This window comes from Toxotes jaculatrix, chromosome 1 (genome assembly GCF_017976425.1).
Source record: "Toxotes jaculatrix isolate fToxJac2 chromosome 1, fToxJac2.pri, whole genome shotgun sequence".
In the NCBI taxonomy this organism is placed as follows: Eukaryota; Metazoa; Chordata; class Actinopteri; family Toxotidae; genus Toxotes; species Toxotes jaculatrix.
The window spans coordinates 20,906,091-21,031,155 of record NC_054394.1 but is presented as its reverse complement, the minus strand read 5'-3'; the positions used below and the strand labels follow the sequence as shown (position 1 = coordinate 21,031,155).

At 38.9% G+C, this 125,065-nt stretch overlaps 3 protein-coding genes across 7 annotated transcripts; 1 reads left to right on the top strand and 2 right to left on the bottom strand.

Moving 5' to 3' along the window:
- Positions 1–45,517: 45,517 nt before the first annotated feature.
- Positions 45,518–75,865, top strand: lgr4 (leucine-rich repeat containing G protein-coupled receptor 4). The gene is made up of 18 exons (XM_041043897.1): positions 45,518–46,278; positions 55,943–56,014; positions 61,069–61,140; positions 62,246–62,317; positions 64,895–65,110; positions 66,768–66,839; positions 67,525–67,593; positions 68,196–68,267; positions 68,452–68,523; positions 68,731–68,799; positions 68,898–68,969; positions 69,296–69,361; positions 69,540–69,611; positions 69,705–69,776; positions 69,894–70,019; positions 70,934–71,031; positions 71,326–71,379; positions 71,528–75,865. Exons 1-18 carry the CDS (start codon positions 46,097–46,099, stop codon positions 72,934–72,936), a joined length of 2,937 nt encoding a protein of 978 aa, XP_040899831.1. The 5' UTR covers positions 45,518–46,096; the 3' UTR covers positions 72,937–75,865.
- Positions 75,866–77,336: 1,471 nt separating this feature from the next.
- On the bottom strand, positions 77,337–109,971 carry mybpc3 (myosin binding protein C3). 5 transcript variants are annotated; one of them, XM_041043852.1, is made up of 33 exons: positions 109,825–109,924; positions 105,759–106,028; positions 103,974–104,108; positions 103,134–103,211; positions 102,839–102,987; positions 102,172–102,289; positions 102,011–102,059; positions 101,572–101,610; positions 99,583–99,642; positions 99,458–99,460; positions 96,967–97,130; positions 96,731–96,863; positions 96,561–96,563; positions 96,294–96,418; positions 96,095–96,200; positions 94,949–95,115; positions 92,984–93,149; positions 92,791–92,897; positions 92,649–92,678; positions 92,416–92,555; positions 91,815–91,886; positions 89,937–90,096; positions 89,590–89,694; positions 89,290–89,478; positions 84,285–84,419; positions 82,470–82,637; positions 82,125–82,213; positions 80,939–81,134; positions 80,699–80,838; positions 79,434–79,593; positions 79,179–79,315; positions 78,561–78,747; positions 77,337–77,858 (listed from the first exon to the last, which is right to left on the bottom strand). In XM_041043852.1, the coding sequence occupies exons 1-33, from the start codon at positions 109,847–109,849 to the stop codon at positions 77,818–77,820; spliced, it is 3,846 nt and encodes a 1,281-aa protein (XP_040899786.1). In that variant the 5' UTR covers positions 109,850–109,924; the 3' UTR covers positions 77,337–77,817. The 5 variants fall into 5 exon arrangements, with proteins under 5 accessions (XP_040899786.1, XP_040899812.1, XP_040899795.1 ...); XM_041043878.1 differs by lacking the exon at positions 105,759–106,028 and having other exon boundaries at positions 77,338–77,858; positions 109,825–109,971; XM_041043861.1 differs by lacking the exon at positions 101,572–101,610 and having other exon boundaries at positions 77,338–77,858; positions 109,825–109,923.
- Positions 109,972–112,283: 2,312 nt separating this feature from the next.
- Positions 112,284–122,473, bottom strand: spi1b (Spi-1 proto-oncogene b). The gene is made up of 5 exons (XM_041035053.1): positions 122,121–122,473; positions 121,503–121,593; positions 119,941–120,137; positions 116,972–117,122; positions 112,284–114,791 (listed from the first exon to the last, which is right to left on the bottom strand). The coding sequence occupies exons 1-5, from the start codon at positions 122,160–122,162 to the stop codon at positions 114,478–114,480; spliced, it is 795 nt and encodes a 264-aa protein (XP_040890987.1). The 5' UTR covers positions 122,163–122,473; the 3' UTR covers positions 112,284–114,477.
- Positions 122,474–125,065: the final 2,592 nt, after the last annotated feature.

Sequence of the window (125,065 nt, the reverse complement as noted above, 5' to 3'; positions counted from 1 at the left end):
TAAAGTTTTTAGAAGACAAGACACTGTAATGGTCAGTCTTCACTGTTGTATGGCATTTTGAATTTCAGGTAATCGTCAAATTAATCAGTAATGAAAATCATTAGTTGCAGCCCTGTACGTTAGGTAAAAAGATGGTTATAAAGTTTTTTAATCTATAAGAAACTATAGGAAACAAAAACACAACATCACACAACAAAAACACAGCATCACACAACAAAAACACAACATCTTTAATCACTAGTCTCAGCCACATGCAGAATAAACTTCCTGGGTCTTTCCAGTCTTTGCTTTAAAGAGAAACAGCTTAAAGTCTGGAATCATCTGAATCGTTCTCGTAACTGTGAAAATTTTCTGGAGAAACAGGGTCCACCTCATTGGAAATGTAAATGTATACAGTCATTAGAATTGATTAAACAGGACTCAAAAATTTGCCCTCGTTAATTATCTTCATGTAAGAGGTCTTAGGTGGGGGACAGTGGTCACTGTTGAACACTGCTATACTTTGGCAGAAATAAAATTGCAGGAATAATCTGCAGCATTTTCTTGATAATTGATTTATCATAATTTTTCGAGCAAAAACAATAAAAACGTCAACAACAATCTGGTTCTAGCCTCTCGCATGACAGGATTCTTCTTCTTATTATTGTTATTATTACATGTGAAAGTAAATTCTGTATTTTGAATAGCAGTATCTAAAACGAAAAAAGAAAACAGAAGCAGATACAAAGACGAAAGGTATCACAACTGAAAGAAGAAATATGTGCTGCAGTATAAAGCATGAAGCAATAAGTCAACCCCCCACCCCCAGCCCCTCCCCCCAAAAAATGAATGACTATGCACTACCTCTGGATATTCATCTACCCCTGACTGTAGCTTTGTGTTATTTCTCTATTTCAGTTGGAGAAAAGTGAGCCAGGTGCTGTGACCATTAACTCTCTGTGTGAGGAGAGAGACATGCGTCAGCCTGTGGCTCCCCCTCCGACAGCCTGAAGAATGAGTTTCACAGCGTTAGAAAACAGATTGAGGCATCCACAAAAAGCTCATTCTATCCACATCTTTACTCCCTCCCTCCTACTCTCACTCCTCACCCATCTCTGCTGCTCCACCTACTGTAAAAACATTTCTCACTGAAAAACACTGAGGTCAAAGCTGTTTTGAATAATTTTTGTGATTGACGCAGGGCCTGCAAGTCTCATGGGAAGTGGATCCAACTGTGAAAGATGACAGCCATGTTGGATAACAGTGCAAGTGCGCCGCCAGAGCTTACTACTGCGTTTTGCTGACTTTCAATTTCAAACTTAGTTCAAGGGATTACAATCTAACATTGAAAGCATTAATTACAAGTGCTACCTTCTTCAGAGATTACTCACATTCATCACCTTTGAGCTGCCAAAAATAAATTGAAGGTGTTCAGTGCATCCCAGAGCTTAAACTGATCATAGCCTCTTCGTTATGTCTCACCCATCATCAGAGTACCACTTGCTGTGTCAGGTGGTGTACAGGGTGACCTGATCTCAGCTCACTTACTCGAGAGTCTCAAGCTGAAGGAGACATAACACCAGCATCCTTGCCTTCCATAACAGCCAACTGCATTTTTGCACCTGCTTATTTTTGTCTTGCTATACAATAAACTATACCACAGTTATCCCTCAGGAAAAGAGGGAGTCCCATAAATTAAAAAAAAATGTATCTTCTTCTCCCAAATTATCATCTATTTCACTCCTCTTATATCTTAGATAGTAAAAAAAATGTTCCTGATCAGGCGGCTCAACCTTTTTGAAGATTTCCAAACATCTGCATTGTCAGTTTGCTTGACATGTGTGGTTCATATTCAGAAGTCACAGTGAGACATCAGTTAGAGCACCTCAAGAGTATTTAACTTGACGTATTTCTGAGTCTAAATAACGCGCGAGCAGGGAACAATTTCAAGACGGATCAAATTGTTCTCAGATTATATTTGATCACTAAAAAGTGGATGTGACTCAGCGAGGATGGCGCTGCAGAGGACTGTTCGCCTCCACCCACACCTTCCCTAACCACGTTGTTAGTTCCAGGAAGCTGAGGCCGAGGGAAAAGTGAATAAATTTACTCTCTTTTGAAAATGTCTTTACCAAATGACATCAAAACAGACCGATGACATCACGTTGCTAGGAACTGCGACCCACAAGCTATCATGGTCAAGCCCCGCATTTAATTAGATAAATTTACACCTGGTATTAACATAGCAGCATCGCCTTGTTACCCTCAAAACCCTCATCTTACATGTCATGGAGTTCAAGGGTCACGTGACCAACCTAGCCCTAGTGCTAGAATGCTTTAACACTGGCACAAGTCAAGTTTCTATCCAAATGTTTTGCAAATTTTAAATTGTGAATTGTCATTCACTATTGTGATGCAAATCCAGTTTTAGGAGTTGGGTGCATCGAGATGACGTAAATAAAAGAGCGCCAGTCTAACCTAGAAAACCATGTGGAAAACATGGTTTAAGTAAATTAAACATGGGCTTAGTTAGAATTACTATTACTAACATTTTTTTCAGTGCTGAAAAAAATGTTTCGTTCAATTTACTCAATTTTTATGTTGAAAGTGGTTGCACGCAATACATTCATCTAAATCCAGACATTTTTTAAGTTGGCTGTACTTAATATTTTTGAGTCATTATAATTAAATTATGTAAGCAGTTTCAGCACAAAAATTCAGAGTATTTGTTACTCTGATTTCCTTAGTAATTCTAACTAAGCCCATGTTTAATTTACTTAAATTTATTATGTAATTCATATATTGTGGTTAGCTAATTTGTTATTGTGTTTTAAATTAAATTGTTTTATTCTACATATGTAAAATATTTTAATTCAATTCACAATTTTATTTAAAACATTCAAAATGCATATGTAGATGTGGGGGTGGCCGAAAAACCCGGTATACAACAATGAGTTGTGGCAGTGTGGAGCAATTCCCAATTCCATTTTATTTGACAAAATTAGAGTCTTGTTCAAAAACTCCACAGTAAAAAATGCACATTAGGCCAACCAGAAAGACAAAAGTAAGAAAAAAAATGGGGGGGGGGGATTCTCAAGAGCACTTCTCAAGAAGAACCAAAATAATACAGAACAAAAGAATTCGCTCTAAACTGCCTTTCTGGTTATACCCTTAAAGTTTGGGCCCATGGCAGGAGCTACAATCTGGAGCTGTGTTCAGGAGCTGTGCTTCTCTCCTTTAGGCTCCGGCCACCACAGCCTCCTCACTTTTATACTGGTGGACTGCACCAAGAAATCAATATCAATTATCTCTTCCAGCACACTTACAATAATCCCAATACTAAATAACATATTATCAAATAGAAGTTCAGTTAAACTTACTTTAAAAACACATATTTCTTTTTAAACAAGATACTTATACAGGTCATTTCACCACAAAAGACAAAACACCCCTCCCACTCTGCCACACTTGGTTTCTTCCCCTGTGAACCCCCCTATTTAACCAAATGGACCGCTCCAGCTCAGGTTTGGGTGTTCCTGGTCTGACAGAGGAAGTGGAGACAGGTCAACAAAATTTAAATTCAATAAATCAAATACACGATCACAGTGTGACTTCTCTCCTTCACCCCCTCCTCCAAATGTTCATACCACACACATCACCACCAGCAGTTCACACCAGGATCAACATTCTGATAAAGTCTACCTGAGAAAGAGCACATGTAAGGCACATGTGCCTTACTTTAGTGCACGGGGTCTCCCTGTGACAGTAGCATAAAACAATTTAATTATTTTTGATTCTTCTTGAGAAGTGCTCTTGAGAATTTTTTTCCCTCTTTTTTTCTTACTTTTGTCTTTCTGGTTGGCCCAATGTGCATTTTTTTACTGTGGAGTTTTTGAACAAGACTCTAATTTTGTCAAATAAAATGGAATTGGGAATTGCTCCAGACTGCCACAACCCATTGTTGTATACCGGGTTTCTCGGCCACCCCCACATCTACATATGCTATATTTGATTGTTTTAAATAAAATTGTGAATTGAATTAACATATTTTACATAATGTAGAATAAAACAATTTATGAATTACATAATGAATTTCAGTAAATTAAACATGGGTTTAGTTAGAATTACTAAGGAAATACAAAAAGTAACAAATACTTTTTTTTTTTTCGAATTTTCGTGCCAAAAGTGCTTATATAATTTATTTGAAATTACTAGTACAGCCAACTTAAAAAATATGTCTGGATTTAGATGAATGTATTGCGTGCAACCACTTTCAACATTAAAATTGAGGAAATTCAACGAAACATTTTTTTCAGTGCATGTGCCACAGCAATTATAGCCTAAGTTGAATAAGCAGAATAAGATTAACTGTCACAAAAAGCTAGAGCTAGCTAGGGCAAAGACTAGAATTTATAATGTCATCATGATATTCTTTATGTTGACTTTGTCCTCTGCTAAATGTAGTGCCGTGGTAAAATATCAAAATAAGACAGAGATGAAATTGCACTGAAGAAAAAAAAACCAACCTGTGGTACCATACCTTCAAATCAGGTTGTAGGAGGTGAGATGGCAAAACCTAGAAACCAGGAGCTGTCTGTAATCAACACCAATGAGGCGATATATTGGATGGTGGCAGCAGAATAAAATCACCACCCTCCAAGTAGGTGTACAGTATATGACTAAATCTTACCACCCCCCCACTTACTGCCATTATCCCACCGTAGGGAAAATTGCCTGTCTGGGTACAAGCCTGCAATATTCCCAGCAGTCGTCCATTTGGCTCTTACAGAAGCACCACTCTCTCGAATGACAGTGAAACTGAGGTCACACTCCGAACAGTCACCCTGGGGTTAAAATGATAGAGTTTGTGCAAGTGTAAATTACTCTTTAACACAGGACACTTTTACTCCAGCCTTAAATGGATACTTCCTAGGCTTGTTTTATGGTTATCTTATCAGTGTGATACCTGTTGGCTTGTTGAAATTGCTCAGACAATATAAACACAGGACCCTGTTAACTCACTGCACATCAGTGATCGTGGTCCATTCTGATAATTTTCTGGCCCAGCAGCTTGTAAATATGTTCTGAAGTAGTTCTACTTTTAGCTCTATTTCCTGTTTTAGGCCATTTGAGCATCCAAAGCTCCTTGAAAAAATGTCAAATACTACCAGTTATTCATCAACACAAGGCATCAAGAGCACGTTTGGGTTAAAGCCAAAAAATGAATGAAAGCAGTGGCAAGGCAATTTGCACAAAACTGAAAATATTCTTGGTATATTCTTCACTCGCTTAGTACACTGCTTTCAACTGAATTCCCCCCAAAAAGTCCTCAGAATTAAACAACAAACATGTTGTTTGTCTGTGCTCTCTAGAACAACAGGAGAACAACGCCCCTGACTGGCTGACATAATTTTATCAGTGGCTTCCAAAATCATCACAAATCCGTGTTGCAAACTATATCACTTTTATGATGTGACAACACTATGGTTAAGGTTTAGTTGACTTGGGTAGGGGTCATTATAGTCATGGTTATAATAATAACCACGTGGCTAAGGTTCAGGGGATGATTGTTGTCATGCTTAATGAAAAAAAAAAGTTAATTGTCAGTTGGCAACTGGAAACAATCATCATTCTCCCAATGTTTTGTTGACCATCCATCCAGAGCATGGATTGATGGACTTTGCTGCTTTGTAACCCCTTCCTTCCTCCTTTGCTACCTTCATGATTATTCTGGCTGCTCGAGGGCTTGGTCACTTGAATGTAAACAAATGTTGTTTGGCGGTATTTGCTGAAAAGACTGATGCTGTTGCTCTTCTTGAGAGGGCAGTCTCAGAGAATTTAAGGCAGGATGAAACTTTTAGTTCTGTGAAACCTTGGTGGCTAAAAGTTCAACCTTTTTTTCCCTGAAATACCTGACCATCATTAGACATTTCAGGGTAACATCTAGACTGCTGCAGAACATGGTTTACTTGATTCAGCCTTGGGCCTAAGTTCAGCTCAAGTAAAAAAAAAATAAAAAATGCTGGAGCTCATCTTTTAAATAAAAGCAAACATTCTGCAGATCTCACATCACTGATTTAACTTTGCAATTACATCTTTTCATGACATATGAATTGCATGGTCCAGGACCTGAGTACAACTTGGAACTGCAATGAACATTCAACAGTGTTTGCATGTATGCTGCAAAGTCAAAAGCCCCAAAAAGTCACTCTCAGTCATTCATCATAACATCAGCATGGTTGAAAGAAATTTGTGTGTTCCTTGTAGCTGTTTTGAAATTACACCATTTCAAGGATTATTTTTTGTGCACCTTTACAGCATTTCTAAAGGTGGTTGCCAAGCAACTGTTGGAAATAGTTGAAGGGGACAATATTTTTTTGACAAATTTTAATCAGGAAATCATCCTACTGTGTTCATGGTCTTGTATCTTCCCCTGTCGCATGTAATGTGTGCTCAGGGATATTGATTTGTTTCAGTTAGTATCTGCTCTGCCTTTTAAAAATGGTCTTCTCCTACTATGCTGACGACACTCATCTGTATATTTTGTTTGAAAACTGAAAACTGCTGTGCTGCAACAAAGACTGAATGACTTTTAACTTCTTAGAGGTAAAGTTGGTTAAAATTTCTGTTAAAGTGTCCTCAACAGTATTACTCCCTCTTCCTTAACAGCAAACTTTAAATCCTGAAACATAAAACTTTTTTTTGTTTGTTTTTTCTTTAATGATTTTATGTTAACATAAACATTAATCAGCACTTGTTCAATTCTGCTTCCTATAACTGAGAAATACTGCTAATGTTCAATCAGACTACATCTTCATCTCCTCTCACCTTGATAATTGCAACTCTTTATTTACTTATCTTTATGCTTCAGTTACACGTCTGGTGCAGAACGCAGCACAAGACTTCTGACCTGGCTCCATTACACTGGGTGGGACCCAGTTCTTTTCCTATTTAACTTTAAATTAAAAATTAAAAGCTCCCCATGGATCATCTCCTGCACATATTTATGTGCTGATTTTATTTATTCATTAAAATCACACCTTTCTTCCACAAATGATATGCTAAACCAAAAAACAACAAATAAAATCAGTTTTATCAGTATGACATTTATTTCTAAATGTAGCATCCTAAACACTTTTGAAACAGCATTTTTGCTTTCTAATGTCAAAACAGTGACTCAAATAAATCCCTTTAAAAGTTAAAAGAAGAAAGGCCCTGACTTCAGGCACAAGGGACTAAAATGGAACAAAAACATTATTGATTGTTTCCCTGACTTTTTGATAGTTAATGCACTTTCCCATGCCAATAGATATAAAACAGAGCTGAGCAGAGATGCACTGATAGTATTATTGTTAACAGAATGAATATAATTTATTGATATTTACACATTGTATTAAGCGAAATATTGACCACATTTAGGTACATACAGTTTACTGGAAAACAGAGCAAAGTTTATCGAGTAATAACAAGCTCTCTTGTTTTTATACTGTATATCTAATTTCATCCCATGTTCATCCTGTGATTATGATGCTGACCGCCCACTTCTGCTTGCATTAGAGTAAACATATCCTGTTCCTGCAACATTTGTGTTGGGTCCCCTGGGACCTGTGGGATCCTAATCCTGCTGCAGTTTTCCATCAGTAGGAAACAGGTAGTGTGTGAGACTTGCTGTGTTTTGAGTCCTTTGGATGGTTATGTGGCACTAGAGCAATACCTGTGTGTTTGTCACCCACTCCTTTACACTGCGGCCAGGGTCCTTTTGGCTAGCCCTCCAACCACAATTACTCTTGCATAAAGAATGATTCTTAGCTCATTAATGAGTAAGGGAATTAACATATTGACAAATTTATCTGAGTTATATGGTTCAAAGGCACATGGTGCTGTGATAGTTTATATGCAGATGACTCTGCCCTTAATGTAATCAGTGACACATAATTTAGTATCAAATGTGATGGTTTGGTAAACCACGTCAATGTGCAGAGCAGACTGGTTACATTATTTAGGTTGTGATTAATGTTCAGACACACTGTTTGATTTGTACAGGATTAAATGATACAGACAAGTAGAACAGAGAAAGAAAATCACCTGTTATAACAACAGCAATTGTTTGTTTGACTTTTTTTTCTAGAAGCCCAGACTCTACCATCTCTTCCTCTTGTGAATGTTCCATGTTGAGAAAAACAAACATAAAACAACAAACAAATAACATGACATATAACTACTGTGCTAAAACATATTTACACTGAAAACAGTTTAGAAACTCTTGAACTCTGAAAAAAGGTTCAGCTGCAGGATTTATGCCTCTCTATCACCTTCAGAAATAAAGTCCACCTTAATAACTTGCTGGAGCTATGCAACATTCCTCTGCACCTTAGTGATCTACCTGCCAACAGGACTTCATGTACATCCAAGAGGTGAGAGCAGAACAGAGCAAGGTGTGCTACTTGCTGCAGCCACCCCTTCCGTAGAAATCCTTATGGTTTTTCACTTGCTGCACCGATTTACATGGAATAAAAACTTAAAGAAAAAGACTTTGTGGGGCATTGGCATAAGTCTTTAAGTTCTTTGTGTGTATGCATATGTGTATTTGTAAAATATGTACTGCTCTACTCCGACGACAGCAGAAACTGAAGGTTTTGAGAATCTACTACTCCATTATTCGCACCATTCTGGATAAAAATGTACTCCACAGTACACAGCATTATTGGCACCATTAAAATACCATTTTCCTTTTCATGTATTGCCAAACTGCTGCATTTTTAAATTATCATATCGGGTGCTGAAAAGAAAACATATCTCAGTGAATGGTGTTAGTGGTTATATTTGCACCTGCCCCACCTAACTGTGGACAAAGCTTTGGTTTTATGTTCAGAGGGAAATAAATGCAGAAAAAAGAGGAGGTAAGACAGAGTCAGTGTTCCAAGGTTTGTCATTATGTGTTAGACAAACAGAAATTTGTCAGATACTTTAATACTGTGGAATTTGAAGTGTAGTATTGATAATGTACAGTGTGTTACTCTGTTTTTGGTTTAAGTGCAATGAGCCACACCTTTGCTGAACACTGGTAGTTAGATAAAGAACTGCACAACAGACAAAGCTCTGGTGGTGTATTCAGATAGAGATAGATAAATACAATAGAGAGGACTAAAGATAGATAGATAGATAGATAGATAGATAGATACTATAGAGATAGACAAATGCACATTTTCAGAGCCTCTCAGATGTGAGAAAGGCTCAAGTGTGGCTGCTGCTCACAAAGAAGTTGAAGCAGAGAAATGCCACAGCGCGCGCTGAGTGACGTCAACCAGGAGGCCCCGTGGGGATGAGGTGAGTCAGAGCCAGGGCCGCGGCCTCGCCAGCTCTCCGCAGCCATGAGCGCGTCATCACCAGTCTCACTGACACCCTCTCACATTTCTCTGCATCTGCTTCAATGTGCCTCTGCCTCCCTCCATCCCTCCGCCTCCTCAAGAGGATCTCTTCACATCCATGGCATACGCCAGTCCTAGCTATGCCTGTCTGTCTTTGTCTCTCTTTGGGGTGGGTACTCATCAAGCATGAAATGTTTTATACCTAATGATGGTGAATTTCTTTCTTCCTCTTTGGATATGGTTGAAGGATACTGACAAAAAGAGGTAACACAAAAGAGAAGTTCCAAGGTTTGTCATGAGGGGATTTTTTTTTTTTTTAGATACCTTGACATCGTGAAAATTATAGTTTTGTACTGGCAACATACAACAGCACAGTTTGTGGTGCAAGTGCAGTGAGTCACACCTTTGATCGACTCTGTTTGTTAGAGAAAAAACAACACAACAGACCAGCATCCTCTAATATCTTCCAGACCTAACCATGTACAGGTTAAGAGAGCAAATGCTTCTGTATCTCAGCAGTGTAGGTTTAGGCTGATAAGGAGCTCATTACCGCAGGATATACTGTTAGTGATGGATCAGGGCTGGCAGATCTGAGCTGTGATGATTCATCCATCACTAGCAGAACAGCACTTTAAATATTTTTGAGGAACAGCTCAGACAGAAAGTGCCCTGTAAACCTTCATCACTTAACCCACCCCAGGGCCTCTCCTAACAGTCATTGTCTGGCAAGAAATGATTGGTAATAAAAAAAAAAAAAAAATACAATCGCCAGAAAATTAAAAAGCAACTATTTTGATGGTTGATTATGTTGTTTTTCAAGCAAAAATGTAAAAGTTTCTCTGGCTCCTCCTTTTTTTAATGTGTGGATTTGCTGCCTTTACTGTACTTGTCATATATTGTGGTAAATTAAATATCTTTTGGTTTTGGACTTTTTGTCAGACAGAACAAGACCTCTGAAGACATCCTCTTAGGCACCAGGATGGAAATTTTTCACTGATCAGCCACAACATTAAAACCACCAAAACAACTCTGACTTGTTGAGTCATCGAGTCTTGGACTCCTCAAGACCTCTGTAGGTGTCGTGTGGTATCAAGCATTGAGATCCTTTAAGTTTTATAAGTTGCAAGGTCGGGCCTCCATGGATTGGACTTGTTTTTTCAGCACAGCTCACAGATGCTTGATTGGATTAAGATCTAGGGAATTTGGAGGTCAAGTCAACACATTGAACTTTGCCATTCCTGAACAGTTTTTGCAGCGTGGCAGGGCCCGTTATCCTGCTGAAAAAGATCACTGCCATCAGGGAATACCACTGTCATGAAGGAGTGTACTTGGTCTGCTACAACATTTAGATAGGTGGTATATGTCAAAGGAACATCCACATGAGTGTCAGGACCCAAGGTTGCCCAGGAGAACATTGCTCGGAGCATCACACTGCCTCATTCGGTTTGCTTTCTTCCCATAGTGCATTCTGGTGCCCCAGGTACACGACACTCTCACGATGTTCGCATCATGTAAAAGAAAAGGTGATTCATCAGGCCACCTTCTTCCATTGGTCCATGATCCAGTACTGAAGTGCATGTGCCCACTGTAGGTGCTTTCAGTGGTGAACAGGGGTCAGGACACTCTGAGCACTCTGCAGCTACGCAGCCCCAAACAGAGTGAGCTGCGATGCACTGTGTATTCTGACATTTTTGTATCATCAAAAACAGACAATGTAATGCATTTTTGCTTGTTTTGCTAGAGGAGAACACACTCTGAAATGGGCCCAAGTTTTTAATCTCAGCAAAATCAACAACTGTCAGAGTCAGACTTGTCAGAATCTCTGTGATAAACTGAGCGATAAACAACAACTTTCACTATATCTGAGAATAAAACCTAGTACTCCACGTTTCTACACACACCCAGCTCCTTTCAGATGAAGTTTACTAGAGATACTAGTTGCTCCACATAGTGGCAGTGCTCCGAGGGCATGGCACAGACAAGCCTCTAGTGGGGAGGATTGCAGTAGATGCAAGGGAGGGGTGGCAGATACAGAGAAACAGACTTAATTTTTGTATTAACCTTCTTCTAATTGGTTGATAGCTGTATGCAAGCTGTATGCAACGTGTTCAAGTTCCATTCATGCCAGGTAACGGCGTCAGCTAGGGGGAGCATGAGGGTGTCTGCTGAGGGGGAGGGGTGGTGGCGGCAGCAGTGGGGTTGCTGTTGGGTTGAGAGCAGGGTGGGGGAAGTAGCTTGCCCAGAGAAAGAGGTCTGCACCACATACAACATTCAAGCGGACATCTGACGTCAGTACATCAATAATTAAAGCATTTTATTCATAGCCTGGGAGAAAAAGAATCAATTGACAAATCACATATTCACTTTGAGTTACTTCAAACGGTGAGACAATTAAAATGCACAACATGTCTGTGTTGTGTGTGTGTGTGTTTCTGTGTGATGCCATTTTACACATTTTTCTATTTATAGCTTCTATGTTATTTAGGATGCATTCTGCAATATATGGCAAAGGCAGGCATAGAAATCGTGACTCACTTTTTTTCCTACTTGTTTGCCCTTGTGCTCTGATTGGTTATAAGGTGCATCCAGCCATCGTATTTATTCCATCTATCATGCTTTAGCATGGCAGCTTCCTCATTTGTATTTCATTAATTGCTGTTCCTCCGTTTCTAAGAATAGATTTTAGTTAAATTATATTTTTGGTTTTTGAGGGTATGTGATTCACTGGAAAATGTTAAGGTGAACAATGTTTTAAGATTATAATCATATCTGCTAAAATTGCATTTGTACAGGTATTCATGAAACATTAAGTCGAACAAGAACAGAGGACAGTTATAGTTATTGAAGGCTATTTGTCCAAAGTAATTTTCTGAAATCCCTCTCAGAGGAAGTTATGATGGTGCTGTCATTAATAGCATATTCATTTTTGTTAACCAAACAACCAATGGCATGATCATATGATTTGAAAAAATACTAATATAATAATACGCAGCTTAAAGGTGTCACCATCAGCCCTTCATTTGGAAAATGTTTCTTAGAGTGCCTGATAATTTTTTCTGCTACTTTATCCGAACTGTGTAAACATACTGTCACATCCAGCTCTTGAGTCAGGCCCTGTTTGCCTGTTTTCCTTGTACCAGCTTTGTCAGTTTCCTGTTTTACTTTAAAATCCCTATCCCCTTTGTCTCTTTGTAGATTCACTTCCTGCCCTCCTTTGTTTCCCGCCTTTGTGATTACCTGTCCCGCCCCAATGTGTTTCACCTGTGTCTAATTGTCTTCCCACCTCCTAGTGTATTTAAATCTTGTCCTCCCCTTTGTTCTGTGCCAGATCACCTTTGTTCCTAAAATCAAGCTTTCCAGCCTTTATTCCTAGTGTTGCTCCTTCTGTGTTTTGACCTATTCTGTTTCCCCTGAGCTCGTTACTGATTTAGCCTCACGTTTTTGAGACCTTTGCCTGATTGTGGACTTCTTCCCTTGTACTGAATTCTGCTTGTATTAAAGACTAGTTTTTGCCTCCTATCCCTGTGTTGACTGAGTCAAGCATTTGAGTCCCCTGCCTGTGCTGCCTTTCACGCACATCAACACATATGACATGAGAGCAGCAACCACAGTTAGCACTTGGACATCAAACCAAACCAATCTGAATGTAGACTTCATTAACTTGCCAAGCAAGTCCTCTGTTTTGCCTTTCCAACTGTCTTTCTCCTGCACGCTGGCCTTCCTCTGACCTAACTTGACCTCAGCTCTGTCTTTGCCAGTTGCTGCATCCTGGCCTTTGCCCTTAGAACCTCCCAAGACACCTTTGGATGCTCTTTCTGGGGACTAGGAGCATGTTATTATTATGGCCAGAATCTGGTAGTAAGCTTTATTTAAAAGAGAACAACATCACTGTAACCTCCCACAGAGTTCAAGACAACAATACAAAGCACAAAAACATTCCAGTTGAGTATTTCTCTAATAGACTCTACAGTGCTTTGAGCTACAAAGTGCTGAGTGGAACGTATGAAATGAACTCAACCACCAGATTACCGCTCCATAAAGTGGTAACCTGGCAATTGTTTAAGTTTTGGCAACTTTGGCAACAATCTGTAGCGTGTTTAACTTTTTGCCTCCACCTCGTCTATAGCTCTTTGGCCCATTATTTGATACAATATTTGATACCAGTATTTGATACAAATACTGTGTTTCTAGAAAGTACTGTGAACTGCAGAAATTAAGATTTTACTCTGTATCTTGTTGATAGTAAATGCTACTATATTTGTGTTGCCTTGCAACCCTGTCTCCTAGAAATTATGTTTATATTCTACTAATTTGTTTTGCTTAATACATTTTGAGAGAAACAATTCCTGCCTGGATTTTGACAAGTGGTGACATCTTCTTAAGTGAAGGAAGTGCTATATTTTTGTTCTGTGAGAAAGTCATATAGGAAAGTAGTTGAGTAGGATGGTGGGTGTACAAAACAGGAATTTGATATTGGAAACCAAGTCCTACATGTAATTAGGTTTAGGCAACAAAAGCACTTAATGTTAAGATTAGGGAAAGATTGTCTTTTCAGTTAAATATTAAGCTTGTGCATCAAGTGACTTTTGACTTTTTCAGCAGTAAACTAATGCCACAGTTTTTTTTTCTAACCTTAGCCAAGTGGTGTGGGTGCCCAAAAATACAATCCAGTTTCATGCTATTTTGTGAAATAGTCAAGAAATGTAATGCAGAGATTCATAAACACGGTCAGCAATTTTCAATTTTTTTTCGTGACAGTAAAATGTCAACTTGTAGTGACTTCAGTATTATTAATGTTAAGGTTACAGAAAGACTGTGGTCTGGTTAAACACAGAAAAAGTCCAAAGTGACTTCAGACAGAATGTGTTTGTTGATTGACTAATATCTCTGAGTTTATGTGACAAATCCACTGTTAGCCTTGAAGGATAAATTTACATACTCCAATCTGAATCAGTGATCTACAAAATGTGACAGTGTCCTAATTCACGACAGAAGCAAAGTGACACTAAGACTAAGATACAGAGATGAAAGGCTGAATGAATAGTGTGTAAGCTCTGTGACCAGTAGGTTGCTGGTTTGATATACTCAGGACTGACTTCAAGAATCATAACTAACATTACTCACCTGTTCTTCAAATCTTTCAATTTTATGCTCTCGACCAGTTCCTTTAAGGCTCTAATTGTAGACAGTGGCAGATTCCATGTTGCGTTTGAAAATAACAAATCTGTTTTTGAGTTATGGTGGGTTCTGAAAGTTTGTTTAATCTACGACTTCTCAAGAAAAACATATATTCACAAAATCTGGACGGTGAAATAAAGTCCAGGCTGTATCTTTGACTCTGTGTGTGAGGCTGGCCATGCCACTCATGTCAATGTGCCATTCTCTGACTCACGGTGTTGCCTACAGTGGGGGAGGGAGAGAGAGAAGACCAAGAGCTCAGATGCTGAGAGTGGGATGAAGTTTTTTCTCCCCCTACTGACTGAAAAGCACTCTCGTATTTTCAGTGGAAATCTCACATAGATGGACATGCATTCAAAGACCCACATTAATTTGTTTTTCCTTTCATATTTACCACTTCCCCTTTTTTTGATTGAAGCTTTAAAATTTCTTCAACAATCAAAGGTTAGTGGAAGAAATTTGTTTTTGCCTTTTCCACAACATGTAGTAGTTTTAACGAACAGTAGAGCCTTGACAAATTAATCAGTTTTCTCAGTAAAACATATTTTTTTAACATTCTCATTTTATTTTATCAGTTTGAAAAAAAGAAACAAAATATAAAAAAGGAAAAATGCATAAAATATAAAAAAAAACCCAAAAGATTTACAAGTTTGAAACATGACACCAAAAGGAATGATTGAAAGTCATAAATTAACACTAATGCACAACTCACCAAACACTTTATTAACTTCACCATACCAATACTGAACAGAGCCTCCCTTTGTTCTCAAAACAGCCTCAGTTTTTCTTGGTGTGGATTCAACAAGATGTTGGAAACATCTAAAGTTGACATGCTAACCAGCCAGCCCTGGCCATAATGAGTTACCTTAGCATACAGTTGTCCCTCAGTACAACATGAGAGGGTGAAGAAGTACTAACTGTGAGTAGGCTGTAAACTTGTGTTGCAGTCGTCCTTTCTTGGCGACATTCCTCCACTCTTTCCTCAAGCTCAGGTATTGATGCAGCAGCACCAGCCGCTCTCCTTCTCCCTCATGTTCCTCGACCCCTTATGGCTCGAACTTTACTCTTGCCACCACTACATCTCCCCTGTTTTCCCCTGTTAACTGGACAGACTGGGTATGGAATTGTCGTCATCAGTCTAACAATAACCGAAGAAAACAGCCTACTAGTTACATAAACCGATTGCGAGGTAAATCTGTGTGAATAACATGTTTGTCAACAACTTCCCTATGCTGAGGGTTGAAACTTAGTTGTGATTGGCCAGTGACTATACCCAGTATACCCATATACCAGCATGCTCTCATGTGCACCCCAAGTGAGAATGTATGAACTACACAATGAGGGCCGGTAAAAACATCCATAGACCGGTAAAAAACATCCATAAAGTTTTTACCGGTCTACAGACCCACTGGTGGGGAGGCCCAACAGGATTTGTCCTGTTATGCCCGATGGCCAGTGCGACTATGGCACAGGGGAAGGGGAGGGGGGAGGAGGGACAAAAGAGTGCATTTCCTTGTTTCTTACATTACAGACAGACACCATGGGTAGGCCCAGAACAAGTCGGGGATACTACATATCTCATCTGGCCTGGGAACATTTCAAGGCCCCCCTGGAGGAACTGGAAAGCGTTTCTGGGGAGCAGGATGTCTGGACAACATTGCTTGTTAACCTGCTGCCACGTCAGCGTGACTCTGGATAAGATGCTGGATGGATGGATGGATGGAATATGAATCAGACAATTGGCCAATTCTTACCGATTTCCACTTTAAAACTGACATTTATTTTAAAAAGGGGAAATTTTGAGTTCTCGTTTTATTTTACATCATTCAAGACATAAGACGAATGAAATTTCAGTGATTTGATTACTTTTTAATATTGGCAGTCCTGGGCTTCCATATAGGACACAAACACGTAACATTTCATCAGCTCTGTGCAGTGGCTTGGATACAATTTAGCTTTCAGTTCTGCATGAAAGTTGACTCCTGAAAATGAAATTTCAATGAATATTTTAAAAGTTCAAATGATTAATTTTAATACATACAGACAATGAAGGTCATTTACGTTTTCTAAAACTTCCCAGGAGGCAAAGGAGAGTGGGAGAAGATATTCTTTTTTATCAAGTGAAACTGTCCTTCAGTTTTTTTTTTTCCAGTCAGTGATAGATGCTTTCAGCTGAATTGTACAGTCTGAACAGTGAACAGCTGTGAACAGTGATCACAGATGTACACTGAAATTTAACTTTACAAAGGGTGTGTCAAACCTTTAAGGATTTTTTTTTTTTTTTTTTACCCAGTACTAAACAAAATACAGAGTACATTACATTGTGTTGAAATCACAGACAGGAAAAAAAGCCTATTGTTGAAGATTGAAGTTGAACCCAGAACAACATGTTTTTTGCTAATTACTTTAAAACAAAGGGAAAAACTTTAGGTCATTTTTCATCATTTTGAAACAGGTCAGATTTCTAAACGTTTCCATAGATATCTTTTGATTTGTTGGCAACTGCTCTTGTGATACTGGGACTGGCTAAATTAAATGAGTAGACATAATAAATATTCAATATAAAAATCAGTCATCTAGTAATCTATTACTAAAAAAAAAATCACATATAATCACTACAAGTTTTTGCATGTCTGAGTTTCTAAAATTTAAATCCCCAGATACATAAAGTACAATTAACAATTGATCAACAGTTAAAAAGTGAGAGCTGCATTAACTTTAATGTATCAAAATGTAATTTCACAGCTTTAATTGAGCAACAAAACACAAAAAGTTAAAAAAATTTAAAATTTCATTTAACTCCCAAACAAAGCTGATACAACAATGAAGCTTGTACAATGAACATCACAGTTCTGCCAAGCGGCTCTTGAAAGTCAACTTTCAGCTCAGCTATTTCCCCAATAAAATACAGTAAATAAAAATATAAATAAAAACCTGTAGGTCCTTTGGTATAAATGTCACATACACTCATTTATATTCAAAACAGAGACCATCTCCAACAGCCAATGAGAGTTCCCGGCTAAGAAATTTTTTTTTTCAAAATGCCATTGCATTTTTGCGTGATGATTTCATTATACACTCTGTCTTTAGAACTGCTTATTGTTTGAAAATTTTCAACACCAGTTCCAGTGTTATACCTGAAGTTTGATACTGATATCAGACAACACATTCTTTTCATAATTTACTTTGAGAAACATATGAATGTTTTTCTACAAAACCTATTTTGCCACTCAACAAAAAGCCAAACTCATCAAATGTTTTTCGAAACATAAAGTGGTTTGATGTGCAGCCCTATCTACCTGTGCGTTGAGTATTTTGGTTATTGACTTTGTCATCCACACCTTTTCCCAAATCCATCTCTTAGTATATCCTGCTGCACACATACTTGATGTTAATTATAATTCCTTTTTTAGGCATGTTGGATCACACATGTCCACGTGAGCTCAGAGATCTAGATGTCAGTGACAAACCATCACCAAGATAATCCCAGTTAATACTTTCACCCACTGTGAGGATATAACAGGTGAGGGGCAGAAACATATCTGAGTCCTGTCCATGCAGTTCAAAATCTGTCCAGATTTTAAGTCTTATAGTGTTTCTATATGAGCTTGCGCACACAATCATAGTAACCCTTTGGAGGCAGCACATATAGCTCATCAGCAGGTGTGAATATGCATTTTTCTGATATTAGGTGAAAAGCTCTCATCTGGCTACACACATACAGACACACACACGTGATTGTCTGCCCGTGTGCACATGGGTGCATCAGTGTGTGTATGTTATGTGTTTGTATTTTGATTCTAACATGAAAAGGCACTTCCACACCCATATATTACCTTCTAAAAATAAAGTGATGACGTCAAACCACAGTTATTTCAGTTGGTCAGCTAGCATTGCCCCTCCCTCCTCAAAACGCACTCAATAACAGAGCAACTTTCAAGCTTAAAAAAATAAAAGTATAAAACTATTTCTTAGTAAACAAGTAACACACAGGAATAATATGTGACATTTTATCTTATATTAATGATCCTAAAATGCAAACAAGCATGTGAATGTCCAATTTTAAGACTGTTCTGTCTCTAAACCAATAAAAGTAAGATCTGAATGCAGATTCAGAGAACGATTCCAGAAAACATCAAGCAGTCTTGTTCAAACACATACCTTTTTTTAAAATTCTTTTTCACCCAGCATATCTGCATCCTTTCTTTCTGTTGTCATGGTGTGATGCGGCATCGTGGACAGTTGTTAATATGCATATTTAAAGCAAACATTATGTGCTCCTGTCCCACTGAGTTACTCCTAAAAGATGGATATGTTTCAACAAGGCTAAAGTGTAGAAACAACTTCACGACTGTTGCCTTGATAAGTATTCACATCACATATAACTCTCTGCAGTGAGGCTTAGATATGAGTCATAGTCTAGAATGGTAGGAGGGCACATTAACAGACTGCCTTTTTATTATCACTCAGCCAAAAACAAATATCTTCAACAACTAGCTGAATGACGGTGGACCAATAATTAGGAACTGTCTAATTAAAAAAAAATATTAGGGTACTTATATACATATAGTACATACTATAAAATGTTGACTTAAATTTTAAGTGGTGCTGGAAAAGGGACCTGACAAGTCAGTGAAGGTTTTGATGTGGATGCGAAGACACATTCACAAAGTAAATTCACCAGGTAGATCATCATAGTTTTCACGACATGAAATTTAGTTTTTATTATGGTGGCCAAAATATGCCAATGCGATAATTACTAACCTATAATTACTAACTTATCATTATGAATTATTTTATTGCAACTACTACTGAAAACATTTAGATCTTTTTTTTAAATTTATATTAAAGAATGAAGCAGTTCATTTTTACATAATGAATTAATAACTGTATTTGCAATTCTACATTTTATTATGGAAGCCAGTCTCAAATTTCTACCAGAAAAGACTGTAAATTCCTAAATCATGAGTCCTATATTTACAACAGTGGCTGAGAGAATCAGGCCTTTATTTGGGACAAGCTTATATAAGAGACAGGCTTTCATTTCCTCATGTTTATTACTGTTACCCTGACAACAAAGGTCCAGAAAGCCTGCCCCTGGTACGCTGCTATGGATTGTATCCAATGGTAGGTAGGGACAAGCAACCTACGTGGTCATTTAAGTTGGCGAACTTGTTGCTTTTTCCCCATGTGATGTTAAACTACTATAAATGAAAAGCAACACTTCATCCAGAATTTTCACATTTAAATTGTTACAGTCTTCTCATTATAGATCAGCTTTTAAATGTGAAAAAAAGAGAAAACATCTGGAAGTGTTGGGTTTTGTTGCCAGGAACTAAGGATTGATCTGGAATATGGCAAAGAAGAAACGACTGAGTATGAAAACATTATTTCTGTAAAATAAATAAATAAAGAGCAGAGTGCACTGTTGTTGTGCTGATGAAATTAGTGCTGTGGAAATGTACATTATGTTGAATTTATGATGCGGGCTGATACATTAGGATGCAGGTGATCAGCCCCCCAGCCCCCCAGTATGTATTTTTAGGTCTTCCTTAGCAACCCGGCCTTTATTTGTTCATGCTGGTCATGCCCGCGAATATTATTTGGGAGAGATTTGAGACCTGTCAAGGTTTTTATATGAAAATTTACGCTATTCTCTTTTTGTGATCTGAGGATATGACAAGACTGTTTTATCAGAATCACAGTAGTGTGAAAGTATTTGGAAAGGCCACAGGAAGTTTAGTTAACATTTCTAAAACTAACAATACTCCTTCACTGCCTCAAACTTTATGTGTGCACCTCATCTCTGTTGCTCCTCGGAGTTCCTCTGAGGATTCTCCCGGCAAGAAACCTGCAGAGATCACATCATACCTCTCTAAAGCATGGATGAGGATGTGATCCTCAGCCTTCGGATCTGATTCCACTCATGGTCTGCTGCCTGCTTTTCTTGTTGCAGCTTCAATCTTGGAAGCAACATCCAGTGTGATCATCATGACTTTAAGATGGAAGCACTGCTGCCATTGACCCAAAGAGTGTAAAACTCTGTTTAACACAAAACAGAGAACAAATAGATTCAACCAAACAAGAAAGTACACAAGATAAAAAGTAAATGTAGCCAGTTAGTTACCGGTCAAGACAGTTGGTGAAGAAAATAAGTTCAGCCTTCAGTTATACATTACTCTCACTTTTGATTTAATGGAGGATGCCCACACTCCTAAAAAATGTATTTAAAATGAATAACAATAGACTGAATGACTTATGTCACTTATAAACATTTACAATGTGGGTCACATGGATTTCAATATTTTGTGATCAATTAATTCTTTGAGTCGTTTTTTTTAAACATTTGACATTTGCTGGTACCAGCTTCAAAGGTCAGGCTCTTTTCTGTTTTACATCATTGCAAACTGAATGTATTTGGGTGGATTGGTAAGAAAATTGTAAGCTGAAGACATCATCTTGGGCTCTGGAAAATTAAAATGGACAGTTTTCCGTTTCAGACATTTTATAGACTGAACAATAGTTGAATCAACAGAATAGTCAGCTGATTAATCAATAATAAAAACAATACCTAATTTGCTACCCTTCAGTAATGCATGCAATAAAAAGAACTTGTCATGGCTGAGCAGGTATTCTAAAACTGTAAAACGACAGTGACCCTCAGCACTTAGCATTTTGACAGTTACAAGACAGAGCCTGTAAATGCTTCAGATTCCATGGAGAGCGTCCAAGTGACGGCACTTCAGACGTTCTGAGGATGAGGAACTGTTTCCTTTTGAAGAACAAAGCAAGAGCTCTGCTCCATATTCATTCTTCTTTTGTTAAGTCTGCTGCATTTTGATGCCATTGAAAAATGTAAATATTGAAACTTGTCACAAACTGCCGTGGGAGCAGGAGTCAAAGTCGGCTAGCAAATGGCAGTTTACATATTCTAGTTGTGAGAAACATATTTCTGAATGAGTCTTATGTAAATATCTCACATCAGCTGGGTCAAAAAGACACATCACAGCAGAGCATCTTCAGGGGAGTATTTAACCGACTTCAGTAAAGCAGTGAGCCAGACTGGTTCCAGTAAAGCTTGTTAACATTTTCCGGTAACCTGTTTCTTAAGCAAGTCTGAATGAATGGCATGTATCTGTGCACCCCTCCTGGTACTGGTATGCTCATCTGACAGTTTCAAAACTTCCTGGTGTATCCTCATGTTCTGGGCAGCAACCTCTGATCTGTCAGACCTGACTATTTAGACAATTTTTCCCCTCAGATTCAGTACGGCAAGTCCTTTTGAATGCTGACCTCATTTCCTCTGTGGTGTTTTTCTGATATACTAATTTTTCTGCAGCTTTTTAAAAATATTTTGTTGTTAAACTGATACAATAACACAGTATACAGTGTGTGTATTTTACATTATATTACTTCCATCTACTGGTATTTTGAAAATCCAAATGGTGTGTCTATGGTGAGCAGATCCATCTGACAGCAACGGTGCACAAACAAGCAGTCAATAATTATATTTTATAAATGTGTGATGCTAATCCATGTTGCATAATGCCACAAACTTTTACATTTTCTTTCTTATCATGAGTTTTATTCACTTTATACAGAACTAATCATGCATGAGCTTCAAGCTGTCAGGATCTGCTGTTCATAAGGTGAAACACAGAAAACACTGCTACAATTTTAAAGAACAATTCTGCAAAAACACTACAAAGAAAGTTCAGAAAAAGGAGAAACAACTTTAAGTGATACTATGCAAGAGACAGTGTAACGTTAACAGACACTCTTTTTTATGAATGAAGATGGGGCCAAGCAATGTTTGCAAACCTGAACAGTGAAGCAGAAGCAGAGCAGCAGTGAATGGTTCATAAACCCCTTTAAAGGACCACCTCATGGCAAAGAAAGTGCTCTTTGCCATGAGGTGGTCCTTTAAAGGATGCAAGTTGGGTCAGAATAATGACGTATGTGGCTGTACAGCTCGAGGTGTCTGCCTGGAAACGACTGGTTCCATTAATTGCTGAGATAATTGTCAATATATAGAGATAGAGAGAAGGTTGTCTGAGTTCAGATCTATTTGTCTATGTTAAAGGTTTTATGACACAGTCGTATTTGCGTCACTAGAATAATGCAGAATTGCTGTAGCTGAGCACATGGTCAGGCTGAAGGGCAGCTTTTATCTTGTGAAAAATGTGAAAATTTTACATTTGTGAAACATGTGAGCATGCATTTCTTTGAACTTGATCTGAACAAAGCTTTGTTGTGTGAATCTGAGACGTAAGCAATTTAGTGAAGTAACGTTTCTAATTATAATGCTGTTCTCAAATTAAGCAAAAGTAGGTTGTGTGTGCATGCGTGTCTTTGTGCATGATATGAGAGCAGTTGTACCGAGGCTGTGAATGAAACAAGGTGCTCGTAGCTACAGCAGGAGAGGAAGTAATAACTCTTAATGTTGGGCACTCGGGAGATGCACGAGGCCTCATTATCTCCCTAAACGCCTCAGGCTTCCCGATGTTCTCACCTTACACCCACTGCTGACCTATGACTCACCAGCCCCTTTATCCTTATAGTAAACCTTTATTACATTACCTTAATCGCAAAGCATCATGTTGGAAGGTTGGAGGGCAAACCCCCGGCTCCTCATCATTTATCATCTCACCCTCTTCTTATAAATGGCGTGTACATGACTCGGACCACGTCCATCTGGCCAAATACTGTGCATGCAATGCATTCTTCCAGCATGATGTACAAAAAGAACCAGTTCACTTTGATTTAGATTCACCAGGGTGGTTGTGGTTTTGGCCGCTGTCCCTTCATGACAGAACACAGGGCTGTTTGGACACTGACGTCACTCCCATGAAATACTCAGTGGAGTGACTTTTGTCAGTGAACTGGTATGTCTCTGCACAATAATGTTTCATCAACTGTCTGAGTTGATGTAAAAGTAAATTCTCTTTTATCAGTGCACGTTTTAACCCAAGTGAGGCACGAGACCCACAAACCAGGTAGGAAAAAACATTTAAATCCTTATTTTAGGTTTAGAAATTAACACTCTACACTCTTGAAGCTCCTTTTTTTTTATTTCAGTAAAGGTTTAACCAACAGGAGACTAAATACTGTAATTGCAATGTGTGAACTAGTCACTCAAGCTTTTGGTTCTATCAGGTTTAAAATGTGTACACAAATGAATAGGAACAGTTAATTATTCAGGTACAATGTTCATTTCTACAAGGATGCTCAATCACAGGTTATCTTTCAGAGAAAATCTGTCAAAACATGCTGGCTATAGTTTGGTAAAATGCTACGTTCATTTGTGCATGTAACCTTAAAAATCTGTGTCCTTAGAGACCTGTTTCTCCACGTTTTTCTCTCATGGGATAATCAGTGAGAAAGCCCTAATTGCTTTTTAAATATTTTATCATTTGCAACAAGGCAAAATGACAAGAATAATGATAGTGGGCTAAAACTTGAGTTTCTATATATGAGTACCAATTTCCAGAGGAGATGGGATTTTATCATGTACAATGACTGAAGCTGGTTTTCTGGGCTCCCTAATCTGATGGAACAAGATTAAATAATTACATGAACAACAGAGCAATAAAATAACCATCTAATGTTAGACTGGAGTAGCTATGTCCACACAGTACCCACCAATACCACTTAAATGCAAAGCTAAGTCCTCCTAAGGTTCCTGTTTATGAACCTTAAGCAGAGCTTTTATCTTTTCACTGCTTTAGGAAATTAAGAGCATGATGCTACACAACCATGAGCATCACAACAGGCTTTATGGTATGCACTGTTGGCATATTTATTTATCAGTAAAGCGAGTCACTCTGTTGGAGCCATGAAGCATTACAACAATATCGATTTATGGTAAATGAGTACAGGCTCACTGATACAACAAGGGATACAGCGATCTTTGTGGGTCACCTTAGCTGTGCAGGAGTGTGTCTGTGTCTTAGAACCAGAGGTTTTCATCTCAGCCAGAGGCCACAGTCTCCACATTCCTTATTTCCAAGCCTCACTTCCGCTGATGACTCATCTCCCCTGCCTTATTACAGGGAGCAGCACTCACTCTCCATCGTCGGACTACAGGATTACTTTACTGCTCACACCTTATAATGAAATGGAGAGGTCGATGCAAAAGGTAGAGAGGGGCGACAAATTGATTGTAAACTGTTTCTGAATATCTGTTTACATGACAGAGGGATTCAGGTGTCATGAAATTTACTGAAATTTACAGAAAAGGTAAATCTACCCCGCAGCAAAGAAAAATATGCTTGAGAACTATTGTTTCTAAATCCCACTAAAGCAGATGCTTGAATCAGTGTTCCAAAAAGACCTTGAAACACGTATAGGAGATGCTATTTTGGAACAGTTGTTTATGCTACTCGGATCATAAAGGAGATACAAAGATGTGAAAAGCCAGAGGTGTTCCCAGAATCAATGCTTTTTTGCAGTTTTGTCTGTGCCCCACAGTGGAGACACACTTTCTATTTACATCACAGTGTTGTCACAATTCTCATTAATGCTATATCAAATATGTTTTACTTATAAATTACTTGTCATGCTTATAAAATGCTTTCCGCTATGTTTGACCACTTGAGGCTTGACGTGGACTTGCATTTTATGATTTATGAACATTACTAGTATGGAAGCCAAAAGCTGAAATATTGTTTCTTGAACTTAAAAAAAAAAAAGTGTTTTTAATAGAAAAGACTACTTGTGTGATTTGAAGAAATAAGTCTAACTTTGGCGACCACTAGTGGTTGTTTAAAAAAGACACTGTGCTACATGGCAGTTCATGCCGTTAGTTTTCATTTTGAGTTTAAGTTGCATTTAAGGTCAATTAAATTTTTTCTTAGTGGGTGAAGAGGAGCTTAGACAAGGTGTCATATGGCTCCTGCATCATCTCCATCTCCTCCCTGTTCAGCTTCAGACTCTCTCATTTATGGTAGAATAATATAATGGAATATAATAATGGAAATTCCCAGCCCCTGCTATGCAGCACTTCTTGATGACTCGCCCTTCTCTGCTATAAACAGCACGACAGACAGACACTAAAAAAGTGGCAACTAGTTGTTGAAAAGAAGAGCCAGATATTTTTCTCAGGGCTTGGTGGAGACCAAACCAGAATTAAAAGAGATTAAGTTCATCAGTTGGCTAGAAACCAATCTGAAAACAACAATAGGAGAGTGGTGAGAGTGAACCAAAAGAGTAAAGTTGTGAGGAAGGTAGCTGAACAATGACCTGAAACTCACTATAAAGTATACAGCAGATATGTTTGTTAACAATGATTTGTTAGTTTTGGAAGTCACAGACAGACGACCGTGCCTTGCCAGCATCGGATCGGAAAATGTACCAGAAAGAGGGCTCTAATGGGATGAAAATGTTTTTCAGTGTGTGCTGGATGTGTAATTAGGCCATGGTCGCCAATTTTATAAGGTGAACACGAAAGTGTATGTTGTTTTGGAGCTCTTCTGCCCTCTAGTGGGTGAAAAATGGATTGCTGCAGCTTTAAGTGTAGAACTCATCGTCTCCATGGTCACAGTTAAAATAACACTGCTGAGAGTCCACGTTCTCAGAATTTGTACTCTGCTGTGTATACATCCATTATTCATCTTATATACTAACCAGACATGGGAGAATTTAACTTTTCAAATATGCTTTAAATATACTGTTGACTGCTGCCTGTGATGGCTTTATCACCCTGTTTACTGTATTCACTTTATTTATCACTGGCACATGCATAGGGCCCAGTATGTTCAATAACCCTAATTTTCTCTTCTTTTATGATTTAATCAGTGAATGTTGGCAGGAGTCTAATGGCAAGGCCAGTGATGAGTCAGCCAGGCTGCAGTTTTGGGAGCTGGAGGTGAGAATAACAGTGAGGGGAGGAGGAAGGCAGGGACAAAGAGAAAATACAAACAGAAAGAAAGACAGAGAATGAGGGATACCATTATGAATTACACTGAATTTGGAGACAGGATGTTTTTTCCTCTTGTAGTCATCCAGCTAAGGAATTGTTGGAATGCAAAAGGAGTGTTACCTCCCGAAACACCCATTAATCGTCCTCTTTGAAATGTTTAACATCGGGATGACCACAAATCTTTGAAATGAGCAGATTTGTTCCATACATAGATCACATTCCAGTCAGAGGATGCCTTTCCTTAATCAGGAGTCTAGGTAGGAACTGCTCTCATGTCTGCCAAGTGTTGTTGAAGTAGCTCTACATGGTTAGGATAACACAAATGTAAATGTTGTTGAAAACGTGTCCTCCAGAATGCAGCAACCATGTTAGACACACTTATATACCTCCTATCAACCTGATTGATGAGCCAGACTTGTAGTACAGGCTTTAGCATTCCTTCCATATCCCACCAAATACCACTGTGACAGAAGTGCTTTCCATGCCTGTGTTTAGTCCGTGGCCTGAGGTCTTTATTTTCAAACATTACAGCAAATGTAATGTTAATTATGGACCCATTTAATAGTTGACTGTATTTTCACTGCCAGAGGCATCCACTGACATTGTTTGGGTATGACACACCACAGTTTAGACAGTGTGGTATTTTCATTCATAACACTCAAGCTATTCCTGTTCCTGTTATTGAACCAAAGACACCAAATATGTTAGAAGACATCCTTCAGCTGTTACAGTTTATAAAAGCTTATTTTTATATTTTAGTCTCATCTCAAAGTAATCCTAAATTTTTAGAAAAATGTCTGTTTGTTAATTTGTACACTGACAACAAAGCTGTGCCTTAAAATAACACCTTGGATTTATGAGGGCTTTGTGTTTGTCTCCTATTCAAAAATTTGACCGTGTCAAGGGATTACAGCTGAATAAGATATGAAAGTACAAGGCATTTTTCACAGAAGGTAAGAAAAACACAGATGTAAATAATAAGAATGAAGGATGACTGAATTCCATTTAACTACTTCAGGCTAAGGGTCCTGCTGTTGTTCATGCTGGCTCACTGTCACACTGTCCTGGGTTTGGGGGACACCTGAATACAACCTAGGCCTTTTCCTACTGTGAAATGTCCTGATATGTTTAACTCACTAAACAGTTAAATGCAAACTGTGTTCGTAAACCTACCAATTCATAAACTGTAATGGGCGTCCCAAACTTAAAGGAATAGTTTGTTGTATGAGAGTTAGAGTTAAATGTCTGAGTATGGGGCTGAAGCCAGGAAATGATTAACTTAGCTTAGCATTAAGAATGTAAACAAGCACACCTCTAAAACTCACTAATTAACTCAATATCTCCTTTGTGAAAATCATGCACAAATAGAAATGTGAAAATGAAAATTTGTTGCTTTCCTGGGGGTGTCATGTAAAGTTTTCTCAATCATTAGACAGATGCAATTACAACACTAAGAGTTTTTGTCTTAATCGTGTCTTTCTGACAGAAGAAATGGGCTGAAATACAGTAGGTTAAAATAAGTGCAGAGTCACTATGAGGGCAAAAATTCTCTTGTTCTGTTGTTCACAGTGCAGGTGAGAGCCTGTTCCTTACTCAGCCTACACATTTCAGGGTAAAAATGAAATGTTCTTGGATTTTTTTCTCTTTCCTTCTCAGTGGCCACCTTATAACCACCCCCATGGGTGATGGTAAGGTGGCCAGATTTCTTGCACTCATTATGAGCAAGAACTCAAAGGTGGCTCTTACTCATTTTAAAGTCGCCAGAATGGTTTATTTTATACTTATGTCCTTGCAGCCACAGTGTTCACAGACACCTGAATGTAGCAGATGTTTGTAAATTGATATGACTCACAAAATCTGGCTGGTGTCTGTAAGAAACTTTTTCATTGAAAATGTCTCTGACATATAAAGGTGTGAAAATATGTGAATTTGATTTAATTATGTATTCAAGATCTGGGTATGAAATGTCATCATGACATAGACTGACTGTGAGCCGACTTTCAAAGGAAAAGAGGATGATGCGCGAGCTTAGGTGTTGAATGATGGACAGAAGTACAAAGAAAAGAAATGAGTGTGAGAGAAAAGGTTTGGAGTGTGAGAGAAAAGGAGCTGGAAAATATCTGACCATTAGGAGAGGGTGTGATGTTGATTGCTCTGAAACTTTGATAGCCAAGTGTAGCTGTCATTTAAAAATACTTTTACCACTGCAAAAACATTCATCCTCAGAAGTCAGCTTTTGAGACTTTCATAAAACAATGAAAATATTCAGCTAAACACATGAGACAACACCTCTCATTTCCCAGTATAGATTTTCTTTTTCCAGGAATATAATACAAGTGAGTGTCAATATCTTGAAACAAGACAGAGTGGGCAGAATAAGCCTTGATTCTGAAAAAAACACCTCACCCCTTGGCAAAATAAGATTGTGGGACCTTGACTGTCAAAATAGCTTTTTTTTTTGTAGTGTAGTAACACAGGTGCAACTCTTTTCTAGAAGCTTGATATTTTGAAATAGGCAGCCTCTCAAATATAAGTCCTTCAAAGGCGAGGTTGAATTCAAAGGTTTATACATTCATTGCCAGGATGTTGCCCTCAAACTGCCAAACACCAGCGGTGAGCTCAGTCCAGTTTCATAATACCGTACAATTGAAGAAATTAACATAAATGTGGTGGAAGTAATGTGCAACATCCAATTGTATTCTAATTTTGACTGATTCAATCTCTATTCAACCAATTTGGACAGGACAAAAGACCAGTGACAAAAAACTGTTGCAATGTATAAGTGGGCATGTGAGTATTTTTTTTAAGATATACATTAAAAAAACAAAAAAAAACAAAAAAAAACAAAACGTGAAGCTGTCTGTTTTAATGTGTGTTGAAAATATGGGTGTGAATGGTCTTAAACTAACCAGGCGTATTTAAGATGATGAATATACTCCCAATAATTACATCAATAAATGAACAATTAAAAAAAAAAAAAAGAACATCAAGCAGTATATTTAGTTGTGACTTTCCAGCCATTAATTTTCTGGAACTAATTCAGTTTGTGGTGGCTGCAGGCTAAACAAGGTAGCCGACTCATCCCTCTCCACAGTTATGTCTTCCAGTTCTTTCTGGGGAATCATGAGGCATTCCCAGGCCAGATGGACATGTAATCCCTACAGGATTTCCTCCAAGTTGGATGTAGGGAGGTGTCCAGGAGGCTTCCTGATCAGTTGCCAGAACCACCTCAAGTGTCTCCTTTCTACAGGAAGAAGATGAAAAAAGTCTCCATGAACAGCAATACCAGCAGTGCACTGTGTCCATCCTGACCAAGGTGGTAATGAACCCTGCAGCTTCTAGGGTTTGCTGTGGGACTCGCATTCACACCTGCAAGCAACAGAATTTTTTCAATTCTCACTGAGCCTGTATGTCTTATATGGGAGGAAAACTAAGCACTTGGATAACACCCATGTAGACACTGGGAGAACATACAAACTCCACCCAGGACCCACGGCTTTCTTTCTATGTGCCATGATGCTAACGACTGCGCTGCCCCCGCAGCGAATATGACAATAATTTGCTGTGTGTCCAAAGACTCACTGAATAAATTTTCAGTCCCACGACCCTTATTAAAAGTACAGTCTGCCCACACAGGTGGTTTTACCCAATTGGGCCTTTTCTCAGGAATGTGTGGGTTATATACAGTCCTTCATTGACATCCTTCTTACTCTCCTGTTAGTTTTGTTGCACCTTTTAGGGAAGTTTGCACCTTTATAATTTTTGTTTGTGCATCTGCAGTTTGGTCACCTCACAAACTTTTCATCTTAGCTCCACCCAACCACCACTTGAGCAAAAGCCTAATCAGCCAGAGTAACTGAAAACACCTGTGTGGGTGTTCAGGGGCCTTTATTAGAAAATCACGCGTAAGCTGACCAGTTCATGTGAAAGAAGCAGAAAGCCATTCCTCTGCATTTCTGCTGCTATGAGCCATTTGCTGATAAAACAACACATCCTGTCACTGTCACACCCTGAAAGCATCAGTATTCTGATGGGTTGCTCACACAGTGGCGTGAATTAAGTTACCAAGCTGTCGAGGACTTTTGTCATATTTTTATGTGGGTTCACTTGGCATCAGCTTGGTTTTTAAATATCCTTTGCACTTCTCATCATTAGAGGACAGTGAGAGTTGTGAGTCCAGCGAGGAGATGAATAAAAGAAGTTTGTATTTTATGGGAGTTTTCTAGTCCAGCTTGCCCACTCATGATAACTCTACAGTCTCTTCACAACTGCAACCCTTTGACTTCAATCAAATCTATCCTCATCGAAAAAGCCAGCAAATTGCCCGGTTTTCTTGGTTCCACCAAGCATTTTTCATCATATCTCTAAAACGGCATGTGGGGGCTCACTCTTGTGATCCAGCTAGCTTCAGTAAATGAGCCTACATTTTTGCAGATTTGGACTTGCGGCTCTGAAAAATCCAAGCTTGTCACATTATCAACAATCAAATCCTTATTAGACAAACATGTTACATTTTGGTGAACAAGCTCTTATTATTTGCTCCGATATTTTACTGGAGCTTCTGTTTTCAGTGACTTTCCACTTTACCAGGACCTACAGTAATCAAACCCTGTAAGCTTGAGTAAGAAAAAAAAATATTTGCAGGCCAGATCTAGCTCACCAGCTGCCTATTGATGATGCCTGTTCTAGGGACACAGGAACTTGTTACATCTGTTGTCTGGGTGCTGTGACTTTTATCTTTGCACTCTTCTCTATTTGTTCCTGGTAATGTCAGCCATGTGGGCATTAAAGCTTTTTATATTCCTATACACTCATTATAAGTTAATTCGGATGAAGTCTGAAAAAGTAAATCAAAAATAATAGTAGCTATAAAAACCTAAATAGTTGGAGCTTCACTGGAAAACAGAAACTAGGAAAAAGAAGTAATAGTGCAGCAGATTGTGTCTTTAGGTGTGTTTCCGCCACAGAGACGGACATAATCAGTATTAACTCTTCCTCAATGACTCATTTGGGGACCATTGTTTGGTACCACAATCTGCTGTAAGCTTCACTGTTTCAATTTTACAGCAAAGAAAAAATGTTTTTTTCCCCCTCATTAATCGACATAAACAGACCTCATGCATTATCATTTACAAGCTGTTCATAGGCTTGATCAATTACTGTTGCATAATGTAGCATGTCACTAAACAATTTAAAGAAGAAATAATCAATATTTCAATAATAACAATGGATCACATTACTACTTGAATGTGAAAGGGGTCAGTTGTAGCGTCAAACCCACAGAGTTATCACTAGTCCTTCACAGCTTTAGTGTCATTCAGCTCATTGTTCTGTTTTACTGTTTTAGTTCACGCTCACTGTTCTCATAGCGTTGTTTTTGGTGACAGGAGGTGGCTGTTTTCAGTGAAAAAACTCTAAAAACTCACAATGTGCTGCCTGACCGGCACCAAATCAACAGACAAACATAATTAGCAACTTAGCTGGTGAGCATGTTGCAGTATTTAGGTGTTAAAGAGGCAGATATTTCCTTTAGGAGTTGTTGGAGACCAAACCAGAGCTAAAACAAGAGTGAATATTACACTTATATTTAGCGCATGGCCAGAAACCCATTTCCAAATGACTGATAATAAATCATTAACTTAACTTAAGAGATGGCAATATGTCAATTTTGTGTACAGTTTGTGTTTGCTGTCCCTAAGTGGCCAAAAAGAGTAACTACTGGTTAATTGTTGTTACACCTTAATCTTAAACTAACTCATTTAAAGACAAATAATGAGTATATAAAGTGACTAAACGGACAGTGTGTGTGGTAATGTATGTATAAAAAAAATACAGAGTGATATGTTTGCTCACACTGTGCAATGTTTTCTGTGTTTGTCCCTGAGTATATTTAAGCTAAATATTGTAATTGTAATTGCCTTTGAGATATTTTTCCAACATGAGCTTGTAAGAACCAAATCTGGCAGAGAGACATACCACACAAATGTGAAAACTAGCTTCATATAACCTTAGTAGGTGTGTGTGTGTAAATGTGTGTGTATGTCGTGGGTGTATGCATTTGTGTTAAATGACGCAGATCATCAGTTATGAGGAAAACCCTTCAGACTTGAGGAGAGAGAAAACAGAGGACTAGTCCTTCTTGTGGTTAAGAGCAGCTTTGAAAGAAGACTGGTTGAAGCATGTAAAGCTCTCTCCTTATTGTAAACGTGCAGATGATTAAGCCACTATGTCAAGCATATGTCAAAGCGTTGTCAAAAAACAACAACAAAATGTTTGCCTCATCACTCCTTATTTTACAAGGCTCATACATAGTTATTCCCTCTCAGTCCTTCTGCATTTCTTTGCTTCGTGATTCCTTTATTAACAAAATCTCATCAAACACACAAACGCCTAGAGGTCTTTGGGAAAGCCTTGCTTAACTGTGCTGGCAGAAATATGTGCGCAAGAGAGATCCAGGGACGTGATTCAGCCCTCTGATGTGTCTCATGGAGGACATCGGCTGAGAAATTATTAATTAGTTTTGCACAAGAGTGGTAGGCTGGAAATACTATCCGCTATACTTAGGGCTATAAACTTTGGCTCCTATAGAGTGGTATGGTTTCTCTCAGTGGACGGGGGAGGGGCTTGTTTACAGCTTTTATATTGAAACTGTATATTCTTATCCATTGTTTTAGTGTAATGGCTTACAGTATTATTATAAATTTGTACACCAATGGAAGACAATGTGCTAGAAAAGACAGTGATGTATAACTGAGAGAAGTAAATCAAACTCAAATTCCGTGTAGCAGACAAAATTACACTGAATGGTACAGGAATTAAACTTTGATATCAGTAGATCACAACTACAAAAGCAGCCACAAAAGTGAGTCATGTGAGTCAGCTATAAAAGCAGTCTGATGAAAAGCACTTTAACAAAAAGGTTTTAAAGTAACATGAAGCAACTAAGACGCCAAAATCATTTAATGTCAGTGAAAACTGTATTTTTTTCAAATGTATTTTAACTGCCCTAGTTTATATAATTGTATTTTAATATGTTAACTGTTTAAACTTTTTTTTTAGTCATTTTAGTCATTAAGACACTCGATCTGTGTTCTGTGCATTAAAGGTGCTGTTACGTTATTACGTTATTAGTCATTGATATTTGTATATGTTTTTTAATTTAAATGTTGAGTAACATGCAGCTGATTGCTTCTGTCTCGTCTTCACCTGTCACCTTGTTGCAATCATTTATTTTTAACTGTACCAGGTAAAGGTAGAGATGAACGGGAGATGAGGGAGTACAATCAGAGAGAAGAGCAGTTGGTATTTGACTGGTGCTAACAAAAAGGCTTATTTGGTGTCCAAAACTTGCCCTGAACTGAACTGATGACTGATGGCAAAAGTGCAGTACACAATGCTTTACTTTGTTTACACCCACAAAACCCTCCTACAGTATCTGATTCTCATAAAACGCCCATCTCTAGTTCATAATGACGAACATCACAGACTTCTATAAGTGAATAAGAACAAATATGCAACTTTCTGAAAGCTTCATCTTCAGAACTCAGCTCACTTTCAGCTTGAAAAACAATCACCCCACTTTTCTTTTTATTACACTTGCAGAATTGCATAGATGTACAGCATTGCTGAAGAACAGAACTGAGAAAATCATATGGCCATTATTTATTTCATGTGTGTCAACATGGTCTTCACACCATTTCTGCGACATACATGACAAGCCTCGGCATCTGATGCATTTGTTTCGCCCCCATCCCTATTTTTAGGTTTGTGATTCACAGAAATGAATGAAAGAAAGAATGTTTTAATTAATTTTCTTTTGCCAAATTTCTCAGAATTTACTGAAGAAGCTCTGAAAGCCCACTGTGCACTACCAGCTCAGCACCAGCAGCAGACAGACAAAGTTAGTGACTAGCTGGTGAACATAGTGGAGTATTTAGCAGCGAAAGACCCATATATTTCCCTCAGGGGTTGGCAGAGACCAAAAACAGAGCTAAAATAGAGTAAATATTGGATTTACATTCGCCAGGTGGCCAGAAAGATGACTCCAGATGAATGATAAAGCTGTTCTATACCTGCTGGATGTCAGTGATATGCTCACAACTTGTTTTCCGCTGCAAGAAAACATGAGAAATCCACAGAAATAGGCTCCATCTGGGGATCTATTTGAAACCAAAGCCTCCTTTCTTTGAGGCGACAAGTCTAACTGCTGAGCCACCATGCCATCATTAACATATTTAACGTATTTATCAAAAGGTTTAATTACATTACTCAACCAAGCCAAGCTGACACAATTTGCAAATTAAATTAACTAATATTAGACTTCAGAGGCTCAAGTAATGTCAGTGTACAGTAACTGGCTACTGATTAGCAGATGAATAATATCAAATTAGCCACTTCAAACAAATGTTAATGTTCTGTATTGGACTAAATTGAGTTAATCTAGACTGTATTGCCCCTTGCTTGCCAGCAGAAATTTAGCATAGATAGATAGACCACCTCCATTCCATCACCTTTTTAGAAAACAATCATTTCCAGGCAAATACTGTGTGTGTAATCTATACAATTATACTGCCAGGAATTCACACACACACACACACACACACACACACACACACACACACACACACACACACACACACACACAGTCTGTGATCCTATATTTTGTTTGCTGAAAGTGCTTTAACAGCAGCATGTAAAAATAGGCTCAGAGGAGTCAGAATCTTTAAACAGCTCCTTTACAAGAAAATGCCTACAGTGTGATGCTTTGTTCAAATGTTCATGTACTTTTATTCATCTTCACATCATTAGCCCAGTTGTTCAAATTGAGCATGGCTGGCACACAGTAATATGTGAGCAATAAATGAATTGGTTGATTACTATATTAATAGTAACATGCTTTAGTGATTGTGTCCACATTTTGGGAGGGTGTGGTGAGTCATATCTTGTTGACATGGAGACCAAAATAGCAGCCAAATGGAAGAGGACATTCAGTCTACCCTTGGGACTTTACACGATGGTGGAGAAAATGGAGAGAGAAAGATAGAATGAGAGGAGTGACAGAAGGAAAGAGGATAGGAGAGAAGAGCTTAGAGAACTATGAAGGTTTGTGTTGTATAAGCCAACGGTGAGTCACACTCATCGTTTGAATCTTGAGAACTAATAGAAAATCGTTTGTTTTCTCTCACTAGGGAGTGGGTTAACTCTGCAAGGACAAAAAAGGAAATAGGGTGATTTGAGAAACAAGAAGGAGTTGTCTTATGCAATGCAAGTCAGGGTCATTGGGGAGTGACATTAGGATTTGGAACACCCAGTGCATTACATGCACTCGCAGTAGGTCAGGTTGGAATTTTACTGCTCGAATGTGTCATAACACAGCAGCACTGCAACAGATTTTACCACCAGGATGAACACTACTTGTGCCATTTCCAGGTCATGGGCTAAACATTGTTTTTTTCCAGCCACACCAGTGGCATGGCTCCATGGTGGCAGTGTCAATCTCATGAAACTTTGTTAAGACATTCACGATCCCCAGAGGATGAACCCTAAAGACTTTGGTGATCTCCTGACATTTCCTCTCACTGCGCCATGAGGTGAACATCTGTAGTTTTGAGTGAAATGTCTTAACAAATATTAGATGGTTTTTATCTTTTTTTTTTTTTTTTTTAAAGCATTAGGTCCAAATTTCAGTTTATCCAATTCTTTGTTCTATCATATGCAGCTGTACATTGTGTTCAGTGGTAATTAGCAAATGTTAACATACACTGTGAGCATGTTAGCATGCTGACGTTCGCATTTAGCTCAAAGCACCACTTTGCCGCACCACAAGTGCAGCCTCACAGAGCAGTTAGCAAGGCTGTGGACTCTTTGTCTTGTGATGTTATTTCCAATGCATTTAAACAGATTTAGCAAGATTTCAGGAGTTTTTGCCCACTAGTAGTGCTATGGAGCAATATTTTTTACAAGTGGGTCACTGTTTTTCTTTTTTTTTTTAATGTCTTTTACATCCACATTTCTGCTGCTGCTTGGCACTGTTCCTTTGATAGTAACACACCAAGACACGTAACATGCACTAACAAAGGCAGAGAAAAAGAAGACTGCAAGCTAGTAAACACGGATATAAACAATGCAGGATTCAAAACACTTTTTAAAAAAATCTGCTTTGCAAATGGTTTATAAGAAAGAAAATGCATTTTACACATTTGTTAGGCTTCAAGGATTCACGCAGTGCGTTTTTGTGAGTGACACTAAACACAAATTTGTTTACAAGAAAACTCCACATGGTGCCTTAGATTTTACTTACCAAATCTTAAACATTAGTATTCGTAAGTCAAAAAAAAAAAGAATGTTTTTAGTTTGTACTTTCTGCTTCACACTTTCTTAGGGATTTCATTTGAACCTTGCCAACCCCTTTCATCGAGCACAATCATATAACAATTAGTCACAGACCAGACAAAGTCCCAATGCAAATATATGAGTTATTAATATTATCATAGATCATCCAAAAACCTTATACATGGCATTTAAAAAACACTATGAGTCCTAGCCTGGGACTAATTCATAAGCTTTCTTCCCCTGAAAAACCAGGAGATTCTCCACAACATCAGCTTCCGAAAATATATCATTTGACCAGTTTATTAGACAGCTTTAGCTTCTGTTAATTCCATCCAATAACAGTAAACAACTGACTAAGATGGCATTTGCTTTGTCAATAATTTTAGCTCAAACATGTAACAAACTTGCAACCTTTTAACTGATTTTCATTCCCCACCCCCTACATACTGCAGTGTTCAAATTACACCACTGTTTCTTTTCATTGTCTACACCCAGTAGACTTTGTGGGCATACAAAAGGAAAGCAGCATGGTTTTCTGGTGCTCCATCAATTGCAAATGCAGTTCCACAATGAACAGGCAGGATAAACCAAACCTCGCCATCAGCAGGACTTTCAGATTGAGAGGTTGAAAATTAATCTGACAGCATGCTTTCAAAAGACAGCCTGGAGCTACAGGACACACATGGGCTAATATTTGTTTTTATGTTTCTCTTGCCTCTGTGGTTTTCAATTATTATGTTTTGGGACTGTTTGGGGAGAGTTTCACACTGGGTTGCTCTTTGTGGCTTAAAAGGTCCACATTTAATTTATCATCAACCGGGTGCTTTCCTTGTTGTGTACTATGAATATTTTCTACTGGTAACAGTTCATAAATGTTGTGCTGCCAAAATATGCTGATTTGGTTTTAAGATATTAAGCTGTAATGAAAAAAACACATCTCAAGGTGCAATGTAGAGTTAGTAAAGACAAATTTTTATTTATTAGAGCTGAAACAATGAATCAATTAATTGATTAGTTGATATACAGAAAATTACTCTGCAACTATTGTGATAATTGATTAATTATTTAAGTCTTTTTTTATTTAAGAAAAAGTGCCAAAATTTTCCCTGTTGAGACTGTTCAAATGTGAATGTGAAACTACATTTTTCAGTTAATCGAGAATGAAATGAAAGACTCTAATTATCATCTTTAGCCTTTATTATCTGTTGATTGCTTCTCATTGCATGGTTTTGTCCAACATTTATGCGTGGAAGCTGTGAATAAAACTTTTTCTTTATTGGAGAAATTCCATAGTCTTTTTAATAAATTTACGTCCCTTTCACAGTTGGAAAATTGGAATACATTTAAGGTCATGATACGGACAGTAAACTCCAACATGATTTATAGTGCCGCTTCTGAACATTTACAATGGTCAGTCTGATGAAGGCACATCTTGTTCATCTGACACTATATTCTATATCAGACATATGTCACCAGCTGATGAGAAACAACAGTGAGCACTGTACTGATAGCATGCTCAGATAGTAGAATATAGCTTGAGGGGACAGTGTCACAATGAGCATTTATACAGACCAAAAGGATGAATGACAGGACCACATAGACTGATCATGCAAGAATGCAATTACTGGACATGCATTCTGCAAGATTTTAAACGGTAATTTGAGAATAAAACATCTTAACCTACAGAAAATTTGTGCCACAATGATCTTTCGCTGAGAAACTTTAAACAAAAATGACAATTGAAACGTTAACTCTGATGCACGAGTGTCTTCATTAAGTTATACCAACCATTCTTTGATTAAAAAACCTGGAACAATTTGCCCCCTTTTGCTGGTAAGGCATTATCTCCATGAGTAACTTTTAATGAGAGTGGTAGCTTTAGGCCTTAAGACTTAGACGCTTCTTTAGTGCAATTTGTCCTCCATTGCTGCTGAGGAATTATATCCATGAGTAACCTTTAATATGAGAATGTTAGCTGTAGGCCTTAATAGTTAACATTTCTGGGTCACCATATCCGCAAACCTCATCTATCCGAGTCAGTACAACCTGATCCAGTTTCTATTTAGTTCTAAGACCACAGGTTTACAATGTAGTAGCTATTGGTTGGGGGCTATAAAATTGGTGTAAATGACACTCATGAGCAACAACAGCACATTGAGAGTTGAATGGGTACAACTATGTATGTTTTCGAAACCCCAGGCTCAAAAACACAGCAATGTCCCAAGGTTATCTACATAATACTGGCTGAACAAAATGACAAGTGCTTCATTACCTTGAAATGTCAATGAAAACTTTATTTTCATCAGTTCATTTCACAGCCTGCTCTGTTTCTATGATCCCTTTTCCCCGAGATGCTCCTTATTTGTGACAGCCATGATCATCTCACAAAAGAAGCTTTATTATACTCTGGGAATGACGAACACTGGACATCCAAGGCTGTTCAAGAAGAAGGTGATCATTGTGACCACTGACACTCCTCTGAGGACAGACAGATAGCGTCATCTGGTGTTACGGTCACACTATCCCTTATTTGCTAATAACTCTTCTAGCCTTAGCATCAAATTGTCCCTTAGGTCTTGCCTTTCTTATTGAGCATCAGAGCTAAAAGGAAGAGCCTGATAGAGAGAGACAAAAGTGACAATCAATGGCATTTTTCACAGTATGCAGTTGAGCTAAGTATCTTGTGTGATAACAGGACAAAGTCCGCCCCAACCTCAGTAGAAGCAGACAGGCCTGTGTGAAAGAATCATCTGATGCTGGAATCTGTGTTAGCCACATCGAAGCAATTACAGGGAAATAGATATATATGCTGCATGATTTCTATTCAAATATTTATAAATGTGGCACAAGGCCATGTCATCACCTAAACCAAAAGGGTTTATTGCCTGTATTTAGACTCAGCTTGACTCAGCAGATGAGAGAGTCCTCCTGTTAAAGATGAGCCCACAAGTCGTCTTTGCAAGCTACTTATTAGAATCCATACTTACATTTTATTGCTAGGCGACCTATAGCACCAGTAGTAATTATGACAGGAGCAAAGGAGAAAGTTGGGTGATGTTGTTATAGAGTGACAAAGTCCATGTTAGAAGGAGGGATGAGTCCACAAAACTGGACTCTGACACGTGGAGACTGCTGTTCATTTTCTGCAAATTCTTTATGCATCCAGCAGGAGCAGAGCAACATTAGCATTTATTTAGAGATGCATTTCAAGTGAATATTGTACAGTTTCAGTTCACTATTCACTCTCCTTTTGGCTCTGTTTTTGTCTCCACCAGCTCCTGAGAGAAATATCAGACTCTTGAGCTGCTAAATGCTCCACTGTGTTCAGCAGCTAGTTGTTAACTGTGTCTGCTGCCTTCTGCAGCCTAAAACAATGAATTCAAAGGTGCTATAATTATATATTTAGGTAATACTTCTCTGTGGGTTTGTTACTGTGAACAACTGCTTTCACCATCATCTGATTTAGCTTTGATTAGAGCAACTTTACTGTCGAAATGTTGCAGATTGGTCGAGGTGGAACTGGGCACCTTATAAATAATTTATCATATTTATAAGATGATACATTTTTTTCTGACTAAATCTTAATGTGCAAAATAATGGCTAAAGGTGTCAAATAACTGTAGTGGAGGAGAAAATATTGAAAAATATTTCCCTCTGAAATGAACTGGAGTAGAAGTAGAATAAAGTTGATTGACTCATATTAGGTATAAATACATATTAGGACTGATATTAGGTACAGACTACAAATTCCTTAAGTCCAGTACTTGATTAAAGGTACTTAGTTACTTTTCAATACTGGAATTACTTTCTTCCCTTATTGTACTTATTTCATCACCTGTTTCATTCCATTTAATCTTTAAATTTCTTTTGGGTGAGCGCTGTTCAGCAACAGTTACTTCTTTTCCCTCTTGTTCTTCTTCTTTTTCCGAAGACAGATGCTCGCCTTTCTGAAAACAGAGGTGGCATTTGTTACACTCTGTAAACTCTGGTGTCACATTTGAATGCATCCATATCGTTACTTAATCTTCTGTCATGTGAAATACATCAACATACAGTTTCCCGTTCACTGAATCCAATGTATGCACAGTTTATGTCTCGGTGCAGTGAAATACTCCTGGGGAGCACAATTCATGACCATTGAGTGTGAAAGGAAAATAGTCTGGAGCACTGAGAAAATCTAACCACTGTGGGGTAGTGTTTCTCTTCATAAGAATTCAGCTACACCCACAACTGTGTTAAGAAAGAAGATGTTATAAAAAAAAAAAAAGTTTACTTCTGTGTGCTTTTGCTGAAATAGCACAACACAATCATATGAAAGTCTACAGTGTCTACATATTAAATAAAAGTGGACCTTAATTTGTGCTTGTTGGAACCACACAAACTTTGAAAACTAGGTTTGTTTTGATTTATTCCTCACACATACACTGTATTCCTTTCATGTGTATGTACCACAGTGAGAATTCTATGCTTAATCATTTATATTGTCCACACAACATATTTTGTAGTTGAAAGAATGATTCTTGAACTGAAAAAATACATTATGATTCTAAGCCAAAATACCTGACCCCTAATCACCACACACCCAACCCAGATCAAGCAGTGTTGTTGAACATAAGCCCAAAAGGGTGTGTATCTATTTAAAAAGGCTAAGGGGATAAATTTTAGAAAACACTTAATAAAATAAAAAAATAATCCTTTACTGAAAATAAGTTGTAGATACAATCTCATATTGTTTTTTGTATTTTCTTTGCAATTCGTGTCTGTACTTCATATTCACCTCTGAATAAGCTGTTCTCTTTCACAAAAGTGAAATAAATGAATAAATAAATACAAATGGCCAGTGCTGATATTCAGTGAGATTATTTCAGGAAACTGTGCCCCTCAGTGCGTGCTTCCATTCATGTCAATGTGCACAAACATGTTTTAATCAGTGTAATAATCTAATAAAAATGCCAGAATTTACTGCTGATCCTTTTGGATGTTTCGGTGAACCAATTCAATAAAGCAAAATGAAAAGTTTTATTCATTTTATAGGGAAATCTTCAGTTAAACATACCCGGACAATCATTAGCTGCCCTGGTTTGTTTCCTCGCAGGAGATCACCGTCAGTTTTCAGCCATTCCTCACGTTCAATTACAGCAGATGACACAATGTATTTCAGGCAGGAGAGTCTGGACTCAAGGTTCTATTCAAATTCAGTTTAGTGGATGATTCATGGCGGTTTGACTTTTCATCTCATGTCTCACTCAGTTAGCCCACAAGTGTGATAACTATGCCCTATAATTATGATGCTTAGACATGAAATTATTGCTGACTTTCAAGCCAAAAAAAAAAACTTTTTTGAGATTTTGTACTTTTCATCAATGCTAACAGCAAATACATCAATTTTAACACTGCTATTCTTACAAGTCAATGTTTAAACATGTCTTAAATACCTTACAGGAACACTGTAGAAAACATGCTTGTTCATACAGTAAAATGAGACTACAGAAATGAACTTTTGTATGAACCTTTGTATGGGTGCAGTACAGGAGCTACAACAGGATGCTATATGACAACTCCAGGGGGAGATGGTGAACCTTTAATCAACAGTATGTTTCTGTAAAATAAATTTTAATTGCAGTATAAGTGTAACAGTATGACTTTACTCATGTTGGAAGTGTGTGAAAAGCGACATTTAATTGAATTCTTTTGTAATATTTTCAGAAATGTGAATCCAACTCTACACCCTCTGGACAAGACATTAGTTCATTTCATTAGAGAAGCCACTTCACTGATAACGTATTCCTTGTAATTCAATCCCAGTGTCTATGTGCTGCAGGTGCGCCATATGCCTCTGGCTACAAGAATACCAAACATAGTCACCACACCCTCTGCACCTTGTCCCTCATTTGGTTGACTGCCCTTTCCCCCATGCACCAGTGATTATCCCATAATGTGAGGGCTGGATGCAAGGAGTGTCAGGTGCTGTAAGAGGGAATTTGTAAGTGGAGTGAGAAGAAGAGCAGTTTATTCATAGTGGGAATATATGTGGAAAAAAAAAGATGTGTAGGCAGGAGCAAGGTCACTGATAGAAATTAGATATAAGTGGACAAATTATTGTGATATTCATGGAATACATAATGTAGAGGTCTTAATAATTATTTGTATAGTGATCCATGCATACTTGATCAAAACAGTTAACATGATAGCTCACAATGCAGAAATCCCCACATTCAATAGGTCAAGCCTAGCTTTTTAGTTCTTTACAGCAAGCACACACACACACACACACACACACACACGCACGCACGCACGCTCACACACACACGCACGCATGCACGCTCACACACACACGCACGCACACACACACACACATACACAACACAAAGCAAATCTGGGAACACCTTAGACCTGTCACAGCCATCTGAACAGTTCAGCAGGGCCTGTCTGTGGTTTAGTGTCTACTTGCTGACAGGTCTTTGATGGTAGCTGTGGATTCATTCAGCTCTTGATTATTGCGGTTTCCTGTGTGTTGTGGGTTAAACAGACAAGGAAGTAATAGGTAACCCTAAAAATAACAATATGCAATCCTCTTGAGGCGGTGTACTAGTAGCCCCTGCATTCTTCAACTAGTTTATCGTTCACCTTCATCACCTTTCTGAGGTTTAGAAAAAGAATGTGCACTCTTCTTATATAATTATGGCAAAAACACCCTTTTAACTTAGGTGTATTGCTGGGATTTTTTTTAAATAAGGTGTTAATACATACAGCTGTATTCAGACCCCTTCACTTTTTGTATTACTGTGTTGTAGATTTAATTTTAAATAAAAAGAATTGCCATTTTTGCCCATTAGTCTACACTCCATAACCCATAATGACAAAGTGAAAAAAAACTGTTTTCAGAAATTCTTGCAAATTTATTAAAAATGAAAAATGTAAATCTCCTATTTAAAAGTATTCAGACCCTTTGAATTATGGTCAGGTGCATCCTCTTTGCTTTAATGACCCTTGAGATGTATCCAGAACTTGACTGAAAACCACCTGTGGCAAATTGAATTGATTGGACAAAGGTCAGAAAGTCACACACCTGTGTATATAAGGTCCCACAATTCACACTGCATGTTAGGACAAAAACCAAGCCAATTTTGTAGCAGGACACAGATCCAGGCAAAGGTATAAAATCATTTCTAAAGCTTTGAATGTTCCTCAGTAATTGGGAAATGGAAGACATCTGGAGCCACCTAAGTTGGCCATCCAGCCAAACTGAGTAACCAAGCAAGAAGAGCCTTGATCAGGGAGGTAACCAAGAACCCAACAATGTATGAACCTGCTGGAAGGATGACCATCTCAGCAGCACTCAATCAATCTGGCTAGAGTGGCCAGACTAAGGCCACTTTGATTAAAAAGCATATGACAGCCTGCTTGGAGCTTACCAAACAGCATCTAAAGGTCTCTAAGAGAATAAGGGAAAGAAAAATCTCTAGTCTGGACAGAACTCCAAGCACTGTGTCTGGCAAAAACCAGGCACTGCTTATCACCTGGCTAATACCATTCCTACACTGAAGCATGGTGGTGACAGAATCATGCTGTGGGGGTGCTTCTCAGCAACAGGGAGGGAGATTGGTCAGAATTGAGGGGAGGATGAATGCAGCCAAATACAGAGATGTCCTTGAAGAAAACCTGCTTCCGAATGCACACAGTGGTTCACCTTTCAGCGTAACAATGACCCAAAGCGTACGGCCAAGACAACACTCTGACAAGTCTCTGACTGTCCATGAGTGGCCCAGGCAAAGCCCAGACTTAAATCTCATAGAACATATGTGAAGAGACCTGAAGATGGCTCTTCACAAACACATCCCATCCAATCTGATGGAGCTTGGGAGGATTTGCTAGGAAGAATGGTATAAACTGCCCAAATCCAGGTGCACAAAGCTTGTAGAGACTTACCCTTTATTTCAGTTCATAATATGCTCACATGGTGCATATTCCTATAAAGCTGTGTTTTATCAAATTGCCTCAAACTAACTGACTGAAAACCTGCATTTGGCCAGTGCCTATCCTTCAAGCATATACACTGTACACAAAAAAGGAGTGTTCAAGTAGAGTTCAAGAGAGTTCAAAGACAGTACTGTCAGAGTACTACAGTACTGTAGTACTCTGCTTAAGTTAAGAATTTGAGGTAGTTGTTCTTTACATGAGTATTTTCTTTTCAAGCAATTTATTCTTCTACTACACTACATTTATTATCTGACATCTTTAGTGACTGCTCATTTTACAAATTAAATCTATTTGTGGTCATTTTGCATCGTTTTCAAGTCGTTTTGGAATCCATTTTAATCATCTTCTTTTTGCTGGATTTGCATCTGTTTTAAGTCATTTGGAATGTCTCTTTGTAGTTGCTTTGTGTTTCTTTCAGTGACATTTTGCACCCCCCCCCTTGCTCGTTTTGGCCCCTCGGCCTGTGCCCGGTAGGCCCGTCCATGCTTGCAGTGCAGTATGTTGACAGTGCTATTAGTTGTACTTCTACTTTACTAAAGGATCACAATACTTCTTGCTGCACTGGAACTGTTTTACCTGACTTTTTTTTTTTTTTTTAAGTTGTTGTTGTTGTAACTCCTCGCTGGTTAGTGTGCAGTGGCTGGTAGACTCTGACGTTGTGGTGCAGGTTTCAGTGTTGCACAGGCCCAGTGGCCCAGTGCTGCAGGTTGTCCGGTAGGGTGCCTGCCGAGCTACAAGCATGCTGTTGATGTCAGGAGCAGAGGAGGGGAACGTGAGGAATGGCTGAAAACTGACGGTGATCTCCTGCGAGGAAACAAACCAGGGCAGCTAATGATTGTCCGGGTATGTTTAACTGAAGATTTCACTGTCACCAGATCAGCCTCTTAGCGACGCGTTAACAGGCGCCGCTCGTTCGTTTTCTTTTTTCCCCGGGAGGTGGTTATTTAATGGGACAACGAAAACGCAAAAAACGCAAGGTAGGCTACCGCTCCTGTCGCCAGCACTGCTACTTTATTTTCATGGACTAATACGACACATACACACAGGGGGCTGAGAAATGTTTAACAGCAAGGTAAATCGCTCGTCTTCGAAGACAGTGTTTCGTTTCTAACTCTAACCAGACGTTAGCGTGGATATTTTTTTGGTCGGGCTCGTTAATGTATGAAGTGTTCGAACGTTATATTTTGTTTTGAAAAGCGTCGGTTAGGGCTTCATCTCTTCATGCCTCAGCCGACCAAACCACATGAGAAGTCGACGTCCGGAATAGATTAATACCGCAAACAAAGCCTCCCCTGCCCGCCTTTTTGTATCGCTTTCACCTGAACCGACGAGGAGAAAAATGCGTGTGGATTTGTTTTGGATATGTTTGTGGTGTTTCCTTCGTCCTGGTGCCGCCGGTCAAGGGCAGTCGACGGCCGTTTGTTCGCCCTCATGCAGCTGCGATGAAGATGGAGGTGCAGACTGCTCCGGGAGAGGACTGACCACCGTCCCAACCGGGCTCAGTGCTTTCACCTACTACCTGTAAGTGTTAACCAACATCCACAGTAAAGTAGTAATGTCTGTGCACTCGTACGTGACTCGCCGTAAAGGCCTGTGCATGTGTTGCATGTTGTTGTATTTGAATGATGGACGTTCAACAGCACCGGGTAAACTTTCTACAAATGGCTCACCAGAGGAAACGCTCCTAATGAAGATGTTAGTGAGAGTACCATGGTTAGTAAGGGCTTTTAGCCACTATTTAGTGTGTCATAACTCTCAAGGTCTTCATACAGCTCAGTTAACTACACACAGTTCAAGCTTCACTACTTGTTACCAACTTTTCCAGCACAGCAAAAAGTTATATTCCCATCAGAAACAACATTAAAGCAGCTCACAGTTTCTACACATGTGGTTCTTAACACGTGTAGGGCTGCAAATCATGATTATACACATTATCACTTACTCTCTGGAGTTACCTTTGATCAGTCCATCTAGGGTAACAACTAGTGTTCACTTTCATTATCGATTAATCTTCTTCTTATTTTCTAGATTAGTTGCATTGTCCAGAAAATGTCAGAAAACAGTGAAAAATCCTCATTGTAATTTCTCTGAGGTCAAGGTGACATCTTCAGGTTCTTTGTTTTGTATGATCAACAGTCCAAGCCATTAAATTCTCTTATTTGAGAAACTGCAACCAGTAAAAGTTTGGCATGTTTGCTTAAAGAATGAGCGAAATTATTATTCAGTTAAATAGTTAAAATAGTTTACGATTACTTTTCTGCCAGTCAGCTAACTAATAAATCAACTAATGGTTGCCTGTTGTCATTTTAGATTTAATTTGTCGATTAGTTGATCTACAGAAAATAAATGAATTTTGATAACTGATCACTTAATAATTTTTAATCCTGGTTCTAGTGTCTCAAATGTGTATATGTCATGTAAAGTAGAAACTTTTATTATTATTATTTTTTTTTTTTAATGGGTTTTGGTTTTGTTGAATGTAAAGATAAATGGGCAATTTGAATATTTCATTTTACAGTGAATTGAATATTTTCACAACATTTTTTAGACTAAACTGTTACTTGAGAAAATAATCGGCAGATTAATCGAGAGTAAGAATAATTGTCAGTTGCTGCATTTGCTCTATAAAATGTAAGGTTTCCAAGGTGATGTCTGCAAATTGCTTTTCTCCAACCAGCAGTCAAAGTTTAAACAGATATTCAGTTTACAATTATATAAAACTTAGAAAGGCAGCAAAAACTCAGATTTGAGAGTCTGGAACCAGTGAATATTGACCATTTTTGCTTGATAAAAGACAAAATAATTAATCATCTAGCTAGTTGACAGATGTCCACACACTCCCTCAAACTGCTATTTTTTTTTACCTCTAGCAGCAGGTTGTTTATTTTTCAGATTTCAAAGATGAAATGATGAAAACATACCATTGAATTTTTTGCCCTAAGGATTGGTTAGAAAATGCAATGTGACTGAAACATGAAGGAAAGTGTGGAGTTCTCTGCTCTCAAATGGGGCTGGATTTGGGTGAGATATGCTACATGGATCGTAGCCAGCAGTGCCTTGTTCCCAGTGCTGTACATACGTAAAATAATTAGGAGTCAAGTTTGTGCCATTATCACATTCTCACCACAAGTCTGAATAAGAGTTAAACTACTGCTTCAAGTAAGGGCACTGATTTTTTTTTTTTTTTTTATAAATAGTGGAGCAAATGTGCACCAGGCAGGCTATTTCTGTATGGAGTGGTGCAGATACAGTTGATGATTGCCCCATGAAGAAACTCTTCAGTTTGTTTCACAGCCACTGGGTTAATCATAAACTAAAGTAACCAGCTCTGCAACAGCATTGAAGACCGCCGCTTATAGTGGTTTTTTGTAATTACAGTGCTCTCTCGAATAACAAATAGAAGAAATTATGACTTTAAGTTTACACAGGCACTTGTCTATTTAAAGTGTGCTGTTTGGTTAAGAAAATAACCAGTATTTCGCTGTCACCTTGCCGTAAAGTGTAAAGGTCTGTGCTTGCGTGTGGAAACCTCTGGGCTGTTTAGCCACCTTTTAAGAATGGTGGCCCAGGCCTCGCTGCACCAGAACCAGTATTGTGCCACTTGAAATCAGCATTGTTAAGAGAGTGTTAGGAAAAGTAAACAGAGGGAGTGGATTTATATACCAAGCTGTCATGACATGTCACACTAGTTCTGCTGCTTACAGCTGAAACTCTAAAGCATACTTCTTTCCTCTGGGAAGAAAAAAAAAATGCTCCAATCTATTATGGACAGTCTGACATCTCAACATGAAACTATGTTTTCACAAAATGATATCATACCCCTTACTGCCACTCTGCTGGCCTATTTTATGCCAAAATGGAAAACAATATGTTGTTTTCAAGATTGTACTATCTCATTGTCTCACAGTCTGCTCTGCACATGGTTATCTCCGTGACAGGTTCTAATATATTCTCTTCAAACTCTCAAAAGTATGTGAAAGGTTGTTTGTCCCTCTCTCTGTCCTCCTCTCATTTGTTCTCCTGGTCTCTTGAACTTTAGTTGTCCTCTCCCACTCCCTCCGTCTTTTGTATGTGAAGCACTGGAGTTAGGGATCATGATGGATTAGTGAGACATATTGCAGCTGCAAGGGCTCCTTCTCTCATGGCTAATGCACCCACAATGGCCTGCCGATGTGTAAAGGAAAAGTCCCATGTTTGAGTGTTTTGTCATTACTATTTCTCAGCTGAACTTGTGCAAATTTGTTGCAGTTATCATGTCTGTAGAATCGGTTTAGTGGCACAGAGACACTGAGAAAAATCTAGTCTAGTCAGTGCCAACAACAGGGAGGAATCTGCATGAATTTAAAGATAGAAACATGCAAACATATACACACATAACCGCAGAAACAGACAGATACTTGATAGTGTTTTGTATGTGTAGCAATGCCCAAAGGTTAGGAGAAGTCTTCATTATAAGGATGAGAATTTTAGGCTATTTATTCTATTGTTATGATGATTTGTACCTTTACTTTAGAAATAAAAAACTTACTGTAATAGAAAACCATACATTCTACAATAAATCATTTGACAGTGTTGGAGTAGACTCTTACCTACAGCCCAGAGGGGCTTGAGTTTTGGCATCTGTAGTGGAAACAGCCCTGTCACAGAAAAGCAGATGAGAGAAAAGAGGAGGCCCCTCAGCCAGTTACAAAGCAAACACTCCTTTTGAAGGTATGTAGTTTACCTGCCACTGAGTCTCGGCACAGGTTTCATTTTTGGCACAGTGTTTGCGTGAACTCTTGTGCATTTCAGGGGAGCAAGAGGGAGTTATTACAGCTTATATCTCACTTGAGTTAGACCCTTTCATAGTGTGAACAAGGTTGAGACTTACGGAAAACGGAGGGGTGGCGTCAGGGGTCTTGCACTCTGCTGGTGGAGCTTGCCGGCTTCACCATTGGTGCCCTCAATCCATTTTTAACTGAATGATACTTTTGTTCTTGGTCAACAGAGGTGAAAGGAGCCAGTCAGTGGTTCCCGTTCCCAAACAGGATGACTTGTGGATGGGAGAATATTAACACTCTCTCCCCCTCTCTTGAGTCCCCGACCCTATCGTCCAGTTATACACCTATTCCCATCCCCCCATCACATAGTTTCTAGCTGCCAGTGGTTGCAATTTTTCTGAATCTTGTGCCCAGTATTCAAAAATTAAATATTCCCTCAAGCTGAGTTTGGTAGAAATGAAAGCTTTGAGGCTTTTGATTTCAGTAGTTTAAGTACAGGATTTTGGTACAATTAAGAGGATGTGAGAGTTTTAAAGGATGATGGGCAAATTCTCAGAAGTTAGTTTGAAACATAGCAAATTGTCTTTATATGCAATGTCATATGGAGAGCACATCAAGGACTTGTGACCACAATGCTTTGGTAGTCTACATTCATTCAGGTGGACTTTGAAGAATTGAAAGTGTAGTAGCTCTAGACTGGAGCTGAGGGAAATTACTAATTTTGCATCCCAGCATTCATCCATAAAATAACTGCTGAAACTCCAATTTGTTTCTTTTATTAATGTAATGTAATAAAGATAGGGAAGCTTTAAAATGTCATCTACAGCAAATCATGTACATATTTATTATGCAATATTAACTGTCTGTGCATCACACACTATATTTGACAAAGTTGATTAGATTTTGACAAACTGTGCAGCGTAATTCTCTTCTGTTTTTGCACATTGCATTGTTCCTGTACCTTCTGTGTCACTGAATGGTCTTTGAATTTGCTTTAGCAGTAATTTAACTCTATGTTACACATGTCAATCACATGTCATCACAATCTTGATTGTATGTTTTCAGGAAATGTTGATCCATTGCACCACTGGCCTAATGGAATGATACAATATTTGTTAGGGGTGACACAGTTGTCCTGTGTGTTGTAGAAACAGGATTAGTTGTGAATTAGTGCTTGATTACAAAAAAGTGGGAAAAGACTGTTTTAAGCCAAATTTTCTTGACACACAGTTTCTCTAAAGCAGTAGAAAGGGTGCACTGGCTTTTCCACCTCTGGAAATAAGGTTTCACTTGATCAAGAAGGAGATAAAGTTAAAAGAAAAAAACGTAAAGGAAGTGAACTTGTAATTTGCATTCCAAGATATGTAAATCCTGCTATGAATATGCAAAATCATTGCTAGTATAAAAAATGTTGTATGGAAATGTAAGTAGTACTCTATACTCTGTATAGATACTGTGTGAGGCACTGAGGTGTAGTTACAGTAAAAGCAGAACAGCAACAGCAGTTGCAGTTAGTGTACACTGGACCTCACAACTCACAACACACCGTGTAACCCTGTCTCCTAGAAATTACACTTATATATTTACCAGCTGCGACAGCGTGGCTGGTATTGTTTTCACAGTGTGCGTGTGTGTGTGTGTGTGTGTGTGTCATCATGGTAAGATGTGGTCCTGGAGACACCCACTGTAGTGGGGACTACGACAGAGGTGGTTTTGAGTACTTTGGCAGGTGTTTGTATGTCTCTGTCTGTGTATAGATCTTTTCCCTGCAATAGCATCACAACTGTACAAGATACAGTCACGAAACATTACAGATGTATAGCTGAGTATGTAGATCAAGATGAAGGCTGAGTTGGTGTGGGATAACCCATCAGTACTGAGTACTCATATAATAATGTTTACCCTTGGTAACGGACCTGGTAAATGGGCCTGAACAATGATTATAATGTGAAAATGAAGCCATGCAGCGCTAGTTTCTTCCTCTGCGTTGTGACTCCCTCTTGTTATGAGTTTCCAGCAGTATAGATATGAGTTTGACGATATTGTTTTACAGCGCATAACTGGCAGAAAAGCTTGCTTGCATTGATAAGCTCAGAGGCATACGATTCTAATGGATCTCAGCCGGAACTGGTTCTCCATTCTTGTCCCTATGTTATGTTTGCTGTGAAGCATACTTGCTGTTGCAAATTAGTTGGATGTGAGCATCAGTTATAGGAGATAGGATTGGACAAAAATGTACTTGTATTCTTAAGTGGGAAAAAAATTGAGTTGAAGTCAAAAAGACATTTCAGGGAGCAGGTATATACAGGCCAGTGTAAGCAGCTGTATTGGTGGAAGCTGAAACACAGCTGAAATGTGTCTGAGGAAGACAGACTGTAAAATGGATCAGTAAGAAAGTAGCCTGTGTAACAATGGATATCAGGTCTTTTTAGAAAATATTCATGTTTTTTTAGATGCTTCAGAAATTTAACATTTCACCTCCTGAATGTGTTTTTGTATGATGTACAATTGTTGTACAATGTTGTTTTTGCACATTGTTAATCTTTAATGTCAACGATCAAAAATAACTCAAATGATTAATAGATCAACAAAAATAGTTCCTGATTAATTTCCTGTCAGTTGAGTTATCTATTAGTCATGTAATTGTTTTAGCTCTGAAAAACTACTACCATTTGTTCCATAACATTTTGTTTTTTTTAAAAATGATAATAGTGACCTTGACAGAGACATAACATCATAAGAGACTGAGTAAAGGGGAAATAAAAACAACGTTTAAAATGCCAGAGTACAGACAGTGGAGCAGCTCCTCACATCTGACCAGATGAACACACTTGAACCATTTGACTGACTCAGCGATCAACAGACCTGAGTGACACGAGAGACAGAATTATTAATGGAGAACATGTGACAGTTTGTCTCTATAAATGCCATTGGACCTCTCCATCATTTTTTATAATGTTCATAGGCAAATTAATGATCTAGTTATACATTTATGTAACTTCTGAAGTTATATTTTGTTCTATAACCACAATCTATGCTACTCTTTTCTGTTAGGCTAGCTGGGGTCAATGGAAATCATATAATGGGACATGTAAAACATTACTCTGGCCAACAGTTTAGCCACCATCAGTGTGTAAGGTTTATTTAAGTGCAGGTAACCATAGCAACACGTCTTCTGCTTTATGTTATCAGTCAACTTTGGCAAAATGCAACGTATGACTCATTAAACACATGCATTTTACATTAAATAAGGTTGTATTCTTCATGTAAGTTTAAAGTGTTGTCTAATGTGTTGCATACTCGTAAGAAGACAGGTTAGTCACTTCCACAATTTGTGAAAAAAGGGACTGATTACAGATGTTTATATGTATGTTTTGCTTTTGCTTTCACAACAGGAGGTTTTGTCTGGAAGAATACAACACAGAACTGATAATTTAGTTCAGCACAGTGTTCAAAAATTAAAACAAAAACTGGAGTACTTTGTTCAGGACTTTGGATGGGAAGCCATTTTCAAAGTTGTCAGGTGATACAGGTGCTCACAGTTGCTGTTTTTTATATTAAAGTGAAAACAAATCTCTTCCAATTAATCTAAATTAATTTCAAATCTAAAATGTAAAAAACTGATTTAAAAAAGCTTTCATTGACATTTTTACAATATGCTGTAGGATCCTTTTAGAGGGATAATCACAGCAGCCATTTCTGGTTTTCAACAGGCATTATACTTTGCATTATGGCTGAAGCTGGATATTAGTTTTATCAGACCACAGGGTCTTTGTTCAAAGCGTGTGCCGTTTTTTCCAGGAGTGCGTTTGTTTTGGCCGCTCTGCCACACAGGCTTGATTTGTGAAGTGCTGTGCTGATTGTTGTCCTTCCGGTGAAACCTCCCATAGGAACCAATGAACTCTCTAGCTCTGTTACAGTAGCTCTGGGCATCTTGGCTTATGACCTCAATGTCTTTTCCTGGTTGTTTGGTTTGGTCTTAAGTCTGGGTAACTTATGTTTTATTTCTTAATTATGAAGTCTGTTGTTCTCTTACAAATTGTTTGACAAAGTTTCCCAACAAGTAAGTTTTATCACGTGGTTAGAGTGGCTACACAACAGTTACACCCAGTAGTTATTAAGAGTAAATATTTAGTAACAACTAAGCACTTTGTAAGACTTATTTTGTGTGGTTACTTAGTGATCTGTAAATCTGTACTTGGTAAACACACTATAAAGGTTTGAACTCACAAACCGCTGGTGGAACTGGCTGCTGCTCTGTGCTTCAGTTCTGTGCAGTTTATTGTTAGCAAATCAGTTACAAAAAAATTCAGTTGATTTTTACATCAAGAAGCTGGATGTTTACAAGATTCCAGAGATTCACAGAGATGAACAACATAAAGAGTTAGCATTTGCATCAAGTGTAAGGCCCAATGAATGCACTGTTCATCTCATTCATTCACTGTCTGATTAGATTAAAACACATCATTTCAGTAGTTTGATTCAGTGGCTGTGTGTGTGTGTGTGTGCACACACTAGGGCTTAAAAATGTTTGATGTTTTTCTATGTAAACTAACAAATTCAGTGTGTTTTTAAAGGTCTTATGTTTGGACTTTTAGAATATGTTTGTACTTCACCTTAGCAACCAAATTTTCCTTTTCTCAAAGCATGTTTGTCTTTTCTCAGGTTCTCTGCTTCCTCTTTGCTAAAACGAAGCCAAATGGCACATGTGATAGAAATTTACTGATACCTGTTTGTAGAAGCGTTTAGGCTTGTCACCATTTATCACAGCTGCATTTTTAGTGTCCTCTTCAATCTATCTTAGCTGGGACAGGCCAGGACCTTGATGAGTAAAGCAGCCAGACACAGAGGGAGGGAGGAAGTGTGATAGAGTCGTGGAGGCCTCCCATGCTCCCCAGCCCTGCATGTGGTTCGGACCAGTCAACAGTCTGTGGAAGATTTAGTCAAACGGATTAAAATGTGGTTAAGGATGTATCCATCTGACCACCAGTGGTGGCAGATCTGCCGCAGTGGTTGCAGAACACCACCAGAGATGCTGTCAGGGTGGGGGAAAAAAAAAACATAGGGGTTGGATGGATGTTGATGGAAGTGTTGTTGTAGCTGCACAGTCGATATTGGATAACCAGGTAAGTGGAGATGGGACACAGGTCGCAGGGATGATGAGGGTACTGTCAGGGCCCGCCTTTTAAGGCTTCTTTACGTGTGTGTGTAGTTGGGACTGCAGAGGAAGGGCAATATGATCCTTGTAGGATTCAGGGGCCCACACACAAGGTCCTAGAGAGATCTGGCAGTGAAATTCAAGATGACCAGTTGGAGAGTGAAATGGAGGGAAGGGGGGGGGGGGGCAGGGGGCAGGGGGCTGCTGCGTTTGTGAATCCCGGATGTTTTTCCAGTCTCGATATGAGCCATCTCTTTACATATGGCATCTTGGGGGGTCGATGGGGGGGGTTATTTGAAGCAGGTTAGCAGAGTCCTATTCGAGATAAGGGATGAGTTTATTTTCACTGTATAGGTCTCCTCAGTAGCCCTAATATAGGAGTTTGTCCCCTACACTTCTTTAAAAGTTGAAAACACTGCACTGCTTTCCTAAAGAAAACACATTTTCAGTAGTGAGCATACACGTATCACACGTGTGTTTTCTTTGAATTATCATTATGAAGATGTAAACACATACTCATATTAGCTTTGGTGGGGAAGCAAATCAAGTCCTGTGTGCATATTTTTCATGCTGCTACATGCCTATCTTTACTTGAAGTTGGTTTGAAAAATGAAGATCCCTGCGGCTAAAGAGAAGGGCTTTTTCAAGGCTTTTTTGTCGTTGAGGTTGCACTCATGCAGGCTCAGTCAAAAGAAATAAGACTGTCGTAAGGGATGTGTGACACAGCTACCCTGTTGTTTGTGTATGTAGTTTACAGTTACAGTCAAAGACCCCACCATGTTACTATCTTAATTGCATATTTTACATAGTTAAGTTGATAAAGTAAGACCCCATACATAGATGATTTAGAGACATTTTGAGTTGAGTTGAATCTCTCAGTGCAAAAAGAGAAAATCTTATATAAAAATAAAAGCTTTTATATTAAATTTTAATTTAAATAACACTTTCCAAAACCGGGGTTAAAAAGTGCTTCACAGTTACACAAGGCAAAAAAATGCATTTAAATAGTTGTTGTAGTTGTTAAAGATTGCACATAATTGGTGCAAGGGGTAATCTGTAAAATGTCTTTGAGAACTAAGGGGTCTTAAAAGTGTAAAGAAGTGATGTTGTTGGAAACAGCTTGAAAACTATATGAGTTTCCATGGAACCCTGCGACCCATTCTGCAACAACATCCTAAACCCACGTTTAACAAACTTTGATTTAAAGGCTATAATGATCTGAGAGAACTGTCTTTCTGACTGATTTTTTTTCTTTTGCTTTCCACAGTGACCTGAGCATGAACAACATCACTGAGCTTCCAGCATATGTATTTAAGAACTTCCCCTATCTGGAAGAACTGTGAGTACATTCACCCTTTTTCTCTCTTTAATGATGTATTTACTCTGTACAATGTTGACATGAGGGCTGGGCTTTATGATATGCACCTGGGTATTTGAGTTTGTACTGCTAAACACACAGTAAAGATGCACAACATGCCCTTTTCTCAGCTGGAGAAGATAAGCACAGCATTACGTGAGGCAACGAATCACTCACCATTCATGAATTGAACGAGGGCGGTTATAAAAGGTGCAGTAAAGCTCAATTAAAAAAAGGTGAGGTGAGACAACATGTATTGAAGCTGCAATCATGTGACATCCTGTGTGGATTTTTGCTTTTAAGGGATTATCACGGTGGCAAGAGCACGTCTGTGCTCCAGGGCTTTGTTGAGTGGCGTACATCTAATCTTAGTGGGTGTTTGTTATTTCTTTACTCTTTAAATACTCCGCTGTCTGGCTCGGTGCTGCTGGGAGCCAGAGATAAAATCTGTCTACCTGATATCAGGTAACATGCGGCCCTGAGAATGCAAACTGACCAGCGAGTGAACAGCGGTTCCAGCTCCACTTGGCCTTTGCGAGCACGTTTTTTCAGCTCTCGTGCATCTTTCAGCCGACCGAGTCTTCACCCTCTTCTTTTCCATACACCACTCCATTCTGCTTTGTCGAAAGGCAATTTATTTTTCATCACATTATGTGGAGGAATGCAAGACAGGAAGGAAGAGGGCAAAACAATGGTTTCCATGGTAACAAGACTAAAAAAGCCACCCAGTCTGGCTGCTACTTCTTGTCTTAGATCATCATAATGGATGGACTGTCGCTGGGGCTTCTTTTTCTGAAGAAAGGTATTTTGATTGACATATACCCTTAGTTCATATGTGTGTTTGCTTAACCTTTTTTTCTGGAAACAAATCTGCAGCTCGTCTCAGTGAACTTTGGTGGATGACTTTTTCGCTGTAGGGCTGCAGCAGTGTCAGTGAACCAGAGCATGGGCCCTGAGGGCAAAGACAGAGAAAGAGTTGACAGAGAAAGAGAGTCCTCCATCCTCATACAGGACAGGAGCAAAGACGAGGGAGGAATATTCCCACCTTCATAGTCACGCAATCTCCTCTGCTCTCTTTCTTTCTTGCCAAAGGCACAACAAAGCTCAACAGACGTGATGACAGGTATTCTCTGTCTCCTTTGCAGTTTGTTTATATTCTTGAAGGTAACCTGTGACCAATAGGCTCCCTGTATATCTGCAGTGATTTGTGATAATGACGTCTGAGTCAGTCCTATGTTGCTGAAATGGACTGAATGATTTAAAACCTTAATTGTGGTTTATTGAATGTTATTTTAATAAGGGTTTTTAGATAAAATTTTTTTAAGTTTCAGTTTACTGCTACTGTGTATGTTCCTGTTCATGTTTTGTGAAGCGCATAGTATTAAATCCAGTTGTATGTAATGTATGCTATAAATAAAGATTGTTTTTCCTTTCTTGCTATTTTTAATCAGTATGAATCTGATTGAATGAAATAACATAAGGTACATATAAGTAGGATTTATCTTTTACCCTGATTTTAAAAATATTGCAGTGCATGACATCCATTTTTTTGTGTGTTGTACATGTGAGCTCATAGACTTCTTTTTGGCATATGATGTTAATAGAGGTGACATATTGTGTGTAAAAAAACAAAAACAAAACGTTTTTCTGCTCAAAATGATCTTTTATGTGTCTGCTTGGATTTGAAAGATTGAAAATGTGTGTGGCGTCCCCTGACCCCTGCGAAGTGGGATTAGCCGCTGGTTCTTAGTGTTTTTCCCCACTCTGTGACACAGTTTCATTCCTGAGAAATCACGTTTCATCCTTCAGTTTAGAATACCAGATGGCTCAGAAACACTACAATACCCAAGAGCCTTGGTTGCCAATCTCATGAAGAAGCCAGCAGTGGCATAAATCAGAGCGATAGCAAATTTAATACACTTCGTTGTTGAAGCTGAGTAGAAAACATAGTACTGTGGCTGCTGAACTGATTCAAAGTTAATTGTTGATGGTATTGATGTTTCCTTGAAATAGTGAAATGCAACTTAATTAATGCCTATTAAACCTATTACCTATTACCTATTATACCTATTAAATATCTAAGTATGTTTATGCACATAACTTTCTCTTTGTTTTTTTTTTTTATTAAGAACTACATATTCAAATTTCTGGCATAGTTGTTAATCTTTAGCACTGATGATTCAGCCTGGAGAGTTTCATGTCTCCAGCTGTAAGCCTCACAACACTGTCTGTAGGGAAGCTGAATGCAACCTTTCTTGAACCGAGGCATTTCACAACTCTTTTATGTAGGACAAGAGTATTGAAAATGGTGATATGAACGCTTTTATTGGCAACGCGAACATAGGAAATGAAGTCACTGGCTTATCCTCACAGTTACCTATACCAGCTGTGATACAAAAAGGTGTGTATTGCGCATGTGGGAGCATGTTGTGGGTGAGGGGTTTTTCTTGTTTGGGTTTTGCCACACTAGTTTCCCAGAATGAAAGTTAAATTATATTGTTACAGCAAAGTTTGAAGCAGATTTTATATTTTGTGTGTGTTAGTCTTAGCAACTGATGTTTTAGCCCTTTACTGCCATCACACTACACTGCAGGGCTCTTTGTGAACTTGCTATTGACAAAGGTAGACCTGTGGGAGTGGTGTTGCACAAGGAGAGGATTTAGCCTTTCCTCAGCGAGATTTAGCACATTCTTCTGTCCTCATCGAAGCCTGGGGGGACATGTACTGAATTTGCTGACAGATGCAAGAGGAGGAGAAGCTCTTTATATTGTGAAACCTGAAGGATATCTGAAAGATTTGTCAAACCACATTTGCGTGTGGTGGTTAACGGCTTGTGTCAGTGGCTACAGGTTCTAGGTTGTGTGAGCTCTCAAGGAATTGAGTCATACTGAGTTAACCACATTGGCCACCATCTGTTGGACATCAACAGGAATGTGTCATTTTGAATTTGTAGTGTGACAACCACAACTGTAGCCATGCCTGTAACTGCAAACAATGGCCTTGGAGTTAATGTCCAATTTAAAAAAAAAAAAAAAAAAACTGTCAAACTGTCAATTGTGGCTCAATAGGGAGACAAATGTTCATGCTCCATGTTGGTTGGTTGATTTGGTGGTATTCTGAGTTTTTGCATTTGTGTTTGATTTAATGCATGTTCAGAGCAGTTTATCTGCCACTGGTGGAGGCCCACAATCACAGTTATTTTCAACAAATTGTTGATCAGTAAAAACAAAATCAGCTATTTCAATAAGTTGTTTCTTTATCCTGCTATCATATCAAGGTCTTGGAAACTTTTAGTTTAGAAGCACAGAAAGATTTTGTTGAACTGAAGCATTTTAAGACAATCTTTTTGGATTTTCCATCATCTGTGACACCATGTTTCTTGGCTGCTTAACAGGTGACTCCATTCATGTGGTAGTTGGAATTTTATTAGTAATTTGTTGCCATTGTAGCCAAGTTTCCACCCAAGTGTAGCACTAACTTAAACCAAATTCCTGGAAAATCTCCAAAAAAAAGTGGATATCAATGTATTTCTATCCATCACTGTAATGCAGATATTAGGAGTTGATTCACTGAAATAAACAGCTGCTGGTACTGTCTTTAGTCAAGTGCCATTAATCCGTTGCAGAAGAGGAGGACTCAACAAGATGGTGTAATTGACAGAAAGCCTGTCAAACCTGAAATGGTCAAAAACAAAGTAGAAAAGATTTTTGAAATATGGTATTTTTGTTTTAGTCTGTTAATTTGAGGAACACTACGGCCACTTCATCACTCCACACATACCTGGCCTTTACGTCTGCCACCATTTTCAGGCTCTTCATTGGACGTTCAAGTCATACGCCTCATGTACCTCATGATTTATTTGGTTTATTTGAGTCTGTTCATTGCACTTTGTTGGACTTTGCTTTTATTATTGCTAAATCACCTCAATCATCCACCTCTGCCAAGTGTTGTTTGTTTTTAGTTTCTTTTTGTGTTTGCACTCAGGTTTTTTAATGTGCAAATGGAAAATGCATATAAATCAGAATCAGAAGCCTTTATTGTCATTGTACCAAAATACAACGAAATTATAGCAGTCTGGAAGTGGTGTTACTCCAATTTAATAAATAAAGTATGTACAAATAGTATAAATAAAAGCAGAAATAAAAATAGAAATAGAATACAAAGGTGCTGCAGTAGAAAAAAAATAGTGCAAGAAAGACAGAGCTAAAGAAAAACATGTGGCTGTAAACTCATGAAACTAGTGAAATGTATTGCATACTAACAAAAGACCAGTTTTGAGTCAACATGAAGGGTATGTGGCCTTTTAACACAGTCAACCTTGATTCTCAGGCTCACACCCAGCTGCTCTTGTTGCAGGGAATTCAGTCTGGCCTGACTCACATTGCAGAGTGATAAATCTGTTGCTAATCTCTCAGGCCAGATAGTATACTTGGGCTCTGTGTACCAGTCAGCCTGTCCCATGCTTATTTACACCCCTATTTCCTATACACTTCCTGTTCTGAGCAGGAAAGGGAGGTGTCCCCTCAGCCTCAAGTAATTCGTGCAGGGACTGAAGAAGCTGCCTTTTGGTGAATGTCACAAGGCAGAACTGTTTGAGGGAAAAATATTCATACACAGCCTGTGTCAGCCTCAGAGTGGTGAATTATTTTTTCACTTGGTCTAAAGGGAGCATTGAATAGTGATGGTTGAGAGGCTCAGAAAGGGATCTAAAGAGGGAACATCCAGGAACAGTTCTAATCTCTTGTGGGTGACAGATGAAGTGACAACAGGCCATGGCACAGACACATGTCTTTGACACCCCAGACCTCATGTTCAGCTTGAGAGCTGGAACCTGATCCTCTGAGGCACTGGATGTGAAGAAGTTCTCAACAATATGCATTAGTTTATTCAGAAATACAGTATAATCTGTGTCTTTTCTTTGTTGTTGTTGTTTTTTTTTTTTTTTTTACATTGTGTTCTTTTTATGCAGAAAACATGGTCTCATGTAGCTTTTGAGAAATGTCTTAAATACAAGTTTGACTCTTTCTTTCACTCAGACGAATTGCGGGTAACGACCTGTCATACATCCATCCTGAAGCCCTGTCTGGACTGCATCAGCTCAAAGTCCTGTAAGCATACATCCTCCCTGCCACCACCACTCGTATATCCATATGTACACAGTGTCAGTACACACATGCACACACATTTATAGCTGTGACAGACACAGCACACTGGGGGAGAGCACAAACAGTTCAGTTTGTGGCAACATTGTGCTGCCAGTTATTGCCACTCTAATCACAGCCATACAACTTACATCCATTTGAAATAGACAGACATAGAAGTGTACATTTCCAACCCTGCCCCAACTATATCTGTATCTGAAAGCAAAAACAACAAAACAGAATTGAATACAAGCTTTGTGTAAAAGTTAATTCTGCAAAATTTACATCAGGCAGCACACACTAGTATGCTTGCACAGACTTGGAAACACTGAGTGACGCAGAAAACGCTGCCCTGTTGTTTCAGCCAAAAGTTTAAAGTCCTGTTGAGTTATGGGTGAGGTCAAGACTGAAAAAACAAACATGGAGGCATTGTAATGCTTATATCAAGTGATTCATTCACATTACCTGTAACTGGTGAAGTGTAAACAAACTGAGGTATTTTGACTTCATGCACTTGGAACAACCCCATTCACACTGAATTTAGGTCAGATTTTACAAATACTGTAACTATATAAGGGCACACAATTTATACACTGCTCTCAGTGAGCCAAAGACTCACTAAATAAAGTCTAAATACCTTCATTACTCAGAGGGTGTTCAAAGTTTCTTCAGCAGCTTGGCAGACACTAAGACAGAGGTGTCCAGACTGTTCCACAAAGGGCCGTGTGGCTGCAGGTTTTTGTTCCAACCAATCAAGAGCACACAGTTTGACCAATCAACTGTCTGAAGAGTGAGATCAGCTGATTAAATGAGTCAAGTCTGATGTGCTGCTGCTTGGTAGGAACAAAAACCTGCAGTCACACGGCCCTTTGTGGAACAGTTTGGACACCTCTGCACTAAGACAAGTGAGGGAAACCAATGTCCTTTCAAAGAGAACAACTAAACCAGTGTGAATCAACATAAACACATAGGGCATGGAATGTATCTGTGGATGCACACTATTTTTGATTCATGCAAAACAAACTTATGAGCTGATTTGAAATCATTCATCATTTCACCATTTTACCTTCAGGATGCTCCAGAATAATCAGCTGAAGACTGTGCCCAGTGCAGCCCTGAAGAACCTTCATTCTCTCCAGTCTCTGTGAGTCATGTGCCACACACTCACATTCATACACATATGTTCCAATTCGTGATACTGTCAAACATGGAGTTACAGAGGAGAGAAACTACAGCTTCAGCTCTGGACTGAAAACTGTCTCTTTTGAATTGCGGCTGGAACATGTAAATGATTAAAAGGGTGGTGGTGGCACTGTAAAAAAAAAAAGCAGCCATTCTTGTTTGCTGTATGTTAGAAATCACTCTGCTATGATAATTTCAAGCCATAATGTCACACCAGCCCTGTTAGTACGCTTTATGAATAGTGCCTGTTCTCTGTAGAAGTTGCAGTTTATGAGAAAGTTATTTCGTTATTTCGTCTTGAATTCCTGGACAGGAAGCTACGCTGCAGTCATCAGAGCTGTTGTCAGAGACAGCACTGCAGTGTATTTACACAGCCTACTATCCAAAGTGGAATTCATAGTGTTGGTGCCAAACTAACAACCACATTCTAGACAGTTGCTCACAAAGATAGCCACAGTAGTAGCAGCACACTGCAGGACAGTAGTATTCTAATCTACTAATGTATGTAAAGCTCTAAGCGTTTCATGCTGAACATTTGCAAAGCAAATTTATGCAAAAGTTGGTATATAAGCAGTAATGGAGTTTAGTTTGAGGCTGCTGATTTGTCAGTGTGAATGACAGACAAGATGGACTAAAAGTAGGTATCAGCGCTTTGGCCTTTTTGCCACTTTAGGGCCACGGCTCTATGAGCAGCAATGTTGGTCAGTTGGTCCACCATTTTGGTCCAGACAAAGCCATGTGAACAACTCCTGGATGAACCCACTGACTCTAGTGCCATCACCAAGCTGCTGACATTAGTAGTTGTGAGTGAAATATCTCGACAACTATTTGATGGAATGTCATGAAATTTGGTACACACATTTACAACCTCGTCAGAATGAACTTCACTCTGGGCCATCATAAGAGCAAATTTTTCATTTGTCCAATATTTAAGCTGTGTGCTCAGTGATTCATTACATGTAAGATAACAACATTTTGAGGGAAAAGACTTTACTCTTCCTCCAAGTTAAACAGCTGAAATCTCATTATTTACTCGTTGACCTTATTAATGTCATTTAGGGGCGGCTCCGCTCATATCACATAGTTTACTCCCACTGCAGTGTTTGTTGTGCACTAAGCCCAGCAAAAGCCCCGTACAAATGTAGGTCAGTCTTATTCAGCAGATCTAACTTTTCTCTCTTTATTTTAGATTGTTGAGTTTTCAAGGAGCTTTTGTACTTCTGTGTGTGTACTTGTAACTGTTAGCCCTCTCACAATTTCCTGCTCCACTCGCCTTCAATCTTGGCATTGTATTTCTGCGTCAACTGATTGTCAGTTTCATCGAGACTATAACACGGCTTTATTTGTGCCACCTCCCTCCACGACTGTGGCTTTGAATTTGACAGGGACTAAAGGAGGAATGGATCCAGCTGGAGAAACGTGCTGAAAATCCAGTTTTCGGCTATTATCGCTCCTCTATATTCCTCCTCCTGTCCCTTGCTTCCCCTCCTTTTTTTGTGCCTCTCTTCTTTCTTTTTAACAGATGTCTTTTCTCTGTGAGGGTTTTAAGGTCTGTAGCTGAAGTAATATGCTTTGGCAGAGCCAGGACTTGGTTTGTATAAAGCCTTAGAGAGCTAAATGTCAATCAAGACTGTTTTTCTTCCAGCCCAGACACTTGAGGAATTTTGAGGGAGGGCGAGACACTCAGTAAAGGAGGATAGCAGTGCGGTGATAGTGAAAAGAACACTTGTGTATCCGTATTACCCTTTAAATAAAGTTTTTTCCTTTTCTTACCACCAGACTATTGGCTTCTGATCAGAATTTCATCAGTTTGCAGAGGTCACTGCTCATGATAGACCATGGCGAACACTCAAACATTGGCTTCCTTAAATATCCAGTATTCCTCTGTTATAAAATTAAAATTTTGTGAGTTAACCAGTGAGAAATTGATAGGTTAATGTCTCACATTTTCCATGGCTGCCATATAAACATCCATGACATGATGCATGTCACTCATTTGAAGAATGAGCGCTGGATTACAGGTATTGCTTTTTCTTGGCCTGCAGTCAGAGGACATTGGTAATAACCAAAGAATCAGATGCATCCTGAGGAGTTTGTTGACGTCTAGGAGGGTACTGACATTGAGCTGCTGACCCTCTCCACTAAGATGAATGATGTGAGGTTGTACAAGTGCCTCTTTCTGGACGTATTCTCAATGGGGTAGAGTCAACATGTGTGTTATGAGTTATTGCAGTGGTATCTTGTATTCTGAAGTGTTACGCATTACTGTGGTTGAAACTGATAAAATACCTGGAGTTCAGTCTGCGGCCATTCTCTCATAATAAGGTTTAGGTCAAACTGAAGATGCACTAAATAGACTTACATCTCCCAGATGCAGTAGGAGCATATTGGGTTCTGTCGATGGTGCAATAGGAACTTTATGGTGCAGGTTATTTGCTGCTGATGCCACCATAACCCTACATCATGGAAGTAAAATAAAATTGTTGTTTCAGTGAGGTTAAGCATCATACTAATAATTTAATGAATCTGTGATTTGTAGTCGCATGGATGCGAACCATATCACCACAGTTCCAGACGACAGCTTTGAAGGCCTTCAGCAGCTGCGCCACCTGTGGTTGGATGATAACAATCTGACGTCGGTCCCCATCGGTTCTCTGAGACACCAGGCGAACCTTCAGGCTCTAACGTTGGCTCTCAACCGCATCTCATACATACCAGACAGTGCCTTTGCAAACCTCACCAGTCTGGTTGTGCTGTAAGTTATATTAATCTGCTGTTCTAATTGTGGTGTAGAATGACAGTCTGTACAGTACAAACAAATGTTTACAGTACATCTATTTCATTATGTTACTTATGTTTCTGGCTTGTTGGGTTGTAGCCACAGTGTGCAGGGTGAATAGAAAAAGACCATAAGCACCAAATTGTCCATCTCACTGATCTCTTCAGGTGTACTCAAAATTTTCTTTCAATAGTTAATATCAACCTGAACCAAATATAGTATACAGTGTTGTATTTTACATCACTACTACATGAAAAAAATATGCAGAAGGACAAAATGTGTAAATGGGCGAGTATTCATGTTGTGAAACCATCCATCCATGGGTTAATTCCTTCAAAAATTATTTTATAGCATTTCATCAATCAAGGCTTTTGGTGGCAAGTCTTTTAAAGGCTACAGTATTTGAGTAATAAACAGTTTCAGAGGCGTTAAAGTGAGCTTCCTTAGGATAACCAGGAGAACTGTACGTGCAGTCTTCATAGACCTATACACTAAATAACTCAGCTGGAACAACCTGCTGGTGTACTTTTTAAAACCTTAATTAACCAGGCACACCGACTGAGAACATTCTCGTGTTTACTAAAATGACCTGAGGGAGAAGCTGCAGAAGTCAGTGTCATTGGGTGTTAAGTGGATCAGGATATTTCTCTAGTTGAAACCCAACACATGCAAATTCTCTGCAGTGAGACTACATAGACTTATATGTCTGATGTTTCTTTAGTTTCTGAGCAATGATGTGTAATGAGTGGATGGACATTTTTTTAAATTAATGTTTTAGGATTTTTTGGGGGGTGTAATTTTTCTAATTAACTAACTTTAAAATCTCATCTGTCTGACTGTGGGTTAGTAAAATATGACTGTACTGCAAGAGCTCTCCTCTAAATCAAAGAAGCTGTAATTCTTACTTAGTTTTTTCATATATCATCTTCATTATTCTGTCACCACAAATCATGCAAAGTACCTCTCCTTGTGTTCTGCTTTAGCTCTGAATGTATCCTCTGAGCGACTGCAAATGAGATTCACAACACAAACATACCGTAGTATTTATTTCCACAGCTTACAGTAAATAAGTCAACAAAATGGGTTGTTGCTCATGCCCTGCTGTGTTCTTGCATGCATTCACTTTTACAGTGAAATACGCCATTGGGGTTTGAATTTGAATGTTAATGACAGTTTGACAAAGTCGCTCGACTCCGACGGTAATGTAAAATCAAGATTATCTTGTTGTTTTATGCATGGTGGGGAATGCTAAAACCTTCCATGAGAAGAATTTGTTCAAATACTGTATGTGGTGCATTACGAATCTGAGGGATTGTTCCAAACTCATGTTTTTTTTTTTTTTTTTCCACTGCTGCTGTTACAGATTCACACAAACATGCACACAAGCACACAGACACGCGCGCTGAGTGGTATTGCTGCAGGGTTAGTATAAACATGTCAGGATAAACAGGAAGAAAAGACCTTGAATCTATTAAACTAGAAAACCTTCTGCATATACACAAACACTGCAGACACCTGATTTCACAAATCACAAGACTGAATTAAAACCCATGACGAATGTGAAAGATTGTTTTATATCTGTCACGGCATGAAAACTTCACAGATGTGTGTCAAACTGCTTTTGCTTTTCCAGGCATCTTCATAACAACAGAATTAAAGAGATAGGAGACAACTGTTTTGCTGGACTCTTGAACCTGGAGACACTGTAAGTAGACAGTCACGCAGTGTGCATCAATTTAAGCGTGTTTGTGCTGGTGTTTGTGTGTGCTAACAGCTCCCCCACCCACCTCTGCTCCAGTCCTCCAGACATCATTGTGTCCACTTCCTCCTTTAATTGCTCTAGGATAAATAGAGCAAAGTACATGATGCTTATCAAATCTGCCCTCCCACTGTTCACTTCCTCCTGCCGCACAGCCTTACCTAATGGCAGGCTACTGTACAACACACAGACCTTTACAGGAGACTGGGGATATCCTGCTACTTTTCTTTTTTTTTTTTTATCCTAATTTCCAGTCTGATACATTTTAAAATTAAATTACCTGCTGGTCCTCGTGTTGATCCAATGTTTACATTTTCCTACACAATACAGTGCATGCTTCTCTCATTAATCAAGCAAAAGTTCCATACTGTAGTCCTTTTCAGTGTTTTAAATGTGAAGAATTGAGGATTAGAACACTGCTAATAATCCAAGTTATTAGTAATTGGTGTGTGTCTTGGTGTTGACCACAGCCAGATAACTGAACACTCCTATTAACAATGCTAAAGGGTAGGCATTTTTGTTTGAATGTGCCATTAACTAGTGGGCTTTAGATTTGTTTGGTTTTGCTATAATGCAGGAAAACAGCACTGACTCCCCGTGTCTCCCCGTGTCTCTCTCTGTCTCACCCTAGAGATCTGAACTTCAACAACCTGATGGTTTTTCCCAGAGCAATAGAGGCCCTGCCCAAACTGAAGGAACTGTGAGTGCATCGTCCTGTTTGTGCTCAGGGAGGGAAACATGATGTACTTTTGTTTCAACACTTATGTCAGGGACTGGTTAACTCATCAGAGCGCGATGGAAGCTTGTCAGTGTCTTTTAGTTTTTATGTGATTGAAAAAAGACAAATATCTTTTTAACAGTTGTAACTTGCTCTCATTTTTCATGAGTCTAAGTGAATTGTTAAAATACAAATCTTGTGAGGTTTAGCTGTTCCAATTAACATACAGACACATCAGGTAAAGGTATGACACATATCCTGTTTATTATATTATTATTAAAGGTTTAGGTTTAGGTTTAGTTATTTATCAGAACACTTATCTATTGGATGTGATGAACAAAGACAAATCTGATGTCCTGGTTTCCCTCATCAGCACTTTATTTAATTTAAGGATTATTTAAATCAATCCACACATCTAGTTTTCTGTAGCAGATTTGACACCTTTTATTTGTGCTTGTTTTGAACACTGTGCCTCTTGTTACATTACTTTTCTTCTCTTTTTCTTCAGTTTGGCATATATTGTGTGTCCAGTTTTATATTGAACAAAGGATCTTTACACTGTCTCCTTGACCTTCCTCCTGCAGCGGGTTTCACAGCAACGATATTGCTTCCATACCTGAAGGGGCCTTCCATAACAACCCCCTGCTGCGAACCATGTAAGGTCAAACTCCCCCCTCTGATTCACTGACACAGACGTAGCACACTAATACCTCAAACTTGTTCAAATGCCACACAAGTAGGGACACAAGTGTAAGATGAATGTCCAGAAGATGGTGCCATTCTCGCATAGTAAATGATATTGGTTTGAACTCTCCTCCTGTGCTCTTGCTGCCCTCTCAGACATCTTTATGACAACCCTCTGTCCTTCGTGGGTGCTTCGGCTTTCCAGAACCTGTCCGACCTGCACTCCTTGTAAGTCCCTGCTGTCAAGCACGACTCCTGACAAATTACCGTTAACAGGTTCTGTCTGAACTCACTTGCTCAGTGGTGATTCAGACGTTTAAAACATCTATTTATATGTGCTATAAAAGGTCCTTGTGTCTTGTTTCTTCCATACCACATCATGCTTTGATGTTTTTTTGACAGTGATTTTACTGTTTATCACCATATGTGTTTCAGAATGTTGCGTGGGGCCAGTATGATGCAGGACTTTCCCATCCTTACATGGACTAATAACCTTGAGAGTCTGTGAGTGAACTTAGACTTTGATGCAGCATCTATTCCTGCTTGTGCTTTTGTGTGTGTCAGAAGTGACTGATTAGGTTTTTTTTTAATTTTATTTCCAGGACCCTGTCAGGAACCAAGATATCATCCATCCCCACTGATCTGTGTGAGGATCTCAAGTTGCTCCGGACGCTGTAAGACACTTTTCCTTTCTTGTTGCCTGCAATAGTACTTAAAATGTATATTTTACAAATTATTGTACTTAATGAGGATTTAAGATCGTTAGGAACTGAGGAACCAAAGCTAAATAGATAGACTGGTTTTGCCACTGCTACAGACAGAATGTTGTTTCCTATTCATGCCAAAAAATGTGACATTTTAGAACATGTACATACTTAAGGGAAATTGTTCATAGACCAATTAGTCGCAAACATTTAAAATCTAATCTTCTGTCTTCATTCTTTCATTTTAAATTGTCCCAGTTGTCTAATTGTTGAAGATGTTTGTTTTCCTCCACCAGGGACCTGTCCTACAATGAGATCAAGGGGTTACCATCCCTCCAGGGCTGTATCCGACTGCAGGAGATGTGAGTGTAGAAGATGTGGTTGTCAGTTGACAAATTGTTTTACACAAGGATGGTAAAGAGTAAAAGACAGATTCTATTTTAAGATTAAAGTAATATAATGTAATAAAGAACAATTAAGGTAATAAAGGTAATTATTTGCTTTTGTATAATCTCTTAAATTCTTGTATTCAACCTACAGAAGCTTTCAGCACAACCATATTCAACAGATTGAAAGGGACACTTTCCAAGGCCTCTCTGCTCTCCGTTTACTGTAAGTCCACTCAGTCATACACACTCAGTAACGCACACTGGATGTTGTAAAAACAAAGGTTTTATGCCTGGATTGCTTTGCAATTTTACACAGTGACCTGAGCAGAAATGAAATCCGAGTTATCCACCGTGACGCTTTCCTCACCCTCACTGCACTCACCAACCTGTGAGTATGCCCTGTGTGCTATTTTACCACCTTTCATCATTAAGAGAACAGAACTCCAGTTGCGTACAGTATGTTCACAGCATTAAATGGCTCGCATGTAATTTGTTTTTCCCCCAGAGATCTGAGTATGAACTCTCTGACTGTGATTCCAACAACTGGACTGAGCGCCCTCAGTCAGCTAAAACTCTCAGGGAACCCGCAGATGAAAAATGTGCTGACTGCAAAAAACCTACCCAAACTCAGGTGAGCAGGAACTGCTGTGGCTGTAACTTCTGCTATCTGAACTGTTTAGGAGAGAATGTAGAAAAATGTAACACCAGGCGGTTTAAGGTGTTGACTGTGTAATTGTAACATCCCAGGTTCAGTTCAAGCCGGTTTTGTTGCGTGTGATCCCCCATTTCTCTCTCTCCTGTCGTTTTTTGCTCCTCTCTGGCACTAGTATATTTAGTCATTTTAGCCATTTAGAGGGCTTATTTTCCTCACCTTTCATTTTCATAAGGTAGTGAGAAAAAACACTAAACAGCTCTTTCTGATTTTTCATGTATTTCTTGAGTGTCTTTCCATTTCACCCCCTAAGTGGCTTTAAATGTTTTCTGTGTGTACATAACTAATTTTCTGGAGATCATAACAGTGTAGCGTGTTGAGTGTGCAGTGTTCTTCCACCTAAAACACAGTCGCTGTAACACAGAAAAGACAAGCACTCTGAGTCCAAAATGGAGATGTAGAAAACACAGCATGGAAGCTGCTCTGTACAAACCAAGGCCAGTGCTTAATGTATAAACAAAATAAATTGGACTAATCCTATAGTGCACAAAAAGTGTCCAAAATTCTAAATATATCTCTTCTCCTGTCTTTCTCCCCTTGCTGTGATTATATGTAAGTGACAGACTGACAGAAAAACCGAAACAAACTCCACCTCTTCGTCTATGTTTAATGAGAAAGCCAGCTGAGTCTGTTTTCTCCACAATTGTAGACACACTATGGAAACATCCAAATATTATTATTGAAAAAATTCAGAGGGGCTACATATTTGCAGACAAACACATTATTTATACTTTTTCCAGTATGGTTTTAAGATTCTGGACCATCTGTATTATCAACACTGGAGCTCAGCAGAATGTTGACAGCCTTTCTAAAAGATTATTGTTTGTTTGTAGGTCCATCTCTGTCCCTTACGCCTACCAGTGCTGCGCATTTGTTGGATGTGACTCGTTGACAAGTTCTTCTGAGGAAAATGACGTAAAGAAATCTACAGGTGGGAATGCTGCAGTCAGAACCTTTTCCTTGGGACAGTTTACATGTTAACTAAACTTTTTTTTTTCCTTTTTATTTTTTACATAAAAGCCATTCCTACTTTACTTGTCATAAAAAATGTACACTTGAAGGAAACTATGAAAATTTAGGAAAAGCAAGCAATTGTTGATTGTCTGATAGCAGAAACAAACCTGAACCTGAGTGATTCTTTTTTTTTTAGCAATGCCTCTATTTAGGATTAAGATTGTCTGTTTAACATTTGCATTTCTTTCTTTGTTCTTTTTTTTTACTTTAGGGGGGGAGGATGTGGAAAGAATCTCAATGATTATGCACTGTTCTCCTTCACCAGGTAAGCATTAAACGTTTTTTTAATCTTTCATTATGTGTCTGCATTTTCACTTTCGTCACTCAGCATTTTAAAAGCTTTGAAATAACCTAAAATTAAACTGATAAATCAAGTGTCGACTTTTGAGCAGCTGCATTGTTTCTTTCTTCAGGAGCTTTCAAGCCTTGTGAGCACCTCCTGGGTAACTGGATGATTCGTCTGACAGTCTGGTTCATCTGCCTGGTGTCTCTGGTCTTTAACAGCCTGGTGCTGGTGGCCACTTTTTCACCCACACAACGAACCACAGGCCATTCCCACTCACTGACTCCGTCTCTCTCTCCGGTGAGGCTGCTGATGGGGCTGCTGGCCCTGGCCAATCTTCTCACAGGCTTATATGTAGGTGTGCTGACCGTGCTCGACATTGCTACCTGGGGCGCCTTCGCAGAGTTTGGTGTGTGGTGGGAGATGGGGCCTGGCTGTCAGGTCACGGGAGCTCTGGCCGTCTTCTCGTCAGAGTGGGCAGTCTTGTTGCTGTCACTCGCAGCCGTGGAGCGCAGCGTGGCCGTGCGGACGATTCTCGGGAAAGTAATGATGTCACCAAGGAGGAGCGCCAGCAGCCATCGCGGGTGCTGGAGAGGAGACCGACGCTTCAGCCTGGCTGCAGGACTGCTCGGGCTGCTGGCTGCTGCTGGAGCCTGCCTGCCTCTCCTGACCTCCAACGGGCAGTCGGCCTCTCCTCTCTGCCTCCCCTTTGCCGGTGGTGAGAGTCCAGCTCTGAGTGTTACAGTGGTTCTGGTGCTTCTCAACGCGCTGGCCTACCTGTTCACTGCAGCTGTGTACACCCAGCTGTACTGCCACCTTGGCAGGGTGGAGCTGGCTGATCCAGAACAGACCGGTGCCCTGCGACACGTAGCCTGGCTCATCTTCACCAACTGCATCTTCTTCTGCCCTGTGGCAGCTTTCTCCTTCGCCCCTCTCTTGACTGGTTCTACAGCCGGCGGGCCAGAGATCGCCAAGTCTGTCACCCTCATTTTCTTCCCACTGCCTGCGTGCCTGAACCCAGTGTTATATGTGTTCTTCAGCCCGGCTTTCAGGGAGGACTGGCTGAGATTACGCGGCCGCAGAGGTTTGACCAGGGAGGTGAAGTCTGGTACTGAAAGTCACGGAGACGATGGTGGCGGAGGGTCGGAGCTCACAGATGGAAGCTCCTCCACCCACCTGGGCTTTGACTGTGGGGTTTACTCACAGCTTTGTGGAGAGACAGCTGTATGCGAGCAGTGCGAGGCAGCGCTGCATGCCAGGACCTGCTCTTCCCCCTCGTCCTCCACAGTTTGTAGACACTTGGTGAAGTCTCACAGCTGTCCCACCCTCCTGGCGGGAGCTGCAGTGTGCCAGCGCACCGAGGGGTTTTGGGCAGACAGCGGCACGCCCTCCGCTCAGTCTGAGTACGCCGACGAGGGGGACTCGTTTGTGTCGGACAGCTCAGACCAGGTTCAGGCCTGCGGCAGAGCCTGCTTCTGTCAGACCAGAGGCCTTCCTCTTGTACACTACTCATACAACATACCTCGAGTCAAAGACTAAGGACGCTTCAAATCTCCACTATGTGCACAGATCTCTCTGTCATGTGAATTTAGATGCTAAAAGAATACGTAAACCTTTTTATATCAAACAACAAAATGTGCCAACTACCCTGTTAAAAGACTGTTCAGCAAGCACTTATGTAAACAGAGATGCAGCCAATCATTTAAAGGGAACTTGGAACTTAGAGGCCATTTCTAAGTGAGCTGAACTGAGTACATCATGTTACAAACTGGTCGACAAAGGATCTTGCAAAGGAAAATCTTGCCACCAGTGCCTTCCTCTTGGATATCATGATGTTGCGAGTCTCAATTTGTGTCAAAGATTTTGTGATTTCTCTGTTTTACCTGTACTTCTAAGCTTTTTAAATTTTAATTGTTATACATCTTGTCAATTTTTAAAGCTTCTCCACAGCAACTGTTGATTTTTATACTTTGATTTTTTTTTTTTTTCTTAAATATAAATGTAGCAAATGTAATAATCATCCTAGATGTTTTCTGTTTGAATGTAACTTTCAGGCGGTCTTCACCCACCAGAAAATAATGTAACTTCAGCAATAATTTGTCCCCTACCTGCCTGTCATCGTACTCTAGTGAATGGTAAATGCCAGTCTATAATAAACATTTCTTTGCTTTAAGTTACTAAGACTAAGAATGTGATAAAAGTAGCAGATATCACTGTTTTAGCAACAACTATGCTTGGCGGTTTCGAAAGATGTTATTTATTGTTTGAGCAGCAGGAGTGTCTGGGTGGAGACGATTTCAGGCGGCCTTTGGATGATGAATATACAATAGAACCCCAGCAAAACAGCAGCACAACTGTTTTTTTTTTTAATTCTTCACAAAAAACAAATACATGCATACAGGTTTAGGTCATTATTTTCATTAGTCTGAAGGATAATTGCTGTTATTTTTAAATCTGGGCCTTGTTTTCTGAGTTTTCTCCATCATGCTCTTTGACTTGCCTGAAATTTTTTTTTTAAAGTGCAGAGCTACAACAAACATCATAAAACATTTCCTTTTTCAGTAAAGTAATACCTGCTTCTGTGATGTTCAGATGATTTTTGGCTGACAAGACAATTGTTGACTGACAGTGTTTAATAAGTTCAATAAGCATAAAATGTTTAAAATTAGTGTCCTGTCCTGATTAGCACCACTGATCATATATTTGTGAACAGCTAGCCTGTTTAATTTATTCAAAACAAGACATAGTAAATAGTGATCTTTAGATAAGTCCAAAAATCTAAATCACCTGTATTTACACTATTCTCTAGTGACATCTGACATACGTTTGTTTTGATTTAAAACCCATTTTTAAACATAATTGACTTTTGTGCAACAAATTAAACACATGAATACCGTCCAAGTTACACACGTGAATGTAATCCCACTCTCCCACTTCCTCCAACTTGACGAGAACGCAGCACGAGCCTGGCAGCCAGCTGAGTCAACAAGAAAGTATATGAGCAGTGCCAAAAAGTTTGAAATGAACTATTATTACTGAAATGTGGGTAATTATTATTCAACCACAGATATTTAAAGACAAGTATCTGCAGTGTTTTTGCATTTAGTTAATTTTTTTTGGTGTTTGTGTGCAGTCTGTGTACCTGTTGTACTGTTTGTTGACGGAACTGGCTGTGGTTTGATCAGAAAAAAATGAGCATGATGGAACAAAAGTAGGAAAATAAGGCCTGTGTTGATAACAAGGAATTACCTTTAAAGAAGTTCACTATCTCCATTGTCTTTGCAATCCAGTCACATTATCAGTGAGTTACTCAGACACTTGCTGTTAAGTCTGCATTGTCCAGTTTTATTGTATAGGTCATCAGAAGAGCACTAATATACTGTACAGCATATAAATGTAGATGTCTTTTGCCCTGAGAGCTGACCTGAGTGATACTGTGAGTGACGAGGGATTGACTGATGTTTGGTGTGCTGGAGCATGACTGTACACATTAAGGCAGATACACCCTCGGAGCGTGTATCCACAAGTGCGTGTCATGTGAGTGCTCAGGAATTTAGGCAATGTAGGGAAGTATTTTCCTCCACCAACAAGACGTACTTGTGCCCTTATAATGCACCATTTAATTGTAATCTTTTGGGTTTATCTTCTGTTTTCATGTAGTCTCGACTGGGTGTGTCAATTCTTGCACCAACCAAAATGTCCGTTGATTGTTTGAGATGTCTGATGGCCCACCTGGTGAAAATGTACAAATCTTTTAGTAGTTTGGTTATCAGTTTTTGTATTTGTTTGTAAATTATTTGAAAAAGAAAACAAGTAATCAAGAATGGGATGCTAAAACAAGGAAGCTACCTCCTCAACTGTAGTGGCTACCAGCAGTGCTTTGTAAAAGAATAGTCTGTTTTCATTTGTTGTTACTCTTTGTTTGCATTCTTGGCTTCATGTTGACACGTGTTTGTACATCATCTTTTTAGTTAAGTGCAAATTGTGGGAGGAATCTATGTACTGTATACTGTGATTTTTTTTTTTTTAATCAAACTATAAACTATGAAATTTCTTTATTTTATCTTTTATAGATACAAACTTGCAGAATAATACAGATTATGAAAAATATCTCACTTAATTTCAATTCAAATTAAATCTTATTTGTAGTTTTTCATGAGATCTCCCCCAAGTTGTTTTTTTTATTCTGTTCAAGTAGAAAAATAATTCTATAAATTATGTATGAATAAAATTAGAAGAACACAACCATTTTACTTACCTTTTTGTTAAGTTGAAAACACTGCAGTGAAATTTGTCTTCATCAGATGTTATATCTAAAATTATTGTACTCTTAACCTTGTTAAAGCTTGTCGTCATATCACACCTTCCTTGCTAACGCAGCTTTGCCAGTTTTAACACATTGATTTTTGGGCCTGGAGATAATATGCAAAATTCTGTTCTCTGCATTGTGTCACAGAAAGGTCAGATCCCCTAAAAATTAAAATATTGACTATAATCTGACATTTGTTTCTCCCAGCAGAGTTCCTCATTGAATATTAGGCTGCCCAAGAGCCTCATGGGAAGACAGGTCATTTGTGAACTTTCAAATCAGGCCCTATGTCGTGTTCCCACCACCCTGGAAGTGTCGTGAGCCACCTGCTCAATCCACATGTCCAGTCAACAAAGAATTTACTATGGTGATGAACTAAGTTTGAACTCTTTTCTTACCAAACATAAGGAAGCTGGCCTAACTTTTTATATAGAGTCATTCATCAGGTCAAAATTTCACTTTGCTTGACACTTTGGTTTAAAGAAGAAATACCAACAACACTAATAACATTCCCATCAGCCTCAGCTTCACTTTGTCTTTTGTGCTCATTAGTAAACACCATGTATATTAATGCCTCAGTAATGAGAATCCGTATCATCCTGCGCTGGGCCATTCTGCATAATGAGTACTTTGTAAAGTATATGTTGATGCTAATACTTTCACTAAAGTAATATTTTGGCTGCATGGCTTTAACAGAGGATTTATACACTAAAAGATCTAACTACTATCACTGTTGGCATTTAGCTTAAAGCACTGCTCTGTACATCCTCACAGTTACTAGCATTGTTGTAACTATTTGCTGTAGATGTTGCTCACTCGAACACTATTTTAGGGTTAAAACTTTGCTTCTAATGTAGATGTTCCAAGCCTGTTAACATGTATGAGACCATTTAGTGCCATTCAGTTGTGGAGTTGTTTTCCTGCCATGTTATGCACCACTGCTGGCTGCCTTCACTCATGTAAGTGAGCTGTAACTTGGTGATGAGTGAAAAACAACCTCTGGGACTGTATAAAGAAACAGACATGAAATTTGGTAAGTCCTGTTTATCTTCGAACCATGTAGGCTTTTCATTTGTAATTTGTAGATTTTGGTGAAGTCCCTATGTCAAAACAACTGGCAAAAAACGGAGGCGCTGTAAGACATTAATAGTGGCACTGTGACAGGTACAAGGTTGACTAGATCTCTTGCAGCTGTGCGCTGAGAGGGAGGGCACAGGAAATATTTACATTCAAGGCATCAAAGGAATAACTGTTGAGTGATGTTACAGCAGCCCCCGCTCGACGAACACCGCCATGTGTTCCACGTCACTGACACATGTCCTCAGTGGTAAAAGGACATCCCTGCTATTCCAGCCCCTTACACACATCCCTCTATGGCGTGCACATTAGGCACATGCCTTACACCTCTGGCTTTAGTGAGGCTTTGTTACAATAAAACTAAGCCCCCGACAACTCTTGAAGAATTCCACCGGACTTCTGAGTATCGGTGGCATGCTTTTTACATTTTCTGTATACCAAGGCCACTGCAGCGATCATGATAGTGGTTTCAGGAGCCGCAGTCCACCTGTCGCCCAAGTACCGACTACACTTAATACCACATAATACCACCTCTGCTTATATGATCGAATGAAGTCACACAGCATTTTGTGTTTTTGAAGCAATTTTTATGCACACAGACCAATCACACTAAAAACACTATAGTCCCAGAAGTCATAAATTAATTTCATAAATACTGCTATTGTCTATTATCGATATTTACTACACACCACTATCCCTTTAAGTCTAGTTTTTGAAATGAATGACAAATATAGTGATAAACCAGGAATTGCTTATTTAAATAATACATAAATACTAATAATTCCCTATTAAGGAACAATAAATTTTAACATGAGCCCCTGGTCAGCAACCGTTTGCTACACATGATACTAACATAACAGAGAGGTTGACTTCATCACAGGTGAGTGAAGTGGTGCAAAAACAAAAAAATAAATAAAATTGTGGGCTAAACAGTTTGTGATGCAGGTGAAGAGTTTCTCATGACACAAAACAGTCAACATGCAGGAATTGCTTGAGACAAACTAATCTTCTCTTCAGTCAGCAGCTCAAACTCTTTACTTCTTGTCATCCTTCTTTTCCTCTCTAGCAATTTGAGCTGCAAGGCAAGAACATTAGTCAAGATACAGAGGTGTTAGTAAATTAAATGCACACATTTAAATTGATAGCATAATGTTCAAAACCAAAGTATTTTCCAAATACAAAAGCAGAAACAATGTGTGAGCAAATTATTCGCATATTGTCATCTTTAAGTTGATACAGTTAACATGTTACTAAACAGGTGCCTGCCTACACACTCAGAAGACATGGAATATTCTCCCTCCTTTTAGCTCCATTTTTGGTCTCCACCAACTCCTGAGGGAAATATTTGGCTCTCAAAGTGAACCAAAAAAAGACCAAAAAAAACCCCAAATATGTTGAAAGACGCTACAAGAGTCTACAGAGCTGAGGAGAGCTGCAGTCGAGAGATAATTTTGTGTAAAATGCATAAAATAATGATTTTTCCCCCCATTTTTTCATCACATGTTGAATCCATTTTAGAAAGGAAAAAGAAGTGCTATAATTTAACATGTTGAACATTTTTACAACATATTGTCACATATACACTAAAATGTTTTTCTTTATAACTGACATTCATTTGATGTGGTCTTTCATGGTACGTGTTATTTTTAAAAGATGAAAAGAAGGAAGGGGAAATGGGGGGGGTATGGGATGCCAGCGAAAGGCTGGAACCGTCTAATTGGGTCATAAAAAAGAGGACACATATATTTGTCCCTGTACCACCCTGCAGGATACTTACGGCGAACCTCCAGTTTACACTCCACCGTGTCTTCTCCACTGTCGTTGACTGCTTTGCACATATACACTCCCCCATCGAATGGACAGGGCTTACGGATCTCCAGGGTCAGGACACCCTGCTTACTGAGCATTCGGTACTTGGCTTCATTTGTGATGTCCATCTTGTTTTTGTACCAGGTCACTTTGGGCTGATGAGGTAGGACAAAATATTGCAGTACATCAACTGATATTTTTCACAATCTGCAATATTCTCACAATTACACAGTTAAGCCACAGTATAGTGTCCGTCCATTAGTAACAAACACAATCACTGGATTTATCTGGTGGATACTGTTTCCCTGAGGATAAGGTGTTTATTACTTGCTACTAATCCCAAAATATGGCTGCATGAAGAGGGTGGCAGGGCTATGTGTGTGTGTGTGTGTGTGTGTGTGTGTTTCAGTGTTATAGGTATAAGTCTCTTTTGGTTTGGGAGAATATCCAGCAAACAGTGAACATTCACTAAAGATTTCCAGAACGTTACATATTTCGCAGCCTTCTTTTAATGGGTGTCATCAAATGTATGATTGAATTTTATCACAAATATTCTTTAACCACTTCATGTAATGATCCTACTGACCTTTGGTATGCCTCTAACTGAGCAACTGAGGGTCGCGCTGTATCCTGCTATGATAGAACGGTTCACTAAGGGATGGGTGAACTTAGGAGCCTCTGAGAAGTCATGTTCCTTGTAGGAGGGCGGCTTGTAATCGATCCCTGAGGAGGCAGAAAGCATTTATGATGAATCAGATTTCACATATATCTATACTTGCAGGATATAAAATCAGAACCATGACTGCTTTGTGCTAATTATTTATGTGCAGTCAGAGCCCACCTGTTTTCTGGATGTAAGCGCTGTCCTTTGTGTTGCAGGCCTCTGGGCTTAGGCCCACCAGGTTCATGGAAAAGACTCTGAAGACATACTCATTCCCCATGATGAGGTCGGACACGACGCAGTTGGTTCGCCTGTACTGATCGTAGACTGTAAACCACTCCTTCACATGAATCACAAAAAATGTTTCAGATTCAGTTTTTCCAATTCAATACAGTTTATGTTGTACAGTACAGTGCAAGTGCAGTCAGACATGTGAATGGAGTAGGTTGATGTGTGCTCAGTGGGAATGGGAGTGTAATTAAGGAACCCATCTTTTAATGTTCAAAACATAACAGAAAAATTAGATCAGTAATAATAAAAAGACAGAATAGAGGAATAGAGTCCATCACACCTGATCTTCTTAGTTTGCATGTTTGCCAGTTCAACTCCTGAAACCATTAAGGCACATTAACTGACACAGTCCAAATTGAATCCATTTTTGTTTATTCAGTCAGACAAATTATATTCGCTGATTAAAAAGATGGACATCCTACAATAATGACCTGTAGATTTGATTTCAAAATACCTTCATTATCTACCTGAAACTAAAGGAGTTGTTTGATACAGTTTAAATGTATTTATTTAGGTACAAGAAGGAAATAGGATATGGGTGGATTTAAAGTACATGTGCCCTCAGCACTTTTATCTCTGACATCCAACAGGTACACAGTACATTGTTATTGGTAACATGATGATCAACATCCCCAAGCTTGCTATAAAGAGACACAAGTGAAATTAATTTGATCTAATAATGACTACACTGAAACATGAACCATCAGCCGAGCTGGGCCCTGCGTCACTGTGCAGACGATCTGGACCAGGTCAAGGCTACGAGGATAAGATTAGGACATTCCTGGCTGACATTGTCCCTGGCAGCTTAAGGTGGAGGATGGTGGCAGCTGGAGCTCTTGCCAACAGGCCCACAATGCATAACTCCTGGCCTACGAATGAGACTGTGTGCTCAGCATTGGCTGATTACAGTATATGTGTCACAAGGGAGGCTAAAATATCCCTCTGTGTCCATGCAGCATTCATCCTCCCACATGTACAGACACACTCATTTGTGTTAACGGAAAGGGGAGGTTTGCTAATGTGGCAAGAAACTGTGAGCTGTAATGACATTGTGACCATTGGATGTCAATTTTGTTTTCCACTCAGTTCCTGACTTGAGACTGGATCAAGTCAGGTCGCTTTGTTGCTTGGATGCAAGGATGTAAGACTCTCACCATGGTCTTCTTGTCAGCTTTCTGAATGGTGTAACCAGTGATTTCACAGTTGCCGTTGTCCTTAGGCAGCTTCCACTCAAGTGCGACATTGAAGCCCCAGACATCCATGATCTTCAGAGCCTCAGGAGGCCCTGGGAGATCTACAGAAGAGAAATATGAATTCTGGAGTTACTACCATGAACGCAGTTATAGTTCACTACAGACCCACAGCCAGCTCTGCATAGGTTCAGTCCTGCTTACCAACAATCTGTAGATAGACGCTTGCTGTGTCCTCCACATTCTCAATCTGCACCTGGAGATCATACTTCCCCGAGTGTTTTCTGTCTGTCTTGCGGATGAAGAGGATTGTATCTACTTCGCTGTTCCTCACATTAGCGAACGAGGGGCTTAGAGGCTCCCCATCTTTGCTCCAGGTAACCTTTGGCCTGGGCTTTCCCTGCATGACCAGAAAATGCTATGTGTCAGATTACAATGTACAGATGAACAACATCAACCTTTTAACAACATTCACTGAATATTGCCGGTAGTATGTTGCTCAGCCTGCCACTCCTCAAAGAATGAATCCTAATGACCTTGGTGATGTCCCTAACCTTCCATGTATTCCATACAAACATTCTTTAAACCATGGTTGATAAGGTTACAACAGGGGCTGGGTGCATGGACGGATAATGAGAAAAGACAGGAAAAAGGCTCCATACCCCTCCTACGTAGGACCCTCGGACTAAAAGACCACAATATTATTTTTGGCTGTTTTGAGTCTCCCTTGGGTCATTTTGCTTCTTTTTGAAGTCGTTTATGCCTCTCTTTTTTCTTTCATATTTCTTTGTGGTTGTTTAATGTCTTTTAACTGAGATCTATGACTTTCAGCAAGAAATACCAACAGTCCCTTTACACAGAGGCTCTGACTCCCTGAGCCTTACAATACACTGCATACCATAAGAATGGAGAAACTTGTCAGGCTTTTTGTCAATGTAAAATTACATTTACCCTGACAGAAAATTTAATCCAAATCATCAGTCCCAAAACAACAACGCACTCCCACATCCTCTTTTGATGATTTTGAAGTCAAACATCAAAAATACAAGACATACACAAAGCCACAAGAAAGACATCCATCAAAGCTTTAAATGTACAGCCACAGAACTTCAGCTAATATATTTATGTACACAATTTGGAGTTAATTGTGTGCCAAATGGCTTAAGAAAGAAACCACTTTTGCTATGACTGACATGATTTTATCTTTTTTTGGCATTCTCCAGATTAATTAATGCTTTATAGAGAGGATGTGAATAGGAACTCAGTCTTTGTGCAAAGTTCATGTTTCAGCTGGTGTTTATACTGTATGAAGCCATCAGTAAAGCACCTTGGTGTTTTAATGATGATTTTTAAAAGGCATCTGACTGACTTAGCCTAATGTCTACTGCACCTGGAATGGAATCATAAGGTTGACAGTGTCTCCGACTTTCTTGATGAGAGTCTGACGGAGATTTCTGGGGAGCCAAATTTTTGGGCGTTCTGTGCAACAAAAAACACAAAACACAAAGTAAGAGGTGTGAAGGTGGAGTCTTGACAGATTAGCCTTGAGCTAAAATAGATCCGAATTAACACACATGGAAGAAAGGAAAGAAGCTAAAGGATGAGTTTAAGTGGGAAGGAAGGTTTGATTATATGGTTAGGCTGTTATGTCGCATATAAATAATTGCTCATAACAGCACTGAAATAAAACTAGATCTAGACATTCGTCAAAAGGAATAAATCCTTATCTACTCACGCATTATCTCTCTGATAGTGACAGGTTGAGCCAGAGTGGCGGGAGCACTAGGTCCCGCCATGTTGTAGGCTCGCACACGGAACTGCAGCTTGTCCCCGGTGGAGAGGTCTCTGATGATCATTGATGTCCTCTCAGTCAGACCCTGAATGGCTGGTATCCATTCATCAGCTGTGGCCAGAGAACACAGCAATCACTTGACTGCAATGGAGCCAATGTTGAAAAATTACAGATGGAAGTTCATCTGAGCCTCTATTCTTTTATTACTTTGAACAGATGTCATGTATGGCATGTATATATAATTTACTTAAATTCATTATGTAATTCATATATTGTGGTTACCTAATTTGTTTTTGTGCTTAAAATTGTTTTATTCTACTGTCACGGGGAGGCCCCGTGCACTAAAGTAAGGCACATGTGCTACACACTGTTTCTCATGTAGATTTTATCAGAATGTTGATGCTGGTGTGAAGTGCTGGTGGTGATGTGTGTGGTATGAACATTTGGAGGAGGGGGTGAAGGAGAGAAGACACATTGTGATTGTGTATTTGATTTATTGAATTTAAATTTTGTTGACCTGTCTCCTTTGTTGCACTTCTTCCTCTGTCAGACCAGGAAAAGCCAAACCTGGGCTGGAGCGGCCCATTTGGTTAAATAGGGGGGGGGGCCCAGGGGAAGAAACCAAGTGTGGTAGGTTTTGTCTTTTGTGGTGAAATGACCTGTATAAGTATCTTGTTTAAAAAGAAATATGTGTTTTTAAAGTACGTTTAACTGAACTTCTATTTGATAATATGTTATTTAATATTAGGATTATTGTACGTGTGCTGGAAGAGATAATTGATATTGATTTCTTGAGAAGGTGCAGTCCACCAGTATAAAAGTGAGGAGGCTGTGGCGGCCGGAGGCTAGAGGAGAGAAGCATAGCTCCTGAACACAGCTCCAGATTGTAGCTCCTGCCATGGGCCCAAACTTTAAGGATATAGCCAGAAAGGCAGTTTAGAGTGAATTCTTTTGTTGTGTATTATTTTGATTCTTCTTGAGAAGTGCTCTTGAGATTTTTTTACCCCCTTATTTTTCTTACTTTTGTCTTTCTGGTTGGCCCAATGTGCATTTTTACTGTGAAGTTTTTGAACAAGACTCTAATTTTGTCAAATAAAATGGAATTGGGAATTGCTCCAGTCTGCCACAACTCATTGTATACCGGGTTTCTCGGCCACCCCCACATCTACATATGCATTTTGATTGTTTTAAATAATATTGTGAATTGAATTAAAATATTTTACATATGTAGAATAAAACAATTTAATTTAAAGCACAATAACAAATTAGTTAACCACAATATATGAATTACATAATGAATTTAAGTAAATTAAACATGGGTTTAGTTAGAATTACTAAGGAAATCAGAGTAACAAATACTAAGAATTTTTGTGCTGAAACTGCTTACGTAATTTATTTGAAATTACTCAAAAATATTAAGTAACTTAAGTCAACTTAAAAAATATGTCTAGATTTAGATGAATGTATTGCGTGCGACCACTTTCAACATTAAAATTGAGTAAATTCAACAAAACATTTTTTTCAGTGTATGCAACAACTTGGAATGTGATAATATGGTTTGCACCTTAACCATTCAACCATTCAGCTGCCAGGGTGCCCCCTGAAATTTTCGGACCCTTTTCCTACCTGACAATATGCAGTTGCTGCATTGCTGCGCTTCACTGTGGTAAACTGATTGGCATACAAACACTTAGATGGTGTGTGCTGCAAAAAATACTTCCTTATCAAAAGCATGCAGGGGTTGGCTCCAGCACTTACTGCCCTCCTTGCAGTACTCAACCCCATAACCCTCGAGCTCAGCAGAGCCGATCCTCTCAGGCCGCCGCCACTTCAGCGAGATGGAAGTGTCACTGATGTCGTCGACACACAGTCCAATGGGCTCACTTGTAGGGGCTGAGAGCGAGGCAGAGGGCAGATAAACGGGCTGTGTTAGTTAAAGTGTAGTAGGTTGGAAAAATGCCATATAAATAGTATTTATTAAAAAAAAAAAAAAAATAAAAAAAAAAAAAACACCCCTTATTTTTTTGTTAAATCATTAAATCACTGCAAAGGTGATTTTATATTCTTCAGTCTCTACCTCTGAGGTAGATGTACTATGTCGCCAGGAGATGACGGTGTGGCGTAGTGGGTCTAGTGGGGAGGGAGCTCCGCGCAGGCGCAGTTGGAAATAAATGAGCGCCAGCGGAACACGCTAACTTGTGTCCTCGTTTGACCCACAGGTAATACCAACTTTTACCTTTTCATCGTTCAGTATTGTATGTACATGAAAGATAAAGTGTGGAGAAATGTTTAAAATGATTTGAGATGTTTGGGAGATGTGTGTATGAGGTGACGAGTCTCGGCTTTGTTCCAGTGTTTTTGCCGGTCTTTCATTGCGCTAATTAGTAACTTTAACGTTACCGTAAACGTATTTTTGTTCGCGTATCGGTATTTAATATTCTGTAGAATTAAGGTTATTTGAATGTTTTTAAGAGTTTCAGTTGCCAGTGATTTTAAAAAAAGCTTGGTAAGAGGCGCAGGGTTTCGGTTGCTGCGGTGTACACCGCGTCATTTTGTGACCGTTGCTTAAGTATATATGTGCGCGTGCATGTGTGTCAGGGAGCGTGCTAGTTAATAACAACGTGTAAATGGGTTTGTGCATTAGTAGTCTTGAGTGTGTGTGTGTGTGTATGTAGTAAGAATGTGTGTTTTGATTTTTCTTATTTTGAAATATAGGGATTGTGTCAGCTTTATGTTTCACCTTGGATCAATTACTTTGTACTCTGATGCTGAGGGATGCATATTAATTTATTTTTATCTGAGTGATGTTTTATGTTATTTATCGTCAGTAATGTGAATTGGTTGTCATTTTTTTTTTTAAAGCTTGATCACAAATGCGCGCAGGGGCAGTTGGAAATAAATGAGCGCCAGCGGAACATGCTAACTTGTGTCCTTCTCCTTTGACCCACAGATTGCATAGTGCTGCCCAGTCTGTGTAATCTTTGCTGCCGGTCCAGATTCCCCTAGGTCTGGCACCGGTAACAAAAGCATTAATGCAATCATTTCAGAATGGATTACTGATCAATTGGTTGAACATGTTGAACATGATCAAGAATTTACTAATTATGTAAAACCATCCCAAAGTTTTGTAACAAGGATTCAGTTCTATTAACATCATTCATCACTTTTTTTATTCTACGGCAGCAGCATTATCTAATATTCACTTGAAGGTATCATTTCATACATAGAGCAAATTCATGAACCACCACCATGAGAAGAAGGCAGGGTTCATGGGTACATGGGTTCATGTAGTCTAAGGTCATCATCAAAGCACATGTAGCGCATCCAATAAATGTTTTACAAGCAGCATCTTACTGTCCATATGTAGCAGGTATAATACTTTGCAAAACCCTTAAAGTATAAAGTCCCTGTGCTCTGGAAGCAACGTTGCTCGCAATGCTTGTAATATTATTATTCTAACCTATTTAATCAGGTATATGTCTCTTGCAAGAGATCTTGATCTCAGTGAGACTGAGCACAGCAGAGAGAAAGAGAATTAGAGATACAACAAACAATAAAACACAGCCAGTCACACACAAGTGCGTGCAAACCTGTCCAAAATCTATTTCCAAACGTCCAAAATAAAAAATTTTAACTCATCATCCATGGTGAAGCTGAATGACTGGAAGGAAGTCGATTTAAGTGGAATGAGTGTGATCTGGCCAAACTCAGAGTTTGTGTATGTGGCTCTGTGGTCCTGACGTCAACACAGTCTTAAATGTGCAGTAATTGCAAGCGCAGTTGTGAAGAGCTGTAGCTGCAGTTGTTCAACATATTTGGTCTTCTTATGTTATTGTAAATAACCTTTGGTCATGGAAGTGGCATCATCTACAGCTGGTGTGCAATGAACTACATTGGTTTAACTATGTGTTTAACATAAAAAGAAAAAAAAACTCTAACACCCAGGGCCTATGACTGAGGCAAAAGTTCAAGCACATCTAGTGCAGTGACCTCCAACCAGCAAGTAGATTCATACAGTTTTGTTTTGACAGCTGAGCAATGAGTGCAGCTTGACTTAAAACAAGTAAAAAATGGACAAATGTTTTCCTACAAAAGAAGCACATGCAGTGATGAAGTGCAGCCAGCATTGTGATGATGTTGACACATAACCAAAGCTTGGTCTCTCTGGCAGACTTATGTTTAAAGATAAACTCAAAGTGACGTCGCATTAAGGGCCCACTGACTGAATAAGCTAATGACAAGCAACTGCAACAAAAAGGGAGCTAATTTAAAATGTATATGAAAGACATCAGGCCATCTTGCTAGATTCCACTTTAGTACTAAATACAGTAAAGCAAAGGTCTGGTCTGTGTTGTCCTTATACTATACACACTACTACGTGTTGTGGGCGGTTCAGTGTACAAGTGAAGAATCATTCAAAAGGCAGCAAAGATGAAAAGCTCATTATCGAGGTAATATTTAGTCAACCGTATATTTTTATGTTGTTGCAACAGCTTGTTGACAACATAGGGACGGACTGAATGGTGCTGAATTTTCGTGGTGGCCTTGTCGTCAGAGCAAACAAATGATGGGAACACCTGTCAGAGGTCAAGGGTTTCCATGTGTGTAGAAAGTCACTGCAGCAGGGGTTGTTTTGTTTAAAAAATAGCTCACAGTAGTCAGGACTAGAGATTGGACGAAAGAGTGCAAAGCAAAGTCTCATTGAGAGGAAAAATAGAATTGTTTTTTTCATTAAAATTAACATGACGGGACAGCCCATAATTACAAAACCATGCTCACCACTTTCAAACATGCACGTCTGAAAAATGAGCACATAAACACTATGGTGTTTCATTGTATTTCTAAAACCTACGTGATAATCCAACATCTCAAAATGAATAATGCCTACTGCCAACAGGTTGCGGCTCTGGCTCTGGTTCAGCAGCAGGAACAGGCTCCACAGGGGTCTTCTCTGCCGTAGGTGCAGCTCCCTCCTCTGCACTTTCTGTTGGGGGGACACCCTCTGCTGATGGCGTCTCATTCTCAGCTGGAGCTCCCTCTTCCACGCTGGAGGCTGCCTCTGCAGGGGCAGCTGCTGGTGGTGCACTGCTGGCTTCTGTTTCCTGTTCTGTGGCAGGAGGTGCCACCTCTGCTGGTGCCTCCACTGGAGCAACAGCTGAGGTCTCTTCTGCTGGTTTCACTGGTTTCTTTTCTTCCACTGGTTTCTTCTCAGCTGTCTTTGGGAGTTTAGGCTTTGTCATTCTTTTTTAGCCTAAAGCAGTCCAGCTGCTGATTGAAGCCGGTGGTTGTACGTGTCCGCCTCTTCTGCCAAATGCCTTCCTCGAACCAATGTTCTCTCTCTCTCTCTCTCTCTCTCTCTCTCTCTCTCTCTCTCTCTCTCTAACTCTCTCTCTCACTCTCTTGTTCTTGCTGCAGAACAATGCTTCTTCTGCAGCAGCCTCCTCAGTAGCACAAACCCTTTTGTGTTAAGCAGCTGGTCCCAGCACGGCCAAGTGCTTCCAGGCCATTATTTATAGAGAGGGATGCCATGGATAGTTTCCTAATCAGCTGTCTTACAAGCGATTGTCCATCTGGATACAATGATGTTCCCTCTTAAATCAACAATTGGAGGATGAGATGGTTGTTAAAAATCAGTGATAGACTTAGAGACAATCCCAACCTGAGTCCCTGCCTTGAAGGATACTGTCAGAGTACGTCTTAGTACAGGCCTGGTTCCAGACCTCAAGATTATGGCACACATCTCAGATTAGTTTCCAGTTCATTTAAAATTTCTATGTTCAGCTCGCACATGACTGCCCAATGCCAGAATGTTCCGGTGTTGTTTTGTATTTTGCTAGCTTGACATGGATGCAATGCTATGAATTCTGCGGTAGAGAGGAAAGGTCTGTCATTCCACACATGCACACTCAAACACTGATGGTAGTGGAGCTTTCATGCAAGGTGCTTAAAGGGGAACTCCACTGAGTCTGTTCACAGGTCTGGGGGAGTACTACTAAAAAGGAGTACAGTAGGCACCAGGTTTCGAGTTCTGCTGCCATTGAAATAAATTGGTGGAGTACTCTTTTAACCATCAGGACCAATAGCAGCTCAATATCTTGCTTAAGGACAAATCAGCATGAAGAACAGAGGAGTGCAGGATCGGGTAACCAACCCTGAGCTACCTGAGCCTCAGCTTCACCTCTTTAACAAGTAAATTCACACTGTATGACTTTGGTGTGTTGTTTTCCCTCATCATTTGGCACAAAACATTTGGAACTATATGGCAACAAATCCTTTATCTGTCCACACAGACACACCCACACCCATAACACTCATGACTGACTTTACTCTGGAATGACCTGTGGGTCATATATTGTATGTGCAACCTATATTTTTGTGACACAGTGACAATCCACAGACTTCTGGGATTACAGCAAACATGATCCCGTCCTGTCATGACCACAAGCCAACCAGGCCCCATGACCCCAGAGAAACCTTAGACTGAACACACCAGGCATGACACAGCCCCAGAACTATCAAAAATCAAACATGTCAGCCTCTCCCGCTGCTCAGCTAGACAAGCCATCAATCAAGTGGTCAAAAATGATTTTTTTTCTTTAATCAAACAATTAATACATGATTATTACTCTTTCTACAGCAGCTTCAACAACAAACAACTCCTTTCAACAACTCCTTTGAATATGCAGTGGAGCAAATGTGTGAAAATTGTTAAATGAATGCACATGGGAAATGAGCCTGTAGAGACCTGTATGTAAAGACTCACCGACTGGCACAAATGGCTGTGAGGCAGGGCTGTGACGAGACATGCCAATGCTGTTGACAGCATACACTCGCATTTCATACGGCACTCCTTCAATCATCCGCTTGGCTTCATAGGTGGTTTCAGGGTAAGGGTCAAAGTTCAGCCTCATCCACCTGTAGCTCTTCTTCTTCTTTCTCTCCAGCACATAGCCTGAGAATTAAAATGGAAAGAAGAAAGAAAGATGTTATCAGTTATGCTGTTGAGGAGGATACTTAAGAAATGAGTTAAAAATTTAAACAAAGTATTTTAAAATGTTTTCACCAATGATGGGCTGTCCGCCGTCAAACTGAGGGGGATCCCACTGGACAATACAGGAGTCCTCTCCCACACTGAGGATTCTGGGAGCCTGGGGTGGATCTGGCACATCTGGGAGGGAAACATTGCTCATGTGATTAAAAAAAAAAAAAAAAAGTATATTTACACGCATGGTGATAAACTGGTTGGCCAGGAAGATTTCCATTTCATTTTTTAAAAGAGATTAAATCCATTTGACTTAAAATATTTGTAGATTTGTGATTATATGAAATGATTTCATGACTTTGATCGCTGCTTTGTATGTGTTTGGTAACTGGCATAGTTAAGGCTTATGTCCACATGCTCTCACTTACCGACAACTTTCACATTGATATCTGCAGTGTCCTCCCCAGCAGGGTTTCGAACCACAACAGAATAGACTCCTTCGTCCTGCCTCTCAGTCCCCTCGATGGTGAAGACACAGTGGCCCTTGGTGGTCTCGACATGGACTCTACCATCTCCCTCTGTGACGACCTAGACAGCGGGAACCGGAGTAGCGTTTACTGGACTGTGCCTGAGTAGAGCCTCTACTGGTAAGTTTCCTTTCCCTCTAAACTGATTGATAGCTCTGTTGCACATACAGTAGGTAAAGACACTGGTACGATAGATGTAGTAGAGGTATATTAACATCATTCCAGTTTTGGAGAGATGATAAACATGACACTTTCCAGTGCAAGTCCAAGTTTCTTGACATATTTGGGCAAATCATGCTTTTCAAAGCCAACAATACATGTTGCTTTGAACACAACTCCAGACGCTCAGACATCACCATGCAAATGCAGGACCAGTGCTCAGAAGGACAGTTGTGTGCATGTACTGATTTCTTGTAGTTTGAACAAAATACTGTCATTATGATATGTAGTACTGTGCAAAAGTCATAGGCACTTTGTATGTTTAGATTTTTGTCACACAACACCATCAGGGAGGCATCTGTTTCATATTCATTCTGCAGCACGACAACAATCCTATCTTCAAACAAAATTATCTTTAATGACAAGAAGAAGAAGAAGGAGTCTTGCAACAGATGGTCTGACCCCCATAGAGTCTTGATCTCGCCATTGCCAAATCAGTTTGGGATCACATGAGGAGACAGAAGACAGTGAGACAGCCTAAATCCACCGAAGAGCTGTGGGAAGTTCTCCAGGATGCTTGGAACAAGCTGTTTCAAATGGGCAAATGGTAGTCACACCAAATACTGATACAGTGTTTTCTGTTTACTGCACTCTCACTGCCTTAGACCATTTCACAGTACTGTGTTGTATACTGATTTGATTTACAGCAACTAAAATCACTAAATGACCTCAAAAGAAACTTTAGGTACACAAGGGAAAAAGACAACAAATCTTTACTCAAGGTTCACTTTTTAGCTACAGAAGTAGGTTTTATTGAATCTGACCTTTTCACATTTTTCGAACATGGTTTCTTTTCATTTTTCTCTATAGACACTGATCAGGCAATACTGTACCTGCCAGTTTGACTTTAACATTTCAAAAATATAAAATAATTAAGTAAAACTTAGAGTATGAATCACATATTGATCATCTACAGTAATTATGTATTGGAGTATGTCATCCAATGATTATTTTACTGAGTCACTTTATAACATTGGCATACATAAAAGTACTTACTGCCCAGATCCCTCTGACCTCTGTCTGTCTGATGGAAGATTCAGAACATGCTCTTACCTTACTGACATGGTGGCATACTCGGTAACGCTGCATGCAGTTTTTTTTTTTTTTAAACCTTGTTCTTGCTTTGTAAAACTGGCACATTGAAGCAAAACACACGTGTACAGTGGAGAAGGTGCACTTCATCTGTTTGTTGTTCCTGCTGCAGGCTGTTCTTTCTCCATGGTTGTAAATCAATATAACTCACAACCTGTTCAGTCAAGTACTTGCAAAATTAATTCTTCTGTCTTATGATGGTGGCTGCATGCATTATATTTTCACAAGTGGTAACACAGCTACATGATTGCGACTTCTCCACGGTCTACTTGCTACACCCAACAGACTGCAAGTGAGCCTGTTGTTTTCAATAGCTTCAAGGACAAAGAGTCGGCAAACTCATTGTCAAAGGGCACTCATGGGTAAAAGTTCAGAAACATGAGAGCAATGCTGTCAACATACAGACTTGGATTTCAGAGTCAGAATACTTCAAACAGGCATATATTCGTACGGGACATTCACACTTACTTCCCCATCCTTCAGGGTCCAAGAGGTTGTCAGCCTTCCTTTCTCTTCTCCATCAGGTTTTACAGAACTAGCCTACATTTGAGCAGAGCAAAGCAGTAAAAGCTGAAGAGAACCGAGAGGGCATGGAGCCTCTCCTTCTCCTCAGCTGAAAGATCAGTAAGCTGATAGGCATCATTGAATTGAGCTGTTAGTAGCATTGTATCAATTCAGCTTGGGGAAAACGTTTAAATATTTAATTTCAGCCAAATGTATTAGCAGGGAGCTATGTATTAGTTATCATAACATTAGTGTGTCTACAGAGCCAATCTGTGCCACTCAGTAGTTATTTTTGGGCTCAAAAGAGTTAGTTGATAAAAGTGTAATCCCCTCAGCTTTATATTACATTTTATTAGAACTGTACATATTGTTTAAATTTGCCAACATTTTTCTGAATTATACATTTCAGCATTAGTGAGGCTTTCAAGTATATTTTTGTGAATGAGGCAACTCTTTCTCAGCAAGCCTCAGCTTTCAGGCCTTACTTACTGCATTCTGGGCAGATGGCACGTGTGTGACAGTGGGTTTGTAGCTGATCAATAACACGAGTCTATTTGCCTTTTACCTTCTCTCCTTTGGTCCAGACCACTGTGGGGGCAGGGTCTCCAGTGATTGGGACGTCTAGACGCAGTTTGTTGCCAGCCACCACCACTATGGTTGACTCGGCAGTGCGACCCAAACAGTCCAGGTGGATCTTGGGAGGATCTTAGAAAGTAATGGAAATGCTTAAAATGAACAGACTCTTGCATTTCAACTGGTTTAATCTGTGCACACTACAAGAGACTAAGTTTGTGGTACCTTGGCGCGGCACGTAATCAATCTTCACCTCTAGGAGCACAAGAAAAAAAAAGAAAGTGAAAAATTGTTAAAGTAAAATTTTGCTTGTGAGGTTAGGGATTATGTTGAGTGTGTGTAAGGAAGGTAAAAGTATAAATATTACCCAAGAAATTGAGTTTGGCAGAAAGGTTGAAAGCGTAGCCATCTGGCACAAAATTGTAGTCCCCCTCATCCTCTGGTTTGACATCATCAATGGTCAGTTTGTGGATCCTAAAACGGTCAAAAGTTTTTCAAATATTTAATTTGTGGTGTCATGGGAAATATGCAACGTATTGCATGCATAAAAGTGTCCTCACCTGCCAATGTGTGTGATATTTATTCTGGCATCGGGCTTGACTTCTACGCCATTCTTATACCAGGTTCCCCTCACGTTCTCATCTGACACCTCACACTTGAAAACTGCCTGGTCCTTCGCCTTCACAGTGAGGTCTGCAATGCTCTGGTAGACCTCCAGCTCTTTCTCTGCACAGTCAGAAAAGCACAGGCTCAGAGCACAGAGAGTGGAAACGATCAAGGCCGTCAGAGTTCAGAGGAGGCGCTACTTTATGAGGCGAAGGGATAAGATGCACTGATGTAATGATGTGTGAGGATAATGTGATAAAAAAAATAAGATGCAGCTATTGCATGTGAGGATAATATGGTAATAATATGTTCAAGTGTGAGGTGTTCATTATCTTTGTGCAGCTTTTGTGTGTTGTATCATAGCAACAGACACAAGGGGAATAGTTAATTGGATTTATGGTAGAAGATAAAGTGGGAGGATATGAAGACCAGATGCAGGAGCTTCAGGCTATTACTGTATATAACAAAAAAATAATGTACATGGGAGTTATGAAAGTTATCCCAAAGAAATTGTTATCTTGGCGAGATAACTCACACCAAGCTCCTTGTAAAAGTTACAGTAGTTTCACATCCATTCACTTCCAGGGAGGGCAAATAAGGTGGGAATGGCATTATAATGGGAGTTCTGCTGTGGACTGAGGTGTTGATCCCTGCTGCACGATGGCAGCTGGTAGTTCTTGGCAGGCTCGATGTTCGATTAACAGGCCAGACAAACTTAACAGTGTTGAGCACAGGAACAAAGGTTGGGTTTAAAGCTTCGCACAACAACCCCCGGCAGACACACACATGTATTTCATACATACATACATGAGAATATATATCCAAAAGTAAGAGTATATATATTCAGTATTTAGCTAGGACTAAATTATAGCTTCTACAAGAAAACACAGAAAAGGTCAAACTATAAACAAACATTGATGCCTGTCATGTGAGCTTTTTTTTTTGGTTCATAATGAATAATTCTGCTCTGTGAGCTAAAGGTACTACGATGAAATGGTTACTGGGTGGTAAAAAAAAAAAGGGTGAAACTAGCTTGGGTTTATCTTTTGCCTACGTCCATGTACTGATGAGTTTGAACCGTCACCATCCATCATTTTTAGATCACCTGTGGATTCAAATCAAGACTCATATTAAGACTTCTAAGCATATTTGTCCACCTCAAACCTTCACCTGCAAAACGTGTCATGTCTTAAATATACTAAAAAAAACATCATGTTAGTGAAAAAATATTTGGAAAAAATCTGACTAAGAATCAAACTTACAAAATTCTGAGGGGCCCAGAGCAGATCGTTCATCAGCTTCACCAGGCTGTTGTGACTCAGTACTAGAGGAAAATCTATTATCTAGTAATAAAACAAACTTTTAAACCACAACTTACTCCTCGCCTTTTTAATGTCAAGGAAAATTTGCCCCAAAAATCCTGAAGATTTTTAAAGCAAATGAAAGATGAGTACAACTGTGTATCATTAAGTGCCAACATGGTGTGTGGTATTTTTGGTTATTAACTACTGAAATTTCCGGTTTTATTGGCAAGTTACGGATGAGGACATAGCAGTGATTGTACGAAAATGTGCAGTAAAGAAACATTAAATCAACACAACAAAACAACAACACAGGAAAAGACAGGGGAAGCATAGTCCTGAGAGAGAGAGAGAGAGCAGGTTGCCTGTGCAGACCTGTGCCCTTCAGGTGAAATATGGTTCTAGGTCTTCTAACTTTAGCTGGCATGCAGACATCACTGCAGTAACCTTGGCAGAATGATGCGAGCCATGGCAAGAGCCACTATATCCCAAGGATAGACAGCATGCCAAGAGTGGCAAGGCCACGTGACTATTGGTGGGGTATGAGAATGTGCGCTTGGAGTATTCAGCACTGACAAAAGAGGTTCACACTGTACTCACAGCAGGACTGGCACTCACCCTGCACCAAGAGTTCAGCCATCGACTCGCCTCCATTTGTTTTAACCTTGTAGTGGCCGCAGTCTTCTTTCGTGGCCTCGTTAATGATCAGAATATGTTTGCAGCCATCTTTCTTGAAGCGATACTTGAAAGACTCGTCTCTTGTCAGCTCCACACCGTCTTTCTCCCTGCACAGAAATTCACACAGCAACCGAAATGACTGTGATTACGTGTCGTGATTAAAAGTATCAGAATTAAATGCATGGGCAGGTTTTCAAGAGCTGGTTAAAAACATCCTATACTGAAGTGAATCCAAGCTCAAAGGTCCTCTTACTATTTTTAGAGCTTTCAGCCACATCTCACATTGTTATGATCTCTCTCCCATATACGACCACATGACCCGAAGTTCACATTTAGGTCATGTGATGACAACTGAACCAGTTTCATTTACTGAATGACGATTGTGAGTTCATGTTGTTTAAAGTTCTGAAAACAAGAGGCAAGTGACCTTTGAGCTGAACAGTAGATTACAACATACCCTCCCCAAAGGTCAAGAATTACTGTCCATGCACAGGCTAGAAACTAATTTTAATTCTAGAGTTATACCATATTATTTATTTTTCCTTTTGTAGAGTCAAATCTTTAAGTCTAGGTAAATTTCAAAGTTTCATCATAAATGATTTTACTCTTTCACACACTGATCTTCAGCCCTTGTTCCAAGAAAATGATTTTGGATTCAAATAAAAGCGTGATACACATTTGCACCAACTTTCTCTTTCCGATAAAGGTCACATGGAACATGCTGATGTGACCTTATCATTGAGGTGATAATTTACAGCTTGCAGAAATACTTCAGTCTGTCACAGAGACAGTGCTCGGAGGTCTGGCATCTGTCTGTGGACATGACAAACTCAAATGCCATCTGCTGGGTGTCTGAGCAACAAACGCTGAGCATGAGTGACTGAAACTTTGCTTTAAGTTGAAAGAGACTAAATCTGATTATGTTTTATAAACTGAACAATTTTGGGAAACATTTTTTTTGGAATTTGATTTGCACAGGTAGTTTTGAGTGATGCTACATTTTTTGATGAGTCCTTGCAGGATTTATGATGAAAGGGCATGGACTAAAAGGCAGCTGATTTGTGAGGGTAAAGACGGATATCTCACCATTTAACATTGGCTCCTTCCTCTGAGACTTCACACTCCAGCTCCACTCGCTCACCCTTCATGACCATCTGATCCTCCAGATTCTTCACAATCAGGACAGGAGGCTCTGCAGCAAACAGATAAGAATGAGAGACTGAACTGCAACTCTTTATCTGGCAAACTTATATTTTCTGGATTGCTTCCTCTAAACCTTAATTACCTTTAACAAAGAGCTCAGTGGTGCATTTCTCCTCACCCACCACACAGCAATATGCAGCATCATCTGCCAAGGAGCAGTGGTTGATGGTGAGGTAGCGCATGTTGCCAACACTCTCAAATATGTACCTTGAGAAAGAAATGGATGATTTTTACACCCTGAAGGCTGTTTCCATGTATTTAACACAGCATTTGTGACAAAAAATAGTGTTTTCGGGCATACAACATATTATTTTTCAGGCAATTAACAACCAAATCTCGTGACACTTACTTGCTAGTGATGAGATGAAAGGACAATGTAGGGAATTCGGTCATGTATTCATGAAAATAGAGGCAAGAGAAAGACAGAGAGAAATTAAAAACACTCAATAACATAGTTGAGAGTTTTGCTGAATGCGTGACGATGTACAGGTACAGCATGGAGCTGAGGTGAATTCAGACCTTCCAGTTGGATGAATTTCTTGCCCGTTCTTCAACCATTTCACGTCAACATCTGGATTGGCGACCTCCACTGCTAGTTTTATCTTATGCCCCTTTGTCACTTGGTAAGCAGGATCCAGCTTTTTGAGGAAAGCTGAGTTTCAAAGTACAGATACAATGTGACGATCAGTCATTGTTTATTTACATTGTGTTAGGATTAGATCAAGTTAGGCCCATTTCAAGCTTTGCGCTCCAACCTGCACTTTTCTTCTCCTCTTTCTTCATCTTCTTCAGTCTCTTCAGCATGCCTCTCAGGTCGGTAATGCCGTACTGAAAAGCGATCTTCTCAAACTCTGAAGGAGGAGCATGGCTGAGGATCTCCCACACGTCCACATCAGGCTCTGCGCTCACCTGCACAGCTCTAATCCATGTAAACCAGAGGAAGACATTAAAACTGCTCGTTTAGCTCAGAGTTTGCATCTTACATTTTGAGTATAGACTAAAGGAAGTAGGCTAAAAGAGATATTTGAATACTAACATTTTGGTAATAATTCTGAATTAATTATTAACAAGCAACTAATAAACAAGTGATGTTTAGTCAACTTCATGCATTGTTTACTAATTTAGAACAAATAAATAGTAGATTGATAATGTAATAAAATGTTTTTACATAAAATGATGATTTTTTCAAATCAAAATATGCAGCCTGAATAATTGTCATAGTCCATAAATAATGTCAAGTGTTTTTGTCTTGTGTCTGTTGTCTCGTGATTTCTGCTTTTATTTTGAAATCTTATCTCCTCTTGTTTCAGGTTGCCTGCCCTTCCTTCATGTTTCCCGCCAGTCTGATTGTCTTCCCCGCCCTGATTGTTTCCACCTGTTTCCCATTACCTTGTGTCTATATATTGTCTGTGTCTCCCTTTGTTCTGTTGGCTTGTCTCTCGGCAAGTGAACCAGGGTTATTTTTCTTTATTTTATTTAAACTTTATTTTTGATCATGCTTCTTGGAGTTGTGCTTTTGGGTTCAGTCTTTTGTTCAGTCGTGACAGTAAAGCTTTAATCCTTAACTACCTTTGGTGGTCATGGACTTAATAAAAGGGACTTTATATGTATAGTATGTATAGTTAGTACAATGCTTATATTCCCTTTTTTTTTATATGGCTCAACCTGCTTACCTCCCTCATGAAAATTGTAGGATTTAATGCTTCCAAGATTTTGTTGGAGCTGTTTCACCACCATCTAAAATTTCACTCTTTTCCTTTCTCCTCCTCTCCCTTTGTCTCCCTAGTCTGTTTGTTTTTATCACACCTGTCCACTAGATGCCCTCAGCAACTTTTCTTCCTCAGCAAATCACCTGACTGCTGACTGAGTTTGTGAGCAGCCACGTGCCTGCAGCTTCCTCCCATTAACTCATTAGCTCATCAGTATGTAGACAGCAGTTTTTTGCCCTTTGACAATAGGTATCTGCTAGATTATCTAGATTACCTGAGCTGCTCATAAAGCTCAAGCTTTTTGTTCTTTTTTATCCACCTGTCATTTGTTGTTGCTCATTTGTTGTTGCATGGCGCGAGTTGCTGCCTCTAGGCCTGACTGATTACAGTAAAGTGCTTTTTATCTACTCTTGCAATGTTTCCACGTGATCGGGTTCTGTGCATCACGCATGCAAGTAACTGTTTCTGAATACTGCAAACACCTTGTTGCATCTGGATAGTAGGATATTTACAGTATTTTGTTAAGGGACAGCTCACTTACCTGTGTGTAATGATAATTAAGTTTAACAACTGTGAAATAATACAGTCAAGTGTTTATTGTTTTCAAGTGAATTAGTAACATAAAATAATAGAAGTGTGCACAAAAAGTTTCCCTGTGACATCTAGACAGCACGTCAGCAGTCTCTTACCGATTTGAGGATTTTAAGAAACTGCTGCTCATTCAGAGGTAGAACCCAAGAGGCAAATATGGCAAAACAAACCAGACAAGTTAAAACACAGCAGAAGCAACACAATCAGCATATTAGAAATATGCTTTTAAAACTAATTAAATTCTTTAACACTGGCAAATCTGCAGTGAAGCAAGCCTGCAGTAATTAAGCCTAAATAACGTATGTTAAATCACATGCTAACATCATGCTGTGTTTGACATGGTGTCTAATTTTCTTGTGCACAAGGGAGACTATACGAATCGAGTGGTGGTGTGTGATACACAGTGATAGAAGTGTTTTTTGACGTGTTGGAAAGGTGACTTGGGCTTATGAGGAAAGACTGCAAAGTGTCAGAGAAAGTGAAAGGCCAATCATCAGGTGAAGTGATGATATTGAATCTAAGTGAAAACCAGCAATAACATGTAAAGGAGAGGGGGGAAAACTCTGTGTCTGATGGGTATTTACCAAGTGTTGCTGTTTGAGTTACTGTAGTATGAGTGAGAAGGCTTTCAAGATACAAAATGCAACATTAGTGATCACAGGATTAAGATCAGTGTTATTATAAAAGTGCGATAAGATAGGATGACTAGATTTTCAGGAGCCCTGTGTGGTGGGAAATGAGGACTTAAATGGCTACATGTGAATATATTTCAACATGGCACAATGTGCTTTCACTGCCAGAGAAATGAAATGCTTAGAAGATGCTTTTGAGAAACTCAAAAGCATGGTAAATCTCATTTTGTTAATGTTCAGGCCTATTTACATGCAGATACGTGGTATCAGGTGATTATTTCAACTTTTAGTTTGCAAATGCAGGAGTTGCTTACTCTCTGAAGATGCAGGGCGATCCAGAAAGCAAAGAATAAGACAGAATTAGATTATAAAAAATGAAAAAATGTTTTACTTTTCCTGTGAGTCTACAAATTACTGTGGCTATTTTGCACTTACTTACCTTTTTTTTAATAAGGTGCTGAAGTCCAGCTCTCCCGAGTCTTCATTTCCATCTGTACTACTGCAGAAATATCAGCCACCAGCAACAAAACATCAACATCAACAGCACAGAGGGTTGCTTGATCTCTCCAAAGTAAAGATAAATGTTAATACTTAACAGACATAGTTTGTTTTAAATTTAAAAAACATCCATATTGCTAGGCTTTGACTATTAATCATTTTGTGTTCACTCGAGCTCCAATATGCCAGAAAGACAGTACAACACAAATACTGAGATTAAAAAGAGACACTGGATTGGACATAATCACTCTTTAAGACTGAAACAAAACCAGTGGGTTGATAAGAAAAAAAAGTGAAAGTACAGGCAGATGTTTTGCTAGAGAGACGGGTGCTCCCATGTTTGAAGGAACAGTTCCACATCTTAGGAAATACACTTATTTTTTTTTATGCATCTTTAATGTCTGTGTGTTAACTATGGAACCAGGGGGCAGAGGGCTGCCTAGCGAGGTGCCCGGGGAGCTGGGGTGGATCGGTGCCTTCACCACCACCACAGCCATGGTCGCAGAGACAGGGGATCTGCATACCAGAGGCGTACCAGGGCCTCTAATTAACACACGATATCTCTGTCTCTGATATATCTGCTTAAAGAGTACAAACAACAAGTTGTTTTTGGGGAGTCATGTACTGTAACAACAGCCTAGCTACCACAATGACTTGCTGTCACAGTGAGGTTGACAGGCAACCCGAAAAAACACGGCACAGAAGTGCTGTGTTAACAAATAAACCGTCACCAAATAGTTAAACCATGTATTTGCATGTGTGTGCATTTCTGATATTTCCCCAAAGACCTTATCTCTTCCTTTTAATGATAATACTAATAAAACAACTGACAATATATGTAGACTGAGATACATTATTTTTGACTGCACAAAGGTTCACTAAGTGTGATGCAAATTGGACAAAGTTTGTTTTACTGGCATTTTCACCCTTCTGGAGCATTGATAGTAAAGACGCAGACAGGAGTGAAAGAGAGGAGTATGACGTGGTTATGTACGTGGTTAAGCACTTTAACCTTTAGGTTCCCAGTCACCTGTACTTCTGAACCACCTGTTTATTCCTGCCTCCAGTCCTGCTGGCTCCAGTTTCAAACTGAACACACAGGTATGAACGTGGTCTCAATCTTTTTGTCTAACTCTATCAAAGAGTGCAAATAAGTATATTTCCCAAAATGTTCAGCTATTCCTTTAAGCCATGAGCAGCAGCAGCAGCAGTCGTCCAAGCAAGAACAATACAAAACACTCAAGGTTAAAGAAACCAACAGTCATTGGGCCCTGCTTGATTTGTGGGATGAAAGATAGAAGACAAGGGCATTGAATTGACTGTGTGCTTGTCTCCTGCCGCTGATCTGACAGGAGGATTAGAAGGTGAGTCTCTGGTTTATGTGGTGAAGTTACAACACACCATAGCTGCACTTCCTCTGTGTGGCAACCCTGTGGAAGAGCTCGGCTCGCACTTTCAGTACGATCAAACCACCGTCAAAGCTCACTCTGCGGGGTAGCTGTTTGTGCAGCTGGCTCTGCTGTTTTGATTGCAACCCAGGAAGAGATCAGAGAGAGCTGACGGCTGCAACGGATGCATGTTACTTAACAGTTTAATAAACCAAATCTCTACATATTGAGAGTCAAAGGTTAACACAATTGTAGCTACTATAATTAGCAACTGGACATCCAGGATTTTGAATTTGAGCCCTCCATCTCCGTTTAGCTCTCTCATGGTCTTCCTGCTATGGTTATTCTCTCAAATTCAGCAGGTTGGAGGCTGCACCATCCACAACACTGGTTCTGTTTGACTCGAAGGCAGAGAGGAAACAGGCCACAGGTGAGAGAACGTGTCTCTGACCCTGGTCCGGATTTCTCTGTTCTGTGACAATCAGAGTTCTCAGAGTTTGAATTTGAGCCTCCACTGTTGCAACAAACCTTTACTTTACTACCTTGTTGATGGTCCACTTCTCTTCTTACCGGCTTCACTCCTGATAGGTTAGCATTTCCACAGTTATTTTTTTTTTTTTTACATATAGCATGGTAATACTCCACTGTTTATTGTCAACTGTGTTTGAGCATTTTTTTTTCTTGTTCTAACCTCTTAAGTCCTTATTAGCCAATATAGTGGTTAACATAAAATGTGACTTCATGTTAATCAAGTCTGACAAGAAACTAATTGGTCAAATTTGTTTTCCTCATCAATTTTACTTATCAATTTTACTTACGCAAGAATACTGGTGACCAAAAAGATGCTGATTTTCATCACTACGGCACATTTGACCAGTTAATGCCAAAAAAGGAGAATCGGCATATATTCAACTGTAATGTAAAGTGTGGCCAAAAGTATTTTGTATTTTCTAGAAATTAATTAAGTTTCATAAAACTTACGTGCGCCTAAAAGCCGTTCTTATGTCCAAGCCTTCAACAGCACGAGCCTCTGAAATGCAGAGCATGATCCAAAGTCATTGTGATACAAGACAATGGTGACTAATCTGATGGTATTAAAAGCAATAATAATGTTTTTTTTTTTAAATACACAAAGTCCTCACCATGTACGGCCAATTCAAAATTACAGCTGTCAAACTTGTCCCTGGATGAAACCTCACATCTGTAAGCTCCAGCAAAGTTAGCCTTGGCAGCGATGATGTGCATTTCAAACGTGTAGACCTGCAACCACGTGCATGAGGAGAGATGTGAGAGGGATTACATGATAAAGTGAGACAAACATCTTTTACACCTTAATTTATAAGTTATCTGCAGCATTATTAGTCAGTTTCAAATTATGGATCTTCAGCTGATTGTGCCACTGATTTTCCCTGCTCACTTTCCTTATGAAGGTTTCTTTCTCTGTCTTACACTGGAATCACTGAAGTGAAACTTTTAGGGGTGATGTTTTTGCCACAGCATAACCCTTAAGCTAGCGTGCATGTGGTTCATAGCATGTTGGGTGAGGCAAGAACTTACCCAACTGGATGTGAAAGGGGCGAGACTTGCAAAACACTTTTGTTGCCTCAAAGTAAAATGTTATATATTGCAGTTTTAAGCTCATTGTAATGAAAAAAAATGTGCCATGGGCAGTTCCTTACATGCTCATTAAAAGGAATAAAATAAATGGGTATAATGTATTTACTGATATCAAAATCTTAAAAAAAAAAAAATAATAATAATAATCTGCTAATGTCTACGTTTCTCTTTGGGTCCGCAGCTTTGCATTACCTTAGTGTTGCGGTCATACATCTCCTTTAGCTGCAGGTGTTTCCCAGACTTGCTGGCGAGGTCCATCCACTTCCCTTTGAACCATTTTATTGTGGGTTTCTTCAGAAGTGATTCAGCGTTCACTTTAGCCACAAATGTAATGTTTTCACCTGCACACAAGAGCAGGTTGTCGTGTTTATTTTATCTTTATTTCAAATCTTACTTGTACTTATACATATTCTTATGTTCCCCCAAGATGATTTAGTTTTTCTGAATTGTAATTCTAACTAATGGTATGTTTTGTGAAGTCACTCACCCACAGTGACTTCTCCACTCTGGGGTTTCTCTGTGAAGAGTCCAGTCAGGTCCTGTCTGGTGTCTGGGGGCTGTTCATCTGAAAATCCAATGGGTTTATTGTAGAATGCCACAACATGAGTTGCAGTTAGAAATCAGGGTAGGGAATGAAAACCATCTTCATTCAGTAGACTGATGTTGAAACTTGGAGATATAAAGGTTTAATCTGCATTCAGGGATATTTAAAGATATTTGCCACTGGATTAAAGACACTTTCTGTACCGATAATGAAAATTCGTTGAAACGTGACCTTTTGGATGTGGAAAAAAAAATAGCTGCATTTGTGTTGGACTCAAAGAAATTTCCAGAAACTTCCGCCAGTCTTTTTTGTGCTTTTAAAGCAGGTGATTCCAAAATCTGAGGGGCTCCGTCAAAGTATTAACAGCAGAATATTTGAAGTTACCGAATTTCAGTTGATACCTTTATTTTTGTTATTGGTGACGAAAATACATTTTGGAATTACAGTAGGCAAAACCACCCATTTTGAGCTGTATTATTTTCCATATTATTTCAAGGCAACACACATGACACTAGAACAAAAACATTTAACGGATGCATTCAGGGGTCTTCCAGGTGACACAGGTTTACGAGACTCTTATTACACAACATAACCAAGAAAACATATGTGTCAAAACACAGAATGTATGATATATACTTAATTGATATAAAATAGACTGAGATGTTTTTGACATTTTCAGGAGAAGCTTAGCTCAAAGGTCATGATGGCGTCGGGAGAATGATGTACTGAACAATAGAGTAAATGAGTGACTGAGCAAAGGAATGCTGGGACTGAGTGACTCACCCTCAGCTGGCGGAGCATCGTGTGCTGGTGCGGCTGTCTCTTCCCCTGTGGGCGCTGCTGCAGGTGGAGCGGAGACCTGTTCTGGTTCCACACTGGACACCCCGGGTCCCTCAGTAGGGGTCTCAGCTGGAGCGGCTGAATTTCGGTCACCACAACAATAGCAAGGCACAAGTGAGAGGAAGAATTCAATAACAAATAATGAGCTCCAAAAAGCAAGTGTCCAATCTGCCCTACTTAATTTATATTTGTTGGAAAAATGTAAATTATTTTTTGAATGTGGAAAATTTTGATAAAAAGCTAATTTTCCGTTCTCCGTTCAGGACACATAATCAGTAAAATGTCAACATTTGAGCCATTTAATTTCTGTTTGACATTCTTTTAAACACTGTTTTGTCTCTGGTGAACATTTATCGCCCAAACGTTTCTCATGTCTTATCATCTTTGAATGGCCGACTGATTTTTCCATTCGTTATCAGCTGCCTCTCATGCCTTCCCGGAGCGCCAGTCAAGTGGTGGTTACTCATGAGGAAATAATGTGCTGGTGTGAGGGTCAAGGTCACCGTGCAGGCAGAGTACGAGTGGCTATGATATGAACCACAGACAGCTGTGGGCGCTCGTTCGTCACACACTCGAACCATCAGTCTGCTGACTTTCTTCGAGATTTGTTTCCACCTTACGGAATCCAAACAAACAACCTCAGCAGGTCACACTGACTAATGGCACAAATGTTGCTTTGTGACGCACTTAGCACACGGCAAACAACACAGTGTTCTATACATTTTGTAAACTGTAAATTGTGAATCCAGTGATAAGACATGTTTACAGCTTTAAAGGAATAGTTGGATTTTCCTGGAAATATGTTCATTTACTTTCTTACCAAGAGTTAGATGATAAGATTGATACTTCACCTTGTACCTGTAAATGGGAAGTTACACCAGGTGACAGTTAGCTTAGCTTAGCATAAAGACTGGAAACAGGAGGAAACATTTAGCGCAGTTCTGTCCAAAGGTAACAAAATCTAGGTACCGGCACTTCTACAGCTCTTTAATGGACACAATTTACAGAATGGGGTTTGTAAAATGATTGGAGCTGTATTCTCCCATTTAAAGCATGAGTAAACACTGCATTATAATAATAGTTATAGTTATAATATAGTTACTTTCTTTATTCAGTAATAAATTCATGCAAATTAAGCAACTTTAAATATTTCAATGTGTAATAAAATCAATGAATAGCTTCTGTTTGTAATTCCAAGCTGACAACTGCCTTGTTTGAAGTTCCAGGTGTCTTTTACTGAAATTGTGAGGTGTATTTTTGGAGACGTAACATGTTAATTAGCGAGCTTTAGAGGTCAACAGCTTTAGAGGTGCTGGTAGGCTGAATGTTTTTCACTAATGAACAGAGCCAGGAGATGCTAAGCTAAGTTAACGGTCTCGCTCACACTTCAGAGTACAGGCATGAGAGTGGTATCGATCATCTCATTTAGCTCTTAGCAAGAAAGCAAATAAAACGTTTCCCAAAATGTTGAAGTATTCCTTTTCAGAACAAACACTTATCGAAGATGGATCACACAATGCCATTTCAGAGATTTGGTGTGGGGCAGCTGACAGAGGGTGAAAAACGTGAGTTTGTGTGCAGAAACATCAAGTGCATGCAGTGCATCAAACGTTTACTGACTCAGTGGTTTTCTGTATTGAGTGCCCTGCTTTGCTTTGTGCTCTGTGTTGACTATAAAGCCCGTAGGTGAGCGAGCGGATGCACAGCTGCAGCATCAAAGTCTCCCACCTGGCTTTTCTACGACCTTCAGCTCAAACTTGACCTTTGAACCCCCAGCAATCACTGCATAGACATTGGCATCTTCCTTGGTTACAGCTGTTATAGTGAGGGAGTGCTTGTTTCCATTGGCTGCGATCGCATATTTGTTTCCACTGGCAATGTCCTTTGAGTTGCACTGCCATTTTACTTTTGCATCAGGCTTTTCAGTCACTGCTTCAAAGACCACGGAGGACCCCTCCTCTGCCTCCTGTGTCTTTGGTTTTTTGGTAAATGCTGAAACTGAAGAGGGAGGTTGGGTTCAAAATAAAAAGAAAACTTTTTGACAGTTTGACTTTTTTTCAACATGTCTGCTGTTAGGGAACAATCAGATCATTCAGTGTTGTCTCACTGCGTGTTTGTTGATGAGAACATTATCATAATGTGAGAAAATCAGCTAACTCTTTGTTAAGTGAAATAAAAGATCCAAAATGTTGTTTTTGTTTTATTGGAACTTAATCTTGGAAGTATACTGTAACACATTACATAGTGAAACAGAGAGAGAGAGAGACAGAGAGAGAGAGATGATGGGTGGGGTAGGAAGGTGGGCCATTCATTTTTTAGCAAAAGAGGAAGAGGACTCATGAGCTGAGTGGCACCTCTCATGAAAAAGTGCAGTGTTGTACAGTCTGCAGCACACTGGGTGGGGCTAAGTGAAAACCAGTGAATTTACCTTTTCCCTCATCATACAAAAAGGCTATTGGATTATTATTATTGATGTACAAATATATAAACATGTGAATAGAATATTTTTGGAACTAAATTTTAAGTAACTTATATGTGACATGAAAAAGTTTAATCTACAACAGTTACACCTTATAAATTCCTCATTCCTTTGTATGTCAAAATGTCAAAATATTAATCTGCAAAGTAACCAGTAACTAAATCTGTCAGAAAAATGTGGTAAAAGTAATGTGTGGGTAATGTGGTAAAAAGTAAAAAGTAAAATATTTGATTCCCACTAGGGGAATGGAAGTACAAAGTAGTAAACAAACTACTAAAGTACCTCAAAACTGTGCTAATGTACAATACTTGAGTAAATGTAGTTAAATTCTACCACTGCCTAAGAAGATGCTGCTCATCACAGGATGATCAATATCTGCAGCACACACATTATAACCATCCACTCTGTCCTTTGTGAGAAATTTACTTGCATTAAGTAGCATTCAGTCAAAGCATTGTTATTTTCAATTGTGATTTCAGCGTGGAAGTAAACTGGACAAAAATCCAAAGATGGTAAGAGACACATCTGGAATATCTATAACAAACTGACCATCAACATACATTTACAAAGCTATGTACACATTTTAGTAACAGTAACAAACATGGTAGTGATCCTAAATGGAAAAAAAAAAAATCCACACATGTTGTCTACTGTCAGTCTTAAAACCTATTAATAGTACGTTTTACACTCATTGTGTAAAATGCCAGCTGTTGCCTTTCCTGCTTTTTCTTTTGCAAACTTTATAAAATGTACACAGCAATGTTGTTCTCAAACACTTGTCATCTTTAAAAGGGATCTAAAAATAGATGACTGTAACTGACAGCGCTGACAGTAGATATGTCTTTAACCGTAACACAATGTGTGTGGAACCACAAAATGTTTGTAACCGAAATTCAGATGCATATCATTTCCAAGTTTGAGACCTGAACAGTTCAAAACAACATTAAAAATCAAAAGAAACTCCATGTAGTGCAAGATGACCCTATGAGTTTAAATATAGGATGCATATGTACTGAACTAATAAATGAGGCTGGCAGGCTTCAGCTGCAACAGGGGCGCAGGTATCATAGTCGAGGGATTAAGCTGCCTCTATTTTTGTGGCTCTGGAGGCACAGAAAGAATGATGTGCCCTCAGTCTGTCTGCAGCCGGCGTTCTCCACTGCTGCAACATCTCTTGTCAAGTTGTCAGTCATTCATGTTGCTTCACCTTTCGCACCCTCATTTGATTTCATTTAAAGTGAAAAGGACTCCTCTCAGTTTTAAAATCTCACCTTTCCTTAATTTTTTATAGTCATTTGTTAGCTCTCACGGGTGAATGAGAAAGTGTGCCACATTGTTCAAGCCAACAAGGCAGTAAATTACCTGACACATAATCAACTGCTGATGTTATTCACAGTTTACTCTTGACAAATATCTACAGGGTATACTGTCAACAGCTTTGTTTGGTAGGGTATAAGTATTAAATCCAAGTTTAATCGCATTAGTGTATGATGAGTCTTAACAGTAATTTTACTTGACTGACTCAGGAAATAATACTGTGAACAAAATGTTTTTTTGTTTTTTTTTTCTAAGCTGAAGGTCAACAGATCTTTCTTTGAGGTTATTTGTTTGTCTCAGTGTTGAATACATTGGCTGAATACGCGATACTGATTGTGTGACTTGTATGTGAGTCACAGATACAAATGTAAATTCATAAATTCACACAATTTCAACTTTTAATATTAATCTCTAATAACTTGATGATTGATATGTTGGAAAAACTATTAGCCCTGGGTTGGTTGATATTTTCTCTATGTAAGAAGGTGTTGATTCATTTGAATTACTGTTGAATTGTGTTATTTATATCCCTTCATTTCCCCTTCATTGTCTTATAGTAATACAGCAACTTGATACAATAAAACTTTGAAAAAAACAAAAACTGAAATTTAATAATCTGATAATCATGCTACTGGCTCAAGACAGTTGTAACTGTTAGTGTCCTGAACAAATCCTTGACACTAAAAGTCTTAGCACACACTGGCTGGCCATTTGGCCTGCTCTGTGTCATCTGATACGTGATAGGTCCTCACTATACAAACAGCTATCCATTCCCACCGAAGAGAGGACAAAAAAAAAAACCTGTGGAAAGTCATTTGTCAAGTTGGAATCCTGTCTGGCATTTTTGGACCAGTTGTGCATTTTGTGAATGCAGTGATGCTGGAAATGTGACAGTGTCAATTTCACATCAAACGATGTTTCCACCTGGACCATGTGACGTGTAACTGAGTTCCTGACATGGCCAAAGGGGCTTAGAGTAACTATTACGCCACCGGGGGACACTTTGAACTGAGGATGGATAATCGCACGTACCACGTTGGGATTTTGTCCACTGAGTATTGGTGCATCACATTACCAAGCAACGTTTGCCACCTTATTAAGCCTTGAAATATATTTGAAATAGGTGTTGGAGGTACAGATTGTCATTTCTACAGCTATTGCATAGTTATGACTTTATTTTAAGCTACAGTTGCCACTATCACCACTCAAATTCAGTACATTTTATAGTTACTTTTTTCATTGGTATGAAAACCATTTTGCACAGTTTATTTTTATTTTTTATTTTTTTCATTAGTAATTTGAACGTATTAGTGTATTTTCATAGTGGACATAGTATTTTGGATTTTTAAAACTTTGTAAAGTTACTTATGAGTGCATGTATTCTTCAGTTCCCCTGTGTGGGACCAGTAAAGTTTATTTTTAAAAGTTTAGTACCATTTGTAGCAAAGATTTTCTCTACACTGGTAAAATATGGTTTTATTTGTGACAAAAATAACAGAAATTGTGACAAGAACACTGTGATTATACATTTTAACACAATTAAAGAACATGATACATTTTCACATTACCGTGCAGGAAGTCAAGTAGAATATCACTATTTATCATTAAAACTATTTACAGATCTATAGTGAGTGGTTTTTCTGTGGTTTATAGTTGCCTAAGAGGGAGGTGGCCCAACAAAGTAAAATATTTTCTCACACGTATTGTAATTTCACATAGTTAATTTCTTAGAGGAAGTTTCTGTTTAAGGACAAGACTCCACAAAAGAAGAAATGTTTACCACTACATATTCTGCTGTAGCATGTTAAGATAATAAGAGCAGCCGAAAGATCACAACCCAGACTTTTTGATGGATTACTTTGCTGAAGACAGACACATGGTGTGACAACATGATTTTGCTAATATCAAAAAGTTTTGGTTTGTAGACAATGCACCATGAGTTGTTCCATTTTCATGTGTTGACTACGTTTTCAAAAGCAGCTGAATGAGCACACTTACCTGCTTTTTTGACTGGCTCTGGCATCCTGAGTGATCTCCTCTCCTCCACAGTGTGACTCACTTTTCCTAAACAGTCTGCTGTCTTTCTCAACCCTGTGCCTTTAATAGTGCCGCTGATTCCAAAAAGCCTCCCCTCCTTTCATAAACCATCCCACCTCTCCTGACATTTTCTTTCTAGACCCAACACAGTGCCCAAAAAACAACAACCACCCCCTCATACCTCCCCCATCAAAGCTCATCCCATCCCAGCAGCAACTCAGCCCCCACCCCACCCCCAGTCACGTCTGACCTCAGGCTATATTTCAACCATCCTTTCCTCCAACACCTCTGCTGAATGATAGGCCTTGAGAGGGCGGGGAATGGATGTAAGGCAGCGGTTAAATTTAGAAGCTTGGATCCAAAAAAAAAAAAAAAAGTTTGTTTGCTCTGCCCACATCTGTCCTGCGCCCTGTCACCCATTGAATCTAAGAATGAATCCTTCAGTGGTTGAAATAAAGTGATCCATAGTTTATTTTATCTGTCAGCAGAGATTTTTCCATTGATGGACGAGGTGTTGAAGAATTCCTTATTTGTAAATCCATTAACCATCTCATAATTTGTTGTTACTTTCTTTGTATTCATTTTTATCTTTGTTTAGCATCTTTTAAACTGTACTTATCCCACATGCAGGGTGTCCTTTTTTCCAGCACAAAGTCAGCTGGAAAAATACAAGAAAAATGAGGTGCCTTTAAAAAAATACAAATAATTGGTGATAGTTATGCAACTAAAGAGCACACTGAAGAAATACTGTTTCACAATTTCTGTAATACAGTCTATTTAGAGGTAAAAAGATTTTTGTGAGGTTTTTTCCCATCAGAAGTCTACGGTGTGTATGCCACATTCTAAATCAATGAAAATATTAATAATTCAAAGTCTTTCAAAAAGTAATGTGTGTATCTCCAGACAGAAATGAATGACTTTGAATGAAATAGATCAGCACTTTCAACTGGCTTTCTAAGCTTTATTCTACATTTACTACACTTTTTTTTTTTTTTTTACTATAGTGTACAACAGCATACCACACTATGCTAAGTTTCACCATACTGTACTATGGCGTAGTACATTATTCTATACTTACACTATTCTGTACTCTACTATACTGTCCTATATTTTGCTATGCTACATGACACTATACTATGAAATTGTAATATATTTTTCTATATTTTACTATACTATGCTATCTTGTATCATACTATACTATGCAATGTTTCACTGTTCTATGCCATACTCTACTATATTTTACTCTACTCTGCTCTGCTACACTATATTATCATATACTATGCTATTGTGTATTAATACTATACTATTCTATTCTATTCTATTCTATTCTATTCTATACTATACTATGTCATGTTACCATACTGTACTATACTATACTATACTATACTATACTATGTCATGTTACCATACTGTACTATATTACACTAAACTACATTATTCTGTACCATACTATACAATATTTTACTGAACTATACAATGATAATTATAGATATATTCAGATCCTGCCATTAGATGGACTTTAGTAAATAATATCACTATTGATTACCACAATCTAATGACCAAGCATGCTTGTATATGCACAAACAAAAGTGTTTATGCACAAACAGTGACATTACTGTATCTGATATGAGACTTATTACACACTTATTACAAGTTCTTCTGTACTGTGATGCACTATATTCTATTCTTTTCTATTCAAGGCCATTTCTTTTTATCTTCTCAGCTGTTAGTTATGGGTATCAATTACAACTTGACCATTGAGGGGAGCTGTTGGCTCTTGGGACAGCAGGTGCTGCAGTATTTTTATATTTACATACTGCACATAACATTTTAGCAAGTTATTATGCCTTTGTATGACAGCGTTTTTGTATTATGTTATTTATGAAATGTCTTAAATTTAATTTTAGGTTTTATTGAAGTGAATTTCATCTAAACATGGTTTTGAAACATAGGGGTTACTTACATTCTATTTTCCTGTTAAAAGGGAGGTGCGTTGGTAGTGAAGTTTATAAGTATGTCATAAGACTGTCTACAAAACTGCTACAAAACTGCATTGCACACTTGTGTAGATTATTAAAAACTCCAGATGTGTCACTGTAGACGTTGCTTACACCCCCCCACCCCACCCCATGAGAAGAGAGCTGGTATCTGCAGTGTGTCGGGACACATCTTCTGATATATGTAAGAACTGAGTAACAAGCCATTTCACCCACCCTGCCCAGTATTAACCTCACAGTTCCTCATAGTTTATCTTTATAGCAGTAATGAAAGGTGAGAGACCTCATCTGTAAACCTCGAACTATACAACTTTATACAATGTTTACTTCTTCTTCTCCTTATTCTTCTTCTCCTTTTGCGTGCTTTACCTCTGGTGTGAGATGTTATCATAGTCATCGCTGAAAAAATTACAATACACATACACTGATGAACAATTTTATTTTTACAAGCAATTCTTAATTATAACATACAGAGTATTGTGTATTTGTACAAACCATTTTAATATAATGTAAATAACTGTGATAATGGTATATCTAACCCAGTCATGGTGAATGCTGTAGGTTAGTCCATCTCATGAATGACTTTTTTTTTTTTTTTTTTTGGTAACCTTGCTGTTTTAAATAGTACATGGAAATGAAAATATATACATACAGTAACATTGCCCACAATTAAAAGAGAACTTTAGCATGCTCACGAAAAGTCAAAAACAGCAGGAAGAAGGCTACTACTTCACTATTGTGGAGTTTTCAAACCATCAACTCTCTGAGCACTGCAAGTGGTTACATATCATGAAACAAAATCTGGGCTTTAATACAAAAAATGTGTAAAGAGACATTTCCAAGTAGATTATGCACTGATATATGTGTAGACCTACATGTAAAATTACATACCTAAGGTCTAAAATGCATGGCATACATAAATGTAAATGCAACACCCCCCTACCTCTTTTCCATTTTTCCTCTTGACTGTACATAGTTTGACATGAGAGTTGTTCACTTAAATGTGAAGAGAAGATTGATACCACTGTCCTGTCTATAAAGTTAATACAAAGCTAAACCCAGTCTCTGCTGGTGTACTGGCAACTTAACCAAGAAACAGTCCATCAAATGGCTCCACAAACTATATTTAAGTCTAAGGAAGCCAGACAGACTCTTTCCCACTGTTTCCAGTCCTAATGCTAAGCTAACTCCATAGCTTCGTAGTTACCATACAGTCATGAGAGTGGTATCATCAAAAAAAAAATTCAGAGAGAAAAGACAAGAAAAGAAAAGAAAAGAAAAGAAAAGAGAAGAAAAGAAAAGAAAATGCTCTGCCCAACTTCAAAAATATACAAATTAGTATATCCAGATTTCAAAACCAGTGACAACTGGGATCTTATAGAGTTTACTATCACTGTAGATGCTCATGTTAGCTAGTAGTGGTTTTATAGCTGTATGCATTAACATAATTATGCACTGGCATCTTCTGGATATATTTAACATTGGATGAGTTCAGAAGGGTGGCCTTTTCATTTCAACTAAAGTTGCTCACCCAGCACATACGGTATGCTAAAAAAGTCTCTTTGCTTCCTGTTTGCAACCCTATAATGCTCATGCTTTGGCGTCTTACTCTTGCATTCTCACAGATGTCAGCTGCAGTCGATGGCTTTTGAAATCTGCACTCAGTTGCCAGTTTATTAGATTCAGCTAGCTAAGACTGATTCGGTCTAATAGAACAGTGCAGCAATAAATCCTACCTTTATGAAACGAAGTAGGGTCAAGGTTTTTTTTTTTTTTTTGATTCAGCCCTATGGTCATTTTGGAGAATGCTGTTTGTGTTGTTGTAGAAATGTATTGCAGATAGGTGTTTCAGTTATTTAACCTGCCCAAATTCATTTAAATTAGAATGAATGTATTACACTTAGTTTTTGCTACCTAATAAACTGGCTGAGTGTATTTGATCTAATGATTTAAAGCATGATATCCAAAGAGTACTTCGATGTGTGTGATGCTTAATTTTAAATTTGTTTATTAGTTATTTAAATTCTGTATGTTTGGCCAACATCTCTCTGAGCCCCTGTCATCACATGACTTGCAGTGCCAACTTTGGCCACCACATCTAAATTGCTGCTCTGTGAATAAGCTTGATGCTGCCACCTGGCAGTGGGCAGGCTCTAGAGTGCAGGTTTTGCATATCTCAGGGCAAATCTGGGAGGGACACAATTTTAACAGGAGATACTTATAATGTTTTTTTTCACATCCTACCTATTCACAAACCCCCTAACTCATTTCCAAATGACAGGCTACACATTTTATTCTACACTGACTTTAACAACTGTATTTCCATACTGCTACTTTATGACAAATAAACCAAAGTGAGCTTTCTATGGCAATTACTTTCCTCCAGCATATCTTGTTATAGTGAAAATCTTTTGGGATCTTATCTCTTGTTCCATGCTTTGGAATGCGTTAGCTACTATTATCAAAGGATTGATCCCACAGTCCAGCAGTATTGGTGCTATTCACAAAATGCTACTGTATTTATCAGAACAGCAAGGTTGATTAAGCCTCTAACACCAGAAACTCTAATGTCAACACTTTTAATGATTCAATCCAGACACTTCAGTATCCTTCATGCCTACATGTATGATTTTCTCTCTACATGACTCTTCCCCAGGACCTCATCGCTGAACTGGTACGTTAGCTTCTTCTTTATCTTTTTCACCTCTCCAGTTTTGCCATAGTTGCGCAAAGCACGAGCCATCTTCTGATAGGTCATTTTTTTACGGTTGCCCTTCTGGATTCCCCAGCGGTGTGCGAGTGCCTCTTTGTGTTTGGAAGAAAACTGGAAAGTCCCTTTGTCTCTGTCCACCCACCAGATACTGTCCTTCATGTCGCCGTTCCTTAAAAGGTCCAACAGGAACTGGTACAAACGGATCTTCTTTTTGTTGCCTTTTGGGGACATCAGAATGTATTATAACTTATTTGTTGCTCACAAATCCAGTAACATTACTTCATATGAATATAAACAACAAAAAATAAATAAAAAGCTTGTAATTCTGTTTTACCAGACATTGGGTGGGTAGAAAAACTGTAAATTTATGTGCTCTAGATTCAAAATGTAAGTGGAATTGAAGACTGTAGACAACAGGGTAATTAGTAAAACACTTTTTCTGGAGAGCAGAGGCAAAATTATCTACATTGTTGCTGTGCTCCATGAAAAACCCAGCTGATGTCATGTCAACTGTCTTTGAAGTAGCTGCTCATATATTACGTGTTACATTATGATATTAAGGTTTTTCACATCACTTTACAGATAGCTGTCTATCAAGGGTCAAGTGCTGAGCTTCAACAAGAAAGCCTCTGCATTATGTATATAAAAAGATAAGATTAGTGTAAGATAATTGTTTTCATATCCTTCTACTCTTTGTGTTTAGACCGTTCTCGTATGTTGTAACTTAAAAAATTCTGTGAAATCATAAATTGCAGTGTAACTGTGCAACTACTCCTAACCCTAACCCTAATTTAATCTGATTGTAACTCAAAGAAGTCACTGACAGTTACATATATAACCATAGTTCTCTCAGTTCAGAAGCTCTCCATGCTACTTATTCCACATGTATATGGTCTTAACCCCATGGTGAGCAGTCAGGGAAGATACTCTTCAAGACACCTAATAGTAACTATTACTTAACATGTAACACATGGTAATTTAAGGACTGCATATTGCCTGTCTGGCTAACCATGTCTGAAGCATGTATCTGAGATGCTCAGAGTCCGACAGATGGCTATCTACACTCAGAGAGCCATGGTTACTTATTTATCTGTTTGTTCTCCACAATATCATTTTCCAAATGTACAGGGACCCTGTAAGGCCATGTTAGGGTTAAAAATGACATTGCATTAACAAAAATGCAAAGGGCTGGCTGTTTTCTTATGTAAGTATCAGTGAAGTGGATGACACCGAATCACTGCCACTGAAACATTCATCTAGGTGCTTGAACAAAAAAAGAAACTATTATTTGCAAAGGTGCATTCTGTACAAACCAAATGGCTACAAGTGCTGCAGACACAGTGTGTACCAGACACTGCTGAGGCTTAGCTTGTCCTTTTAGATCTTAAGCTGGCCAAAAGAGGAAGTGAGGCCGCTGTTTACTGAGCCAGCAGATTACAGTTAACTACAAAGAGAAAAAGACATGATACTGAACCAAGGTCCACCGAGACAGGGGTGTTGCCACTCTGGTGGAATGGTAAGCCATTCCTGCTGTGCTGACCATGACATCTGTTCAACAAACAAGGTGCTGACTGCCACAATTATGTAGTAAAACTTGGTTAAACTAGACAGAGAAGACCAGGAGACCACTCCTCAGATCTCTTAACAAGGAGGTGCCTCATCAGAAAGCCTAAAAGGTAGCCACTAGCAACAACCTGCTATTCCCCTCGTACATAGATTTAATTATTTCCACAATCCAATGTAAAACTCCATCCTATGAGTCCAACAAAATAGCAAACAAACTCTCTGTCCATTTTTGAGCCCACTTCTTTTGAATATGCGTCACCAACAGCGTAAAAGCAGTTGTGCAACCAGTAAGTTGTCAGCAGAAGACAAAGCTGATATGACTCAATACCAAACCTCTTCCATCCCAAGGCGAGGAAGACAACACTGTGATCCAGAAGGAGCCTTCAGACCTGCTTTCATTCTTACACAGTGGGTGGAAATCACCAAGACCCACTCATACACTACACCACTTAATAGTAGATAATTACATACCAAAGCAAATGCACACATCTCCTCTCTTGGTGGAGATAATGGAGGAATCCGAGACACCACACACTCAGTACTGTCATACAGCATGACCACATATCAACACCACAATACCACAATACAAGCATGGCCAGCTCAAGTAAATACTAACTCAAAGGCAACTGGACTTGCTTTAGATTCTTGAATCTCATGTATCTAAAGCGAGTACACAGTGACTTAGCACTTCTAGATATACCATGACCTGGATGGCTGACGATCTTCACATGGCCAGCGCAGTTGCTGTGTCTTAAAGTATCGGTGTTAACTGCTCAGTAGAGAACTGGACACTACCCATACTGTATGAAATGACTGTAAATGCAGTTCTTACCCAGCTCTACCGGTGTGACAAAAGGACCCCGATCTCTCAGACACTCCTCATCAGACACCTCCAGTGGGGGACTTCGTCCTCCATGTTCTTCATCATCAGAGCTGCGCTGGGACACGTGTGGTGTATACACAGCCCGAGGGAAGAATGCTACCTACAACAGGAGTCAGGATTAATTCTCTTAAGTCTTAAATTAAAACATTTGGAATAATTGAACTTGGAGCTTGTTGATCACATAAAATGTCCATTTATGTTGCTCCAAGGTTTAAAAAAAAACCATGCATGTCAATTTTATATACATATACTGTATTTGATTGTTGTGATGATGCCATTTCTTATAGTTACACAATTATGCCAGAATAATATTAAATTGATGCCTCCATTTATAAAATACCACATGTACTGTGCAGTTTTGCAACACTTGTCATAGAGTATTTCCATTTTGATCTACTTCATACTTCTACTTCCGCTACTCCACTTATAAGTTAATTGTGTTACTATTTTTCAGATTAAAATTTTACATATAAAAAACCTGATTAGTTAAAAACAACAACAGCACAAATACTACCCAAATTTATACAGCAGTTAAAATTAGCTCCACACTGACTTGACAACATTTAAGAAACTCTTACACGAAAAGTTTTATATGTGGAACTTTGACTTTTATATTTGTGGTGTTGATAACTTCTTCCACCAGTGATGATATTCATATCTCATCCTCCACCTTACATTTTCAAAAAAATGTTATGTTCTAAATTTTCATTTTTAATCACTCTCAAATGACATCTTAAATATTTTGGGATATTTAAGGGTGAAGGATTATTTTAAATTACAGTTGGGCCTTTCAGAGAGAACATGTTGCTACTGATATTTTGTGCTGCACCTAACATTGGGTGCTTTGAATTGTGGGTTTGTAATAAAAAAAAATTCTCAGTGTTGGTGAAAGAACATGGCAACATCTCTCTCTGCATGAGCTGTGATGTGTGGACGCTGCTATAGCTGTATGCCTGGGTGGGCAACACTTGTCAACGTATTCATAACATCCTTTACAAAAAACAGTCAGAGGTGGAAGCCTACATGTGAATTCCATGTGTGAATAGTGGTTTTCACATTGTATTCTCGTATCACATTTCAATTGATGCATTAACACCTTTTTTCTTTTTTTTCCTCACTCAAACACATTACACTTGCTCACAAGTAAAAACCATCATGTGACCTAAAAGTACCCATGCTTTGTGGCTTCTTTGTGAGGGATACAAACAGCAAAAACACATACTGTGTAGCTGAAATGAAACATATCTTTTGCATTAGTACAGTAGGTAAGTGTTACTGTAGGTGCACTGAAAACTGGCATGTAAAGTCTTACGGTTTTGTTAATATCCTATTGAACTGAAAAAGAATTTCATATGTTAGCAATGAATCAGAGTAACAATACCAATCATATTGAGGGTCACCTGTGAGCAGTGCTACATGCTCTGAGGACAATTACATGGAATGAAATGACATTTAAAATATTATTTCAAAGTGAAAATCAGTTGTTTAATATGATTTATTCCTGGAAACAACAGTAGATTTGTCCAGGAATGAACTCAAAGGCTCCAAAGTATTCCAAAAGATTTAAAGATACTTAAAATATATTTTTTGTTTATTTGTTTTTAATCAAACAGAACATACTTGATGTTTGGTGTTCAGCTACTCTGTCTGACTGTCAAAGCACTATACTGATGCTACAAGACACACAGTGAAATATTTCAGTCCATGACAACTTTGTCTGTATGACCACCCCAGACTGAGAAAGTGTAGGCGTCCACCTGACATAATGGGTTTGTTTGGGAAGTCTTTCATCTTGACTAGAATTTAAAAAATAATGAACAATGAAACAATAAATAAAATAAGCATGCCAATTTATTTTGTACGTTGACATTTTCTTTCACTTTCTTTTTTGATTCACTCTTTTAAATAGCTTTTTTTTTAATTTTAAATGCATATAAACCGTTTTTACATGTGTTGTATTAAGTGTATTAATTGTGCTATAGAAATAATATTGCCTTTGCCTTTTGCCTTTTTAACCATGTCATGACCCAACAATAAATTTTGTAAATGTGCATGCATACTGTGCTTTAATACAGTCCAAAGCCAGAGATCTCTGTTCTGGTTCAGCGGTTCACAACTGAAGGGGCGAAGCATGCAGTTGTGACAGTGAGTGAACTTAACTGAGCCTTCGGACACTATTCAGAGAAAAATGTTTTTTAAAACTGAAATTTAAAAAGAAAAAGAAGAAAAACCTAAAATTAAAGTTTTTCTTGTAACTCAAAGATTCAGTTCCTGATTTTTGTCACAGGACCCTGGAAAGGCCTCCAGGTCCCTAAATGTCCTGCCTGATTTGAAACCCAACTGTGAATTATGTCAAGTTTGAAGACATCTGCAGTGAATCAGAAGGAAATTTGGGGCTTCTGAGGCTTTATTGGGCACTACACCCAGGTAAGTTAGTGTGTGTGTGTGTGTGTGTGTGTGTGTGTGTGTGTGTGTGTGTGTGTGTGTGTGTGTGTCATGAAATCTCTGTGTGACATTTTCCATCAGCCAAGAGTTGTCTGTTTCTTGTGATTATATCTTTACCACCTTAGCACAAAAACACAGAGAGCCTTAAGTCTAATTATAGCTTTAATTAGTTGAATTAGTACTAAGCTATGTTAACGAAAGCCTAACTTAAGTTATTATCACTGTAAGCATTTCAACTGTGAATGATAACAGTCATTACACTGAAACCCTTGACCAAGAGTACAGTAAAAAAAAAAAAAAGCAATATAAATGCATTTTACATTTATATTTGAATGCATGTAGTTGTTTGCTGTGTGCTAGTGCCGGCATCCAAATATGTGTGTGCGTGTGTTGGTGTACTGATTTTTTTATTTACTTTGTCTTTTTTTTTTTTTGTATAAGTGGTTTTATTGCTGGCTGCCAGATGGACTTACTGGTTGCTGTAACACATGTGGATGTGTCCCAAGACTTGGATCGAGCAGGTTTTCTGGGTCATATCTTATGGCGTCGTGTCGCATGAGGGTGGGTGGGTGAAGAGCTTGCACGCTCTGCAGCTCTGTGAAGTTGGTTTCTTGAAGGTTTTCAAATTCTGCAGGGTGTACATGAGGATGACTGTGGTAGTCCCAGTGATCTAAATAGAGAAGGTGAGAAACAGTGTAATGGCCACATCCTGTTGTAAGGTCACTGGTTTGTTGTCTGAACAGTTGCAGATTCTAATTCAAATGCAGATCTTCACAAAACTGGAGAAATTATCCTAAACATGATTGGATATGGTTTAAAACACAAGTCTGGATGGCTTGCAATGACTCATGAAAAAAGTCAGACGGTCTATGAAAATTCATCTTTGTTATGAGATATCTGAAATGACAAAGCCAAAAACAACTGGAATTGACAAAGAGCTGCTTACTCATAGTGCTTGAGTTTGCATGAACTGAAATGAAATGAAATGAGGAGAATAATGGAGAATTCAGCATGAAGCTCTTTCCTGTTTGTTGCCACACTAGCAGTTTTGCCACAGCCGTTGACTTTTCATTTGCACTTGTTGTCAAACTCATGTTGTCCTTGAACCCTTTCCCTCCCCAAGAATGTATCTAACAATTAAATAAGGACATTAAACTTTGAACGTTTTACACGTTTTAAGCATAACCATAAAAATAGAGGAGAGTAAGATAGACATGAAGGAGTATTTCACCTGCAAATTAATTCAAAATACATTGCATACTCTTAAAACTACTAAATTAAATTAGATTATAAATCCTTGTTGTACATTCACTGTAACACTTTAAGATTTTTTTTTAATAAATTAGCATATTCAGTATCTTAATTTTAAAATTTCAAGAATATTAGATGAAAAAAATGAGATATTTAGGTATTTTACATTACTAATTTTTATCTGCTTGACAACTGAAACTTTCTCAGTATGGACGTTTTATGCTATAAAGTCAGGAAAAACTCCCCCCTGCACACACACACTTTTTATGTTGTTTTGGTCCAATATTCAAAACAGTTGATTACAAGAGAAAGTAAAGCACCTCTCTTGTATCAATAAAACCCCATGGGGCGAAAGTTGTTCTATGTCTGTAGTTGTAGCAGCCGAAAGAAATGGCATCTGTTTCCTGTGTTCCTTACACCCTAATGCGGTGTGCTCCAGCTGCACACACTGCAGGCTTTTTATGTAGGCCTATAATACAACAGAAAAGTCAGTGTCACCACATCGAGCCATGGTGGTTAATTTTAAGTACAAAAAAAGATGACTAGATGACTAAAATGACAGTATTTTCTTGTAATGAAAACCGAGAGCACAGCGTTTGAAAACGAGATTCATTCCAGAGAATTTAGTTCCATCCTTAACATTTGCCCCCAGTTGTCATCATTTGTTTGCATTTTTCAGTGTTTTCAAGTTGAATATCACTCACTGTAATTTAAAGGAACAAATAACAATTTAAACTCAAACAATGTTCACATGAGACAAAATCTATGCTGAAGTAAAACTCACCTGCCTGGATATCTGCATCTAGGACATACGGATTGTAATATTCTGTAATTTGATGTCTGTAGATCTCTGGATCATACATCTCTTCTGAATGCTGCAAGAGCAAATAAAAACATTTTCAGGCTCAAAATGTCATGAAAGAAAAATCTTTTAGTGGTGAATATGGTTCAGACGACACACATTATATCATTACTCCTCTGGCTCTTCAAAGGAAATATTAATGTTCACCATCTGTCTTTAATAAAATGTTCACATTGTCTCTAAATGTGTTTACTTTTGTTCATTAGATGAGGAATAAGAAATATTTGTAGCAATAATGACTTTTTTTTCTTACCACTACTGTTCTGAAACTCTCAAGAGCTTTTGAGTTTCATTTTCACGATGGCCATGGTATAAAAGACTCTTACACTTTGTATCCTGTATTCAAACTGCAGTAGACTCTCTAGACTCAGATTAAGTCATGTAGTTTGAAATAATAAATGTTGTCTATCCTCGTGAGTATTAAATAATTTTTTTGTTTAACGCTGCATTAAAAGCAAACTACACAAGGAACTGTTTTAAGCCTCAGATGTTAGAGAGTCTCCTGAGAGTTTAGATATTAATAAAATAAATCATACTTACAGGCGGGATGAGGTAGCTCTCCATTCTGTATGGATGCAACATGGAGACCTTTTCTCCAACGGACCGACTCTCAGACGCTTTGCTGGCAAAACACTCTCACAACCTTTCAAAACTTTTGCGGCACCATTGCACAATGTTTCAAAATTTCCTCTCACTCAACGAAAACCAAAAAATGTCTCCCTCTCTTATTGTATAGCATACACTTATGACCTTAACTACTCTCGGAGGCCTTCAGCTGTGTCAGATAGAATTAAACAAGCAAGGCCCGCTGTTTGACTGTGAAATGAAAAAGGAACTTTTGAGTTCTGTAAAATTTGTGTGGGTGGGAGCAATAGAGTGTGTCTGCTAAAGGTTCCTGGCCATTGATGATTTGTCGGAGGAGACCATGAAATTTTTATCAGGGTCTATCTACTGTCCCCTCCCTCAGCAGCCAATCATCACCAAGTGTTTTTCTCACAGCCACCCCCCCTAAAAAATTTCCTACAGGTGGTAAACACAGGTGGAATGCATGTAGAATATTTAATGTTTTTATTCTGGGTGATTATTCATGTCTTGAACTTTTAAATTTTTTTTCATTTAAATAATGGCATGCTTTGGTCTTAACATCAGTAGTGTCTTCTAGTGAAAAAATGTGATTATACAAGGGCATTATGGGTAACCTTTCAAGGTAACAGTTTCTTTTAGCAGTTTTTTAGAAGTATATAAACATTTAATAAATGGTTATTACTCACTATAGTATAGTTGTGCACAGATATAAAAGTGAAGGTTTTGATTTGAGTATCTTTGCGGATGCAAGTGCATAAACAGATAACTGATGTCAATGTAGTGATTCACACTAGGAATAATATGAAACGCGTCTATCAAATAATTACTGACAAATACTGTAAAGTACTAAACACTTATAATGTAATTATGTTGCATGTGTACAGCTATGTGTACCAGTTAAATGGTTATATAGTGTTTATAAACTCTAAATTGGGTGTTTAAAGCAGAGTGAGGCCCAATTCAGTACTAGTGTTCACTACATGTATAATATACTGTCCTTTAAAACCAGAAGAATCACAGTCTTCTTTATTAGCCATGTTTGTTGAAACATACAATAAATGTTACTCTTTCCAGTTTCAATGTAATCCCACTGCACCAAAAACACTGAGAAGCACTGAGATGACTCAAGAAAATTACATTTACGAAAACACGTTTATCACACAGATGTGCTAGAATTTACAGGCCACATGCACAACAAAGACAGTATTTAGTGTGACACTAGATATTATTTTTAGTGGTGAGTACACTGTAAACAACCATGCATCCGGGTTTCTGACTGCAGTTCTGAAACTGACGGACTGAAAGTGCTCACTGTGACAAAATGACTAAAACATGTTCTTTGGTGATGTAAACAGAAGTTTGTTGAGGGATAATGTCGACACATGAAAGATGCCCCCACCCACCCACACACACACACACACACACCCACACACAGACACAGACACACACACATACACATGCACATACATGCACATATACACACATCTGGAAGATAAGATGGAGGTACAGTGTCTGTGTTGTAACCACACTGAGGTAAATGGAGATTATTATTATCACAAAGAGGAGATACTGCTAGAACAAATCCTGGGGAGTCGGGGGTTGGGGGTGGGGGTATGGGGGGGCTCAGACCCCCTGATGCAAAAAAATGACCTACTAAGGCACTGAAAAGTGTCCTTTTTTGACTCAGTACACATATGACACATTATAAAATATGCTATGGTTTGTTTTGTTTGTTTGGTTTACTGTATGTTCAAAAGGCATTAGAGAAAAATAAAAGTTGAGTACTGAATGGTGCAGGAACAGTGTAGCACAAATGTGTATATTGTTAGCACTGCCGGTTTAGGAAGGAGACTGCAGCATTGTGATAAGGCAATGTGCTGAAAATATTACTTTCTGTACTACCAAAATACTGAGGTCACGTTCATCTCTAACCAACATCGGTATGTGTAATCCTATGGGCGCTGAGAGCTTAGCTACACTGTAGTCATTTAGTCAAACCCTTTTACTGCTTTCATAAAACCTGCAGCATAGTCAGGTACATTAATCACAAAGGAAGACTCAGGATGAAACTGCAGCAGATAGTGATTGGAAATATTTACAAATAGTTGTACAACTGCGTATATTATGTACACTATTAATCTTCTCATGCACATTGTCATGTTATAACTAAACTGTAAAATATGTTGTTTAGATGATTCTCTCTCCATGTCTGTTTTTTTGTCACCCTGTTTTCTTTTTTAACTGATACAAGACCATAATTGTCAGAATTCGTGTTTGGAGAGCTGTTAAAACCACACAGACTGTGGCCAGCCCCCAACCGGCCCCCATCTTAATCACAGCTGGTTGAGCAAAACTGACGGCATGTACAGTAGCATTTTCCGAGAGTATTAATACACAGCTGTAGCAAGCCAGGGACTATTTCCATCACAACTATTTTCAGTGAAGCCAAAAGATATATTTTTTTTTCTGGTGACTTTTTGTACATGTTGGGTGACGACGTGACTGAAAAGTGGCTGTTGAAAAGAAGTTCTAGGCCTAACTTTATAATTGTTTTACTGAGTCAAATTCAATTTACAGTATAATACTAAGTCAGTTTTTACATAAAGAACTGTGTTGATTCATATGTGCTGATGAGAAGTAAGGAAGAATGTCCTATTTATTGTTTTTATTATGTTGTTGGATTTTAATTTTTGATCTATTAACATGTCACTTTAATGTTGCAGCTGGTAAAGGTGCATCAAAATGTATTTGGTGGTGAGATTTTGTATTAGTAAACTGAATCTGACCACAGCTTTAAAATAAGAGTGGTGCACTGAAGAGTATGAACATTTCCCTTTGACATGTGGTGGAATAGAAGTAAAATGAGTACAACTACCTCAAAACTGTATTTAAGTACAGTA

Bases quoted from the DNA above. Each gene is read 5' to 3' on its own strand.
- spi1b (XM_041035053.1), bottom strand. From the start codon at position 122,162: ATGTTGCATCCATACAGAATGGAGAGCTACCTCATCCCGCCT. The intron at 121,594-122,120 runs GTAAGTATGATT...TTGCTCTTGCAG, and splicing joins AGAGCTACCTCATCCCGCCT to CATTCAGAAGAGATGTATGA. The intron at 117,123-119,940 runs GTAAGTCCATCT...CTCCTGTTGTAG, and splicing joins CACATGTGTTACAGCAACCA to GTAGCATTCTTCCCTCGGGC.
- lgr4 (XM_041043897.1), top strand. From the start codon at position 46,097: ATGCGTGTGGATTTGTTTTGGATATGTTTGTGGTGTTTCCTTCGTCCT. The intron at 56,015-61,068 runs GTGAGTACATTC...TCTTTCACTCAG, and splicing joins TTCCCCTATCTGGAAGAACT to ACGAATTGCGGGTAACGACC. The intron at 69,612-69,704 runs GTAAGTCCACTC...AATTTTACACAG, and splicing joins CTCTCTGCTCTCCGTTTACT to TGACCTGAGCAGAAATGAAA.
- mybpc3 (XM_041043852.1), bottom strand. From the start codon at position 109,849: ATGCCAGAGCCAGTCAAAAAAGCAG. The intron at 96,864-96,966 runs GTTGGAGCGCAA...TTTGAAACTCAG, and splicing joins AGAGGAGAAGAAAAGTGCAG to CTTTCCTCAAAAAGCTGGAT. The intron at 90,097-91,814 runs GTAAGTGTGAAT...CCCGCTGTCTAG, and splicing joins GGACCCTGAAGGATGGGGAA to GTCGTCACAGAGGGAGATGG.